Source organism: Notamacropus eugenii, chromosome 2 (genome assembly GCF_028372415.1).
Source record: "Notamacropus eugenii isolate mMacEug1 chromosome 2, mMacEug1.pri_v2, whole genome shotgun sequence".
NCBI lineage: Eukaryota > Metazoa > Chordata > Mammalia > Diprotodontia > Macropodidae > Notamacropus > Notamacropus eugenii.
Genome location: NC_092873.1, coordinates 223,373,780 through 223,517,958, shown reverse-complemented (window position 1 = coordinate 223,517,958; position 144,179 = coordinate 223,373,780). Strand labels below are relative to the sequence as shown.

The 144,179-nt window shown below is 37.8% G+C and overlaps 1 protein-coding gene and 1 pseudogene across 1 annotated transcript; one reads left to right on the top strand and one right to left on the bottom strand.

Moving 5' to 3' along the window:
• Positions 1-42,978: 42,978 nt before the first annotated feature.
• Positions 42,979-112,014, top strand: IL20RA (interleukin 20 receptor subunit alpha). Its single transcript, XM_072643423.1, has 7 exons — positions 42,979-43,518; positions 88,583-88,718; positions 98,501-98,679; positions 101,971-102,146; positions 103,683-103,827; positions 108,724-108,863; positions 109,727-112,014. The coding sequence occupies exons 1-7, from the start codon at positions 43,416-43,418 to the stop codon at positions 110,531-110,533; spliced, it is 1,686 nt and encodes a 561-aa protein (XP_072499524.1). The 5' UTR covers positions 42,979-43,415; the 3' UTR covers positions 110,534-112,014.
• Positions 112,015-127,115: 15,101 nt separating this feature from the next.
• Positions 127,116-127,216, bottom strand: LOC140530576 (U6 spliceosomal RNA; annotated as a pseudogene).
• Positions 127,217-144,179: the final 16,963 nt, after the last annotated feature.

Sequence of the window (144,179 nt, the reverse complement as noted above, 5' to 3'; positions counted from 1 at the left end):
CTCTCATTAAGAGATTCATCCATCCTAATTTAATGAGGAAAAAATGTCTATCTAATGGACACATTTTACATATGTTCATAAGCATAAAATCTAAATCAGTTGACATTTATTTATATTCATTTTCTTGTGTTCCATTAAAATATCACCTAAGCAACAAAGCACTTATTAAGGGCCTACTAGGTCTTTATAGGCACTGTGTGCAGCAATGAAAATACAAAGACAAGAATGAAACTGTCCTAGCCCTCAAGGAAGATATATTCTGCTGGGGAAGACAGCAGGTACATATGTAACGTTTTGGCTACCTCTCCAACTTGACATTGACGGGTTTGTAGACTGCATCCTGGGACTGAGGGAGTTGAATAACTGCCACTTCAAAGTTCTAAGGCACTCTACAAGTGGTTACTCCTAAAACTATAATTCATGAGCCCCCATCAGTGTGCCTGTCATTAGTAATCAATAGAAATAATTAGCTCACACCAAAAATATTTATTAAGATAACAGAGTAAGAACAGTAGCTATAAAATATTCTGCCTCCCTACCCTCCAAGCTTAGGGCACACTTGGCTACAGATACACACATCTGTGAGAAAAGTAGACACACATTAGGATGACAATGGTAACAAGGCATGGAGAATACAGGTGGCCAAGGCAATTCATGCCTCTAATAGTACAGGGTTGTGCTGTCCTTTTTCTTCTCATGCATTGCTCATAATACTACCTTCTGGTGCTGCATCTCTGCTAAGTGGATGAACTCCCTAGGTCTATTCCTCTCCTCAGTCAGTTTTCCATCCATGACTGACTCTCTTATCTATCAGGGGGGGCTTGCTCCTTGAAATTGTTTATTCCTGAAGTCACTGCTTCTCTGGGTCCATGTCTGACTGGAGAGTGTGTGCCTTCGTTCCCCCAACTTTTTCTTTCCTTCTTTTTCATTACTTGTTTTCTAGTTTTCAACATTCACTTCCATAATATTCTGAATTCTAAACTTTTTCCCCCTCCATCCCTTCCCCCACCCCAAGATGAAGTGCAATCTGATATAGGCTCTATATATACATTCATAGTAAACATTTTCACATTAGTCATATTGTAAAGAAGAATTAGAACCAACATCCCCCAACTTTTTCAAACTGATATATGCTCAAACTGCTGGACAGTGTCCTCCACTGGATGTTAGTTAGTTAGTTCTGATGTTAGATGCCATGTCTGATAGAGGTGTGGAAGAGGAAAGAGAAATCCCCTCCCCTCCTTTCCCCTTGCTGACCTTCCACTATCAGTGCCAGGGTACCATTCCACCAAACTGCTCCTGGCCTGGACTCATAAGAACTATCTCACTCTTTAAACTACTTACTGGATTGTGTTTGAAAGGCCACCCAAGGGCCCTTTAGGAAGGAATGTGATATGTGCAGAAAATATGAAGAAGAGTTTGAACTTTTGTATACCAGGGCTTGTCATCACAAATTCTAAAATATTGATATCACTGTATAAAAAGGCACTGCAACTGCCCAAACAATCTTATCAGTCAGCTACTCAATAGCTAATATTTATATAGTGCCTCCTAGAAGCCTGGCTCTGTGCTAAACACTTTAAAAATATTATCTTACTTGACCTTCACAACAACCCTAGTGATAGGTGCTATTATTATCTTCATTTTACAGAAGAGGAAACTGAGGCAAACAGAGGTTAAGTGACTTGCCCAAGGTCATACAACTTTAAAGAGTCTGAGGCTAGATTTGAACTCAAGTCATCCTGACTCCAGGACTGGCACTCTAGGCACTGTGCAAAGGGAGAGTTGCCTCAAGCTTGTCTTAGTCCTCTGTTCCGTCTCTCTGACCATAGGAATGACATCTGCTAGATACCATTCCTCCCTCACATTCACTTATATTGCCTCCAGGAACTTACTGACAGTTATCCTCTTTCTCACACACATTCCCATATTTTTTCTCTCTCACTCAATTATTACTCTACACTCTCCTTCACAAACACCTAGGGTCTAGTACCCTACAAGTGGTCAAGAAGAGGTCATGATGTGTTTGGTTTTTTTTTTAATAGTCTAGGAGTAATGAGTGATTTTAGACAGTTATGGGAAATACTGTCTTTCCTCAGATGGTGATCTGTCTTCTCTTGTGGTTCTTAAATCTAGAATTCAGTCAGCTTCATCCACGATGCTAGCCCTCTAACGAGGGCTTTCTATATGCTTTACTAGTAAAAATCTACTTTACATTCTGAATCCCAAGATGGCCTATTTCCCAACAAGGACCTCTGTCTCCTACTTTCTGGCCTGATACCATGTCAGTAATGCATGCCTGATGACGACTGTCTCCATTATTTGAGTTCTACCAGTAATCATGAACCAGACTAGCCTTCACCTGATAACACTATTACCTACATCCTACTATTCCCCTTCCCCACCTCAGCGCTTCATGACAAACATGACTGACTACTCTAATTCTAGTGGCAGATACAGCATGTTCATTCACCCATCCTACACACCCTTAACAGATTGAGCCATCTAATTGAAAGCTATGATAATAATAAGACCTTGAGCAGCTCTCTTTCCCAGCCTCAGTTTTCATGTCTGTACAATGAGGTAGTTGATTCAATGACACCAAAGCTAACCTTTATATAGTGTCTTACATATGTCATTCCATGTTCCGCCCAAGGTCAGGCTGACATGTGCTAGTAATTAAGTATAATATTTGGGTTGGAGGGCAACCTCCACCTGGGGCCAAGAAGGCAGGATCTTAAGGGAAAGGAGAGCAAGCTTAAGGGGAAAGGGCAGGTTTATACTAGGACGTGGTTGAATAGCATAGTTGCCAGACAATTTCAGAGGGGGGAGACTCTATTCAAGATTAGGAAATGCAAGGAGTGCCAGGGAATTGATCATTTTTCTGACTCAGCCTAATTCTCCAAAGCATTTTGTCTTATTATTTCAACCACATGAGTTCCTGGAACCTTTGTGGGAAATCTGGGGAGGTAATCCCACAAAGCCCTTTTGAATTATTTAAAGAAGAATGAAGGCATACTAATATAAGAATCTATTTATGTAAACATTTAGTCTATCTTATAATAAGGATATACTCACTGCCTTTTGGTAAAATGTACATAAGAGAGAAAGGAAAAAAAGTAGGCAAATATTTACTGAAAATTTTAGCTTACTGATTTTTTTTTATATATACCGGAGTCAAAAATATGTCATCTGAACTTGGTTTCCAACGAACAGTTTAGACCCCATTTAATATGATTTCCTCTAATGAAACCTTCTTGTGAGACTCTATGACAGGTTCATTTAAAGTTTGGGAACCAGTGATTCACCCCATTTTGACAGCTTGAGAGGAAGGGGGAGTTTCCCTTTTTTTTTCTCATTTCAGCAGAATGTCAAGTCCCAGTTTGTCTCATGAATTTCAAAACAGCATTGCTGGGAGATGACTTGTAATAACAAAGGTACGTCTGAACCAGTTTCCTTTCAGAGTGGTGCAGTAGGAGGCACATTAGATAAAATGAACCTTCTATTTCAGGTGTGCCACATTCTTTATGTGGCTGAGCACTTCCCTGGGCATCAGATTTTTCATCTGTAAAATGAAAGGGTTGGATAAATCAACTCTAAGGTTCCTTCCAGCTATAAGATTCTCTAAGTCCTACATTAAGTCTCCAATTTAATCAATAAGGCAACATTTACTACTGGACAGAAGAGCAATTGCCATGGTTTTCAACCACGAAAGAATGCCCTGTGTTTCTAGTTATTGACCATATTGATCACCAGGCAGTCAACAAATTAGCCTGGGGATAATAGTGCGATGGAAAGCATGCTGATTTGGAGTCCAGATCTGGATTCAAATCTAATATTTGTCAAGACATTTTTTTGAGTGGGTGTTGAATTTGTCAACTATAAAATGAGGGGGTTCGAGTAGGTGACTTTGAAGGTCGATTCCATGCTCTGGATTTACTATATAACTAGAAGAGGAGGTAAGTTGTTCATGTAGTGAGAGCCAGGGATAATAGATGTATGTCTATTTGCGGGACATTGTTTTAAGGATGAAAAAAGGCAAAAACACAGTCCTTACCCTCAAAGAGTCATTCTAATGGGGGAGAAAACATACAAACAACTATGTAGATACTCTGAGTTTCACTTCCTTTCTTTCCCAATCAGCTTTCTCAATCAGCTTTTACCAGTAGAGTGAGATGACTAGAAACGTCCAAGTAATCTAAAACCTATATGCATATTTCACTATTTTAATGATCCTGTAACCTTACCGGGGTGTTCTTGTTGTTCAATCATTTTAGTCATCTGATTCTACATGACTCCATTTAGAGTTTTCTTGGCAAAGATACTGGAGGGATTTGCTATTTCCTTCTCCAACTCATTTTACAAATCAGGAAACTGATTTGCATGTTATTTTATTATTATTATTATAAATAAGACTATATTATTATGTTATTCACTAGATTTGGTGTAATTAATAATGTCTTGGGAAGGAGGTCAAAATGCTATTGGCTAAAGTGGGATCAATTGTGCATAGTAATTAGGCTATCACTTGTTTCTTACCTGGAAAACCAGAGGACTGAGTATACTATGATCTTTTTCTACATGTACAGTTTCCACCTTAAAAAAACAAACAAACAAACAAACAATTGGATTCTGATGTTTCTAGACTGAAATTCACCAAAAGTTAGGATCATAGGATCAAAGAGACCGTGTAGTCCAACTTCCTCCAGGGAAGATTCAGAATGAAACTTAGAGAGATGAAGCAATTTGCCCAAGGTCAGTAATAGGTATTAAACATGAGAAGTATTGGAACCTAGGTCTTCTTCCTCCAAATCCAGGATTCTTTCCATTGCACCATGTTGGTCAAAAGTACACTTACCATGGATGACAAGTAGTATCAGAGAGACCTTATGCACAAATAAAAACACATATCTTTTATAAGTTATAATAAATGATGTATTATTTCATGTTTTTTCTATTATTACATAATGAGTCAATGAAGTTTTTTTTTCTACTGATGCATGGCACCTCTACATTCCTTAACACAAAATGAAATCCCTCCAAACCACATCTTGTTTTCCTCCATGTTTTTCCATAGATCTTCCAAATCTACCTAATAGGATGAAGTTCTTCTTATTCTTTAGGTGTCTTGGGAATACCACTGTGCCTTCCATCTTCTATTTCTCACTCTCTCTATGTGATAGGCCTACTGCTTTTTCTCATCATACATTGCCTGAAATACATCTTGCAAGCATTTTTTTTTTTTGCACCTAAGTAGTCTTTGGTAGCATTTTACAAATTACACTCATCTTGCTTATCTATTATCCCTTCAGTTATTTATGTTTTAAATGAGATCATAGCACTCATTGATTCACAGTCTCATAGGATCCCTGGAAGAATGTTGGTATTAAAGAGAGGGATTATTAAAATGGCAAATACTATGAAATTATTTAAAGCACTGTGGAATTTCTCAAGTGTTATCTAGTCTGATATCTGCCTCCTTATCACTGTCTCCTATGTTTCTTCGTGCCATTTATTTCTTTATCATGATCTGGCTCTGTGATTTTATTGATTAAGGGAATACCTGGTTTGGAAATGCATCTGCAACTTAAAAGTCCTAGAGATATTAAGGCATTAAGAGATTAAGTAATTTGTCTATGGCCTTATAACTAGTACATGTCAGAGGCAGGGCTTGACCTCAGGTCTTCCTGACTCCATAGGTAACCTTCTATCTACTATGCATGCTGCTTCTTGCCTACGTATGGCCCAGGTATCATTCTGGGACCCATGAAGTATTACCGTAAAAGAACAAGACGAAGGCCTTTGATCAATCAAAAAGCTCTCTTTAAGTACTTGCTATTTGTTGGACATTGTTATAAAGATGATCATTCTTAATTAATTATTGCACATCAAAAGTCAATGAAGCTATTTTTGTCATTGGTGCATGGGGTCTATGGTCATGCTGTCACTGCTTTCTTGGTGAAGGAAGGGTACTGAACCTGTGATTTTATTGGTCTAGACAGTTCCCAGGAGGAAGTTCCTCTCCTGATGCAAGATCGGCATCATCTCTGCAAATTATAGCGTTAGAAAGTAGTCTAGGATACAGGGGGGTCCAGTGACTTGCCCAGGGTAAGACAGCCAGTATGTGTCATAGATAGGATTTGAATCCACTTTTTCCTGGATTCCAGATGGAATTTCTGTTCTCTACATAATAGCTATACTGCCTCTCCACTGCACCCTTACCTTATCATATACTCAATCTTGTCATTCATTTGAAAATGTAAGAATAATTTAGCAGCCAGGTATAGACCCAATCTTGCAGTCCTTACACATAATTTATGCCCTTTCATTTATGTGTGTTAAACTGTGCCCCAGCTAGCAGCCAACGAAGGATCAGAACAAATATGAAAAAGGAATAGATCTTTCTTAAAAGGGCTTGCTGTCATATTATTAGGACAGGTAATTAAGGTTCATGAACTTTTGACTTTAATTATTAAAATTAAAAAGGACTTTCCAAGCAAAGAAATTAAGTGTCCTTAAAAATCCATATATTATTACATAATTTAATATTATCCATAAAAGTTTATTAAATACCTTTTTATATAGCACATGTAAATGAGATCTGTACTGATTAAACTACAAAGATGCTGCATGTGTTTATAACCCCAAACCCATGAACGTGGATGAACATGTGGAGGGCAAACAGATAATTGGAAATTAACCTATGAATACTGTACAACTAAAAAAAGAAATAAGTTTAAATATTTACATCAAATATGTCCAGCCTAACAATCCACCCAAGAAAAGCCCAACAGATAAAGGTCTATCATGCAGTTGGATTGTATAGCTACATGAACAGCCCGCTGAACAAGTCCATCTCTACATTTGTCTTAAACGAGCATTTCAGCTGCATAATAAACTAGACTTAGATATGAATGGGAAGAGAAAAGAGGGCTGGACTACATTGAAAACAGTAATAGTAATACTAATCAGCTAACATTTACATAGTGTTTGCTACGTGCCAGGTACTGTGCTGGGCACTTTTATAATGATTATCTCACTTGATCTTGACAACAACCCTGGGACGTAGATGTTATTATTATCCCCATTTTACAAATGAGGAAACTGAGGCAAACCACAGTTAAGTGACTTGCCCAGGGTCACACAGCTAGTAAATGTCTAAGGACAAATTTTAAAACTCAGGTCTTCCTGAATCTCAGTCTAATACTCTGTGCACTATGGTGTCCCTTGGCTGTCCCTTTCAATCACCGCAAGCTTCTTCTTTAAGCAGAAATCAATATTCTTCCTATGATAACTAGAAATCACAGCATGTCAGAATCTCCAAAGAATCAAAATTTGGGACTCCCCAAAGGGCAATGGAATGCAGCATAATAAGTATAAGAAGGTTCAATGTGTAACCAGCAAAGGTGTACATGCATCACCTCCATTTCTTTTAACTTCCACCTCCTTTCATGGCTCTGCTCAAGTATCACCTTTTACAAGAGGACTTTCCCAATTCCCTCAGCTGTTATTAATGCTCTCAGCTCCCCCGGTTACTTTCTACTTTGTACATATTTTGTCTGTACTCATCAACGTATATGTTATTTCCTCCATGTAGAATGCAAGGTCTTGGAGGACAGAGAGTCTGTATCCTTAGTGCCTAGCATACAGTAGGGGTTTAATAAATACTTATTGAACTGAATTGAATAAAAGATATTATAAAAGAGATAAGTGACTAGAAAAGAAGGAAGTTTAGTCAGATAGTGGGAGCAAAGCATGCTAGATAGACTATGTGCTTCCTTGGGTCTCACATAATGTTAACAACTAGAAGAATGCCCCCAGCACATTGGGTAGATTCTGTCTGGATAATATAAGAGTCAACATGGGTAAAAGTTGCACAGGATGAGAAGGCATGTGATACAATGCATAGAGTGCTGAGCTCGAGTCAGAAAGATCTGAGTTCAAATCAAGTCGCAAACAACTACTTGCTAGGTGACCTTGGGCAAATCACTTAAACCTCTGTTTGCTTTAGTTTCCTCAACTGTAAAATGGGGATAATAATAGCGCCTCTCTCCCAGGTTGTTGTGAGGATAAAATGAGATAATATTTCTACAGTACTTTGCAAAACTTAAAAATACTATGTAAATGCTACTTACTATAGAGTACTCCCATTGAAAAATTCACAGACCCTTTGAAATTTTGAAAGTGAAAAAAAATGGATAATTTCATTATGGAATAAAAATAAATAAACTCTTTAATATGATCCTATTTATATTTGTACTGCAAAAATTACATGTTTATTTAAATTCAATCATTCAAAAAAGAATTAGGTACTTACAGTGCTTTCTTTTCCTGATCTATAAAATCAATAAACAATAAAACCAATAATATCTACAATCTAAAAGCATTGATTTGAGGATTAAATGTTATGTGTTTACAAATGTATATAAATGTACGTATATATAAGATATATATAAACAATATGTAAGAAATGTTTGATAAATCTTGAAGTGTTATATAAATGTCAGCTATTATTATTGTTAGAGTGTTCTACTGTGGACCCAAACTCTACTCTGAGTCCTGGATTTGAAGTCATTCACCTTGAATCTTTCCTCAGAAACTTACTAGCTGTGTGACCTTAGACAAGCCACATAATCTCTGAGTCTCCTTTTCCTCATTTGTGAAATAGGAGTGTCTATAGTACCTATTTCACATGGTTTGAATTAGATAATTAATATGAAACACTTTGTAAATCTTAATGTACCATAGAAATACCAGCTATAAATGTTAGATGAAAAATCTCTGATATGAATTTAAGTTCTGAATTCTAAGTATAATTTTGAAAAGAAAACTACTTCCTCACACTCTTAGATAATGGCTTAATCTTTCATCCTAGGAGATCCTTCATTTCGTGAACTTTAAAACCCACAAATTTCAGTGCTGTGTCTTTCTGTAATAAGACATTGCCCAGATTAAGCTTATTTTTAAAAAATCAAATTAAGCAAAACGAGACAAAATTGTCTATAGATTATAAAAGATTTATGCAGTTTTTTTATGGTGGGGGACAACCTGAGGATAGGCGCTAGCAGCAAGTACTTACCAGGTAAAAAAAGGTAACTCATGATGAATTTTAAAATGTGTGGGTGGGAAATATTTAGGGAATCAAACAGAATAAGACCAAAAATGTATTAGACATTTAAGTCACGTCTGCACTTCTGCAAAAAGAAAGAACAAGATGACATAGACTACTCCAAGTGAAAAAATATCATGGAGAAAATGTTTTTGTAAGCTTGTTAACACTTATTTTCAAAGTACACAATATGATAATAAGCACTTCTTTTCTGACTGAATTATCCATAGGTGTAACATGATACATCTTGCATTCAATTACAAAGGCTCTATTCCTGCTGGTACCTGTTTGTGTATAGATTTCATTGGAACAGACCTGCCCATTCCCAGAAGCCGATGGCTCTGCCCTTCCCCTCTTTTTGAAAATATGAATGAAACATCCCTTGGAATAATTTAAATAACATGGCCTACCTGCCACAGAAGGAACTGAGAGAACAGAAAGACAAAAATGGAGATGGTAAGGGTCCCTCCAAACCACAAGACTCAAGAGGAGGAGCTGATGTTGGTAGGAAACGTCCTACCCCAGGGAAATGGGAGACAGATGTAGGAAAAATGACTGACTCCCCCTCTGCTAGATAGGAATAAAGACAGAACTAATTTAAGGGGAGGAAGGGGAACATTTCCACAGCATCTTGAAACTCCTTTGGAATGGGAAAATTGGGTTTATAGGATCCAGGTATATTTAAAAAAAGGGTTTCAAAAGAATGAAAGCACTCAAGTTCAAGGATGTGTTTTTGGGCCATAACACATTTGAGCATTACATCAGAACAGTCCAGGCCAAGCTAGTTCCTTACTAAAAATACTAAACATTTAAAGCCCTACACAACCTGACCCCAACCCACCTTTCCAGTTTCACTGGACATTACTTCCCCTCTGGAACCCTGTAAATTTGACCAGACTGTCCTCTCTGTTCCTCACACATGGCACGCCATCTCTTCGTGACTCTTGCACTGGCTTCTCTCATGTCTGAAATACACCCCTTCCTTACCTCCACTCATTAGAGTTGTCTTCCTTTAAGAAGCAGCTCAAACACTATCTTCTGCATGAAGCCTTTCCTGATAGCGTGCCTCAAGTCCCACCTCTCCTAAACTACCTTGATTTCCCTACTCTGTATATATTTGTATTCTTTAACTTTTATATTTATGGTATATGTAGTTTTATATATACTTTTCTATCTTCTCTATTAGAATGTAAATTCTTTGTGATTAGGAATTGCCACATATTTTGTGCTCGTATCCCCATTACCTAGCATAGTGCCTGTAACATGCTAAGTATTTAATAAGTATTGGTTGATTTATTACTACATAGTGCAGCATCTATAATTAGAATTCAATCTCCTTTCAAATAGACAATTTATCATTCATAGTATTTTTATTTCCAGAGCCTAGTAGACTACTTAGCACATAGTAGGCATTTAATAAATAACTGTTGATTGATTGGAGAGTGTCATGACTAAGGATGCTAACAAAAAACTGAACTACAGAAGATGGAATTGTAACAACGGTGGAAACTGAGCCAATGAGAGACAGCAACTCTGGTAACCTGTGCTGTAAGAGAAAGAGCCATATATAGGTCATATTAAAAATTAGAGAAGAGAAGGACATATTTTTCACATCTATACATAGGGGGGACATTCATATCTAAACAAGGGAAAGAGGTGTTCCTAAAAGATAAAGTAGACAATTTGTTGACATAAAGTTGAAAAACTTCAGCACAAACAAAATAAAAATTTAATTAGAAGGGAAACAGTTAACTGGGGAATTTCATGGCAAATTTCTCTGATGAAGCAGGCAATACTGGATGGGAGAAATTTCCCTCTGTTTGAAATTGTGCAGTCTAGTCCTACTCCTGATCCTTATCGTAACTGTTTTCTTCTCTTTTTTTATTATTTTGTTTGTTTTCAGTGTTCTACAATCACTTCCACATAACTTAGATTTTTCCCCTCCCTCCCCCTCCTTCTCCTCTCTCTCCCCACCATAACTGTTTTCTTCTTAACACTGTCATTCATCTCTGTTGCTGTCTCCTGACCCCCAAACATCATTCTGGATGCCAGATTACCCCTGGGAATTCACATATTCCTTCTTCTGGGGTGGGATGCTAGCCTTTGAGATACAACATTCTCAGAGATGGTGTCCTCCCAAGCATGCCTTCACTATTAGTTCATATATTTGGTAAAGGTGAGAGCTTTCCCTGTTCTGTCCCTATTTATGTAACCTTCCTCAAAATACATTTACTTCAACTATAGGAAGTCAGGGAGTTTTAAAGTCTTTGGTGCTACATTTCAATTTTTCCACCTTCACTTCTCATTATTCATTAAGTTTCACTTAAATCTTTTTCCTCTTTTATTCTTTATCATCCCTTGATGCTCCCCACTCTGTTGCCACAAAGGCCAATTTTTCTCTTTTAAAAATAAATCTCTAGACATAAAATAATTGTTTTATTTTTTCCTTGTCAGTTTATTTTTTTATATATTTCTGTTGTTTGAAGTATTTGTAATTTGAAAGTTTTGCTCAGATATGGACTGCTGTTGTTTCAGGAATGTCACAACTTATTCATTTTTATTAAATATCCCTTTTTTGGTCATTGATGACTAGACTTAGGTTTGCAAGATAGGTCACTTTAGGTTGCAGCTTTTTGATATATATTATTCAATTCCTTTTTGAAATTTCTTGTGCCTACTGAATGCTCATGGATTGTTAACATTTTCCCTCCTGCATTTTTAAAGATGTTTTTCCTGGATACATGAAAAATTTGTCACTGAAATTGTTCCATTGAAATACTTTTGGACTTGGAGTTTGAAGCATTGCCTTCCTTCCCTGCCCCAACTCTTGGCAACAATCTATGGATTTATTTGATCAGTACTTTGTTGTCTGTATTCAGACATATTAACCTGTTTTCTTATCTTTCTTACATGACAATGTTGAAAGCTTTTTGGTTTATGATGCTTTTCTAGGAAACCTATGACCTTTAAGTTATCTTGTTACATCCTCTTTTCAAGGTCAGTCACTTTGCCGTGAATACAATTCATATATTCTTTGAACATGGTTGCCTTTTGGTACTCTTCAGACAAATTTTCTTTCATTTCAGTATTTTGTGTTCCAATCATGTTAATCCTTCATTTCTTTTTCTCAATTATGAATTCAATTTTTCCTAATTCGCTAATTTTTTAAAATGTATGTGTATGTATGTATGTATATACACATATAGGTCAGAAATTAGAGCTTTCAATGCAAAATTACATATATATTTATTTCTAATTTCTTCCTTTATGGTTTTTATCTTTTGAACCCTTTGGGAGTTTCCATGATGCCAAGGGGATCCACAGGAGTTTGTCTTCCTTCAGGAACAATCAATTCACTTTTCTTCAGAGTATAATATTTATTAAGAAAGATTTGTGTTCTCTTTGATGTTTTTCTCACTCTTCCTTCTGTTTTAGGATCTTCTACATTGCTTTATCTGACTGTATGCTGGGCTTTGTCACTGACTTTCTGGCCCCTTCTCTTTACTGATAAGCAAACTCCTAAGCCTGGACTACAAGGCTACCTCAGACTCCTGATATACATAGCACATTAACTGGTCTAAATCTGTCCTGAGTAACTTCTGGGCAGGATGAGCTTTTTTCAAGCTGAGCTTCAGTCCTCTTTCTTCCAGGTCTGATTCAGCCATCCACATGGATATCTTATCTCATTTCTCCCTTTGCTCTCCTCATTCTTTTCATATGTTTGGGCAAAATCAGCACTTGCTGCTTGGGGCTGGTATAGAGACAGTCATTAAAGCCACAGGGGATGCCCACCTCTGTCTGGGTGCACATAAGGTTATAAGTTTGCTTGTGCTCCTGTCCAGAACACAGGGAGTCTGGAGGGGAAGGGGTATTAGTTTGTAATAGATTTTTGTCTAGCCAAAGATTCTGCCTTCCTCTGTGAATATTACTGAATATTATCCTACATCTGGTGCACAATTCATTTTAGGGAATGAGGATAGAGAGCTGAGGAAGTATGGAGAAAATGACAAATCCACCATTTTGTTGGTCACATCAGACCTGAAGAACCTTTTAATTAGATCTATAATAACCCAAAAGAGTTCAGTTAACTATGAACACAGGAAAAAACCAAGTGAACAGAGCATACCAAAGTATGAACAAAGCTGCTAGCAGTGGTTCTCTTATGGAGAATTTATTGAGGGACATAGATCAGAGTTACAGACTATGAGAAGGTATGGGTTGCAGTCTGTATTGTTCAAGGGTATGTTCACTCCATAGATCCCATCTAGTATTTAAGTATTAAGGGTATGGGGCCGGAATACACTGAACTAGGTATTTAGAAATGAAGGTTCTGGCCCTGGCTCAGCTATTAACTAGAGGTGTGGCCCTCACTTCTGTGAAGTGGAAATCTGGAAAATGAAGTATTTGATCAAGGTAGACTCTACAATCCCTACCTTCCAGTTCCAACATCCCATGAATCTATGAATTATACAAATTGAAAGAGAATTGGTAAAGAATATGAGTAGCAACCCAAAAATGGAATGGGTCACTTCAAGAGGTTTGCCTTACTAGAAGGTTTCAGGGCAAAGGCTGAATGATCACTTCTCATATATGTGACAGAGGAGGTTCATATTCAGGTTGGGTTACATGCCAAAGAAGTTCCTTCCAACACTGAGATTCTATAATTTTATGCTTCCTCTCTCCCTCCTCCTGCCCTTTTGTTCCCAAAGAATAAAACACAGAGGTTTCATAGGGTCATTCTAATTTATGTTTCAGCTAAATCTGCATCCTGAATTGAGTTGAAACCATTACAAAATGTAAGAAAACATTTAAATGAATTTAACAATATAGAGTATACTAAAACAGAAAGAAGAATATGAAAAACAACAAGGAGAACACAAATTTTTCTTAAAAAATATTATACTCTAAAGAAAAGTGAATTAATTGTGCCTGAAGGAAGACATAGTCCTGTGGATCCCCCAGGCATCATGGAATAGCAACAAGAAACTCCAAGGTGGTTCAAAAGAGAAATCAAATCCATAAAAGAAAAAATTAGGAATGAGTAATACACACACACATACAGATAAGATGACATGAGATGAGAAAACCTATGACTATAAGATATTAATTATTATGCCTATGCCAGGGAAATATCAAAAATAGCATTAAGAAAGTGAGAAAGAACTTGGGAATTCTCATATTTCTTTATCTGACTCTAGATTTTAGTTGTATCATTCAATAGAATTATAAATCCTGCAGGTAGGCAGATGGTAAAGCAGCACACCAAGAATCCTAATAATCAGGGTGGCATTTTATGAAGACATGAGTTAATGCTTTTAAACTCATTAAGTCTAGGATTTTATGGAGATGAGCCACATTACTGATCTCCACTGCAAGCAAGTGCTCATCAAAATTACAACAGCTCAGTTAAGAGCTCTACCAGTTTACAACTCTTGGCCTTCTGGAACTGACCCTGTACATCTAGTTTCCCATTGAAAAGACTGACCATTGATTAGATCTAGTAAAAACTTTTGAAAAAATTCAGGTGTGAATTAATTTAAAATAAATTTTTTAGCTTTTTCTGTGTTCTAAGGAGTATGATAAACAATAAAGATATAAATTAAAAAGTAAGGCAATCATGACTTCAAATCGCTTACTCTCTAATGTAGGGAAACACATATATAGGAATAGCAACAAAGGAAGGATGTTTTGATATGGAAGATCATAGGGATGAGAAGTGAACCAATAGATCAGTTTTTTGTAAGCTTTTTTCCAGAAGCAATGGTGGTGTTGATTTGATTATAACTAAAAAACCCAACACACCACAACCACCACAACAAACAATCAAAAACACAAATGTGAAGATCATTAGAAGGAAGCCAAACTAAACAACTGGGAAAAAATGTCACAGAATTTTGAGAATTGGAAAGAATCTTAGTTACCACCTAGTCCAACTCATATGTAAAAAGAATCCCCAATATAACAGATCCCCAAAGTGGTTGCCTAGCCTCCTACCACACTCCGCTAGCTCTCAACACATCCCATCCCACTTCTAGATATTTCTAATTGTTACAAGTTTGCTTCCCCCAGCCCCAACATTGAGTCTAAATTTTCCTCTTTGCACCCCCACTCATTGCTCTTTCTGCCCATTTGCCTTCTTTAGTCAAGACAAGTATTACCCTTAAATACTTGAAGACAACTATCTTCCACAGTAGTGGTCTAATCATGTCACTCTGCTATTCAATAAAAGTAAGTGGTTCCCTGTTACCTCCAGAATAAAATATAAACTTCTTTGCTCTTCATAACCTGACCGTTTCCTATCTTTCTGTTTCTAGTATTCTCACACTTGACTTTCCTCCTTTGGCTGCCCAGAGAAGTTCATCAGTACTGTACATCAATTTCATGATGGCATGTTTGTCCTGGTTCTGGAGAGTAGACAAAGCTCTCGTGCCTTCCAAGTCACCAATGGAGTGAAACAGGGCTGTGTGCTTGCTCCCATGCTTTTTAGCATGATGTTTTCAGCCATGTTGTCCAATGCTTTCACTGAGGATGAACACAGCATCAAGGTCAACTACCATATTGATGGTAAGTTCTTCAATTTGAAAAGGTTACAAGCCAAGACCAAAGTGGACGGAGTGTTGGTGCATGATTTTCTGTTTGCTGATGACTGTGAACTCAATGAAGACTCTGAAGCTGAGATGCAACAAAGTATGGATCAATTCTCTGCTGCCTGTGCTAATTTTGGCCTAATAATTAACACCAAGAAAACACAGCTGGTCCATCAGCCACCACCACACCATCCATACATGGAATCATTGGTTACAACAAATGGAGAAGTTTTAAATGGTGTAGATAAGTTCATTTACCTTGGTAGTGTACTTTCCAGGGATGTACACATTGACAACGAAGTTGATGCACACATTGCCAGAGCTAGCTCAGTGTTTGGGAGACTCCAAAGAAAAGTTTGGGAGAGAAGAGGTATTAGACTGACTACCAAACTGAAGGTCTACAGAGCTGTTGTGCTGACCTCATTGTTGTATGCCTGTGAAACATGGACAGTCTACCAGTGCCATGCCAGGAAACTGAATCGCTTCCATTTGAACTGTTTTAGGAAGATTCTGAGGATCACTTGGCAGGATAAGGTACCAGATGCTAAAGTCCTTGCTCAAGCTGAACTGCCAAGCATTCAAACTATGCTTCAGAGAGCACAACTCCAGTGGGCTGGCCACGTTGTTTGAATGTAAAATGTATGCTTGCCAAAAAAAAACTATTTTATGGAGAACTCACATGGGGCAGGCAATCACATGGTGGTCAGAGGAAGCAATACAAGGACACTCTCAAGGTCTCTCTCAAGAACTTTGGATTTGATTGTGTGACATGAGAGACACTGGCACAGGATCACTCAGCATGGTGTGCCCACATCAGAAAGGGTGCTGTGCTCTATGAGCAAAGCAGAATTGAGACAGCACAAAGTAAATGCAGGATGCGCAGATTTGGAGTATCCACCCCAAATATTCACATGGACTATCTATGCCCAGACTGTGGTAGAGCATTCTGAGCTTGTATTGGTCTGATCAGCCACAGTCGGGCACACTGAAACTTCATTTTATCATGGTGATGTCATTTTGGTCCTCTTCAAGAATGAAGGACAACAACAAACCAAGCAGTTCTAGCAATCCGCATCTACTTGCAGTTCCTTGAACACATTATTCCATTTCCCATCTCCATGCCTTTGTATTGACTGGTTGTCTGCCATACCTGGAATGCTCTATTCCTTTACCACTGCTTCTTGGTTTCCCCAGCTTCCTTTAAAACTCAAATGAAACCCCACATATTTCAAGAGGCTTTTCCCAGTCTGCCTAGTTACTAATGACTTCCTTTCTCAGATTACCTTTCCTGAACTTTGTTTCTATCTTGTATGTACTTAGTTATCAATATGTCTTCCCCATTAGAAGGTGGGGCAGGTACGTGGCACAGTGGACAGAGTGCTTAGCTCAGAATCTGGAAGACTCCTCTTCATTATTTCAAATCCAGCCTCAGAAACTTACTCAGACCCTGGATAAATCACTTAACCCTGTTTGCCTCAGTTCCTCATTTGCATAATGAGGGAGAAAAAGACATTAACTACAAAGGACATATGAAGGAAAAAGCTATCTGCATCCAGAGAACTGAGAAATAAAAGTAAACATAGAATGCTTTTATATATATACATTATACATACACACATATGTTTGTGTCTAATGGTAGCCATCTCTAGGGTAGGGACAGGGAAGAAAAAAGGGGAAAATAGGGGAAATTTTACATTATAACTTTAAAAGGAATAACAATTTGTACATAATGGACTTACAGTTTCATGTACAATCATTTCTATTATTATATTATGTTATGTTATGGAAATTGCTATTTATTCAATAAATTAAACATAAAATAAATTAAAAAATTTAAAAAGAAGGTAATTGCAAACCACTGCAGTTATCTTAGGCAAGAAAATTCCAGAATAGGGTCATGAAGTCTGACTCAACTAAAACAACTCAACAATAAAAAATAAAAGGTAAGTTCCTTAAGGGCAGGAACTATGTGTGGGTCTTTGGTTTGGCTTTTTGTTTTGTTTCGTTTTTTGCTTTTTTTCCCCCTCTACCCCTCCCCCAAGCTTACTGCAATGCCTGTCACATACAAAGTGCTTAATAAATACTGTGGAATTGACTTCACTCAGATGATTTTTATATGCCATAAATTTAAGGTACTTCATCATCGTGGGAGCTCTCCTTTGTATATTCAGTATTTTAAACATGGGCACATTTTAAAATTTAAAATATTTTTAAATTGTGAGTCTTAGAATGGAACACAGTGTTCTAGATGAGGTCATATGAGGTCACAGTATATTAGGACTCTCACATCCCTATTCCTGGAGGCTATACCTCTCTTAATACATTTCAAGACTGCAATAGGGTTTTTTTTTGGCTTTGCACCACACTGTGGATTCATTTCTATTGAGATAAAAAGTCCCAAGAGCTTCTTCAGAACAACTGTCTATCCATAATCCCACCCTACCCCTCCACACACCCCCATCTTGCACTTGTGAGGTTAATTTTTGTACCCAAGGATAAGACTTTATATTTTTCTCTATTAAATTTCATCTTATTATATTCAGCCCAATGCTTTGGCCTCCCAAGATATTTTTGTATCCTTACTCTGACACACAATGTGTCAGTTCTGCCTTTCATCCTTATGCCATCAGCAAATTTGTTGAGCATGATTTCAATACCTTCGTCTAAGTGTTTGATAAGAGGTAGCATATGCAATGTAGATCAAACCACTGTCACCACCTCCAAATCACCACCTCCCCTTGGTCCCCTTGGACCATGGTGGAGATGGTTCAGAAATCAGAAGATAAGAGCTCTGAAAACTGCAGTGTTTCCAGGCCAGCCCCTGTAGTCATCATCAAATGGAAGAAACCTTGTGGAGAAGGGATCTACAATTCCATTCACCACCAACATCAATCAACCACTTAACCAACTTCCACCAATAGGCAGGTAAGGCCAAGAGCTTCTAGAATAGCAGTGCCATCCAGACCACCAACACTCTGCTATCAGCCTGAACCCTTTTGCTACCCTAAAGAGAAATGACCCTTGTTGAAATGTGACTTGTTGGCTGCCTCTGCAGGGATAAAACCACCATATCCTTGGCTGTTTCTGAAGTTTCTGAAGACATAGAAAAGCAATTCTTGACACCAAAGTCCTTGACCCTGTCAAGTGATTCTACATCAAAAATAGATGAAGTTTTATCAATGAAAATAACATCTTAAGCGGTGTATTATCATCTACTTTGCATGGAACACTGGGGACCCCTAAGTTTTTTCCTTCTGACTTAAGTTAAAATGTCCTCTAGAAGCTGTCTCTCCCATTAGAACATGGGCTCCTTGAAAGGAGGACCTGTCTTGCCTTTCTGTTTTCATCTCCAGCACTTAGCACAATGTCCTGCACATTATAATTGCTTAATAAATGCTTTTTCATTGATTAATCCATTGACAAATATGTTGAACAGCTTAAGGTAAAGCACAGTTGCATGGGAGACTCCATTGGAGACCTCTTTTTATCTCACCTTGGATACTTTAATAAAATGACTCTGAATTCATCCATCCAACTAGCTCTGAATTCCTTTAATCTGAATTTAATTTAATCTGAATTCCTTTATCTATAATTTATACCTCTACATCTTCTTCACTAGAATAGTTTAAAATAATTTATCAAAAGCTTTGCTAAAAATATAGGTAAACTGCTAGGTCTGTATCCCAAAGAGATTTTTTAAAAGGAGGGGGAAAGACCTATTTATATAAAAATACTTATAGCATCTCTTTTTGTGGTAGCTAAGAATTGGAAATTAAGGGGATGCCCATAAATTAGGGAATGTCTGAACAAGTTGTGGTAATAGAACATTATTGTGCTATAAGAAATGACAGCCAGGATGATTTTAGAAAAATCTGAACAAATACACATGAACCGATATAGTGAAGCGAGCAGAACCATTGTACATAGTAACATTGTACATAGTAACGTTGTACATAGTAACAGCAATATTATATGATGAAGAACTGTGAATCAGCTGACTATTCTCAGCAATACAAGACAATCCCAAAGGACTCATGATGAAAAGTGCTATCCATCTCCAGAGAAGGAACTGATGGTGACTGACTACAGACTGAAGCATATTATATTTCTCTTCCTTCCTTTTCTTCTTCATTCCTTTCTTCCTCACTTTCTTCCTTCCCTCCCTCCTTCTTTCCTTCATTCTTTCCTTCCTTCCTCCCTCCCTCCCTTCTTTTCTTTCTTTCTTTCTTTTTCCGAGTTTTCTTGCACAAGATGATTAATATGGAAATGTTTTATAAGATTGCACATGCATAACCTGTATCAGATTGCTTACTATATCAGGGAGGGGAGAGGGAAATGAGGGATAGAATTTTGAAATCAAAACTTTTTCAAATGAATGCTAAAAATTGTTTCTACATGCAATGAGGGGGAATAAAATATGATTTTTAAAAAATAAGTAAAAATATAGGTAAATTATTTCCATAGTATTTCCCTCACCATTCTGAGCCATCTTCACCACGGCCCAAAGGGAAATAGTGACTTAGGCAGTAGTGGAGTTAGATCTACATGGCATATACTGCCTCTTGTCAAACACAATTCAGCAATTCTGTCAAAAAAAAAAGGAAATGAGGTTAGTCTGGCCTGATCTGTTCTTGCTGGAGTCATGCTGGTTCTTTGCAATTACCACTTCTCCTTCTAGATTTCACTAAGCATCTATTTAATGATTCATTCTAGAAATTTACCAAAAAGTAAAAACAAACTACTGCCCCATAGTTTACAGACTCTTGTAATTGTTCTATTTATTTTTTTTAAAAAAATCAGGACATTTACCATCCTCCAATCATGTGGTACTTCTCCCATTTTCCATGATATTTCAAATATCAATGGCATTATCTCATCAATCACGTTGCCCTTTCTTTCAGGACCTCAAGATATAGTTAATCTGGGTCAGTTGACCTGAATTTTTCAAGGGCAACTGGGTACCCTCTTGCTATCCTCTTACATAGAAAATCCCTGTTCTGTTGTTTTCAATGCGAAGGTCATTTGTCTTTGGCAAAGAAAACAGAAGCAAAATTAGAATTGAGAGCTCTGCCTTCTCGTTGTGGTCTGTTATATCATCATCTCCTCAACCCTAAATAATAATTCTAACCTTTCCCTGAATCTCCCTTTTTCTCACAATACATTCAAACAAATAAACAAACAAAATACAGCTTTTTAAAATAATACTGGGCAAGTCACTTAATCTCTCTCAGCTTCAGCTTCCACTGTGATGCAGTGGATATGGCACTGGGGCTTGGAGTTAGGAAGACCTGAGTTCCAAGCAAGCCTCAGACACTTACTAGCTGTGTGACCCTGGGCAAGTCACTTAATCCTGTTTGTCTCAGTTTCTTTATTTATAAAATAAGCTGGAAAAGGAAATGGCAAATCTTTGCCAAGAAAACCCCAAATGGGGTCATGAAGAGTCAAACATGACTGAAAAATAACTGGAAAAAAATAAAGATAAAACATCACAGGGTTGTTGTGAATATCAAATTAATTGGGCTTGTCCAAACATGCCAGATTCTCCTATATGGAGGTATCTTGAAGGGCATTTGGATCATTTACATATTACCTAATATGGAGGCCTCTGTATCCCCTACCCATAGTTGGGTGTGGCCTTCTTTTATTAATTACTTATATCATTAAAACTGGTGAGAGTGACACAGTCTCTTTCTGGCACCTGCTCATCCATAACACAGGCACAAGTAATTGAACTATTGGTGAGGCGAAGGACTTCCTTCTACTGTACTCCCTCTTTCATATTAGCCCCAAGAAAGAGACCTGGGGTCTGCGGTCAGTGTTGTTTCTTTCTCAGTTCTAGGTGCAGACTGGTGACTGTCACTGGAATTGAGTTTGAGTCATGATGACCCTTGGAGCCAGAACTGCAGGTGGAATGCAGCCAAAGAGCCAGATAAGAAAGTCCAGAGAAGTCAGAGTACCTGAGTGTCACCATTCCCTCATCAGTCATAACTCATTCTGAGATTTAATATACGTTTAACAAAATTATTTTTATAGTATCATCTTATGTTATCTACTTTAATCTTCTATTGTTTGAACTCAGTTTCCTCTTCTCAACTTGTCTTTTTAAAGTCTAAATTAGCTGGTGAGCTCCCTGTGTATCTACCCTCTTCAGACAAACACTCCTTGCTTTCCTTCAGATAAATTGTCCTTCAGACAAATACTCTTTATTTTTTCCTCATTTAAATGATTTCATTTTGTGTTTTCAGAACTTAATTTTCTAAATCTCTCCAAAGTCTGAGCTGACTCCCCCTGAAGCACTTTATTCCATGGTATCTTACCTATATTTCTTCTGAACTCTTTGAACTCTGTTTTCCCTAAATCTATGACACGTTAGACTATGCCCAGATTTCTTATCCATCTCTATCACAAAGTGTAGGAAAGAGTGGGCATTTCCTTCCAGAGTTCCCATCATTTCCAACTCAGATACCAATTCTTCCCTGTTTATGGGAATCAGATTCAGAACAGAATTTACCCTTTTGACCCCTTTGCCTTTTGAAGGATAAAATGAGCAAATTAAGAAGTTATCAAATCCTTAATTTTGAACTAAAATGAAGCTCCTGCCAAAATGAAGATAATAGCACAAACCTCACAAGACTAGTGGGAGGATAAAATGATACAACAGATACAAAGTGTTCTGCAAACCTCACCATGCTATATAAAACGGAGGTAATTAAAAAGAGTGATAGATTTGGAGTCAGAGCATCTAACTTGAAAGCCTGGCTTGACTACTTACTCTATCCCTAGGGACAAATCATTTAATTTCTCTGGGTTTCATTTCCCTCATCTGTATATAGCCCAGATAAACTCTGGGGACCCTTCTTCCAACTCCCATTCTTATTGATCAATTGGGTCTCTGAGCTAGACTGTATCACCCCCTCACTGACCTAGACATATTTGTAAAGAACTAAGGGGGGAGTGGTGGTTCTTCTCTAATGCTATTGGCTTAAGTCACCATCCTATATTGTGTTACCTCCAATGTTAATGCATGATTGGTGCCCCAGTATCATTTCACCAATTATCAACTCACCTTTACAAAAGAATATTTACTGAGAGGACAAAGCAACAATAGAAATTGCACGTTTTCCTCTCTCTTCTATACCACCTCAGTGTCTGGGGAAAGGAGACTCAAACTTAAGGTAGTTTCTACAAAGTATTTGTTCCATAAAGTAAAGTTAATGGTATTGCTGATTCATAAGTCCCTTCCTCTTGTAGGATTCAGCATCTTGGCTACAAGGTAAATTCCTTGCTGGTTTGGGTCACAATCACTACTCAGGGCTGTGCTAGTGAACTATACACTGTGACATTGGACTCTCACTATCCTGACCTTTCAAAGATCACAGGGTTGTAAATCCTCCTTCACCTAAGAACAGGAAAGAATAGACGTTAAGATAAGCAAAAGCAACGACACAGCCATGTTCTTGCAGAACACATGGTGGTGACCCAGGTAGAGAAATAAAGACCCAAGACTTCTTACCCTATCAGGAGGCTTACAACACCCTTCCTTGCTCAAAGTCAGTCAAGTAGAAAAGAGGCACTAATTTTCTGCATTTTCATTTCTGATACAGTAGCCAATTGAAAGCTCATCTCCTTCATATGGTAAGCAAACCAGAAACAATATGTGAACATTCTCTGAAGTTTACATGGGTATTGCATCAGCAGGCACGCTGTGCATGCTCATAAGGACTGGGTTCATTGATCAGTACTCCTGTTGCATGTAAAATGAAGACATTGAACCAGATGATCTCTTAAGGTCTCTTGCACCACTAAAGATATATTATCTATACAATGATTCAGCAAAGAATTGTGAAAGAGAGGGTAGAGATGGTGCACTGAACACAAGAGAAATATGGACATTTGTTGTCCATTCACTGGAGGGTAGTCACAGTTAGATGCCTTGAAAGGCTAATGATAGTATTCAACAGGGACTACATGCTGAGACTAGGCCTAATATAAATGGTAAAGAAGTCAAATTTAATCAATAAGTTAAAAGACCTTCAAGATAGGGTAGGGTTGAGGTAGCTGTCATTGATCAGTGGCTACATGGTTAATACTTTAGGAATAGAAAAGATTGTCCTGGAAACTCATTGTGTGCTTTTGTAATTTTTTTTTCATGAAGTTCCTTTTGGAAAGGATCTGGGATTTAGAAAACCCCAACCTTCTTCCTGGGCAAATAGAAGAAGGAATTTATCCATACATAGTAGAGATAAAGAAATAAAAATACTCCCTGGAAACTGAATAGTGGTGACTATGCTTGTGGTACCACAGATCCAGACTAGATGTGAGGTCCTAGGGCTATTCAATTAAGGAAAACTAAAACTAAAACAGGGGGATAAGTCCTAGAGCTGTGAAAATTGCTGCTCTCTCTTGCCTAGGCATTTCCTTATGCTCCTTTAAGTCTGACATCCTAAATATATACGTTGCAAATTCATGAGTAGGTCACAGAAGATCACTTCATCATAAGACAAATTTCATAGGGTTACACTGACATCCAGTGGCTAGCTGGATATGTACAATGCACATAGATGTACTAGAAGACAATATTTAATTATTTTTCTCCATGTAGTAACTTCTGCTTTTATCCTTCCTAACCATGGATGGATAAACCAGTAGGAATTGCAAGCATTTGTTCAATTTGTAGGGGACCCCAATCAATGAGCAATAATCTTTCATGATATTTAAACTTGCTACCACTTTGTTAGTCAAGGAAATTTTGGTTTTAAATTTTTTCCACCTACTTCCGCCAATAGCCTCTTTCTCTCTTTGTGACAGTTTTAAGTAGAGCTTCAATTGTGTTCTCTCAATAACTTTTTCTACAATGCTTTAAGTATTCATTATAGAAATTATAAGTCTACATGATTGACATTTTTAGATTTCTAAAAATTTCCTTTTAAAATGTTTTATGTTATTCAATTCAACTGGATTAAACAAACATTCATTCAACATATACTACCATTATGCCAGCAATGAGCATATCCTAAATCAAATTAACCTTTTCATCTTTAAGGATTGATGTCAAAAATTACACCTGGCAAGCCATTGTCATTTTAGTCATTCAAGCAGGAAAAGCAACGTGTATGGAAACTCATGTTTGTTCTTCTCTAACAAAGGAGCGGTACGAATTTGATATTTGTAAATATTTTTGATATTCGCTAACAGTAGAAGGGAGTAAAAAGTAATAAAATTCAGTCTTTGAATTTTGAAGTCAATATACAGTAAAAATGAACATTACAAAAACAGAAAGGATTGCTAATTATAACTATCCAGTAATTAAATAAGAAGGCAGCGAAATGGCTTCAACACTAGGTTCTCAAAATGTTATTGACATAAGACAGTACTGATAAATGCCAGCTTTGCTCAGCCCTCCCCTACCTTCATCCATCTGCACCACAATGAAAGCTGATGGCATCACGGCAGTTGTGAAAAAAAAAAATGGAAAATATTTATACACAATATATTATTTGGCCATAGTTGTTGCTAGAAAATAGAGGGGGGGAAACAATCCAGAATACAAAGATATTTTTATAATAAAGTTAAAATATAGGAGCCTGTCTCTTGATGAAAGGGACTGTCTTTCGCCTCTTTTTGTATCCCCACACTTACAGTGCAAGGCACATAAGTAGGAGCTTAGTAAATGTTGACTGATTGAAAGATGGTGGCCAAGGGTCAAAATCAAGCAGACTTTAAGTTAGCCAGCAGAGGGAACTGTAGTTTATTAAAAGGGTAGCCAGACTCCCTGTGGATTAAGGCAAAAATCCATTATTATTGTTTTTTTCTGTTTTTCACAGTCCCTTTTCACAGGCTTCTGCTAATCACCTTGTCTGTCTGGCTAGCTACTTACTGCAGACCCCACCAAAGCTGCCAGTTGAATTACTATCCTCTCAGTTGTTACACTCACAATTTCCTGGGTGGTCTTGAATGCCAAGGTCATTCAACATTTGCAAGGCTCTGTTTTTAAAGTTACAGCTAACAGAAAAAAAAGTAGGCAAATCCTTTGGGTCTGTTTAAGACCTTTGCTGACCTAGTTTGTGTGTGCATGTATGTGTGTGTGTGTGTGTGTGTGTGTGTGTGTGTGTGTGTAATTTTAGCGACTAGATCAATTTTCCATTGTACTACTCAACTCAACTAGAGATAATCAAATACTGAAAATCTCCCTTCCCCCACAACACACAAACATATTCACAACCCAAATGAGAACCAAAAGCCAAACCCTTTCCTTATGAATATTAATAGAAATGAAGTAGAATTAAAAAAAATTGGAACATAGCTGTGGTTTAATCTGTATGTGGAACTCCCCATGAGGAAACCCCCTTTATCAAAGCAGAAGAGGACCTCCTTTACATTGTAGATGCTTAGTATTTCTTGGAGACGCTAAGGGCTAAGCAGCTTGACCATGCAGCTAAGGTGGACAGTGTATGATATCAGATCTTCTCTCTACAAGCCCAGTTCTCCATCCATTATGCAAAGGCTTCCTCTCAGAGTAAAATTTATGAAGGGAAATTCTTCAAATCTTCTTTGACCCTCCCCCCGCAAAAAGGTCTCAAGTACCAAAAGTAAACTATTGCATCTGAAGCCTACATATTATCTTCCTCATACGAAATGTAAATTTGAGGCACATTTGAAGAAAAATATATCAAAGAATGTTTAAATGTCACAGTAACTCATGTTTTAAAAGAAATTCCTGTTAATTACTCATTTCCCTAACTTCATAACTTAGTTCTGATTTTTTTTATCTCTATGCTGATTTTGGGGGGGGAAAGGAAAAGAGAAAGAACCTGGGCCTTTTAGAAATGTTAAGATTCTTCAACATGTTCATCACCTCAAGTGTATTTGGCAACCCTCCTTTTATCTTATTCACTTTGCTTTCCTAAGCAATCTGAAGCTAACTCTACTATTTTCACTTACTAATGTAAGTAAAGAGTCAGCAAAACCTCCAAGTTTGTTTTAAAATAATGCTTTTTCAATGGCCACATCTGTTCTTTCACTTAGAAACCAAAATCAAGCAAGCAAACATTTTTTAAGCACCTCTTATGTCTGAGACACTGCGGTAAGCATAGGGGATATGAAGTCTGAAGTGAAACAGCCCCAGGCCTCAAGAATCTTACATTCTATCAAGGGAAACAACAGTCACATAAATAGGTTTAACAGAATCTGAGAGTTAGGGGTGTTTGGCTAAAAAGGAGAACTAGCTACTTCCTCTAGTTGGTGCCCACAACTACCCTTTCCCAGGTTCTTCCTTCAGGTATGACTTTTTCTCTAGTTACTTCCCTCAGAAGTGTGGATAGTAGGGGAGTCCCAGATAGGGCTTTCTTAGAAAAGCCTGGAAAAGAGTTGCCTGAGTTCACTGCCTCAGGGGAGAGGGAGCTTTGGGAGAAAGTTTCTCCCAAAGTTTTATCTCTCAGTTACAAGCAATTTGACATAGAGTTAAAGATCAAAATAACTCTAGGCTGTGTATGTAGTTTCAGAACCCCTGCCATAACTCTGGAGTCTACCAGGGGACCATGACCTACAGCTGGAGAACCATTATTTTAGTCAACTATGGTGCAGAGGAAAGGGGATGAAGCTGAGCTCAAGTCCCAGATTCAAATCCCAGTTCTATTACTTTCACCTTGAGAAAATCACAGTCTTTCTCAGCTTTAGTTTTCTCAATTGTAAAATAAGGCAATTGGACTAAATGGTCTCTAAGGTCTCTTCCATCTCTAGTTTATGATCCTAAGTGACTTGTCCAAGGTTCCAGAGGTATTAAAATAATTGTCAGAGCTGGGTTTTGAACTAAGACTTTTTATTCCAAACCTCTTTCCAGCACACTTTGCTGCTACTACATTCTGTTCTATACTCTTTCTTTATAAATCAAACCTTCCTATGTTCATTGTGTTTCAGCTGGGAGGAAGGAAATAGGGAAGGCTGGGAATAATTGTGGATATTTGAGGTAGGGTATCCTATGGTGGCAGCAAAGACAAAGGAATGTAGAAGGTATGAGAGACTGTAAGATAAACCAGGAGAGGAAAATAACAAGGAGACTGAGCTCAAGCTGCAAGGGAATCCTATTATCTATTAGTCTCTGAATCACCATGGTAAAAAGCAGTGTAAGAATTTGCTGTCATGGTGTCTCTAGTTTTCTTCTGAAATACTTTATTGATTCACATATGTGTATATACATATGTATATATATGCATGTATGTATATAAAATACATTTAAATATAATATAAGGAATATATAAATTACATATAAATTGTGTATAGGTATGTGTAAATATATATAGATGTGGGTGTATACATACATACACACATATATAAATATTCCATATGAAACTGTCACTTCCCAATGACTCCCCTCACTAATAAAACCTTCCCTTGTCAAGTCAAGTACAATAAGTCAACACATTGTCCTTCTCTGAAAATGTATGCCTTACTCCTTACTCTTAGTCTACTATCTCTCTACCAAGATAAGTGAGGCAGGTTTCACCATCAATTCTCTGAATTGAGCAAAATTTTGGAGTTTTGTCTAGGGAGACCATGGGAAGAGTACTAGATCAGGATCCTGGCTCCAGAATGTACAACCTGTGTAACTGGGCAAGGTCCTTAACTTCTCAATTTCCCTACATACAAATAAGGGGCTTGGGCTAGATGACTTTTAAGATACATAAGTAAAGTACTTTGCAAATCTTAAAGTGTTATATAAATGCTAATTATCGCTGCTATTATGTTCCTAAGTTTTTAAGAGTAGTTTTCCTTTACATTATTGTGTTCATCCTGTAAAGTGATTAATCATATCTTTCATTATCTCCTACTTGCTAGTGTTTCAAAGGAATGTATTCCCTAACCCATAAAACCCAACCAATCCAGAATAGTCTACAATAATTCTAACACTGACATATTTAAGATGTTATGAAAAACAGGATCTGTTATGACTAAGGCATCTCAGTGCCACAGGACAAAAGCTCAGTGCCACAGGAAGCAAAAAAGATCTTTGTGGTTTCATGTCCACAGAAGTTCTAAACTTTCTGAGATTTTCACCATATTTGCCATATGTGAACACAATTTCACTCCAATTTCCTTTATTGTCATTCTCTTCTCCATTCAGAAATGTCACCAGGTCTTTTGTCAAGGTTCTGTCTGCACCAGGAAAGCTACAGAGAAGAATAAATGTCCATTCCTAGGACAATGTGAAAGTGAGGACCAAAAAAAAAAAAAAAAGTAGTTAAATCCAGTTTTTTATAGGTTCTTGGGATGAGGAGAGATTCAGGGAGTATTCACAGAAAAGAAAAGAAAGCGAAAGGTGAGAGGGAGGAGGAGGAGGATGAAAAAAGGCAGGACATACCTGAGAACAGACTTGTCTCCATGTTTCCTAATCTTAACTAGATGTCCTGTGTAGAATCTTTTTTTTAAAATTAATTTATTTAAACTTAAATACACAATAAGGAAAGAAAAGGAAGTGTAAACTTAAATATTAGAACTTAAATACAAAATAAGAAAAGAAGAAAAATCATTGCCATGTGGACAGCAGAACTTGAGAGGACTCAAAATAGACAGCAATAAATTTTCATTTCAAGAAAGTCTATATAACAAATACTACTCATGTTCAGAGTTGTCCACCTTTTCTTTGCTTCCGTGTAAATTTTCTTTTGTTCTCTGCTGTATACTTTTTACTTTGTTTTTTGCCCTCTTCCTCCTCTCCTCCCCCAAAGAAGGTACAATTAAGCACGGATATAGATGTTATATATGTGTGTGTGTTTATACACACATACATAAACACATAAATATATCTATATATGCATATGTACATTTGTTTACCTATACATACTCATACTTATTTATCTATAATCATACTCATATGTAGACATATACATTCATATGCATCTATACTAAACATAATTGTCTTCTGTTTCTCTCAGAGTGAATTAACTTCTTCTTTCATAAGTCTGAGTCTTTCCATATTTTTCTAAGTCCACCAACTTGTCATTTCCTATACCACAGCAATATTCCATCCTTATACTGTCTAGTTATTTTAAATAGTCTAAAACAATATTAATATGCTGAAATATAGTGTAGTTTCTCTATTTTTCTCTTATGATTAAATCTATTTTAGCTTTAACTTTGTCTAAGATCAAGATTATTATCCCTGCTTTTTTTTCCTAATAAATTCTATTCCTAGTCTTTATTTTATGTTTGTGTGTATCTGTTATTTCCTATCCCTCCTGACACCTCTACTATACTTCTACCCAGTACCTTGCCTTTCTATTATTAATCTACCCCCCCAAGGATTCCCCTCTTGTACTCCCATTCTTGTTAATCCAAACACCTTTCTATTTCCCCCTCCTAAACCTAATCACTCATTCTACCCTCTAGAAATCCCTCCCTTATCCTCTTCCCTTTCCCTATCCCCTTATACTTTCATTTCTTTCTGAATTTAGAAGACTTTCATACTCTGCTATCCTTTTAAACCCACTCCAGATGAAAGTAGGGTTCCAGAACTATCAGTCCTCTTCCCTCATCTAATTATTCTGTGTCAGTTCTGTCAGTTCTCTCAGACCTCATTTGTATAAAATAATTACTCTTTTTACCTGTTCCTAAACAGTTTTTTAAAATTATATCACACTCAGGTCTACACTAATCTATCAGATGAACTACCCAATTACTAATAAGAATCTTAGACATATATTTTACATTTCTTCATTTAAAAGGTAAGCAGTCCCTGTAATTAGTCTTTAATATGTACCTTATATTTCTCTTGGATCTTATATGTCAAATCTTCTATTAAGTTCAGATTTTTTATTTTTTGAACAAAATCCTGAAAGTCTGACAATTCATTAAATATCCATTTTTTTCATTCAGGATTATGCTTAACTTTGCTGGGCATGACATTTTCAGCCAGAAGCCCAGTTCTTTTGCTCTTCAATATATATATTATTCCAAGATCTGCAGTCTTTTAGTATAGCTACTGCTAGATCATATGTGATTCTAATCGTGGGACCACCATATTTAAATTTTTTTTCTTGTTGCCTGTGCTATTTTATGCTTGAGCTGGGAGTTTTGAAATTTGACTATTATGTTCTTGTAGGTTTTCTTCATAGAATCTTTTTCAGGTGGTGATTGGTGGATTTTTTTCTATTTCTACTTTCCTGTTTTGTTCCAATATTTCAGGACAATTTTCTTTAATTATTCATTGTATTATTGTATCAAAATTATTATTTTTTTATTGTAGCTTTCAGGTAGTCTGATTATTCTTATGTTTTCTCTTCTTGAGCTGTTCTTGATCTATTAAGATGTTTCACATTCTCTTTTAGTTTTTCATTCTTTATATTTTGTTTTATTATTTCATGATCTCATAACTTTGCTGGCTTCCCCTTCCCCAATTCTAAATTTCAAGGAATCATTTTCTTTCTTAGGGTTCTGGGACTCCTTTTCTAATTCATTGACTTTCTTTTTATAATCTTATTTTTCTTGGTTTGTTCTTTTTTTAAAGCTTTTCCTCAAGCTCTCTTATTTGACTTTTAAAGTCTTTTTAAAGTTCTTTTCTGAATTCTTTTTGGGCAGGTGACTATTTGAAGTTACTCTTCGGGATAGGAGAGACTTTTTTATCATCAGTATCCTTTGAAGACAAACCTCAGTTTTCTCTATTCACATGGTAACTTTCTAAGGTTGAATTTTTTTTCCTTTGCCTGATCATTTAAAAAAAAATTGTAGCAGCTTATTTTTTTATAATCAACTCTAGTCCTGGGGTAAGGGGGATAGTGTCTCTTGCCGTAGATCCTCCTTCAGTTCTCCCCTCTAGCTTGGAACTGAAACCAAGAATTCTACCTTCCTGTAAGTGCCCACAGCCAGTGGTGCCAGCGGTATCTCCACCCTATTACTTTTACTCTTACCAGGCCTGTGCTGGTTTCTTTTTGCCCAAGGCTGCACCTCAGCAGCACAGCTGGGGCTGGCATTCTTTATCAGCAGAGGTTCCAACAATCTTCCCTTGCTCAGATGCCAGGCTCCCCACACTGTCTGGGAAGTGAAAGTTCCTGTGACTGTGGCTGAGGCAGCTTCCAACCTCGCTAGCCCCAGGGCTTGCCCAACTATTTAAGTAGACCTAGTCTGGAATTATTTACTCTTCTTGGTCCTGGGATTTTTCTTCAGATCTATGATTATCCCAGGAGGACCCCTGTTCAGCCCCAACTCTTGTCTATTTATAGCAATCTATCTTCACCCTGAAGTACTATTTCATATTGTTTGTGGGGGAAATCTGGGGAGCCTGGAATTTTCTGACCTATTCTGCTATCTTCCCAGAATTATTTCTCCTGTATAGAATCTGAAGACCTTGAGTGAGACCTATGGTCCTGTGAAATAAGAATCCCACTGAGCTTTGTGGTAAATGTATATAGTCTTTCTAAAATCAATCCAAGTAGGACTTTCTCTCAGGAAACTGAGGATTCTTCTGAAGGTTGGCCAAATGGAAAAGTAAAATAAATATGTATAAAAGGACATAGGCAGTGTGGTTCAGAGAGTGTCAGTGAACCGAGGAGAGATGGATCCAAGTCCTTCCTTTGGTATATGCTACAATAGAGGAAAGTCACTTAGCTTTCCAGGGCTCCAGGCAACTCTCAGAGTCCATAAGTCGCAGAGAAGATGCCAACTTACATTAGTAAAGGGAAATTTTCTCACCAAGGGAGTTCTCAATACCAGTGAAATCATAGGTCCTGTCCCTATCTGTAGGAGGGACTTTTATACAGCAGCTATGAGTAAATAGTGGGATAATTTAGTTTTTTTTTAAATTCTGAATTTAATGAAAACAAGCATAGAAAAAAAGATGGTTCTACACGAAACTGCAGGTCTATTATGTATAACTTGCTATTTCTTTTAAAAATAAAGTTAGCATGTAACTTTTTTCCCTCCTCCTACCCTAGAAATGGATACCATTAGATACAAATATGTGTATACATATGTATGTATGCAAATATATATATATACATATATAAAACATTTTATACCTACTTCTATTTGTCATTTCTTTCTCTAAATGCAAGTAGTGTCTTCCTTCACGTGGCCTTTGTAGTTAATTTTGGTAAAATTCTTCTATTTGGTTTAAATATATTTTTCAAAATTTTTTGTTACATTCGAGTTCTAAGCTGCTTACCTCTTTTTAAAAATGTCAACAGAGGAAAAGAATCTGCCCCTTTTACGGATTAAAAGAAGTTTCAAGTATAAACCAAGTTATAAAGAGAAACAGAGATATTGCATGGCTTGATGGGATCAGGGTGGAGGGGAGACAGAATTCAATGTAAAGTATTGGGGGGAAAAATCAAAGGACCAAGTAACAGGCAGGGATGCCAAAAGTAATTCTTTTCTGATGTACCAGCTCCAGGGAAGGTAGAGGTACTACATGAATTCGGATATTCGCTGGTGCTTTAGTCATGAGAAGAGAGAACAGGGTGAGGATTTTGAGAGTTAACCAAGAAAGGAAGCAAACAGAGAACCACTGTTGTGCCCCAGAGCTAATTAGCAGAGCCAAGAAGGCAGAATGATGCCATCCCTCTGATAAAAGCAAGGAGACAGTTCAAAGCTCCCTGGCTGCAGGCTTTTTAACACAGGCTTCTGGGAAAAGTCCAGAAGCACTACCAGAGTAAATAAGCCTGGAAGGATTCTAAATAAGGAAAGATACAGGGTGAGTTTGTAACTCAAGCCCAGGTTATCATCATTCACTCTTGTCCAATTCTTTGTGATCCCATTTGGGGTCATAAACACTTTAGATTAACTAAGAAATAGCCTTAGATGAGGGTCGTCTAAGTGGTACAGTGGACAGAAAACTGGGCCCGAAGTCCAAAAGATTCATCTTCCTGAGTTCAAATGTGGTCTCAGTTGCTTACTAGCTGTGTGACCCTGGGCAAGTCACTTTACCCTGTTTGCATCAGTTGCTCATCTGTGAAATGGGCTAGAAAAGAAAAGGGCAGACCACTCTAGTATTTTTGCCAAGACAACTCCAAATGGGGTCACGACTGAACAAGTTCTTAAATGAACTAGGGTGTCATTGACGGGAAGAGTGTTCATATTGGTTGAGGAAATTTCCTTATGATCTGTGGTTCGTCTATAAAATAGAAGACTCACTCCAATTCAGAATCCTAGTTCTTTGAGCATTGAGCAGAGATTCAGATCTGAGCAAGTGGCAAACCTCTGAGAAGAAGGCACTTGTCAGGAAGGAGAATACTTTGGATTCAGTCTTGCCCTCCTCTTATCCTCCACCCTAACCCAACAGCTAGAGGAGTTTCTAAGAGTCCAGAGGATTTTGGACTTCCCGCATTTCCACCAGCATCCTAACATCATCTTCAGGGACAGCAGCGGCTGGTGGCAATGTAGGAAACTCCTGGAGTAGCCTCAAAAGGGGAGAAAAAGACTTTTGGCATTCCAGAGCTGACCTACCTCCTTTTCATATTTGCCCTGAAAGCATAAGCCTGTTTTCCCCTGGACTAGGGGAAACTGTGTTACAGACTTTAGGGAGGGAATGTTTTAAACCAACTTTTCTTACTATACGCTTAGTAAATGATGTTTCTAAGATCTGAGACTGGCTAACTAAATGATTCTCCTTCTCAATTGACAATTGTTGGGAAGAAACATATTGCTGAGACCTTATGACCTATGGTAATAGAAAGATGACTGTCTGACACGTCATGGGGGATGCTAACTCTGAGGGGACATAAACAGCTGAGATTTGGGGAGCTGCACTTGAGTGTTAAGGTTAAATGACTCAAAGTTTGTGAAAGACAAAATGAAACATCCCTTACCCTCGAGAATGTTAGATTCTACAGGAACATAAGACCAGTATAGACAAAGTAATTTCAAGAGGGAAAGAACGCTAATAATTGATCAGGAAAGGTTTCATGTGGAAAATAAAAGCTGATTTGAAGGAAGCCAAAGAGGTGTCAGTGAGGAAGAAAGAGGGTAGGGGATAGTGAGTGCTTTCTGAATGTGGCAGACAACTCTGGCCAAGCAGGAGATATAATTTTGTGTACAGGGAATAGTAGATTAATTTGACTAGAATGGAGAATGCATGGAGGGGATTAATTTAAAAAAAAAAAAAAGACTGCAAAGGAAGGTGAAAATTAGGCTGTAGAGGGCTTTAAATTCCAAGGCTCATGGATTTTGTATTTTATCTTGGAGCAGGGTAGGGAACCTGTAGCCCCAAGGATACATGTGACCTTTTAGGTTCTCAAATGCAGCCCTTTGACTGAATCCAAACTTCACAGAACAAATTCCCTAATAAAAGAATTTCTTCTGTAAAACTTGGACTCAGTCAAAAGGTTGCACCTGAGGACCTAGAAGGCCACATGTTCCCCACCCCTGGCCTAGAGGCAATAAAGGGTCATTAGAGATTTTTGAGGAGGAAGAGAGGTTGCCATGAGCAAATCTCTAAACTAGAAATCACTATTTATCAGCTCTTAAGGAAGTTGGCTTGGAGAGGAGAGAAGCAAAAGCCAGGAGATCAATTAAGTGGTGATTGCAATGGTCTAGGACAGCAGTTTCTAAACTTTTTTTTGTGATATTTCTGTATCAATAAAAAAAAAGTTCTAAGCATTGGCTCCCCCAATATATTTATGCTTATTTATAAATTACATACATATGTCACTGTACTAATATATACATTATAAAACATACACAAATAGAAATAAAAGGATAAGATCAAAATAATTTAAGTCAATTTTATTTTATTTATTAATGATACAAATGCCCTTTTGCTCTGACTAAAATATTAAATAGTAATGTGGTTGAAAATACTTCATTATTCTTTTTTTAATTAAATTATTTTGTTTCCAGTGTACAACAATCACTTCCATATATCTTAGATTTTTTTCCCTCCCTGCCCTTTATTTCCCCCTCCCTCACCCCTCCCTCCCTGAGATGATGTATAATCTTATATAGGTTCTACATGTACCTTCCTAATAAATACATGTTGCATAGAAGAATTAAAATGAATGGGAGAAACCATAAAACAAAACAAAACATAATACAAAAGAATATGGTCTGTTTCTATCTGCAATCCAATTCCATAGTTCTTTCTCTGGATGTGGAAGTTTTTGGAAATTTTTTAAGTCCATATGTTGCAATGAAGTTCTAAGTCTACCAGAAAAATGCCTCACACTCTGAGGTTGTTACTGTGTACAAAGTTCTCCTGGTTCTGCTCCTTTCACTCAGCATCAGTTCATGTAAGTCTTCCCAGGCCTCTCTGAAGTCTTCCTGTTCATCATTTCTCATAGCACAATAGTTTTCCATTACATTCATATACCACAACTTGTTCAGCCATTCCCCAATTGATGGGCATCCCCTTGATTTCCAGTTTTGGGTCACCACAAAGAGAGCTGCTATAAATATTTTTGTACATATGGGACCCTTTCCCATTTCTATGATCTGGGATAGAGTCCCAGAATGCTTCATTATTCTTTAAAATCTTGGTTGCATGAGGCTGCCACTGCCTTGTTGGACTTCTAAAGTGTTAATCCACATATTAAATATTAGCAAAGCTTAATTTCTTCCCAATTTTAAATGAACATTTATAATTTATTTTCCCCAAATGCATACAGGTCTCAACCATATCTTTATCTTGTCATATCCTGTTAATCAGAAGCACTTGATTTGTTGCAAACAAACTTCAGGGGCTGGGTGGAACCTGGATTTTATTATTGGCAAGTGGGGAACACAGGGTGTGGGAAACAGAATTCCACTTGCTTAGAATTCTAGGCCAAAAAGAATGATTGATTAGTACGAGCCTCTTAAATTTACCATGTCAACTACCATCATAAACATAAAAGTGGGCACACTGCAGTAACCATGCCAGGACGTTGATTTGGGTTGTTTGTGGGGGGTGCTTATAACTCTTCTTGAACTTCTGCCTTGTTCTGCATCTCTCCTTTTCATAGCCATAATTCTTCAGGTATTTTTCCCTTAGGACATTATTACACTGTTCAGTCTTACACTGTATAACATCAAGTTCTGAAGGAACATTTCCTCTCAGGCTGCCTCTCTGTCTTTCTTAGATTTTAGGGTCTGAGTAAGACGAGTGGTGTTTTCTTCCTATTTCAAAGTAGATGGTCTTATTTTTCATTCAAATGGTGCACAGCTGGGTGCAGATTTTCCCCCAAATCTCCAAAGAATGTAGCCTGAGTCTGTAGTTATCTTTGGAAACTGGACTGCTGGCAGCATCAGAAATCATACCAGAGATTTGGTCTGGTATGGGTCATCTCATCTATATACCCATTCCCTTGGTATCTTGCTACATGTAGTCCCTCACCACCCATGGAGGGCTCATTTCATGTATATAATCATATATGTAATCATATATCACATATATAATATAACCATATATCATATAAATACACGATAAATACGATGCAGTCAGGGATGTTTTAAAACACAGAGTCTTGGTTCCAAGTCACTACCTACATCTCCACAGTCTCAGAATGATAGCCTCCAGGTTATTATTCCTCCCTACTACTTACCAATATCTAATTTTATATCCTATCTATTCTCACAACTTATATTGTTACTGTTCTATATTCAGGTCCTTATCACCTTTTACCTGGAATATCATAAAAATAATCTTTGGAGAAACAGATAATTCAGGGGGAAAAAATCTTTGCATCATTTTTATCACAAGATATATAAATAACTGATTTAAATTTATAAGGATCGAACTATTACTCGATGATAACTGGTCAAAGGATATGAACAGGCAGTGCTCAAGGAAAGAAACCAAAGCTAGCTCTAGAGAGAAGAAAAAAATTCTCCAAATCACTTATAACGAGAGAAAGACAAATTAAAATAACTGAGGTTTCATCTCACACTTATCAGATTGTCAAATTTGGTTAGAAAAAGGAAAATGACCAATTTTGAGGAGGAGAGAACAGCCATAATGATAGACTGTTGGTGGAGTTATAAATTAGTCCAACCATACTAGAAAGCAATTTGGAATTATGTTCCCTCAAATTTCTAAAACTGTGCATATCTTTTAACAAAGCAATACTGCTACAAGGTTTATACCCCAAAGAGATGTTATATACTAGGTATATACATGTTCTACATACAAATATTTATAATTAACTCTTTTGTGGAGGCAAAAAAACTGGAAACTAAGAAAATGTGCATCAGTTGGGGAATGGCTAACAAAATATGGCACATGAATGTAATGAAATACTATTGTGCTATAAAAAATGACAGAAGAAACAATTTCAGAGAATCCTAGAAAGGTTTGTATAAAATGATGCAAAGAAAATGAGAACATAGAAAACAATTTATATAATAATAACACTATAAAGACAAGCAACTTTGAAATGTTTTAGCTTTCTGATCAACCCAGTGATCCACCACAGTTCCAAAGGATGAAGCATTCTACCTACCACCTAGCAGAAAGGTGATGAACTCATCAGATTGAGACATATTCTCTGGTTATGGTCAATGCTGGAATTTCTTTTGCTTGACTAGAAAGTCATTCAAAAAGCAGTTGTTAAGCACCTGCTATATACCTGGTACTTTGCTAAGCACTGGGGATAAAAAATCAAAGGCAAAAGACAGTCCATGCTCTCAAGGACCTAACAGTCAAATGGGGAAGACAACATGAAAACAACTGTGTACAAACAAGGTATATAAAGAATAAATTGGAGATGATCAACAACGGGAAGGCACTAGCATTAAGGGAGACCAGGAAAGGGGTCTTGGAGAAGGTAGAATTTTAGTTGGGTCTTGAAGGAGGTCAGGACAGCCATGAGACAGAGTTGAAGAGAGAGAGAATTCTGATCATGGGAGACATCCAGTGAAAATATCAAAGTCAAGAGATACAATACCTTGTGCAAAGATTGACGAGGCCAGGATCACTGGATCACAGAGTGTGTGTAGGAGAACAGTGTGTCAGGGAGTAAGGTGTAAAAAGAATGTAAAGGTGGGAGGGAGTCTGATTGTAAGGGGTTTTGAAAGCTAAACAGAAGATTTTATTTTTTATCCTGGAGGTGGAAAGAGCCACTATATGAAGATGATTAATTTGAAAGCTGAGTGAAGGATGAATTGGGATGGGAAAAGACTTGAGGCAGGAAGACCAACTAAAAAACTCTTATAAAAATAGTCCAGATGATGAGAGATTACATCAAGGTGGTGCCAATGTTGGTGGAAGAAGGAGGCATACCTATAAGTTGTTATAGAGGTGAAGTAAACAGATTTGGGCAACATTGAATATGAGATGATGAGAGTAAGGAGCCAAGGATGCTATCTAGGTTTCAAGCCTGGGTAACTGAGAGGATGGTGGTGTCCTCAACAATAACAGAGAAGTTCAGAAGGAGACTTTGGGTGGAAACAATGTTGAGTTTAAGAAATCCATGGGATATTTAGTTAGAGATGTCTAATAGGCATTTGGAAATGGAAATCTAGAGGTAAAGGTAGATGTTAGGGCAGCATAGAGATGCTCATTGAATTTATGAGTTCTGATGAAATCACTGTATGAAAAAGCATAGATGGAGAACAGAAGGGAATGCAGTATCTTGTAGTATACTCACTTGTTAGCAGACATGTCATGGATGAAGATCCAGCAAAGGAGTTTTAGAAAAAGTAGTCAGAGAGGTAGGAGAAGAACCAGGATGGAGTCATGGGAACAAGGGAGAAGAGGGAGTTCTGTGTGGTCTCAGTTTTTTTAATGACCAATTGACCAATGAGACAAGATTCTCAGCTGAGAGAATAGGTTAGGAGGAACCATAGAAGGTTTGGAGAGGGGGAAAGGTTTGGAATAGCCGCTTTGGTGAGAAGAATAGTGAGTTAATCAGAGAGGTATAAAAGATTGCCTGGCCACAGTGAAGACAACTTTGTAACAAATATCAGTGGAGGACCCCAATCATCCTGGTGACTTTCTCCATCTTCTTTCGGCAGCACAGAAGGAAGTGGACAATGGGAGGAATTGCAGACTGAGGCTTGGCATATTTATTACAATGGGTTTCTTTCTTTCTTTTGTTTTCCCCAGTGGGCCAGAAAGGACAGAAGAGAAAATAGATTTCTAATTGAAAAAATTTTTAAAGAAAAATAAATTACTGTTATCTATTTTTTTAACATCATTTTTATTACTGAACATATCCCTTCCTCATCCTCCATCCAGAGTCATCCCTTGTACAGTGAATACAAAAGGGAGAGGGGGGGGGAAAAGTCGCTATTTACATAACATGACAGTATATGCAATATTCTACCCCTGTAACTGCATCCTGCCCCATGCCTGCAAATAAGAAAGTTTCATTTTCCCAACTCTTTTTCAGGGACTAGGCTTGGTTATGACAGCCTTCTAATTGGTCTTTCTGCTTCCAGGCTCCACCTTCTCTAAGCCATCCTCAAAAGAAATAACAAAATAACTGACTCATAGTACAAGGCTGACTGTGCTATCCAGTCCTGCACAAAAATCTTCACTGGTTTCCCACTGTCTTTATAATAAAATCCAGAATTAGATTACCTTTCCTGGGCCTAAATGGGCCTACCTTGACACAAGGCCACTTAGACTTCCCAAATCCTAGTTGAAAACCAAACAGAGATAGTGACAGGTGCTGCTATTCATTCATCTTTCTAGTTGGGAGGGTCCAAAGGGGAAATGAAGGGTAGCTCCTGGGAGAACCAGCTCAAAGAGCAGAGTCCTCAAAAGACTATATTTAATCTCCAGCATAAGACAAGGTAGCCTAAAGAAGAGAAGATTTACATAAATTATTAGTAAATGCTTTGCAAACCTTAAAGCATTAGCTATTATTATTGACCATCATCAAATATTTTATTTTTTGTCACCTAAAAGAGGAATTAAATTTATTCTATGTAGTTCTAGTGGCCAGAATTGAGTGCAATGAGTAAACATTACAGGATGGGATATTTCAGCTCAATATGAGGAATATTTTCCTAAAAACTTTGTGAGGCAGCAAACTCCCCATGTGTTGGACCAGATGAGAAGGCATGGATGGATTACAATCTATACTCACATCTGTGATCACAGATCTATCCAAGTATTCAAAATAACTTTATTTTTAGGTTATTGTGTAGCAGTTACCCCAATTCTACATTTCTGAAAGCCGCCATATAGAAATATACATATACTCATTATCTAATCGAGTAAGAATATTGGAAAGGGGGTTATAAAGCTCTTTTTCAGCTAAATCTTGGTACCTGCACTAATCTATTAAACAAAAATCAAGTACTTTCAGTTTCATTTGTTATTTTTGCCAGCTAACCCACACATCTTCATAGCGGGAGTCACAGTAACTAAAGTGCTAAATTGTGGGGAGGAGGGTAAGAGTTTTCACTGAGAAGAAGCAAAATATCAATTTGGAAGGGGATGAGTCATTTTGAAAAATCTCTTTGAGGAAGAGAATTTAAGGTTTAAATTACTGGGGATTATTAGAACTGGGGAGGGAAGATAAGGAAGTGTCCTTTACCTAGATGGGGTGGGGAACAAGCTGGAGAGGAGAGACATTCAAAGAGACTCCTTAAGGCGGGTCTGGGGCACTGGTAAAAAACAAAGAAAACTTGTCAGGAAGTTCTTTATGGTAATTGAACATGTGTTAAGCACAGATCATATGCCAGGATTAGTTCATAGAACACATTTATTCAATACACATTTGTAATCATTCTACTTATATAAATCATGTCAGTGCTATCTCCCCACAAACTTTATCTTGTACTCGAGTTAAAAGAGGAAGCTGAGAAATAAAAAGGAACCAGGGGAAAAGGAATATATAATAGACTGAAAAATGATACTGTGCATCAATCAAAGCTTATCTGTCCCATGCAAGGCTTTCTTCCTTCTTTCAGGGGGAAAGACATTCTGGATTCTAGCAGCACAGTGGGAAGGTTACTGGACTTGGAATCAAGAGATGTGAGGTCCAGCACCAGCTCCGACACTTATTAACACTAGGTGGTTACACGTGAAACTCTCAGAGTTTTTGTTTCCTCATTTGCAAAATTTAGGATAATATCTGTATGATCTACCAGATCAGGCAGCTGTAAGGAAAACAAACTGAATTGTAAAGTGATGTGTAAATCATTTTATTATTATTAATGTTATGGAATGGCTATCCTAATGGCCCCTCTGTTTCTCAGCTTGTCTAAAAATGGAGTCTATAGGGACATAGTCACAAAATCATAAAATTTCAGAGCTGAAAAGAAATCAGAAGCCATCTAACACAACCTGTACCTGACAATCTGATCTATAAGTTTCCCCCAAAGTGGTCACCGAGCCTTTCTTGGAAGAGGCAGCTGTTTCAAAGACTAGGAAAATCTTGTCATAATGTGCATATTCCTCAATGGAAATCCAAGGATTTTAGTCCAAACAATGAGCTAGCAGATAATACTTGAGCTGTAGGTATTTTAATCAGAAAATACTACTCAGGAATGTTATGAGGATTATGTCCTTTCTTCCATGGGTCTGTGTGCTAAATACTGAAAATGCAGTTTTATAGTCAGCTTTGTGATACCTGATTAGGGGCCATGCAGCATCTAAGACACCCAATCTGCCTCATGTACTTAACCTGGCAAGTGTAACCCTGGGCAAATGCTCTAATCTCTGTAGGCCTCAGTTTCTCCATTCATAACATTAGAAGTGTGGACTTGATGACCTCTAAGGTCCTTTCCAGCTTTAAATCTACGACCCTATGATCTATGAGGCAGCTAGGAAGACAGCAAGATGGGTTAGTGGTTAGAGTGCTGAGCCTAGAGTCAGGAAGACCTGAGCTCAAATTTTACTTTAGAAGTTCACGAGCTGTGTGATCCTGGGCAAGTCATTTAACCTGTCTTTGCCTTATTCCACTGGAGAAGGAAATGGCAAAACACTCCAGTATCTTTGCCAAGAAAACGCCATGGATAGTGTTGGAGTGTGTCCATGGGGTCACCACCAGTTGAACACACATGAACAAAATGATTCCTCATCCATTCTCCATACCTACCAACAGGATTTAAATAAAAGATGTAGGAAAAACTCAAGTTGTCACCTATGAAATATTTGGTAGTGAAAGGGAAAAAAATCTATGAAACTCAGTCTGAGACTTTACTTTTCTCTTATCCTGGTAATATGTCGAAGTTCAACGAAATTTATTGAGTCTATTTAAAAAGATCCAAGTTCCACGAGATTTATTTAGTGCCTACCTTGTGCAAGGCACTGTGATAGACGATTTAAAGGCCACAAAATAACCACCAAAAATAAACAAACAAATAAGTGGAACCAGTTCTCAAGGCGTTCCCACCAGAAAGGTGTTTGATGGGTGGTGTTAAGTTGTTGGCCCAGGGTTTTCTGAGGTTGGGGCTGCGGTCTTCCTCCCCGCTCCCTCCCGTCCTGCAGAGATGCCTCCCTCCTGGGTTCCTCGGCGTTTAACTTCCCTCTCTTTCCTCCCCCAGCGTGCTGGGCCTGGGCTCTGGAGTGGGTGGGGCCAGCAAACACCTCCTCCCCTCCCCACCTTATCCTACTCCTGGGCTTAGCCCCTTCTCTCTCCCGCCCCAACCGAGTCCAGCAGCTTGAGGGAAAGGTCCCCCTCCCCCTCCCGAGTCCAAGCTCGGCGGGGCCGGGGAGGTGGGACAGCTCCGCCGAGCCGAGCCGAACGCCGGGAGTGCAGCTGAGCGCACCACCGTGGCGTGGCGGCCGCCTGGAGACCTGTCACCTAGCCAGTCTGGGATGGGACCTGGCTATCCGGAGATGTGACCTCCGGCCCTGCCTCATGCGGCCCCGCAGGAGGGCAGCAGCGAGAGGGCTGTGGGAGCCCTGGTACCTGCCTCTGGTGGCCCGGCTCCTGCTTCACGTCCTGCAGCCGGTGTTCTCAGGTAAGAATGTGTGCGTGTGTGTGCCCGTCTGTCTGAGCGTGTCCGCGGCGCAGCTTTGGCACGCGTCCCCTCCCCAGCCCCCTTGCGCCTTCCTCTATTTTGGCGAGGTTGAAGCTGGCGTTCAATCCCCGGACTGCCAGGAGGGCACTTCAGTTGCTCCAGGCTCGTAGCTCCATGTGTCGGATTCGCCGCCGCCGCCGCCTTCGTTCTCTTCGTTCGGTGTTTCGCTTTCAGCCTGGGACACTGGCCCTGGCCCAGAAGTGGGCATGCAGGGGTGCGGAGCTCCCACTCCTGAGTCTTCGGGGGATGCTACCTGCTTCCTCCCTTCTTACCTTCCTACAGATCGGCGCAAGGACAGGTGGCAACCCCAACCCTTAGGACGTCGGGAAAGAAACTTCTGCTTACCTTTCCTCTCACCCGAGTTGCCGAGACAGCCTAGCTAAGTTTGTTCATATTCACTTGTTTTTTCACCACAGGAATTGGATAATCTGATTGTAGGATAAAAGGATAGAAAGCTAGAAAATCGGTCTTAGGGTGAAATTAGCTAGCTAGCCCCCAAACAATTTATAGATGTTGGGAGAAGGGAAATCAGTTTCATAACGTCACACTCTGTGGCACAGCCAGAATTTCAACCCAGGTCTTCCAGCCTCATATTTTTAAAAAGCTGATTTTTTATATAGCAGGTTGGAAAACTTTTTTTTTTTAACAGACTTTATCCTAATTTGATCCTTCCTCACAAGGATTATCATCACCCCCATTTTTACAGATGAGGAAAGGGAGACATGAAAGGTTAATGGATTTGCTCAGGGTGGTGGTAGATGAGGTAGGCAGGTTTCCAACCCAGTTGATCCTGAATTCAGGTGGAGAGAGCTTAATCCACAGCCGATTGTTTCTAGTATAATTTCCACTTCAGTTCTTTGTAGTCATAATATGGATTGTGACCTCTTTTGAAGTACTGCCAACTAGTTGAAATTTTTACATAGGTTAAGTTACAATTAGAATAATTAGTATGTCATTGTTAAATATTGACATATTGACTGTCTCTCTTTTTTTAATTAGTAAAGGTGTCTACAAAGAAGAACACAAAGAAATATCTAAAATAAGATTGTTCTTTCATGGGTGCATCATTTTTTCCTTTGTAGTCACTTTCAAGAAGATTATTTTCAGATGGGTTTAAGAAGTAAAACTTTCAAATTATTCGAAGCGTTAGCTGAGTGACAGTAAATTATGACTCAATCAAAAACATCAATTTCCAGGCAGAGCAAATACACACCAGATTATGTTTCCTAAAAGTATGAATGATTTTTAAAAAGTTATTGTAATAACAGGTAAATCTAAAAATATAGTAAAGTTTCCATTAACTGGAATCAAATTAACCAACACCTAAAAAATTACTTTTTTTTTTGTTTTTCACTCTAGTTTTAGGAGAGTCAACTGACCAGAAAACCAATTGATTAATGCCTTACTTACATTTGTATTATACCTCACAGCTTCCAAAGTACACACATTTTCTGATTGGATATCCACAATACTCCTAAGAAGTAAACAGTGAAGGTATTACTTCCTTTTTGCAAATTATTAACTAGAGACTCAGACATTAAGCAGCTTGCTGAGGGCAAGACTGCTAGCTGGGGGCACTGTAGGGACTAAAACACATGTTGCTTGATTCAGTTCAGTTAGAAATTTATTAAGCATCTACGATATGCTAGACACTGGTTATGGAAAGGCAGAAGTGGTTACTGATTTTTAGGCATTTTTATTCAACAGGGGAAAAAACATGTACAGACATCATCATATGGTTGCTGTTTTCAACTTGGCAGACTCTTCATGATCCCATTTGGAATTTTCTTGGCAAAAATGCTGGAGTGGTTTTGGCATTTCCTTTTCCAGCTCATTTTTACAGATGATGAAATTGAGGCAAGCAAGGTTAGGTGACTTGCCCAAGGTCACACAGCTAATAAATGTTTGAGGCTGGACTTGAACTCATGAAGATGAGTGGTTCTGATTCCAATACTTTATCCATATCCTAGCTGTCCTCAGTGGTATAGTAGCCCTGGTTATTAGTGACTTGGACTCAGGAAGAGCTGTATTTAAATTCTCCCTCAATCATGTACTAGCTGTGTGACCCTAGGCAAATCATTTAATTTCTCTTGTCCTCAGTTCCTCCTTTGCAAAGTGAAGGGGTTACGTTAGATGACCTCAAAGGTTCCTTAGTTCAAAATTAGTGATCTTTTGATCTTAAGTAAATATAAAATAGATACCAAGTAATCAAGGGAGGGAGGCATACAAATTGGAGTGGTCAGGACAAACATTATAGAGGAGATTATGTTTGAACTGAGCCTTGGAGGAAGTCAGGGATGGGGAGGCACCATGGAACAGTGGAAATAGCATTAGTCCTTTAGAGAAAGGACCTAAATTCAGATTCTGCCACGGACAATTATGACCTATGTGACTTTGGGTAAGTCACTTCACCTTTTCTCAGTTTCCCCATCTGTAAAAAAGAGGGATTTGCGTTAGCATCTAAGGTCTATTCTATTGTTAGTTTTGTGATTCTCCTATTCCAAGAGTTGAAAGTAAGAAGGGTTCAGCTTATACAAAAACATGGTTATAGGAGATGGTATTGAGTACAATTTGTACATTGTGATTAGAACATAAGAGTGCATGAAATAGATTAATATGAAAACGGTATAGAAATATAGGTTGGAAAGTGATTGTGAAGGACCTAAAAGAGGCATCTAGGTGGCACAGTGGATAGAGAACTCAGCCTGGACTTTGGAAGACGAGTTCAAATCTGGCTCCAGACACTTACTAGTTATGTGACCCTGGGCAACACACTTAACTCCTCTCTGCCTCTGTTTCCTCAACTATGATATGAAAATATCAATGATGTCTACCTCCCAGGGTTGTTTTGAAACAATACTGTTTGTTTTTGTTTTGCAAATGAGATAATATTTGTAAAGCACTTTTAACACCATGAGAGATACATACTAGGTGCTTAATAAATGTTTATTTGCTTCCTTTCTTTAAATGGCAAACATTTTATGTTTTAACTTTGATGTAACAGAAAACCACTGAAAATTCTTGTTCAGGAAAGTGGCATGATCAGACTTGTGCATTAAGAATATAAATGGAGTCAGAGACAAGATTGGAGGATGCTCCAATAATCTAAGTGATGAGAGTCTGGAGAGTCTGAATTAGTATGGTGAGCATGTAAAGACAAGAGAAGGGACAAAAGAGATGTTGTGGAGGTAGAATCAGCAAGACCTGGCACCTGATTGGATTCAGTACAGATGGAAGGTGAGGGAGAGTTAAGAGTTAGAGATGATTCCAAGGTTGAGAAACTGGCTGAATGGAAGCATAATGGTACCTTCAAGAGAAATAACAAAGTTTGGGAAATGGATAAATTTAAGAGAAAAGACAGTCCAGTTCTGTTTTGGACATATTGAGTTTGAGATGCCTATGGTCATTCAAGTGGAGATGTCCAGCGGGCAGTTGGCATGTAAGATTGGAGATGAGGACAGATGGGATGATAGGTATATTTGACAATCATCCGCTTAGAAATGATCATTGAATCTTGAGAAATTGAACCACATACAGCAAGAGACAAGGACGCAGGACAGATTCTTGAAGTACACCCACAAAAGGAGTAGATGGTAGATTATGAACCAACAAAAGATACTTGGTAGGAATGGTCAGACAAGCAGGAGAAAAGCCTGGAAAGAGCAGTGTCAGGAGAACCCAGCGAAAGGAGTGAACAGTGGCAAATACTACAGAAAGGAAAAAAAGAATGAAGCCCAAGAAAAAACCATTTCCTGGCCTCTCTCGTCTTGTCCCCCACTAGTGCCTTTTCTCTGAGATTACCTTCCACCTGCTCTTACATGTGGATAGTTATTTGCATGTTGAATTCCCCATTAGCATGTGAGGTTTGTGAGGCAGGGACAATTTTTGCTTCTCTTTGTGTGCTCAGCACTTAGTAGAGTGACAGGCACATAGTAAGCACTTAAGAATGTTTATTGACTTAAAGAGATTTTTGGTAACTTTGGAAAGAGCTGTTTCAGTGGAATAGTGTGACTCAGAACCAGAATATAAAGTGTTAAGTAACTGCAATGTGGTGAAATGAAGTCAACCAAGGTTAGGCAGCTTTTTCTAGAAGTTTGGTTGTAAAGGGAAGGAGCTAGAAAAAAATTGACTTGAGAGTATAGCAGAGCCAACGGAAAATGCTTTAAGGTTGGAGGAGATATGGTAAATTTAGATATTTTGTGGATCACAAGAAAGAAGCTTGGGAGAGGCAGAAAATTAGAGAAGGAAAGTTCTGGGAGCACTGAGTGTTGTGTTAATCCAGGACCTTAGAGACATCTGAAGCTGGAGACCCACAAGCTTTTCATGTTCTCAAAGAAGACTGATCTGATCCAGGGCAAAGTCTGATTGCTGCCCTGGTCTGAGCTGTGCAAGTTCCTGACTTGTGTTTGGGTCTGAGTAATACGTGTATGGGCTTGTTCCAGTTGGAGTTCCAGTAAACTGATGCTGGACTCAGCCACCATCAGTCAGCTGGAAAGCCCTGTTGGTTCAGGGTACCAGAACTGCAGGCTTTGTTTTGGTCTGTGATGACTTCTTTGGTTATTTCCCCGAAGGCTTCCGACTAGACTAGAACTGAGACGCTACTTCTCTCCTGGGATCAGGGCCATGCAGAAGTCTTCCTTCTGAACTTACTCCTCTCTAGGTACACTATCCAGGGTCTATACTGGCCCTCCTCACCCTGGACCACCACCCCAAGGCTCAGATTCCCTCTTTAGATAGCCCTGGATCTATGACCCAGAACTGAATAGTGAGCAACAGTTGGCAGTTGGTATCTATTCCAGCAGTCTGCACAGAGTCAGGCCCCTCTTTGCTGGATCTGAGACCTTTTCTTGCCCTGCTATGGAGCTTATTCCAGGGCCAGAATGCTGCATGGTACCATTTCTCTATTTGCATAAACCTTGCTTTCGGTCTCATTTTGCTGACTTGTGCTGGAAAAATGATTAAGGGTTTGCAGGGGGGCAGGGGGGGAGATTCCCCCTTGGATTTCCCAGATCAGAGCTCAGTTGGGTACATTTTAAAAATTTGTGTGGAGGGATTGTGGGGTTGAGCCTGTATATTCCTGCTTCTCTGCTACTTCTTCAGCACTCACCTCCCCCTGCCCCACCCCTACACCTGACTCTATTGATTTATTTTGTCCGACTGTAAACATCTTTTGCAAAGGAGGGCATCTACAATAGGATAGTGAGTAATGATAGATATGCCTCCAAAAAGCATAAATAAAGGGTTCTCCTGCGTGCACAGAAGAAAAAATTTAAAGTATAGGTGATACAAATAAAGCAGTTTTGTTACTACCTCGATAAATCATATATATATATATACATATATATATATACAGTAAATCCCCCACATATATGTGTATATTTATATGTATATACTATGGTTCATATGTATAAAATATTTCTACTAGATGCCAAGCATTATGCTAAGTGTTTCACAAATATTAATTAATCTGATCCTCACAACAACCATGAGAGGTAGGTGTTATTATTATATCAATTTTATAGATGAGGAAACCAGTTGGTACTGGTACTGGTAACTAAGTGACTTGCCCAGAGTCACAATGCTAGTATCTGAGACTGGAATACACACACACACACACACACACACACACACACATACACACACACATATTCCTTAAAAGATAGACTATAAAATATAAATTCAGTTTCTTATACAACTCCTTTTCTTATTCTTGGAATAGAGAAATATTGATGTCTGTTGATGATTACACTCACAATGAAAAAGAAAAATATTTCAAATAGAATAAGTTTAGGAGGAGAAAACCAGAGGGAGAAATGGATGGGTATGAGACTATGGTTTAAGATTAGAATTTCAGAATTTTAGAAGTCAAACTTTTCTGCCTGATGATTAAATAAAGGATATGACTCCCTGTCTGTGGCTAAAATGAAGTAAAGGTGTGTATATGGGAATTGAAGAAATTGAGGAATTAGAAGGCTCCAGTGTTTGAGAGGGAATCAGAGCCAAAAATTGACATTCCCAAATATGAGGGCAGTTCAGAGTAGAGTAGAAAGCTGTGAACCAGGTACAGAACTTAAGGGAGAGAGAACATGATGGTTGGCAGCAACCAGGATCTAAATGAATGAACCTCAAAGAGGATCCAAAGGTTGCAAAGTGATAGTGACTGAGGTCAAGTCTAGTAGTGACAGTGAGGGACCAGGAGCTTGCCTGCCTCCTGGCCCAAGTGCTTGGTTGGGCTGGCAGTTGGGGTAGGATTGGAAAGATGAATAAAGATGCATCCAGTATTGGAGAGGATACTCAGGGATGCAGTCTTCCTGGTGTAAGGGTAGAGTCAGGTTCTGCACATATGGGTCTATATGGCTCTGTATATATGGGTACAAAGCTATCTTTTCATCTGAAATACTTTTTTAAAAAAGACACACACACACACACACACACACACACACACACACGCAAGACCTGACTCTCTACCCTTACACCAGGAAGACATTGTATCCCTGAGCATTCTCTCCAATGCTCAATGTATCTTTTTCATTTTTTTTTTTGTTCACACACACATGGGCAGGAGTTTCCAAAGTTCATATCGTCAAAAGGACCTGAGTTCAAATGTGGACTCAGACTTGTCCTAGCTGTGTAACCCTGGGCAAGTCATTTAACTCACTTTCCCTTGGTTTTCTCATTTACAAAATGAGCTGCAGAGGAAAATGGCAAACCACTTCAGTGTCTTTGCCAAGAAAATCCCAGAGGTGGACACAACTGAAATGACTCCACAAGAACAAATGAGTGATCCAGTGATCCATGTGATCCAGTTCGCAAACCATTTAAAGACACTTCTTTATTTTTAAAGAACCCCACAAACATGAATACTCTCCAGTCATATTTAGCTGCCAGTTCTATACAGCCAAAATGCTTATCTTGAAGACTAATATAACTCTCTCTTTTATACGTTTGTGGCTCATTTCCTCTCGTTTGGTATTCACAAAGTAATAACAACTAACACATAAAGTTTACAAAGTGTTTTCTTCCCAACAACTCTATGAGGCAGACAGAAGTACCATTTTATAGCTTAAGAAATGGAGAGTTTAAGTGATTTACCCATAGTCATAAAGACAGAGTGGAAAAAGGATAGAGAACCAGCCGGGGAATTAGGAAGAAATAGCTATATGCTTTTTTATGCAGCCTTTTTTCATATCCTTTTGTTTGTTTGTTTATTTTTAAAGGGAACGAAGGTTAAATGACTTGCCCAGGAAGGTACACTTCGATGGTCAAAGGCTGCCTTTTTTCCTTTAGGCTTACTGGCTAGATTTCTTTCTCATAGACTAAGCCTGAAGCCCAGTTCACTCTGGAGCCAATAGATTAGACAATAGATCCTTCCCCTTCTAGCACAGAGTGAACATAAATACTAAATAGTACCTGTTTCTCTCTTAGTCAGGAACCCTGAGGCTCTTCTCCTCCCAGTTTGATTTTTTTTTTCATTAAAGGGGCCATCCCTTGAGTAACTACTTAAAGAGGTCTATTCACTGAATGGGTGTTATTTCACTCAAAGTGAGAAACTGAAAAGACCTTAGCCTAAAAGGGCCAGGGTCTCCCTTGGCATGCTGGGCCATCTCCAGTCATCCTGATGAATATCTTGCCTCTGGACCCAGATGGTGCTGGAGAAGAAAGTGAGGCTGGTGACCTTGCACAGCCCTCCCTCAGTTAAATCAAAATCAACTGCAAGTCATGTCATCACTCCCTGATGTCATGGTCCTATTTGAGAATAAAGGACAAACACAACAACACAGCTAGTAAGTGTCTGAGTCTAAATTTGAACTCAGGTCCTCCTGACTGACAGTGTTTTATCCTCTTGGCCACCTAGTTGCCCCCTTATCCTTTTCAAGACCCATCTCTGACCAACATACTGGCTGACTCTGGGCAAAGCCACTTCGTCAGTGCCCCAGGTAACTCTCCAAGACTAAGCTTAGGAAGTTTTCTTAGTGAGAATTCTCTACAACTATGAAATCACAGGTTGCAACCAAATAGCTGGTAAATGCCAGAGTCCAGATTTGAACTCCCTTACTTCAGAGACTTCCTTTTTTACTACAGGTCCAACATTTGTTCTCTGTACCAGACAGCTTTGGGGAAAGTCAAAAACAAAACCAAACAAAAGCGAGAACTGCTCTTCATTATTCTTCTCATAATAATTCTGCATTTTTGGAATGAACCAGAAGGTCCCAGATAACTATGGTGAAGATGTCTTAGAGACCTTTGACTCACCTGACATCTGAACGTAGATATATGTTCATTCTTATGATGCCCTTTGAGTAGGACAGTGGGAGCCATTCTCAAATATTCCATTTTCTAAATAATCTAAGCTTCTTTAGGACATATTTGTTATCTTCTTAACATATTTTATAATTCTCTGAATCCTTTCCAAGTCTCCACATCTTTTTGGCTTACAGAGTCTGAAATTAGATCTCTGATTACTACTGAGTGATTTATTGCTGGGTTGTTATTGACTCCTGTTGGGACTACTGTTGCCTTCCCTTTGGCTAAAGTTGACTGAATAGTTGTTAGGATTTTTTTTGTCTTGAGCTCCCATGAGGTAAACTTGTCACTTAATAGTATTTATTTGGTAGTTTCATGTTGGGGTTGTAGTATAAAAGCCAATCTAAAAATGTAATGGCAATTAAGAGTTTAAAACAGACATCCACATTTAGGAGAAAATAAATATAAAGGTAGGTGTTTTGATCCAGATTTAGGAGGGAGAAAAATCCACAGGGTTAACACCCACAGTGTTAAGCCCTCTATGATTCTCCAGATCTGCATTCCCAGACCCATCTCTGAGACTTTCCACCTATAGGGCTTTGGGCAAATGACCTAACCTATTTGGACCTCAGTTTCTTTACCTGTAAAATAAGAGTATTGGACTAGGTGGCTTCTGAGGTCTCTTCTAGCTCTAAATCTGTGATTCAGTGATTCTTTGAGCTATAAAATAAAGTCAGCAAAATCTAGATTTTGCAATAACAGAACTATGACGTTGAACTTTCTCGAGTTTGTATGGCATGTAGAGCCCCATACTGAGTTCAAGACAAGTGACCCAACTAAATCACAGCCTAGAGAACAACAAGGACTGCTAGATGTGATTGCTGAGCCACTCTCTTAATTTGGAAAGATACTGAAGAATGGAGGGGGTACCACAGAATTAGAGGAGAGCAAATCTCTTGATGAGAGAAAGAGGAAGGGAGAAAGAAAAGAAAAAAAGAAGGAAGGAAGGAGGGAGGGAAGGAAATAGTTTGGCTATAATTCCTGACAGAATTCCAAAATGCATTATTAAAGGGATAATTAGTGAATATCTAATAAAGGATACAGTGATCACATAGAGCCAAAATGGCTTCTCAAGAATAAATTATGCCAGAATAGACTAATCCACCCCACCCCCACTTTTGTTTTGGTCATGATTTTTTTGATCATGATGGTAGATCAGGGGAGTGCTACAGACAGAGTTTACCAACTGTTTTCTAAAATCTAGGTTAAATGTCTCCTCCTATCATTTTGGAAAAGATGGAGACACACTGGCTAGACATCATTACATTACATGGATGCAGAGTGGAGTGGACTCATTGAATATCCAGACTTGAAGATTAGTCATTAGTTGTACATTCTCAGCTTGGAATGAGGTGTCTAGTGCCCCAGGGTTCTGCACTTGGCCTTGTGTTACTCAACATTTTTATTGTCGACTTCTATAAAGGCAGAGATGATCTACTTATCAAATTTACAGACGACACAAAATTAGGAGGGATAGTCAACACATTGGATGACAAGCAGGATTCCAAAAGATTTTGACAAGTTAGAATATTGAGTTAAACTGGATAGTATGAAATTCAGTAGGAATAGATGTAAAATATTTCATGTGGGTTAAAAAATTCACAAATAAAAGATAAGAGAAAACATGGCTAGACTTTAGTGTGCCTAAAAAATCCAAGGCTTTTGGTATAATGCAAGATCAATATGTTAACAATGTGGCCTAGCAACCTAAAAAGCTAAAGTGACCTAAGATTGCATTAAACCAAGAATGACTTCCAAGAATGAGGTGATAGTCTCATTGTATTCTACCCTAGTCAAGCCAGGTGTGAATATTGTGATGAGTGTCATATTGTGCTAGGTGCCATATGTTAGGAAGACACTGATAAAATAGACAGCATTCAGAAAAAGGTAATCAGAACTGCTCAGAGCAAGAAGTCTTAAATTAGGGTGTGAGAACTTTAAAAATATATATATTTTGATAACTATGTTTCAATATACTTGGTTTCTTTTGTAACTCTTTACATTTTATTTTATGCATTTAAAAACAGTATTCTAAGAAGAAGCTCATAGGTTTCACCAGGTTACCAAAGGAATCTATGAAACAAAATGAGATAAAGGAACTCTGGCATAAAGGAACTGGAGATATTGGTAGGGGAGAGGGAAGTCTTAAGGAGACTATGATGGCTGCCTTCAGGTATTTGGGGAGGCAGGTTATACTTGTTCTCTTTGGTCCCAGAGGACAGAATTAGGAGCAATGGGTGGAAACTGCAATGAGGCAAATTGAGGCTTAATATAAGAAAAAAAAACTTAAGAAATGAGAGCAATCCAATGTGGAATGGGTTGTGTTATGCTTCCTCAGCACTGGAGGTCTTCAAACAAAGACCAGATGACTGCTTATCAGGTATGTTGGAGAGATTCTTGTTTAAGTATGGGCTGGATAAGATGCCCACTAACAACTCTTTCAACTCTGAAATTCTATGACGTTTTTACTACGAAAATGCATAAAAGCAAAGTGTTAAAAATATGATTCATTGATAAATTCTATTTAACGAGAATGGTATTGGAGCGCCATGCTGGTTTTTCAGTGAGTGTCCTTGTGGTCTCTTCATGTCATTTTTGCTAGATGAATGTATTTTAGAATGTGTCAGATTTAGATCATAGAGCATCATGAGATGGATGCTATTTAATCGATTCCTATCCACAAAGAAATTTCCTTATTCTAGGTTTCCTCAGTGGTAAAATGAGAGGGTTGGAACTAGCTTAAATCTATGACTGAATTAGAACCCTTTCTTTATATATGATCTATTCAGTAAATAATAATAACAACTCAAAGTTGTCTAGTGTCTAGATAAACTCTCTGATTTGTTCCTCAGAACATTCTTATAAGGTAGAGTGCAAGTACTTTAGTCCCGTTTTGGGCTCAGAAAATTTGTTTATTAAGTTACATAGCTATTGAATTTGTCTTGAAATTGAACCAAAACCCAGTTCAAGTCCATTGCTATTTCCACTATACCATACTATTTTTACATGTCTGGATGAGACATATCTGGGTTGTTGGGGGTTTTGTTGTTGTTGTTCAATAGATAAAACTCAAACATGCAGCGGAAAGTGAGAAAAGAGGCTCAAATAAAAGAGATAGTGGATAAAATGCCATAATCCATTCACTCTCCACCTTTCCTTATGTTTCCTGTGATAAACAAGGAAAGACTACCCAGAAAGTGTAAGTGTTCAGATAGAATTTTCAAGAGATGAAAAGAGAGGGCTTGTCTTAGGTTTAAGACTGCTTATCCCGCTAATGTTAAAAAATATATGAATGGGACGAGGACAAGGAGGAGTAATTAGAGATGAATAAGAGATGTATGTGTTTTTATTGAACAGAGAAAGTGTATAGAAAGAAATAACAGACAACTAAAGTAGGAAATGTAATATACACAGAGTAAAACGTTAGATGATGGAAATTATTGAGAACTAGTTGTAAGATGGTCATGTTTATTAATTTGGAAAGGCATTTAAACATAATAGATGGTCAAAAGAAGAAAAAGGTGTTTCAGGGAGGAGGCAGTGGGATCTATTGGAAACTGCCCTGAACTAGAATTGGAGGCCTGGGTTTTTATCGTAGTTCTCTCACTAACTCATTGTATAACTTTAAGCAATAATAATGATGGTAGCCAGTCTACAGTATGTATTTTAGGGCTTTAAGATCAGAATACAGTATTTCTTTGTTTTATCCTCATAACAACTCTGGGAAGTAGGCGCTATTATTATCTCCATTTTTCAGTTGAGGAAACTGAAGGGACAGAAGTTAAGTGACTTGCCTAGGGTCATACAGCTAGTAAGAGTCTAAGGAAGGATTTGAATTCAGGTCTTCCTGACTCCAGGTCCTGCTCTCTACTGCCCCACCTAGCTGATCAGTCATTTTATCTCTCTGAGCTTCAGTTTTCTAATCTATAAAATTAGGAGACTGGACTAGATGATCCTCAAAATTCTTGCCAGTTCTGTTTCTTATTAAAATTCAAGAATGTTGTTCTAATACAGATTGAAGACAACATAGTTAACAAATTAAGGAACAGGTTAACTATTAACATTTCAGATAAACTATTAAGTATATGCAAATAGGCTATGCCTTGATAGTAGGTATTAGTGATAATTTATTGATAAAATTATACTTGCATTTCAAAAGTATATTTACATTCTGTAAATCTTTCACTTTCAGGAAATCACGCACAACTATTGTTTTCCAATAGAAATACACTTCTTAACAAGGCATAAAGCTGGATTTAAATTAACATTTTGTCTTTGGAATGCAAGTATAAGTATGAAAGTGTCTCTGTAACTGATCTGAAATAGATGCTGTAGACCTGAAAACTTGATTAAAGAAAAGGCAACAGGCTAAACGCATACATTTTATGATTTAATTCATTATTCAATTCCCCATAAAGCTAACAGTTACATAGCGCTATGGAGCCAGGATCAGAACTGGCTGACTTAGTACAGAAATTGACTGTCTTAAGTACATGTTGCCATGAGAAAGGAATTCTCTTAGATAAACACATTGTAAACAAAGTAGCCTCAGTTGGGTTTTATGATCCCAAGCTATGGGCATCTTCTTTCTGTAGCATATCTCTGTGATTTAAGATAAGGAAAAGGTCCCATTACCCAGATAACGGACATCCTGTCCTAAACAGGCCTTTGAAGTTGTTATCTTAACAGAGTTTGACAAAAGCTGAAGTCATGCCCCAAGGTATTTGTGTTTTTCTCTTAACCCTAGGATGCTAGAAGAAGGGTCTGATAAGGAAGTCCCATTTGCCCACCAAAAGGCATCCTCTAAACAAAGGAGACTATTAGGTCCAGGCTCTTAATTCAAACCTTGGCCCTTATTAAAGTCTAAAATTTATATTAAATATTATCATTCCCTCCTTTTGGTCAAAGGCAAGCCGAAGGCTTCGCCTGTAGACCAACAAAGATATGAAAAACTAAATCTTCATGTAGGTCTTAGGAAGCTGTCTCTGTGTGATGTCATCTTCTTCAGGCCCTTTCAAATTTGGAGGGCATGGTGTACTCAGGAGCAGGGGCAATGGAGGTGACAGATGGATCCAAGAGTCTATACAGAAAACCTGACAGGGTCTTCCAGAAAACATATGATTTGATAGTTGAGATGAAACAATACAACATAGTTAACATGGCTGAAAGCACTTAGCAATAGTTCAGTTTTCCAACCACACAGGGCTAGGTTCAAACAACGCAATGAAGTTTTTTTTTTCAGTTCACAAAATTGCATTTTTACATTGTCAGGTACATATGGCTCACAATAGACAAGTTCTGAAAAAGGGAGATTCACATGTCACCAATATAAAACAAGAAAACAAACATGAACCATACAAATAAACGCAATCATTAATTAACATTAAGTTCCTGATATCTCAGTAAGCCATGCTTGATTTTCATTCAAACATCACTTTTTGAATCCCAAATTTCTCATGTAGTCATCTGATACCTAGATATCTTTTCTTTAACAACAGGTTTTGTTCTTGGGATAGTTCAAAAAGAAAATTCTGCCTTTCTAGTTCAAATCTGGAAGTTCCCAGATACTTCTGACAGTATAAATTAGTACAATTACTTAAAATTTGTTCTTCATTTTTGAAATTTCAGAAAATTTCAGTTTATCTTATTTGCTGTTTCTGTTTTTACCTAAATCTTCTACCTGGAATAAGAATCTTTTAAAATGTGAGAGTTCAACCATAAAATGAACTCATCTGCCCTTTAAATTATTGGACAGGTACTTTAACAGACAAAAAATAATTTACCACTATCTTATACAATCTTGTGCAAAAATCCAGATTTGAGATCTTATTATCAAAAGCATGATAAATTTTAGAAGCCAATCATATACTCCTGTATATAATTCTTAGAGGAATCAGTCTGATCCTGTTACTTTTCCTCAAAATTTGCTCTTATTACTTGGTCTAATCATTTTCTCGATATTATCTCTATATTATATTTATTTTTATTTGGCCAGGAATGTAGGTTAAAATTGTAAGCTATTCATTCCTGCATCCCACTTTAGTAACTCAGAGATGCTCCAATTTCCATTTATTATTTGAGAGACTTAATTGTACTTACAGAACTTCTTAATTACAAAGATTTGCTATAAAAGAAAAAGAGAGGGACAATGTTAACAGAAGGAAAGGATTTCCTTAGTTCTGGTTGATGCCAGGAATAAGCTGTTATCTGACGTGTGAGGTCACCAGGTGCTGAAAGCAGGGCTTCGAAGTAATCAGGTGGGGAATCTCCTTTTTCAGAAAGGAAGTAGCACATTTGGGAAATAGAGTTAGGAAGATCCTACCTAGGCCATGTCCAAGGTCATCTTCAAAACCTTTCCAAGCATCCACCATTAGCCTGCAGCACATGTCAATTGGCTTTATGATTACTTAGACAAGTATTCCTGTAATCAGAACTTCAAACAATAGTAAATTGCAGTCCCAGTCTTATATAGCAAATCAATATTGGCTGGTATCCCTCAGATAAAATACTTCCTCACACTTTAAACCGTCTGAAACTGACACAAAAGTGTCCAGAACAACTATCTAGGAGCAACAGGGGTTTAGATAACCCATATTTATTCCCAAATCTTATCTACCTTTCAAGTTTCAATCAGAACTTAATTTATCTTTCCAAATCTCTCAACCCTATTACCCAGATTATTCCATTTGCCTTTGCATTTTAACCATAAGACAAGATAGCTCCTAAATTATTACTTTTTTACTAGCATAACTGTACTGGAATCCTATTCCAGCTTAAACAAAGCAAAGAGGTTAATGACTAAACTTATAATTTGATGGAATTATGTCTTTGTTTCACAAGCTGTTATTCTTCCCTAATTATACTCACTCTGGAAGAATGAGATACTTCAGGAATTAAATCTTTTACATATAATAAATTCACACGCAAATTTTAACTCTGACTTGGACCGTAGAATGACTACAAATTCAGATCAAAACAGTTTAACAGTATATTATTTTTGAAATTTTAGTAGGCCTTCAAAGAATCACACATGATTTTTCAAAACATTTTTTTTCTAAAAGTATTTCCCTTTCTTAAAAACAGTTGAAACTTTATTTTGATGTTCACTAAACATTTATGAAGGAAACTAGTTGGAAACTTTTAAAATGCTTGATATCTCTTTTTTTTTTTAAGCAAAAATAAATCTTTAAAACTGGAATTCATTAAAGGTGAGTTGTTACAAAAATGTTCTTAAGTTATATGAATTTCCAAAGTATTACAACAAACTGAATTCTTAATTATTGCAGTATTCCTAGATGTAAGAGACTGACTCACAGAAAAACTCTGTTGCTTTTTAAATCCTTTTTTTAAACAATGGGAACATCTTAAGGTGAGTCTTAAGTAGTTTACAAAAATTTCTGCACATGTTCTAATTTCAGATAAAAATAATGTTAGCTTTCCCAGTACAATTACACAAAAGGCTCACATGTTTTGCTGGTCACTTGTTACTGACCACAGAAATTTGCTATAGAAGGAAAAAGCAGCGACATGTGACATACCAAATGTGACAGGATAAAACATCCTTTACTGTGTTTGAATACAGATGGGAATGAAATTCTCCAATGATGCAGTATCTATTTCATAGCCAGACTCAGGAATAGACAGGTGAGAAACATTCCTTTTTAAAGGAACACAACAGGGAAACTGAGCCAGGGGGATCCCATCCTACATTGAGTCTAGAACTGTCCCCTCGGTGTTTCCTTTCCAGATACAAACTTCACCTGTTAACAGTACAGGATCACATTCCCTCTGAGTAGCTTGTGGCATTTGTCTCAGACACTGATTTAATGCAGACAACTACACCCAAATTCAAACTCAAAACCAAAAATAGTTATGGTCCCAAATGCCTTTTACCTTAAACAGCAAGTCTCACTAATCACAACTTACAGTCAGATAACAGTTATTTCCACTCTCTTGGAGTTACAATAAACAATAAAGATTTACCAGGACACACACACATAAGGGATTCCATTTAACATCTTTCCTTCTCAAATTTAAAACTTTACTGATGCAAAAGCCAATTATTATTACAACTTCTGTGCAGGTAATATTCATTGTTTAGAATTTGCATTAACCAACCAAATTCCTTTACTAGGACTGATGATCTTACCCACAGGAATGGGAGGACTGTTCTGAATGAACAGAAGGAATTTAAATAAAGTTTTCACTCCATTGTGGGACTGTTCTGAATGGGCAGAGGGGGTCTAAATAAAGTTTTCACTCCATTCCCTCCTTTCCATACACAGGAATCACTTAACAATTTTAGGTTTCAGCATTAAAACAGTAATCCCAAATAACTTAGTTACAATCCTACAACTTCATAGAAGATAGCCAAATTGTTAAGCTTTAACTTTTTTAACAGACAGAAGGTGAAAATACCTTGTTTTCTAAATGACAATTACAAAACATTATAAGACAAAGTTAGCAGGAGTGGTAAAGTAACATAACTGGTGTTACACAATTTTCCCAACATCTTTTAATTTCAACAAAATTCAAATTAAAAATTGCTCCAACGCTATTTCTAGATTACAGTGGTCACTCAATTTTCACAATCTAAGAGAAATTCAGAAACACAATCCTGGAAATACAGTTTTAATACAACAATAACTGCAGATGGTATAATCTGCATTTCCAGAAATTATTGATCTTATTACTTTTAGCAATTAAAACCACTTCAAAGGTAACAATTACATTAGAGAGATAATAATGTTGTATGTAACATATACCAGTCATTAGATTAAGCATTTTACAACCATTTTATCATTTTGATCCCATAACAACAAGCACTATTATTTTTACAAATCAGAAAATGGGTGAAACAGAGATAAAATACTTTTTTGCAACTGGAACACAGAAGTGAAGCTTACCAAGAGCAGAGAAACCGATGTCCCAGTGGTGGTGATTTTTGTAGGCAGAGTTTAAACAATGCTCGCTACAGGCCTGATTCTTCCACGTTTACCAATCCCACCCCCGACAGCAGCAGAATTTACTGAGCCCAAGGCGGTATGCAGCTGCTGGGACAGGGTGGGTGGAATGTCTAGGACCTAGGTGGCATTTCCAAGCTTTACCTAGAAAGGTGGGCTACTCACAATCTTAGGAGTAATTTCAAATGATCAGTTCCCGAAATATTTCTGATTAATTTCACAGCATACAAATCTGCTAAAATGATTTTACCTAAGATGATCTAACTTTTCATTGTAATTCCAGGTTGGCCAGACCAGAACAACAAAGAAAGATGTTAAAATTTTGTCTATTTCCCTAGCTGCAGCCCCTAAAGTCTGGCTGCTTGCATTTAATATCTTACAAGATAATAGACATGCAAAGCACACACGATACAGACAGGGACATATACTGACAGACAAACTGACAACAGGATGGATACAAACGTAGCTCGCAAAAAAAAACAACGCAGAGAGAGAAGACAATTAGAATCTTGTTAGAAATCCCCACCATGAATTGGCTATTGTTATTCTGAGAAAAGGGGGTTGCAAGAATTCAAGGCCTGATAATAAAAGGGAATCCTGCAGCCTTTGCTCAGAGCACCCCTGCAGTCGTCGGAGGGGTGGGAAGCCTTGGTGCCCCAAAGTTTCTGAGTATCTTAAAGAAACAGGCCCTATGGGAATAAGTTCAGTCCTCTAGTTCTTAGATGGATTATAATTGTCCTCTTCAAGATCAGAGTCCTTAAGGGGAAGTGGGGAGGAGGAATAGGGAGGAGGGAGGCAACGGAGGCTTGAACAGAGGCTGCCTTCCTCAGGGCTAAGGTAGGTAAGGGGAAGGTGAGGGGGAAAGATTGCATCTAGGTGCCGTCAGTTTCCCAAGATCAGAGGCCTTCAAGGGGAAGGGGAGGGAAGAAAAGGGTGAGAAATAGGACGGAGGGAGTGAAGAGAAAGACAGACTGGAGCCCTTGAAGAAGAAAGGATTTTTGCCAGGACAAGGCTAGGTGCTGAAGTAGCTCCCAGCCCTACAGGGAAGAGGCTACCTGTCTTTTGTTCTCATTCAGCCAAGTCAGCAAGCCCAAGATGAAACACTCTCGCTGCTGGCTAGTTGTTTTGTTGGCCTTTCTTAATTTGGTTGTAAGATAAAGTAACTTTGACCAGTCCAAAAGAGCCCTGTGGTGGCCAACATAATTTAGGCCTGTCTTTAATTGATTGAAACTAGTGCTAGCAATACCTGTACTAAGTTTCCTGAGATTGATTGCCAGAGGAGACCTAAGTAATACAGAGCGATTTAACGCGACTTGGTCTCCAGTCCCCAGAGTTTCCTTTAAAGGGAATTTAAAGTGAGAGTTCTTTGGAAGCTGGGAATGGAAGGACTTACCCTGACCCCATCAAGGCCCAGGACTCTAGGAAAAATAGTTCCTACTGGCGCCGGAGTCCTGGCATTGGCGAGATGAGGAAATGTCCGTCCTGTTCCTCAGTTCCAATCCACGTTTGGGTGCCATAACTGTTGACCTGAAAACTTGGTTAAAGAAAAGGCAACAGGCTAAATGCATACATTTTATGATTTAATTAATTAATCAATTCCCCATAAAGCTAACAGTTACATAGAGCTATGGAGCCAGGATCAGAACTGGCTGACTTAGTACAGAAATTGACTGTCTTAAGTACATTTTGCCATGAGGAAGGAGTTCTCTTAGATAAACACATTGTAAACAAAGTGGCCTCAGTTGGGTTTTATGATCCCAAGCTATGGGCATCTTCTTTCCATAGCATGTCTCTGTGATTTAAGATAAGGAAAAAGTCCCATCACCCAGATGACAGACATCCCGTCCTAAACAGGCCTTTGAAGTTGTTATCTTAACAGAGTTTGACAAAAGCTGAAGTCATACCCCAAGGTATTTGTGCTTTTCTCTTAACACTAGGATGCTAGAAGAAGGGTCTGATAAGGAAGTCCCATTTGCCCACCAAAAGGCATCCTCTAAACAAAGGAGACTATTAGGTCCAGGCTCTTAATTCAAACCTTGGCCCTTATTAAAGTCTAAAATTTATATTAAATATTATCAATGCATAAAGAAAAGGATAGTGTCACAGATAATAGAAGCAGCAAGAAGACTGTTCAGCTGTGCCTTTTAATACCAAAGGTGATCACAAAAAGCCAAAACCAATTAACATGGTTGAGATAGGAGGGAGAGGGAGGAATGTTACAATCAGGTCTTTTTGGTTTTTACAACTAGCTTGTTATTTTTATTCATAAATGAAATACATTTGTTTTCATCTTAGAATTAAACTGACACGAATATTCAATATGCAGTTGAATAGAGGAAAATACATTTAATAAAAATAACGCTCAGTGTGAGCTGCTGTCATATTTCAACGGGAAGTTTTGTCGGTGCTTACTTACTCCTTTGTTAACAAAATGATATAGTGCAAAAGGCCCTGGTATAGGAGTCATGGGTTCCAGTCCTAAAACAGCCACTAACTCGGTGTGTGTAAGGACACTTCCCCTGTCTTTCCCTCGGTTTCCTCATTTACAAAATGAGGAAGGTTGGACTAGTTAATCTCCAAAGTCCCTTCCAAATACTAAAGTCTAAAGCTTTTTTAGCATGCTACATTAGCCTATTAAGAATTTATCCATTTAATAAATAGTTAGGTGCCAAAAAAGCAGTATTCCCTCAATGGAACAAAACCTACACGCCCAGTTAGTGACTCAGAAGCAAAGCTATCAAGCCAAACATCATAAAAAAGCACTTTGTTGTAAACTTTTATGGACACAAGAGACAGAAAAGCATCTAAATCTTTGCTTCTATAATACATTTGATACTAATGTGCGATTTTCAGTAAATGAACCTCATTTCTCTCTCTCTCTCCCTTTGTCTGTCTTTCTGTCTCTCTCTGTCTCTCTCTCTTTCTGTTATCTTTGTCTTTCTGTCTCCATCCCTGTCTGTCTTTCTCTATCTTTCTCTCCCCATCTCTTTGTTTGTCTGTCTTTCTCTCCAGAAACAGAAGTTTATGAAAATGTGTACTTGTATTATTCACACAAATGTATATATATTAGGGAGGAAAAAATAGCAGCAATCCCTTGCTGGGCAGCTTTTATTCTCACCCCCAAAGGGGAATAAGGGAAATGAGAGTGAAGATCATCTGAAACACACCATTCTCGAGGTTGTGCCTCTTGCTGCCAGTGCCTGTTCGTAGGGCTACCTGTAGCACATGTGAAGGGGAAAATCCTACTTACTACTTCTTGCCCAAAGTGTGGTTTTGGGGTGATAAGCCACTTCTTCCCCTTAGGGGTAAACCTTGGGTAGTAGAAGGAAAGGCTTTGTCTGTCTGTCCTTTGAATTGGTGTGTGCGTGCATGAATAGAGCCATCCTTGGAGTCAAGTTGAGCTGAATTCAATTTCTGAAACTAACACCTATGAACTGTGTGACAATCACTGAGACCAGGGGTGTCAGAGCCAAACAGAAATGTCAGTCACCAAACTGTTCATAAGAACTCCTGCATATTGTTATTGTCCAGTCTCTTTCAGTCATGTCTGACTCTTCATGACCCCATTTGGGGTTTTTTTGGCAAAAGATACTGGAGTAGTTTGCCATTTCCTTCTCCAGCTCATTCTACAGATGAGGAAACTGAGGCAAGCAGAGTTAAGTGACTTGCCCAGGGTCACACAGCTAGTTGTATCTGACATAGTGTTATCTATGTTTTAATTGTATTTTTATTGGTTTTGTTAAATATTTCACAATGACATTTTAATCTGATTTAGTCTGCAACTGGGAGTATCTTGCATTCTACAGGCTACTTGTTTGACACCTCTGCTCTAGGCAACTCAAGACTGTGTCAGAAAAGGGACCAACCTACATTTGTAAGAGGGAGTTTTCTTACCAGTAAGTAAATTTCAAGTCTAAACTCCATGTCCATGAGGCAATTAAATCTAAAATAAGAATCAATTTCTACATGCCTGTTTTCCTTAAAAGCAGTCATTTTCCCCAGATAGTCCTAAAAAGATTATTTTTGATGCGATAGTAAGCTTATACATTACTATTTAATCTATGGCTTACATGAAGTTATGTTTAGTAACATGTATTTCTTGATGTGAAATAGCTTGAGCAATCTTAATGTAGTGTTGTGCATATACAGCTAGTCTAACTATTTTTCAAGCTTGATTACTTTTTTCAGATCCAAATATACACACGTTAAACTGATGCAAAAAAAGGAACTGAATGAAAAACATAGTCAGAGCTAAAGCATGGCAATTCTGTCTGGGCAGAACATCAGACTGTTAGAAAAAAGAACAGTGGAATATTTGACAAGTGAAATTGAAAATTTCCCTTGTGTTTTCCAGGAGGACCATTTCCTTGTGGCCCATTGGTTATCTTTGACTTTTCATTGGTTACCTTTAACTTTTGTGTGTTTTATTCTGTTACACACTTACTCCATAGAGTTAAGAATAAATATGTAGATGGTTATCCTTTTTCTAAAATTTACTTGTGGTTTTTTGTGACATGTTTTTATGCAAATCACTACAATTTTCTGTAGTTCCAGTTTTAGAACTTGTCTGCATATGCCATTCATGAATCCTAGATCTTTTGTTTCTGGAGAAATGATGTGATCTCACAATCCTGTGGGCAACAAAATCAAACAGTAGCACAGACAGTCCAATCACTTCCACCATATTCCTAATCATTTTCATCAAGTGGTCATATACTCTCGCGTGCTGACCCTTCTAATCAATTCTCCACCAAACCAATTATTGTCTTAAACCACTAGAAGAGAGCCATGGCATGAATAATCCCAGCCACTCTGAAAAGCAACTGCCTTTGTGTTTGGTTTGGTAATGCATTCATTTGAAGACATTTTCGCAAAATTTTCTTCCTGGTTATTGTTTGACACATCATTTTCTGTTTATGCACTTTCCTCCTCTCCCAGTTTTCAGGAATATACAGTGTAAATCAGCACACATGTAAATATGTTGTTGAAAGGAAATCAGCCTCAGCTCCATCCAGAAGCATCACTCTTAATCTATCAGTGAATAAATATTTAAGTGCCTACTATGTATCAAGCTCAGTGCTAAGAACTAGGGATACAAAAAGAGGCAAAAAATAGTCCCTGCCTTCAGGAAGCTCACAACCTAATGAAGAAATATCACCAGCTCCTGCATCAACTGCCCCATATTTAATTGAATGAGACTTTTCTGGAACAGGAAAGAGAGTTAGTTTTACATTTACTGTAGCTCTCCTGTCTTCTTCCTCTTAAACATATCCTCTGCCTTGTAGACTTTCTCCTTCTTCAAAATGCTAAGTAGTTTCAAGTGTTATTAGAGAGTTTTTGTGGAATCAGAAAAATAAATGTGTGTGGAAATCACAGACTTAGTGGCTATAATATACTCTAGCCTCAAGGATAATGGTGGACCCAAGAAGTTACTTTTTCATTCTGTTTTAGCTGTTCTAATCCTTTGTGTTTTATTTTTAAAATTAATTAATTTATTTTTAGTTTACAAGATTCAGTTCCATAAGCTTTTGAGTTCCAAATTTTCTCCCCCTCCCTTCCTACTCCCCTTCCCAAGGCATGCAATCAGATATGGGCTCTACATATACTTTCACATTAAACATATCTTCACATTAGTCATATTGCAAAGAAGAATTATAGCGAATGTCTTTCCCATTCTTCTTTAATAAAATCAGCATGAATAGTAAACTCTGGCTTTCCTCTATACAGTTATTACTTTGGGTGATATTTTTACCACTTTTCGGACATTCGATTTCATGGCTTTATTAGATTTCATGTACTCAACAAGATACTTCAAACCAAATCTATTTTATCTATAGCATTAGAGAAGGGAATGACTTTTTTTCTCTAAAGATATTTTTACAGTACCCTTCTAAGGTTTTACTTTTATTCAAGGTCTTGGTATTTTCAAGGCCAGATTTTTCTAAGTTTACCACCTGAAAAAATGTTTTTTAAATTTTTGTTCTCCTTATAATTATATTCTTCTTGGAGAGGCATCAAGGCAAAGTGGACAGATGTCCAGATTGGAAATAAGGAGAATTGGACTCTACTGCCAGCTCTACCATTAGCTAACTATAAATTAACAGATTACTTAATCTGTTTCCTCATCTGTAAAATGAGTAACTAGCTGATCTCTAGGGTTCCTTTCAACTAGGGTCTCATGATAATAATTCTCCATTCTGTGTTGATCTACAAGGACATAGTGACCTTTTTTTTCAATGCAAATGAAGTAATGATTGCTAATAATAGCTAATGTTTTTATGGAACTTACTATGTGGCATACATTCTGCTAAGCACTTTACAGTTATTATCTCATTTGATCCTCACAACAAAGCTGAGGGGTGGGTGCTATTATTATCCCCATTTTGCAAATTGGGGGGAGGGTAAAGTGACTTGCCCAGGGTCACACAGCTACTAAGTGTCTGAGGCCAAATTTGAACTCAGTCCCGTTTTCTTGATTCTGTGCGCAGTGCTCTACCCACTGTACTATCTGGTGGTTTTCCCTTTTCTTCAGTACTGCTAGTGTTTGTACTGATAAGCACATAGGAAATCACTACAGTATGATTAAAAAACACTTTTCATATGTGTCACCTCTGCCTTTAGAATGTGAGCTGTTTGAAAGCAGGAAATGTCTTACTTTTCTATTTATGTTCCCAGCACAATGCTTTGCACATTAAGCGTTTAATAAATGCTTTATTCATTCAGTTAATCAGAAGCATTATTAAGCATTCACTAAGTGGTAGTCCCTGAGCATAACAAAGACAAAAAAGAAACAATCCCAGCCCTAAAGCAGTTTATATCTGTGTGAAAGAAAAACAGTATGTACGCATATCAGTACATAAACAGAAAGTAAATCTAAGGAAATTTCTGAGGGCGACAGGAAAGGCCTCTTGTAGAAGGTGATTGTTGAGCTAAGCTCTGAAGGAAGCTGGCTTCTAAGAGGTGAGGAAAAGAAATTCATTCCAGGCATAGGCAAAGGCACAGAATGGAAGATGGAAAATAGACAGCAACTAGGGCGATGGGACTGAACCATAGAGTACATATGAGGGAAAGCATTCTATAATAAGTCTCTACCTTGACACTTGGTAACTGTATTGGAAAGAAGAGAACAGGGCAAAGTATTGAAAGATATGTTGGTCTGGAATCCTCTGGGATGTAGAGTTTCTTTCAGCCCAGAATCAATCCTTTTCTGTAATTTCTTGAGAAACTTGTAATTTTGTCTTTTTCAGCGATGACAATAACTATTGACTGAGGATCACTAATGACCCTTATCGCTGCCTTTCTTTTTCTGACATTTTATGTGCCTAAAAGAGAGATCACTAGAGGAATTCTCCAAGGTTTGTGTAACGCCTGTAATCTCTATTAATTTTATTGAATTTTAGTTGTCCCTAACAACCAACAGGAATTCAGCCCTGTATAGACATGATCCTAGAACCATGTCTCTTCCAACTTTCAAAGCTTTACAAATATTCTAGGATCAAATGTATTACTATATAATGAATATGTTGTGGCCTCACTCTCCCAGACTGAAGTTGGGTAGTAATGACTGCTTCCCAGTCTGGTAGATTTGTGGTTATTTTGAGAGATTAGCAGTATTTCTTCTTTAATACCATCAACTAAAGCCCCCATTAGTAGTGTTCCTCCCACTGATAGTTGAAGGTAATAGACCAGCTCCCCGGTTCTGTTTTTTCCACTTAACATCAATTAACTTTTAAAAGAGATATTTATTTGAAAGTATAGCATTATAAAAGTTCAAATACTTCCCCCGGTACCCTGAGAGCATACTGTCCCCTATCCCACTTTGGTTGAGGAGAATGCTTCAGCACAGTTTTTACTTAACATTCATTTGGACAAGTTCATGGCCAAATACATCACTGTTAGAGCTCTGGTCTCTGGTCCTATAGGGCTGGATCCCCAAAGTCTCTCCTTATTTCTCAGGGCATAAATACGAGGCTGGGCAGCTAGAGTGCACAATGGATATAGTACCAAGCCTGGAGTCAGTAAGACTCACCTTTATAAGTTCAAATCTGACCTCAGACATTTACTAGCTGTGTGACCCTGCACAAGTCACTGAAACCCAGTTACTTCAGTTTCCTCACCTGTAATGTCAGCTGGAGAAAGAAATGGCAAACCACTCCATTATCTCTGCCAGGAAAACCCCAAATGGGATCACAAAGAGTTGGACAGGACTGAAATGACAAACAACAACAAATACTAGATTGGTTGTAAAACTCAGACTCTGGAATACCAAGATACTCAAACCTCAGGAGGCTCATTCTTCTCACCTTTTAGATTCACAAGATTATGATCTCTAATCCCTATACCAAAAATAGAAAAGACCAAATACAGAAGGTAAGACCAATTTCTTTTTCCGAGGGGAACAAGTCAGCCCCTATGGGGAAGGTCCAAGACCTCTCTTTTTACAGCATTCTCTCTCAATGATTTCATGTTACCTCAAACATTATCATAATTCCACTATTGATGATATTCAAATATCCCTCCATCATCATCATCATCATGATTGATTTGCTCTTTTCCCATTTATATGACACTATAAAATGTTAGAGAGTTACAAAGTGGAGAAATTGTTTATTCTTTTCCCTAATTAGCACATACAAGTAACTGTGGGCCAATAAAAAAAGAGTATGGTTTATATCCCATTAAAATAATTTCCTACTTGTATGATTTTTTTAGACAAATCTTTTTATGTCCTTAGCCTCAGTTTCCTCATTTGTTAAAAAAGGGTTGAACTACATGGCCTCTAAGACTGCTTATAGCTCTTACATGTATGATCGTAGAGGCAATTAGGAGGTACAGTGGATAGTGTGCTGGAAGTGGAGTCAAAAAGACCTCAGTGCAAATATGACCTCAGACACTTATTAGTTTTGTGATTCTGGACAAGTCTCAACTCCAGTCTGTCTCAGTTTCTTCATCTATAAAATAGGGATAATAACAGCATTTACCTCCCATGTTTGTTGTGAGGATCAAATGAGACGATATTTGTAAAGCTCTTAGTATAGTGCCTGGTATATAATAAACTTTGCCAGCTTCAAAGCACTAGGTATTATTGTCTTACAATCTTATGAATTTACAACTATATCATGCTATAAAATTTACAAAGGGATTTGTACACGTTATTTCATTTAATTTTTCACAACAACTTTGTATGGTAGGTACCATGGATATTGTTATTCCTTTGTATCAATAAGAAAACTGAGACTCAGTGGAGTTAAATGGAAATACAATACATGGTCACACAGCTAATAAGTGTCAGAGGTGGGAATTTAATTCAGGTGTTCCTGACTTCAAGTCTAGCATTCTATCCACTATGTCACATTGCTCCTGAGATACTGATAGAGTCTGGACTATTGAAAAAATTTGGGGGGCTGAGCCAAGATGGTGGAGTAGAAGGACCGACCTGTAGAAGCTCTCCCCCCATAGCCCATAATATACCTGTAAAAATGACTCTAAACAAATTCTAGAGCAGCAGAAGCCACAAAATGAAGGAGTGAAACAGATTTCTAGCCCAAGACAACCTGGAAGGCCAAAAGGAAAGGTCTATTGCAATGGGCTTGGAGTGGAGCAGCCCAGAATAGGCTGTGAGGCACAGACAGGACTGGAGCAGGCTTCAAGGCATGGAATCACAGGTAGCTGCTGTGGTTCCCTGATTTCTCAACCCACAAACACCAAAGATAGCTTCAGAGGTCAGTAAGAAAGTTCTTTCACCAGGGTGAGAGGCGGCCGTGGTCTGGCCCCACCCCCAACTCCAGAGTGGTGGTAGCCACTGTCACAGCAGCTCCACTTTTGGAGCCCTTGACCTAAAGACCCTGGGGAAATCAAGTAGCTGATCTGGATCTCAGTTCTGAGTGGCAGTCCTGGGGTGAGGAGGAGCACTGGTGCTAGCATGGTGAAGCTGGTGGTAGCAGTGGAGAGGGAATCCTACTCACAGTTCCAGGGCAGAAAAGGGTGCTTGTGGTTGCTCACAGACCAGAGTGCAAGCCAGGAGAGGAGTAAACTCCTCTGCCTTGATTGTGCCACCTTGGAGGAACTGAGAACTTACAGATCCCTAGAGATATTTCAGAGAACAACTGCACAGAACCTCTGAAGCCTAGGATAGTATGCCCTCCACTTTTTGACAAAAGACTGAAAAGTCAAGTAACTGGCAGGGAAAATACTCAAAAAAGGGAAAAAATAAGACTATAGAAGGTTACTTTCTTGGTGAAAAGATATTTCCTTCCATCCTTTCGGATGAGAAAGAGAAAAGCGTACCATCAGAGGAAGACATCAAAGTCAAGACTTCTACATCCAAAACCTCCAAAAAAATGCAATGATCTCAGGCCATGGAAGAGCTCAAAAAGGATTTTGAAAATTGAGTAAGAGGTGGAGGAAAAATTGGGAAGAGAAATGAGAGCAATGCAAGAAAATCATGAAAAGCAAGTCAGCAGCTTGCTAAGGGAGACCCAAAGAAATGCTAAAGAAAATAACACCTTTAGAAACACACCAACTCAAATGATAAAAGAGGTCCAAAAAGCCAGTGAGGAGAAGAATTCTTTAAAAAGCAGAATTGGCCAAATGGAAAAAGAGGTTCAAAAGATCACTGAAGAAAATAGTTCTTTCAAAATTAGAATGGAGCAGATAGAAGTTAATGACTTTATGAGAAACCAAGAAATTATAAAACAAAACCAAAAGAATGAAAAAATAGAAGACAATGTAAAATATCTCATTGGAAAAACAACTGACCTGGAAAATAGATCCAGGAGAGATAATTTAAAAATTATGGGACTACCTGAAAGCCATGATTAAAAAAAGAACCTAGATATCATCTTCCAAGAAATTATCAAGGAAAATTGCCCTGATATTCTAGAACCAGAGGGTAAAATAGAAATGGAAAGAATTCACCGATCACCTCCTGAAAGAGATCCCAAAAGGAAAACTCCTAGGAATATTGTAACCAAATTCCACAGTTCCCAGGTCAAGGAGAAAATATTTCAAGCAACCAGAAAGAAGCAATTTGAGCATTGTGGAAATACAATCAGAATATCACAAGATTTAGCAGCTTCTACACTAAGTGATCAAAGGACTTGGAATACGATATTCCAGAAGTCAAAAGAGGTAGGATTAAAACCAAGAATCACCTGCCCAGCAAAACTGAGTATAATACTTCTAGGGGGAAAATGGAATTGCAATGAGATAAAGGACTTCCAAGCATTCTCATTGAAAAGATCAGAGCTGAATAGAAAATTTGACTTTCAAATACAAGAATCAAGAAAACATGAAAAGGTAAACAGGAAAGAGAAGCCCTAAGGAACTCATTAAAGTTGAAATGTTTACATTCCTATGTGGAAAAATGTTATTTTTAACTCATGAGACCTTTTTCAGTTTTAGGGTCATTAGAAGGAATACATGTGGATATATGTGTGTGTATGTATGTACATATATCTGTATATATACATATATGTGTATATGGATATGTATGTATACATTATTTATGTGTAGGTATGTATATGTACATGGGTATACATGTGTATATATCTATATATGTATACATAGACAGAGGGCACATGGTGAGGTGAATATGAAGAGAGAATACCTAAAAAAATAAAATTAACTCTTGAGTGGAATGTACTAGGAGTAAGAGAAAGGGAGAGGTAGAATATAGCAAATCATTTCACATAAAAGAAGGAAGAAAGAGCTTTTACAATGAAGGGGAAGAAGGGGGAGATGAAAGGAAATAAGTGAGCCTTATTCTCATGGGATTTGGTTTAAGGAGGGAATAACACACACTCAATTGGATATGGAAATCTTTTTTACTCTGCAAGAAGGCAAGGGGAAAGGAGATAGGAGAGGGAAGATAATAGAAGGGAAAGCAAATTGGGGAAAGGGATAATCAGAAGGAAATACTATTGTAGGAGGACAGGTCAAGGGAGAGAATGGAAATAAGTGGAGGGTAGGATAGGATAGAGGGAAATGTGATTAGTCTTTTACAACATAACTATTATGGAAGTGCTTTGCATTGTTACACATGTATGACCTATATTGAATTGCTTCTTTTCTCAATGAGGGTGGGTGGGGAGGGAGGGAGAGAATATGGAACTCAAAGCTTTAATAATGAATGTTAAAAATTGTTTTTACATGCAACTGCAAATTAAGATATACAGGCAATGGAGTATAAAAATCTATTTTGCTCTACAGGAAAATAGAGAGGAAGGGGGATAGAAGAAGGGTGGATAATAGAAGGAAGGACAGACTGGAGGAAGGGGTGCATGAGGTGCACACTGTCTTGGGGTGAGGGGTGGGGAGAGATGGGGAGAAAATTTAGAATTCATATTCTTTTGAAAGTGAATGTTGAGAACTGAAAATAAATACATTTTATAAAATTAAAATGAAATAAAATAAAATTTTTAGCACATAATAGAACTTTTACTTCTAGCAGGTTACGCTGGAACCAGCTGAAACCAGTTGCCGATTGTTAAATTTTTAATTTGAGTATTTACACCTCAGAAATCCATACAAACAGGGCTTGATTCATTGTTTTGCTGATTGTTTAGATTTAAGAAAGTAATTAGACAAAATGTTAACAAGGCAGATTAAACTTGAATTATATGGTCATACTTTTTTAATATCACTTGTTAAACATTTACTAGCACATACCCCTGCCTCCAAGTGAATATTTTCCTCTGCAAAGAAATCTTGGGAGCCCATATACTTATTTTAGTGGTCCTACAATTTTTCAAAGGATTTCTGTAACTGTTCTTTTGGACTTGCCCTCATAGCCCCACAGTACATTCTTAGGAGGATGTTAATGCTGCAAATTTTCACTCTTTGAAAGTGAATTTGATTTTCAGACAGAACCAAGAATCATTTCAGAATCAAACCTGGTGAATAGTGTAGGTGATCAAGCTGAGTAGTAACACACAGGGTATTTTTTGTTGTTGTTTTATTTTGTTTAAAACAGAGTCAATAAGGGAATGAAACTGATATAGAAAAGCAGCAAAGTACTAGACTTGGAGTCACCAGTTTTATGTTACAATCTCAGTTCTGTCACTACTTGTGTCTTACCTTCTCTGGGCCCCAGTTCTTTCATCTGTAAAATTGTCAAGGATTTAGCATAGTGTCTGCCACATAGTAAATGCTATGTAAATGTTAGTGGTGATGATGATGATGATAGTGATGTGAAGAATGATGGACTTGCAGCTCCAAATCTGTGATATTTGTGGGTATTGTAAATAGATCTTGAATGTCATACAAAAGAGGAACTTCAAAAATACCTAGAATAACCACAGCATTATTGGAATAAACCTGTCGTCTTCCAGTTCAATCTGGCAAATATTTTTAAGACATTCTGCTACATTATGAGGGTACAAGACAAGAAAGGATCCATCTAAAACTCTGTTATTTTTCCCTTTTTCTGATCTCATGGCATTTTATTATCTGCTTTTGCATTTATTGCATTCTAATTTGCATTATGTTTCTCTTGATACATCTTGTCCCTCTTCATAGATTATTATCTTCTTGAGGAAAGGTATTTTCAGGTCTTTTTTCTTATCTCTCTCAGAATCTAGCATATCATATACAGTAGATACCTAATGTAACATCCCCTGTAGAGCCACTCCTCCAGTTACTCATATAAGCTGCTTCTTTCTAATTCTAAGGGTGATCTTTCCATTAACAATTAGCCAGTAGATTCAAATATTATTCATCATGGCAAAGCAAGAAGTTAGTATAAAACATTCTCCAAAAATGTTTTGGGTTATACTCTTCTACAAGTACAGAGTTGGGGGGTAGGAGAAGATCTGACACAAACCTAAAGTATGATGACAGTGAGGACCCAATGTGGGGACCTGATGATCCATGGAGTCAAAACCAAATAGAATTGTTGATGGAGATTGGATAGTTGCCATTAAGAGATATGTACAAATGATTAGCAGAGCCAAGGGGGAGAAAAGAGGATTTTTCTTACCAACACTCAATCATGCAACCAGGTTAATAAAGAATCTTATATCTTTTCCATGAGACAAAATTCCAGACCTGACTGTTGTCATAATTTAACTTACTTGCAGCTAAGAAGACCAGAATTTCAAAGCTGAAGGACACCTATCAGCTGATTGAAGGACCGGTTTTTCAAGACAAAATTAGAAGTCTTCAAACAGAGATAGATGGCCATTTGTCAGGAAAGTTGTAGAAAATTATTGCATCAGTTGGGACTAGCTAGCCTCTGAGACTTCCTGATTCAGATTCTGTGAGATGTACATGTTATGTTCTCAGTGACAAGAAGTTTTACAGTATTTTTAAAGATTAGACATATTAAATTAACTATCTTCTTTCTCTTTTCTTTCTACAAAATATTTACTGTGTTAATTTTTAAGATGAAGGTTTATGAATTTGTTTGCAGAGATTGTTTTATCAACCGTAAATGCTTGCATCTCAATCCATGCTAACCTCATTCACCACAATAGAAACCACACTGGGGGAGTGGAAAGTTGTATTTTTTTAAACACTCTAAGGTACTTTCCTATTTCAAAATACATAGATGACATACAGTAAATGCTTATTGCCTGCTATTTTTACTTTACCTATCTCCATTCATTCTGTGACATATGAAAAGTGTAAGAGGCATAGTTTCTAGATAATTAATAATTTTATTAATTATGACTAGCAGATAATTAATAAAATTATCATTGGCTTTCTTTCATAAAGCAAAGATTCTTCCTAGAGAATAATGAATGTTTAGAAAGCCTTTGGAAAAAGGCATGTGTCTGAGGACGAAAATCAACTCTGATTCCTTAACAATTAATGAGGGCTTGGACATATTAATAAGGTAATCCTCAAAAAGTCTTCAGCTCCCGGTACAAAGAGAGTGACCTAATTGTGAGACTCAGCTGTCTCCAGCAAACTGGACAAAAGAATCCATCTCTATCCAGACCTCACTTTGTGGTTTTCCCCTTCATAAGCTGGGTCACCCTAAATTCTAATGGAAGATTCTGAGGATAAACGGGTTTATTTCCTAAGGGCAAGATTTTGTTTAGACTGGATTCTGTTTGTAAGGTCTCCTAGTTGGGTGGAGTCCCACCCAAGATCCAGAAACATGTACCCCAAGGATTTGGGTAATTTAATCTATCAACCATGTCCTTCAGAGACTGGCTGAATAATCTACAGTGGTTTATTTCTGAATGATGAAATAGGAAAAACCTTAATCTCAATAATTGGCTATTAATATACAAAAGAAACAATAATTTCAATTGTTTCATCAATAAATGTTAATCAACCAATTCATGCAAAACTCTGTGTAAAAAAGTGATACCCAAATAGATAAGTAAAACCTATTCTATACTCCAAGTATCTTTTAAAGGTTATTAAGTATGTTCACAGGTAAATAGAACAAGAATTAGAATATGATAAGTACATAGAAAGAGCATAATACACTAAAAAAAAAAGAGAGAGAGATCAGAGAGGTCACTTACATTTGGAGGGCTCAGGGAAGGAATCACAGGGAAAATTTGATCTGGGCCTTGAATTCTAAAAACATGTCGATGAGTAATGAGTCACATGACTAACTTCTACTTCTTAGAATCCCTTTTTCCTCTCAAAGCCCAGCTTAAGTACCACTTTCTGCATGAAGCCTTTCTGGAATCAATTCCCTACTAACTGTTTATGACTTCCCCTACCAAACAACCTTGTAAAATATGTGTGTATATCCACATATATATGTGGGTATGTGCACATCCATAATATGTATACACATACAGTCTACACATATACCTATGTGTTCATATGTGTCTGTATATGCTTATATGTGTACAACATGTCTTCCCCAATAGAATTTAAGCTGCTTGATGACAGACTAATTTTTTTTGTCTTTGTACCCCCTCTCCCAGCAAGTAGCATAGACTTGGGGAATACCTCCCTGGCATGGAGGTAATCAATAAATGTTGGTGGATAGATTTACCTCAGAAGATTTGAAAGTTCACACAATCCCATCATAATTCAAATGAAAAAAAATCCCCTATGGATAGGCTCTGCTGCCTTTCCCTGAGCCCCCTGTGATTTTGGTTATTCACATGATTCTACATGCAGATCCAACTTTAGAAAACCAAAATAGACCGAAAGGTCTGGTGGTAGTCTCTTCCCACAACTTCCCTAGCTAATCAAAACCATGAGAACTTCATTGTCCCTAAAGGGAAAGTCCCCAGAACAGGCAACTTTTGACTGTTAACTCTTGCACAGCCAGGTTCTTTCCCTTTTTTATTATTGATATTGATGATGTGAATTGGAAAGTCTGAGTTCAGTGGTCAAAATGAGGGTTTGGGAGTAATCACAATCTGAAGATCTCGGTCAAGTTTCTTATAAGCAGCTCACCACTCCTTACTGAAGATAATTAGGGACTAATTTATATTTAGGATATTCTTTCTATATTATAGTTAAGTACAAGTACTATTTTTCTGCTAGATGGACAGCTAAAGGTGGGAGTATGAAGAGTGATATTCCATATGAGCTGCGAAGCAATCATTCCTTATTATATCCAGTGCACTGTGACAGTTAGCAATAGTGTAACTGTATTTTATATAATTCAGGTATAAAAGTATAATTATGAAGTTCTAATAGGTTTTCATAGTTAATAATAGCTTGCATTTATACATAATAATAATAGCTTATGTTACATAGTTAATAGGTTGTATTATTTAAAGCTTTATACTTTCCAATTTACAAAGCATTTTCCTCCAAATAGGTGGTTCGGTATCATTATCATGGCTTTGCTGCTCAACAGGGTCATTCATTTACTTCTTATGCAAGCTGTGATTAAGGATGGGAAAATTTTGTTTCTTTAAAATCACATTTTATTCATATTAAATTCAAAACTCTTCCCCTTTCCTGCATTAGCAATGTCCTTCTGCTTTGTCACTGTGGAAGCAAGACAATTCAGCGTTGGCTACATCTCAAGTCTCTCCTTGGATGATTGTAACTGATCCCTTCACAAACGGGGCATCAAAGTCAAAACTTCACAAAACATGTTCTCAGTGGCACATTGTAGCAAGGACATTGACAAGTCTGGCCCCTCTGCCATGTAAGCTCCTTGAGAGTAGGGTCTGTTTTGATTTTATTCTTTATGTCCCAAAGACTAGCAGAGTTGTAGGCATATAATAGGCATGTAAATGTGTGTTGAATTGAATTATTGAATTGAAAGTTGAGAGCATTCAAAAGCGAGTGACCAGAATAGTAAAGGTCTTCAAGCTCATTTCAAATGAAAAAATACTTGAAGAAACTGGAGGTGTTTAATCCAGAGAAGACTTAGGGGAAATAATTATAACTGCCTCTAAATATTTAAAAGATTGTCATAGGGAAAAGGGATTAGATTTTACCTGCTTATGCCCTAAGGGCAGAAGTTAGAATAGTGAGTAGAAATTGCAAAAAGGGAAATTTTAAGGAAAGAAATGTAAAGAAAAGCTCTTTTCTCTTTCTGAGTCTCGTTATAGAACCTCACAGATTACAAATCTCTGGTCTCTGGTCACACTGGGAAGCTGCCTAATTGTTTGCCTAAGCAAGTAGTAATTTTACTGATAGCTTCCTTTCCTATTTTCAGAATACTTCCACTTAACTTTTTGTACTGTTTCTGGGTGGGAGAAATTACTAAGTAAAGTTTCTCATTAAAATTTTTGATTGGGTGATACCATAAGCAAATTAAGGGAGCATGGAAAAATTTACCTGTCAGATCTATGTATAAGAGAAAAATTTATGACCAAACAAGATAGAAAGCATTACAGGATATAAAATGGATAATTTTGATCACATTAAATTAAACAACAAATTTAAAAGGTTTCGCACAAACTAAACCAATGCAGCCAAGATTGGAAGGAAAACAGAAAACTGGGGGAAAATTTTTATAGCAAGTTTCTTTGATAAGTTCCTTATTTCTCAAATACATGGAGAACTGAGTCAAATTTATAAGAAAACAAGGCATTCCCTAATTGATAAATGGAAAAAAGATATGAACAAGAAGTTTTCAGATAAAGAAAACAAAGCTATAATAAAGGTCCTCAAGCTCATTTCAAATGAAAATATAATTGAAGAAACTGGAGGTGTTTAATCCAGAGAAGACTTAGGGGAAAAAATAGAGATACTTAGTGGTACAAAAAAATGCTTTAAATCATTATTGATTAAATTAAAACCTTGAGGTTTTAAGAAGTTTGGGGTTTTTTTTTACTATACTCAAACTACCATATCTTCTCTGCTTCCTTCCACAACTCTCCACCTCTTACCCCTGAAAAAATACAGTAGAACTAGTATTGGAGGTTTTTAAGGTACTGTTTATACTGATTGTCTTTTGCCTTTCTGAAACCAAGGTAGGACACTTGCAAACTTAGCTTTTAAAATCTCTTCCCTCTTCCCTAAAAAAGCTCCTGCCTCTTCTATATTTAAATGATTATTCAATTTTAAATGTTTCTTTTTGAGTTTTTAGTTTTCTAATTTGACATAAAATAAAAATATTAAAAAGATAGTTAAGTTGTTTTTCAGTCATGTCTGACTCTTTGTGATCCCATTTGTGGCTTTGTTGGCAGAGGTACTGGAGTGGTTTGCCATTTCCTTCTCCAACTCATTTTACAGATGAGGAAACTGAGGCAGGCTGGATTAAGTGACTTGCCCAGGGTCACATATCTGCCAAGTATTTGAGGACAGATTTAAACTCAGGTAATTGAGTCTTCCTGGTTTCAGGCCCAGTACTCTATCCACTGAGCCACCTACCTGCCTGAAAAGATGGTTATTTAAGGTTAATAAGTAAGTAAGTAAGAACTATAAATTTTTTTAGATAACTGAGAAGATAGATTGTTTTCTTTCTGTTTAATTGTTGGGGAGGAAAAGGGCATGGGGTACAGGGATTACCGTATTTCTCTTATTTCAGGTTTCCTGTCATAAAGTATGTGATTTTTAGTCTTTTTGAGGATCATGATATACATTAAGATCCTATTTAAAATGGAAGGCATCCCAAAAAAAAGAAATAACATGAAAATTACAGTTTTTACTTTTTCTAGCTGCTAATGAATATTCTTGACTGATCAAGAAGCACTAAAGCTTAGTAGAAATCAACTGCTATGCATTTGGGTTACCTTTGCTGGAAGGCCTTTAAGGAAATACAAAGCAAGGCCAAATTAAAGTACAGACTTTGTTGATGCTCCAGAATAACATCAACCAATTTGGTTTCCTCATTGTCTTCCTTTTGGGCAGAGAAAATTACACTGCTATGTCTCCGCTGTTGGAAAGGTTTCTTTAACAGTTCAGAAACGCAAGCTTTGTTAACTACAAATTTTTCACATTCCTAAAATACAGTTATTCTTAAGTACGGCACTCTTCCACTTCCACCTTAAAACATCTTTTGTTTGTTTGTTTGTTTGTTTTTAAAACTGTCTAAATGCAATCTAACAAGCCCTGGGGATAAAAAGGTAAAAATTTAACAGTTTCTGCCCTCAAGAAGCTTACTTTCTGCTATCTAAATAGGATAAGTTTCAGATGCCTGGACATTTCAATTCAGCATTTACCCAGATCAGAGGTGAAGATGTATTTCACATTATGTATACAGAAATGTGAATAAATTAAACAATTGCACAATCATGCCTGGAGCGAATATATTTAAATAATTTCCAAATTCATTTGTTGTTGTTCAGCTGTTTCAGTCATGGCGTCTAACTCTTCATGATCCCCGCTGAGATTTTCTTAGCAAAGATACTGGAGTAGTTTACCATTTCCATCTCCAGCTCATTTTACAGATGAGAAAACTGAGGAAAACAGGGCTAAGTGACTTGCCTAAGGTCACATAGCTAGTAAGCATTTTTGAACTCAGGTCTCCCTGACTCCAGGTCAGAGGCTCTATCCAGTGCCACCTAGCTGCTTAATAATGAAAGTACTATTAGGGAACAAGAAGGCTCTTCAAGTGACATTCAACAGTGGACCACATTTTTGCTATTTTACAACTGATTAAAAATATAGAGAACATAAGAACCTGCTGTGCTTATTGTTGTTGGTGGATTATAAAAAACATTCAATGTGGAGGAGCAAAATGCCATTATATAGCCTCTTTTTCAACAGTGTCCTCCAACTATACAGGAAAACAATTTCAGTTTCTTGAAAGTTATGACAACAGAAATAACCCTGTTCAATAAGTCTCTAAACATAAACATCAGGTGAAGCATGAAAGGAAGAGAGATATGATTTCCAAAGTGATTTTGCCACTGTGATGGAGATGAACCGGGTACAAATCAAAGTTGAAGAGGGATTCCCTATGGAAAATGAGCTCCTCCAATGATTTCTGTTTGCAGATGATATTTTCCTGGTGGCACTGAGCCCCAAAACACTACAAAACCTCCTGGAAGTAATTCATAATCATTCAATTGAGTTTGATCTGATCTACACAGAAAACATCAAGGGGACAAAGAATGTCTGTTGCCCAGATTATGATATACAATTGAGTAGATAAACTCTGGGGTAGCTGGGTGGCACAGTGGGTAGAGTGCCAGACGTGGAGTCAGGAAGATGAATCTTCCTGAGTTCAATCTGGCCTCAGACACTTACTAGCTGTGTGACCCAGGGCAAGTCATTTAACCCTGTTGGACTCAGTTCCTCATCTATAAAATGAGCTGGAGAAGGACATGGCAAACCACTTCAGTATTTTTGCCGAAAAAGCCCCAAATGGAGTCACAAAGAGTCTGAAATGACTGAACAACAACGACAGACAAACTCTTCTGGAACAGATAATGCAAATGGACAAGATGTGTCTAGAGTTGAGCTAGAGGAAGAGGGCTGGAGTGCCTTTGGGAAACTGATAAACATCTTTATGCTTCCGATGAAAATAAATGTTCGTCTTCTTTATATTAACATTCTACTGGTAGTGCTATGTAGCAGTAATACGCTCCAAAAGATCTGAATAAATATTACAAAGAGGGCAATACAAAGGCATATGGTGGGTGTGAACAGGCTGAAACATACAGTCATTGAAGAACTTTAAAGAAGATTGACAGTAAAAGATGTCATAAAGGAAATGTATGATAGGAAGAAAAGATAGGTTGGTCATGTGGTGAAGATAATTGATGACACAGGGACATTCATTTCCTCTCAATATCAGAGCACAGCACATTGGGTGAATTTCCTCTGGTGAACTTAAGGAACAACATAGATGAAAGCTTAATAGGATAGGCAGGCATGGATGAAATGGGTCTGTGTCTTTGGAGAAAATAGCCAAATTAAGATCATAGAACCAGTTGAATATCTGAGTATAGTATTTATGGTAAAGTGCAAAAGGCAGGATGTGAATTGAATTCTTCCCCACAGTGAGTCCAGCACTCAATCTAGTATGGCTTTCAGTTACGTAGAGTATATAGGAGGGGGAGAGAAGGAAATGGCAAGCCATTCCAGTATCTTTGCCAAGAAAACCCCAAGGAGGTCACAAAGAGTTGGACACGACTGAACAATAGCAAAAGGAGTGGGAATTGATCTCAGTCCTAAAGATCTGGCCCAGATACAGATGATTTCTATTCCTAAATTCAGGGATCTTCTGGGAAGTGCTACTCTGAGGGGATTAGAACAGCAAGTGGTTAATTGTGGAATTGAGTGAACCACACTGACTCCATCTTGTGATTCAGTTCCAGAGCTAGTTCAGTTCTCTTTCCATTCAATTATGAGCCTAGTCCAATTTTTGTCTTGTCTTGTGAAAAAACTTTAATTGTGTCAATCACGAGAGGACTTTGTTGCATTGCTTGAACCTAGCCCTGCATGATTGGAAGTTAGACCAGCTCTACTTGCTGCTTAGAGATTCTTAACTAGGGACCTAGGTTATGCTGACCAGATCTGAAGATGGATGCTAGGAATTTTCTCATAATTATATATCTCAAACAACCTATGTCTTATCTGAAAACTAGCTCTGTACTTGATCAGTCAGTTACTATTTCCATATTCCCTTGATTAAAAACACACTTGAGGGGAGTGACACCTCTTTTTCTGATTTCAGGGAATTGCACCTATTCATTCTCCCCCTAAGCTGAGGAGATCTGATGCTGATTTGTTATGCGATTGATATGCATTGCCTAATAAATATATATGCACAGAAACTTGAACCTTTGTTTCCTTAGCCATTACACCTTTTACATGCCACAGTTATAAAATGATGAGCCCAAATCACACACTAGCTTATTGTCCTTCATCAAACTCCAATTCTCCTCTACCTCTTAGAATCCCTAGATTCCTTCAAGACCCAGTTCAAGCATCACTTTCTTCTTGAAGTTCAATTTTTTTATCTGCTGAAACTACCAGTGCCTCCCCACCCCAATCATTTTGTGTTTATTTTAAATATATTTTAAATTAGTTTTATACCTACATGTTGTTTCATGGAGGTGTAGGTACATGGTATAGGTACATATACATAGGTATAGGTAGGTACATATAGAATGTAAACTTCTTGAGGACAAGGATTATTTCACTTCCCACAATTAACCACTTGGAGGGAGGAAGAAAGGGAAGAAGGAAGGAAAGGAAGAAGGAAAGAAGGAAGGAAAGGAGGAAGGAGAAATGAAGAAAGGAAAAAAAATGATGGCAAAAACATTGATTAAAATGGATTTATTATATACAAAGTATTGAGCTAAGTACTGGGATTACAAAGAGTAAAAAAAGACAGTCCCTGCTGTCAAGGAGATCACTTCTATTAAGGGGAGAAAACATCTAGGAGGTTTCAACTGCAAGTTAGTTGGAAGGGCCCATGGTCCTTAGAATATAGTGGTAAAGCAGATGATAATACATCTTCTTTAATATTTTTTTCCATTGATAAAAAACCATATCCATTTCTGATGCTGAACTGTTTGACAGTGCTAAGGATGTCACTGGTGAGAATTTTCTTTTCTCTTGTTTTCTTTCTTTTAGTCTTTCCTCTTTTCAGGAGCAGAGTATAAAAAGGAGGCAAAAGTTATATAGCTCCTACAGAGCCAATGACCAGTTCATGTCTCCATAAGAGATGATTCCCTGGATAGCTTCAGGAACTTGGACTGGAAGCAGGGCTAGTGAGTTTGGGAGATACCACTATTCCCAGGGCTCTTCTGTTCAGAATTCTGAGCTGTCTCCATTGGGTTCTGAGTGAAGGTGGTGGTCAAAACATTGGAGGTGATTTTATTAATTCAGCACATACCACCACCTCCTGTCTCCCCCTCTGGACGTCATGATGCTTCATTTTATATTGATTTTGCTTGGAGGATCTTATCAAGTTCTTCAGATAACTAATATTGATGTATAAACTACAATTATTCTTGTGGTGGTTGTTTTGCAAACGCTTATCATGGAGAATACAAATAAACCCTGAAATCATATATCTGTTGCCATTAGGCATGCAATAACAGTTCCACCAATTCCATCTTTGTCTCTCTAAGGATGTGAGTCATCCTTCCCTTTAGTTGCAATTTTCTTCCTTCTGAGGGTGTGGAGCCAAGATGGCAGAGAAGAAGGATGAACCTGCTGTAGCTCTCCCCACCATAGCCCATAAAATACCTGTAAAAATGACTCTGAACAAATTCCAGAGCAGCGGAAGCCACAAAACAACAGAGTGAAAGAGATTTCTAGCCCAAGACAGCCTGGAAGACTGATAGGAAAGGTCCATTGCACCAGGTTCAGAGTGGAGTGCAGCCCAGCCTTGGCTGCGCAACTTGGCTCTGACAGAACTGGAGCAGGCTTCAGGGCATGGAATTATAGGCAGCAGCTGTGGTTCCCAGATTTCTCAACCCCAAAATGCCAAAGACAGCTTCAAAGGTCAGTGAGAAAGCTCTTTCACCTGGGTGAGAAGGGAATGTGGTCTGACCCTGACCCCAGGGTGGTGGTTGTTGCTGTGGGGCATCTGTTTAGGAGCCCTTGGCCTAAAGACCCTGGGAGAATCAAGCGGCTCATCAGGGTCTCAGCCCTGAGTGGTAGTCCTGGGGTAAAGAGGCACTCTGGCCTGGTGGAGCTGGTGGAGGCTCTGGAGAAGGAATTCTACTCACAGATCCTGGGCAGAAAAGCTTTTGGGTGCTTGCAGACCAGAGTGCAGGCCAGGGGAGAAGTTTACTCCTCTCTTTGTGCCACCTTGGAAGAACTGATAACTTTCAGGTCCCTAGAGTATACCCTCCACATGACAAAGGACTCAAAAGTCAAGTAACTGGCTGGGAAAATGCTCAAAAAAGGGAAAAAGAATAAAACAATAGAAGATTACTTTCTTGGTGAGCAGGTATTTTCTTCCATCCTTTCAGATGAGGAAGAACAAAGCATACTATCAGAAGAAGACATAAAAAAATCAAGGTTTCTGCATCCAAAACTTCTAAAACAATATGCAATGGTCTCAGGCCATGGAAGACCTCAAAAAAGATTTTGAAAATCAAGTAAGAGAGGTGGAGGAAAAATTGGGAAAAGAAATGAGAGCAATACAAGAAAATCATGAAAAGCAAGTCAACAGTTTGCTAAAAGAGACCCCAAAAAATGCTAAAGAAAATAACACCTTTAAAAATAGACCAACTCAAATGACAAAAGAGGTCCAAAAAGCCAATGAGCAGAAAAGTTCTTTAAAAAGCAGAATTAGTCAAATGGAAAAGGAGGTTCAAAAGATCACTGAAGAAAATACTTCTTTAAAAATTAGAATGGAGCAGATAGAAGTTAATGACTTTATGAGAAACCAAGAAATTACAAAACAAAACCAAAAGAATGAAAAAATAGAAGACAATGTGAAATATCTCATTGGAAAAACAACTGACCTGGAAAATAGATGCAGGAGAGACAATTTAAAAATTATGGGACTGCTTGAAAGCCATGATCATAAAAAGAGCCTAGACATCATCTTTCATGAAATTATCAAGGAAAACTGCCTTGATATTCTAGAACCAGAGGGTAAAGTAAATATGGAAAGAATCCACAGATTACCTCCCAAAAGAGATCTGAAAAGAGAAACTCCTAGGAATATTGTAGCCAAATTCCAAAGTTCCCAGGTTAGGGCGAAAATATTTCAAGTAGCCAGAAAGAAACAATTCAAGTATTGTGGAAATACAATCAAGACAACTCAGGACTTAGCAGCTTCTACACTAAGGGACTGAAGGGCTTGGCATATGATATTCCACAGGTCAAAGGAGATAGGATTAAAACCAAGAATCACCTACCCAGCAAAACTGAGCATAATACTTAAGGGGAAAAAGTGATCTTTCAATGAAATAGAGGAGTTTCAAGCATTCTTGATGAAAAGACCAGAGCTGAATAGAAAATTTGACTTTCAAACACAGGAATCAAGAGAAACTTAAAAAGGTAAACAGGAAAGAGAAATCATAAGGGCCTTAATAAAGTTGAACTGTTTACATTCTTACATAGAAAGATAATATTTGTAACTCTTGAGACTTTTCTTAGTATTTGGGTAGTTGGAGGGATTATATACATATAGAAAGAGGACACGGGGTGAGTGGAATAGGAAGGGATGATATCTAAAAAATAAAGGGGTAAGAGAGGAATATATTGGGAGGAGAAAGGAAAAAATGGAATGGGGCAAATTATCTCTCATAAAAAAGCAAGAAAAAACTTTTTTCAATAGAGGGGAAAAGGGGGAAGGTGAGAGGGAAAAAGTAAAGCTTACTCTCATCACATTTAGCTTAAGGAGGGAATAACATGCAGGCTCAATTTGGTATGAAAATCTATCTTACACTAAAGGAAAGTAGAAGAGAAGGGGATAAGTGGGGTGGGGGGATGATGGAAGGGAGGGCAAATGGGAGGAGAAAATAATTAAAAGTAAACACTTTTGGGGAGAGACAAGGTTAAAAGAGAGAATAGAATAAATGGGGGGCAGGATAGGATAGAAGGAAATATAGTTAGTCTTTCACAACATGTCTATTATGGAAGTCTTTTGCATAACTACACATGTATAGCCTATATATTGAATTGCTTATCTTCTCAGTGAGGATGGGTGAGGAGGAGGAAGGGAGAGAAGTTGGAAGTCAAAGTTTTAGGAACAAATGTTGAGAATTGTTTTTGCATGCAAGTGGGAAATAATAAATACAGGTTATGGGGTATAGAAATCTATCTTGCCCTACAAGAAAAGAGAGAAGATGGGGATAAGGGAAGGGAGGAGTGTGATAGAAGGGAAGGCAGATTGGGGGAAAGGGTAATCAGAATGCATGGTATCTTGGGTGGGGGAGGGGAGAGATGGGGAGAAAATTTGGAACTCAAAGTCTTGTGAAAATGAATGTTGAAAACTAAAATAAATAAATACATTTTAAAAAAATTTAAAAAACTTCTTACTTCTGTGGTTTTATTTATAGTTGAGAATGTCAGGATTGCTATGACTGCTCCTCATGTACTCACTGATTATTGGCAAAGGATTACATGTTTATAGGACCAACAACCAATCTAAAGTTTGTAGATCATCTAAACATTGTGATTATTAATATTCTTTGCCACCTTTTCTGCCACTCTTCCACCATCACTGTAGAACTGGAAAAAGGTCCCACAGGAATGGGGACCATTTTGTATTTTTGTTTATGGATTGCTGTGACCAAAGAAATACCCAAATGGCCAGTCTACTGGTGTCACTATATTCAGAGGTGATAAGGCTCTCTGCTCTCAGCTAGGATTAGCCAGGAAAACAGTCACATTCTGTTTCTGGGGGCCATGCTAGAGATTTTTCTAGCATGATAGAACCTGTCAGAGCTTACTAACTACCTCACAGAGGTGTAGTGAGTATCATATGTAATAGTGCTTTCCAAATCTGTAAGCACTACTTAAATGCTAGATGTTGCTAACTTCTCTGAGCCTTAGTTTCTTCATCTGTAAAATGAGAGAGTTGGACTATACGACCTTTAGGCTATCTTCTAGCTATAATTCTATGATCTTTATGATCCTCTGGAGTCACCTTCAAGAGCCCAGAGCATTTCCATACCAAATGAGGCATGAAAGCCAAACCCTTATGGAGAAGTCACAAAAATACTCCGTGTCCGTTTCTTCATCTATAAAAAAAAGAATGATAATACCTACGATGTCTACCTCAAAGGGTATAGCCTAGCTATACTTAGATAACATATGTAAAGGGTTTTCAAACTTAAAAGTGCTATGTAAATTTCAGTTACTATTACTGCTTTTTTTAGCATACATGAACCAAATGGGTTTATCTAGCTCTAGACAACCCCCTCAGTGACTGCACTGAAGGCTTTTTGACTCCCTGCTCTGTGATATTCCCAAGCCTCTTATCAAGAAGGATATATGGGCAGTCATGACAGGGCATGTTCTTCCCACCATAATGTTGTTACTCAGTGCTTTGATCACAAATTAAATTCTTCCTTTCATTGGATTCTATCACACTGGATGTGGAATTAAAGCTTGTGTTTTTCTTTCCAAAATGGTCCTTCTTCCTCTTTTATAATCTAGGTATGTGGTATTTAAACACTTCCCCAACTCTCCATTATTATACTAAAATAGTAGCTAATTACTCTGAAGTGAATGCCATTGATTCATTAAATCCTCTAGTATGATTTTGGCCAGACCAAACTGTTTGAACAAATCTGCTTATTTTACAGTGATTGTCTATTTTGTAATATCCATCATCATACCATTTCAGTAAAAACAAAGTAGTTGGGTTTTTTTAAGTTGTTATAGAACTTTGTCATTTTGTATTTTAAGCACACACTCTCCAGTCTAATAAGTGACAGATGTTTTTCTTTCTCTGTATGAATGCTTCCTTTTTATTACTTTTTCAGCACCTTGTATCGGTAATGGTTTACCTAAACCAACAAATGTCACTTTCTCATCTGTAAACATGAAGAATGTTCTACAGTGGAATTTACCAGAGGGTCTAAGAGGAGCCAAAGTTGTTTATACTGTGCAGTATTTAATGTAAGTTTTCTGTTTGTTTGATTTTTCCTTTTTACCATCTTTGACCAAGGATTCTTATGATATGAATGAAGAGAAACCTCTCGTAGCATCAAATAATTAACTCTTAAGCTGAGTAAAGTTAAATGGTTCTTTAAATTCTGTTATATTTTTATGTTGGGACAGCTAGGTGGCACAGTGGATAGAGAGCAGGGCCTGAATTCAGAAATCTCCCCAAGTACACATCTAGTCTCAGACACTTACTATCTGTATGACTCTTGACAAATCACTTGATTCTATTTGCTTATCTGTAAAATCAGCTGAAGAAGAAAATGATAAACCAGTACAGTATCTTTGCAAGAAAACTCCAAATGGGGTCACTAACAGTCAGAAATGACTAAACAATAACAAAATATTTTTAAGTTAAAGTAGCAAAATGTTTTGTTTGTTTTCATTGAAGCAGCAGCATTAGTCCTGGTCAAGGGACAAATATTTAAGTGGAAAAAGATGAACAAAATTTCTATCCTTCACAAATAAACAGGACAATTCACCCATTATGAAACTTATTCATGTGCAGAAGTAGCTTAATAAAATTCCAAAGTTCTTATGCCAACCTAAATTTGGTGCAGATTCCTGAGCAGAAAAATCAGCCCTTCCTAATTTGCTGAATAATGATATTGATCAACCTTGGCCCCAGTGAAGTTATGAAGAAATTCTCTTGTAGATAGTACTACTACCTTCTCCTGTAGGTAGTAGAGGTGAGGGAATACAGGTACAAAATGTTATACATACTGTCGGACAAGATCACTGGGTTGGCAGTTTTACTTAATGCTTTTCTTTGTTATCAAGGAGGGCTTTGGAGGTTAGGGGATATCCAAAAATGACTGTGATATACAAACCAAAACCTCATTTTTTAATGAGCACATTAAAGAGAAATACAGGCTTATAGTACTCCTATGATTAAACTGTAATCTCTTCCCAATTAATTTTTTCCTATTGATTTAGGAATTTTTAAATTGGTGATTTAAACATTTAAAATGAGTTCTTGTATTCATATTTGAATTTGTTCCTCAGTATCTATTCTCTTCAAAATTCTCCTTTAGGTAGAGGTACAGGGTTTATTCTGATCCTTAGATGCTAAAGTGATTAGAGAATTGGGAATGAGGAGAAGATAACCACACATGATTTATGTGAGCAAATATAGTTTTGATTGCACAACTAAAAAAAAAACTTGCAGATTCATCTACTATAAAGGAATACTTCTGTGTCCGTGCATGTTGCAAATCCACGTGAAAACATTTTAAGGCAAGCAACAATAGAGTTGGGCAAAAAGGCATCCCAAAATCACCAGACTCCTGGCAAGCAGTAAGGCTACATTCCCATTCAAATCAATTGAACCACCATTTGTTAATCATAAGTCATTAGAGGAGACTGTGTGGTTAAGTTTAACTAAGACATGACTCCTGACCTAATGGAGCTGCTACCCTATTGGGGGACATGGCATATACCTGATGAACTACGTACAAAGGAATAGTTCTTAAGTGCCTATGATGGGTGTCTAGAACTCTACCCTGAGTAGGTAGGGGAGGAGTGGTCATTACTTAACTGGGGGAATTATTACATAAAACATAAAGCCATTTCACAAGAATATGGTGGCAGGGCGGGGGAGGGAGGAGAGAAACTACATTATCTGAATTATAAGATTTTCTGTTTCTCATTCAGTTAGCTAAGTTGCTAGCTTGCTAGTTGCATTTTAAATTAATTACTGCTAATGCAGTGATTAGAAATGAGATTAAATTTAACCTATTGCCTATAGGTACCTTCATAAGTTCACATAAGCAAAGATGAAATTAAATTGGGTTAGAAGGTAATTAACTTTTTACCATTTAAGAAATACCCTTCCCAATAGTACGACTGGAAAACCTTAGTATTGTATATACTATACTGCATTGTATTTGCAGTCATAGCTTGAAATTTCTCCTTTGATCTACTATTAGTACCATTTGGACTTCACATAACAAATCATAGGATCACAGGATTTGGAGCTGGAAGGTCCTTCAAAGATCTTTTATACAAGGAATTCTTACTCTTCATTATGACATGAACCCTGTTGACAGTCAGGAGAAGTCTATGGATCCAGAATAATGTTTTTAAGTGCATAAAATAAAATAAATAAGATTACAAAGTAAGCCAATTATGCTGAAAAAGCTATCAAAATTTTTTAAATTATTCATTTGTTTATTTTTAGTTTTCACCATTCATTTCCACAAGATTTTGAGTTCCAAATCTTCTCCCCATCTCTCCCCTCCCCCACCCAAGATACCATGCATTCTGATTACCCTTTCCCCCAATCTGCCTTCCCTTCTATCACACCCCTCCCTTCCCTTATCCCCATCTTCTCTCTTTTCTTGTAAGGCAAAATAGGTTTCTATACCCCATAACCTGTATTTATTATTTCCCACTTACATGCAAAAACAATTCTCAACATTTGTTCCTAAAACTTTGACTTCCAATTTCTCTCCCTTCCTCCCTCCTCACCCATCCTCACTGAGAAGATAAGCAATTCAATATAGGCTATACATGTGTAGTTATGCAAAAGACTTCCATAATAGACATGTTGTGAAAGACTAACTATATTTCCCTCTATCCTGTCTTGCCCCCCATTTATTCTATTCTCTCTTTTAACCTTGTCCCTCCCCAAAAGTGTTCTTCTAATTACTCCCTTCTCCCATTTATCCTCCCTTCTATCATCCCCCAAAAACCCCACTTATCCCCTTCTCCCCTACTTTCCTGCTGTTGTTGAAAAGCTATCAAAATTTTTAAAGTTTCAGATTCATAGATGCCCAGAAATCTATCTGTGGACCCCAGATAAGCACCCTTGATCTAGTGCAAGGCCCTCATTTTACAAATGAGGATGTTGAGGTTCCAGGAGATAAAGTGATTTGCTTATGGTCATCCAGTTAGCAGCGATAGGATTCCAAGTCTGGCTTCAAATCCTGTGCTCTTTCCACTACTCTAGGTTCCCTCCCCATCAGAATCTTCTTCTCTTCTCTCCCTGTTCTCACCCCACTCCTACCCCAGGCTCAGATAGTCTAATAATTTTTGTCCACATGTAGATTATTGACATGTTAGCTGAAATATTGCATAACTATCACTTTTTCAGTTGTGTGGTTGTCCTGATCCCTGTAGAAATATTTTCTCACCATTAGGATTCATGCAGTGATGATAGAGATATGTCATTTTGATTAGAGCAGAGGTCATTTACCTGGGATCTATTAACTTGTAAAAAATATTTTGATAATTGTATTTCAAAGTCATTGGTCTGCTTTGTAATCCTTATTTTATGCATTTAAAAGCATTATTTTGAGAAGAGGTTCACTGGCTTCACTAGACTTCCAAAAGATTTCATTGCCAAAAGGTTAAGAATCCCTATTGGGGGGGAGGGGAGGGAGCCAAGATGGCAGAGTAACAGCACATACTCTCTAGAGTGCTGCCCTCAAGCCCAGGCAAATACCTGTAAAAAATGACTCTAAACAAACTCTGGAGCTACAGAACCCACACAATGATGGAGTAAAGCAAATCTCTAACCCAAGACAGCCTGAAAGGTTGCTGGGAAGTATCTATCACACCACACTGGGAGCAGAGCACAGTCTGGTGTGGGCCACACCAGGAAAGACAGGACCTGAGCAGGCCTTGGGGAGACTGAATCTCTCACACCTGTGGCAGTTTTCAGATTTCAGGACCAATTGGAAGGTCAGTGGAAGAAGCCTGTGAGACCAGTGTGAGTGGCCCAGCCCTAACCCAGGGTATCAGAAGGTGGAAGGGGACAGAGGAACCCACAGCCGCACCAGGGGAAGAGACAGTGACTACTTCTGAAGCTCTAGGCCCGCAGATTGTGGGGGAATTGAGTGGCTGACAATACACCACACACCCCCACTGGAAGCAGAGATCTACCTTGACAAAGAGCTCAAAAATCAAGTAAATGGCTGGGGAAGTGAGCAAAAACCGAAAAAAAGAATCAGACTATAGAATCTTACTTTGGTGACAAGGAAGACCAAAACATGCGAACAGAAGACAATAAAGTCAAAGCTCCTCCATCCAAAGCTTCCAAGAAAAATATAAATTGGTCTCAGGTCATGGAAGAACTCAAAAGGGATTTTAAAAATCAAGTAAGAAGTAGGGCAAAAATTGGGAAGAGAAATGAGAGTGGTGCAAGAAAATTATGAAAAACAAGTCAACTGCTTGCTAAAGGAGACCCAAAAAAATACTGAAGAAAATAACACTGTAAAAAATAGACTAACCCAAGTGACAAAAGAGATCCAAAAAGCCAATGAAGAGAAGAATGCCCTAAAAAGCAGAATTGGTCAGATGGAAAAGGAGGTCCAAAAGCTCACTGAAGAAAATAATTCCTTAAAGATTAGAATGGAGCAGATGGAAGCTAATGACTTTGTGAAAAATCAGAAACTTGTAAAACAAAACCAAAGGAATGAAAAAATAGCAGACAATGTGAAATACCTCTTTGGAAAAACAACTGACCTGGAAAATATGTCCAGGAGAGACAATTCAAAAATTATGGGACTACCTGAAAGCCATGATCAAAAAAGGAGCCTAGATATCATCTTTCAGGAAGTTATCAAGGAAAATTGCCCTGATATTCTAGAACCAGAGGGTAAAATAAATACTGTAAGAATATTGAGGTGATTGCCTCCTGAAAAAGATTCCAAAAGGAAAACTCTTAGGAATATTGTAGACAAATTCCAGAGCTCTCAGATCAAGGAGAAAATATTTCAAGCAGCCAGAAAGAAACAACTTGAGTACTGTGGAAATACAATCAGGATAACATGAGATCTAGCAGCTTCTACATTAAGGGATTGCAGAGCTTGGAATATCATATTCCAGAAGTCAAAGGAACTAGGATTAAAACCAAAAATCACCTACCCAGCAAAACTGAGTATAATACTTCAGAAGAAAACATGGTCATTTGATGAAATAGAGGACTTTCAAGCATTCTGGTCTAAAAAGACCAGAGCTGAATAGAAAATTTGATTTTCAAACACAAGAATCAAGAGAAGCTTGAAAAGGTAAACAGGAAAGAGAAATCATAAGGGCCTTAATAAAGTTGAGCTGTTTACATTCCTACATGGAAAGATAATATTTATAACTTTTGAGACTTTTCTCAGTACTAGGGTAGTTGAAGGGATTATATACATATAGATAGAGGGCACAGGGTGAGTTGAATAGGAAGGTATCTAAAATAGGAATATCCTAAAAAAGGATATCTAAAAAAATACAATTAAGGAAGGAAAGAGAAATATATTAGGAGGAGAAAGTGAAAAATAGAATGGGGCAATTTATCTCTCACATAAAAGAGGCAAGAAAAAGCTTTTTCAATGGAAAGGAAGAGAGATGAGGTAAGAGGGAAAACGTGAATCTTATTCTCATCACATTTGGCTTAAGGAGGGAAAAACATGCACATTCAATTGGTATGAAAATCTATCTTACACTACAGGAAAACAGGGGAGAATGGGGATAAAAGGGGATGATAGGGAAGGCTAATGGAAGGAGGGTATAATTAGAAGTAAATACTTTTGATGAGGGATAGGGTCAAAAAAGAAAATAGAATAAATGGGGGGCAGGATGGAATGGAGGAAAATATAGTTAGTCTTCCACAACATGACTTTTATGGAAGAATTTTGCATAACTACACGTCTATAACATATGTCAAATTGCTTGCCTTCTCAGTGGGGATGGTTGGGGAGGGAGGAAGGTAGAAAAGTTAGAACTCAAAGTTTTAAAAACAAACATTAAAAATTGTTTTTACGTGCAACTGAGAAATAAGATATACAGGCAATGGAGTATAGAAATCTATCTTGTCCTCCAAGAAAACAGAGGAAATGGGATTAAGAGAAGGGAGGGGTGTAATAGAAGGGAGGGTAGATTGGAGGAAGGGGTAATCAGAATGCACGCTGCCTTGGGTTGGGTGGAAGGGAGAGATGAGGAGATAATCTGGAACTCAAAATCTTGTGGAAATGAATGTTGAAAACTATAAATAAATTAGAATTTAATAAATAAATGAACAAATAAACAAATAAATTAATAAATGAGTGAATAAATAAATAAAAATGCTACTGACATGAGACCTTTAAAAAAAAGAATCCATGTTGGTTACTAATGTAAAGTCAGTTCACAAGAATGGGGGATAAAAAAAAAACTGCATTTGCTAGGTTGCTGTTATGTCTTGGATGGCTTGGTAACTTTAGTACAAGTGACTGTATACTTTTGCAGAATTCTAACTTGAAATCTTTTGCTACCAAAAGTATATATCTATTTACCAAAAAGTCTAGCTTCCCTCAGCAGTGGTGCCAGCTCTATCCTCAAGTCTTAACTCCATGTTTTCTTTGTAATTGTGCTTGTCTTGCAGTGTTTTTGTGTAATTACTATTTCCTTTATAATTTTTTTTTGTTTGGTCATGTCCAACTCTTCATGACTCCATTTGGGGTTTTCTTGCCAGACATACTAGAGTGGTTTGCCATTTCCTTCTCCAGCTCATTTTACAGATGAGAAAACTGAGGCAAACAGGGTTAAGTGATTTGAGCAGGGTCAAACAGCTACTAAGTCCAGATTTGAACTCAGGAAGATAAATTTTCCTGACTCCAGGTCTAGTGCTTTATCCACTGTGTCACACAAGTTTCCCTTTATAATTACTATATTATAAAATTCAAATCTCAATTGTAGAAATTCCATTACCTGTACTTTTAGAATGGACAAAATGACAAAGAAAATCCTCCTTCTGTTTAGTGTGAGGCATTTGACAGAAGAGATTTGTGGAATGATTTGTCTAGCTTAATATAGATAGGAGCTATATATTATGTCAAGTATCTATAGTTCTTCTGTCTACCTTAAGGTGGCTATTTGAATTTCATAGAATTTTATATTAAGAACTAGAAAGAGAATTCAGAGACCATGTAGGGCAATCACTTTATTTTTTGTTTGAGGAAACTGAGGCCTGGTCCCCTGACTCCAGACCCAGGGCACTTTCCACTGTGCCACAATTTCCTATGTACTTGTACTCATTTGTGGATTGTTAAATATAAGTGGATCAACTATGACAGGCAAGAGAAACCTCTCTCAATATAATGCACTCATTATAACTTTGTTATACTTACCTATACTCTTGTTTTCCTACCCCTACTCTTACCACTAGTTTACAAACTTCTTCAATCAACCAATCCATCAACAAGTATTTGCTAAATGTTTGCTATGTACCAGGCCCTGTGGAGGGCACAGGGACAAAGATGAAATAGTTCTTGCCCATAAGGATTTACATTGAGAGGGGAGAGAGACAAAATGTACATATATAAGTATATACAGATATGCAGAATGAATACATGGTAATTTTGGGAGAGAACTTGCCTAGAAAGTGGTACTTGAGCTGAACCTTGAAGGGAATTAGAGAGTCTAAGAGGCAGAGATGGAAAGAAAGTGTACTGTCTGCATGAGAAATAGCTCTTGCAAAGACCCTGTTCCATGAGAACGGAAACTATCTAGCTTCATTTTTGTATCGCTAGCACATAGCCTTAGACAAAGCAGGTGTTTCTAGGCATTAGGGCACATCCCTATAAGTCCAGCTATCAAGATGGCTGAAGCTCATGGGTCTTGAGCTTGGGAATTCTGAGGTGCATTGGATTCTTCAGCTAAGGTGTCTAAACTAAATCCAGAATCAATATGGCAAGCCCCCAGGAGCAAGGGTCCACAGAGTTGCCTAAGAAGGAAAGAACCAGTCCACTTTAGAAAAAAAGCTGATCAAAGATCCACTGTTAATCAAAATAAAAACAGATCTGTGAGTAGTACCTGCACATCCAACTTGGGGGAAATAAGAAGATCCAATCTTAAAAACAATCTATCAATAAACATTTGAGTGTCTATTCTGTCAGACACTGTGCTAAAAACTGAAGGTAAAAGACAGTCCCCACCCTTAAGGAGCTTACAGTTTGGAAAACATACTAGTTATTTCATGAACACTAATTGAATTTAATTGAGCTGCCTGTTGTGACAGCACAATATAATGAATGGAAAAAATGAGGACTCCATTATTAAACAAAATTTCTGTAGCTAAGTGAAATTCTAATTTCACAGTTCTTACTCTCTCATTAATGATTTGGTTTATTGGATAGTATATTGTACCAGGTGTGAAGAAACCTCAAAGTTAGTCTTATTGCCACCTCTGCCTCCCCTTAAACAGCTTTTGGTTTCTCAGTCTATTAAATGGAAGTAATAGTCCCTATCCACCCTACCTCACACAGCATAATTAGGAAGATAATAGGTATAAAAACTTTATTAGTAGTAGTTTCAAAATAATTTTAGTGTACTCTGGCAATGAATTTCTATTGAATTTTTTTGATGTCAAGCAGGCTTAAATATTATACAAAATGTTCAAGATATAGAATCATTAAGCCAGTAACAATAATTGTTTAGGAGGAGGCTGAAACCACCTCTTCTTCTACCATCCAAGTGTCTGTAGTATACACATTGGCATATGGCATTCTCCTTAATTAGATCACACAATACATAAGGCTCATATTGGAGTCCAAAAACACTAAGAAATTTGTACCATCCAAATGATAATTCCCAGAAGAGAAAAAGAATGACAAAAACACTGACTCATTCACCTGACAGCAAGTGAAGCAAATGCTGGCAGGAAAAGTGGATTCTTCTTTGTCTCCATGGCAGATACCTTTGAGTTTTTGTTTTGTTTTTGTAAATAGTATTTTACTTTTTCCAATTACATGTAAAGATAGTTTTCAACATTCATTTTATAAGATTTTGAGTTCCAAATTTTTCTCCCTCCCTTCCTTCCTTCCCTCCTCCCCCCCTCCCCCCACAAGACGGCAAGCAATCTGGTGTAGATTTTACATGAAAATCATGAAAACGCATTTCCACATTGGTAATGTTGTAGAAGAAGAAACAGAACAAAAGGGGAAAGCCACACAAAAAAACCAAAAACAAGTGAAAATAATACACTTCAATCTGCATTCAGACTTCATTCTCTGGAGGTGGATAGCATTTTCTGTCATGAGTCTTTTGAAATTATCTTAGATCACTGAATTACTAAGAAGAGCTAAGTCAATCATAATTGATCATTTCACAGTGTTACTGTGTACAGTGTTCTTCTGGTTCTGTTCCCTTAACTCAGCATCAATTCATGTAAGTGATTTCAGGTTTTTTTGAAATCTACCTCCTCATCATTTCTTAGAGCGCAATAGTATTATTCCATTACATTCATATACCACAACCTATTCAGCCATTCCCAATTGATAGGCATTCTGTCAATTTCCAATTCTTTGCCACCACAAAAAGAGCTGCCATAAATATTTTTATACATGTAGCTTTCTTCCCCCTTTGGAATCTCTTTGGGTTATAGACCTAGTAGTGTTATTGCTAGATCAAAGGGAATATACAGTTTTAATGCCCTTTGGGCGTAGTTCCAAATTGCTCTCCAGAATGGTTGGATCAGTTCCACCTGCAGTGCATTAGTGTCTCAATTTTCCCACATATTCTCCAAAATTTATCGTTTTTCTTTTCTGTCATATTAGCCAATCTGATAAATGTGAAATGGTACCTCAGAGTTGTTTTCATTTGCATTTCTCTAATCAGTAGTGATTTAGAGCACTTTTTCATATGATACCTTTGTTTTTTTACTGGAGAGAATGTCCTAATCTTCCACTCAGTTTAAGGTTATGACTGTTTTGATTGGAATGAACAATGGGCATTCCGAGATCATCATGCACCACTTTCTCCTTATGCAGATATGGCCAAAAGAGATGGCTGAATAAATCAGAATGCAGAAATATCAACAGGACCTCCTGCGATCTCTCCTATGAGACTTATGACCATGAAGAGCAATACTATGGGAGAGTTAAGGCCATCTGGGGAAAGCATTGTTCCAAATGGGCAGAGACAGAGCGATTTAATCCTTGGTTAGAAAGTAAGTAACATAGATAACCAATCAAAGGTTAGAAACAGAATGGGGAAGTGATTATTCTCACGGCACCCACCTTTTTAATTTCTCCACTTTGACCTATTGGTACCTAAAAAAAGAAAAATCAACCTTATGGAAAAATGAGGTCATTGAATGCTAGGTGTCAGGAAATCTGGGCTCTGGTTCTGTCCCACCCACAAACTTGTTGTGTGACCTTACACGGGAACCTGCAGCTTTGAGGCCATGTGTTTTCCTGTAGGTCCTCAAGTACAACTCTTTGACTGAATGGATTTGTTCTGTAAAACTTGGACTCAGTCAAAAGGCTGCACCCAAGGACCTAGAAGGCCACATGATTCCCCACCCCTACCTTGGATAAATCACTTTTTAACATTTTTAGACTTCAGATTCTCATTTGTAAGGTAAAGGGATTGGATTTGACATTTTTTAAGGCCCTACTATTCCTAAAATTCTAAACTTGGATACTTTGATGAATCTATGATATTATCAGTATGGATACTCCCTTCAGCAATGCAGATCACAACTCATCTAGGCTTTCTGATTCTTTATGACTCTTGTCCATATCTGCTCATAAACACTTCACAGGGAGAATGGCCCAATATCATAGGATCATAGAATGAGAGGGGGAAGGGACCTTCAGCTCAACCCTTGTTCAGTCATGTCCAACTCTTTGTGACCTCATTTGGGGTTTTCTTGGCAAAGGTACTGGAGTAGCTTGCCATTTCCTTCTCCAACTTATTTTACAGATGAGGAAACTGAGGAAAGCAGGGTGAAGTGACTTGCCCAAGGTCAGACAGCTTGTAAGTGTCTGAGACCAGATCTGAACTTTTGAAGATGAGTCTCCCTGATTCCAAGCCTAAGGCTCTATCCATTGTGCCATCTAGGTGCCCTGGAAAGGAACTTAAAATCTAACAAATCCAATCCTTCTATTTTATGAGTAAGGAAATCAGTAAGATTAGAGAGGTTAAATGTCTGATATCACACAGGGAGTGACAGATTTTGAACCCAGGTCCTTTGACTCTAAATCTGTCACTGTACCACCCTTAGGCCATCTCTAAATCTCCTGACATTGCATAAATTCCAGTAGAGCATGCAAACATTAATCAGTTATCTCTTACACTTCATACGTGACTAGTCCACTCTTCTTCAAGTCAAACATACCTCTCTCTGATAACATCCTTTATGAGAGAGGTGTCAAACTTTGCCCTCTGCAGGCTGCCATACTCTGAATGTGACCCAAACCAGATTGAAATGAAATTGGGAATTGTTTAAGAAAATAAATAAAAATGCAATAAAACATAGATAATATCACTGTGGTTTTTCTAAGTCAGTAGGCAGCCTTCAAGGATCCACTTTCTATTTGAGTTTAAAACCATTGCTTTTGGCTACTTCTTTTATGCAATTCCTTGTTGATCCCATGTTGCAGACTGTGCCCATCACACATCTCTCCATGTCCCTTTACATGATCCTTAGGAAAACTTCCAAACTGAAGAGAGATTGCTGATAAAAGTTGTGGTCCTTGACATATTTCTTCCTGTTTGGAAGAGACATTGTGCTGGAATATTGCAAAGTTTCTTAAATGAGATTTAAAATCATCCTCCCAAATTTCAATCTAGCTGCCCACATGAGAAAAACCAAGTGGATGAAGAATACTTTTTGTTCAGGCTTTGCTATACATATAAACAATCCATGTAAATGGTTCATTAGTGCCCACAACTTGAATGAACACTGGTGTGTGTGTTCATCCTTCATTGCCAAAGAAGACCATGCCATCAGAGAAATAATGACATGACTGACTTTGTTTTGAGTGAGGGAGGACTGTGCAGGTCACCAGCCTCACTTCTCCTCCAGAGTCATCTGAATCCAGTGACCAGATATTCATCAGGATGACTGGAGATGACCCAGAAGGAGGCAATTGGGGTCAAATGACTTGCCCAAGGACACACAGCTAGTGAGTGTCAAGTGTCTGAAGTGAGGTTTGAACTCAGGTCCTCCTGACTTCTGCACTGGTGCTCTATCCACTGCACCACCTAGCTGCCCCTGAATGAACACTAAAGATAGACAAGAAGAGGGGCCAGAATTAAACAGGAAATGAAGACAGACCTAATTGCTCTTGGGAAATTACACAGAGTTTTTAGTGACTCAAGGCTTCTCTGTGAAACAAAGGGCCAACACTCTTCCAGTGATGCTGTTTGGCTACACATTGTGGAAAACTAGTCTTCAAAGAATTAAAATTTAAAATACCTTATGAACTAATCAAAATGTTGATTTTACCTTTATTTCTCCTTTCTGTTTAGCACAGGTGTTGTGACTTTTGACTTGAAAACAAAAAAATTAAAATAAAAGGCTTATAAAATCTCCATATTTATTTTCAAATCTGGACCAAAGTATCATAATCATCAAACCTGATGAGCCTTCCCATAAGCAGTGTAGATATCACCCTGTCTCCCATTTTTCCCTCTTTACTGTAAAGTAAAAATTGTTCTCCTTCCAGGCCAAATTCAAAATCTGAAGCAGAATCTGCTTTAAAAAATAATAATAGTTAACAATTGTATAGTACTTACTATGTGTCAGACACTGTGCTAAGAGCTTTGTGGTTATTATTTTATTTGATCCTCACAATCCTAGAAGGTAGGTGCTTAGTGTTTGGTATTTGGATTCTTCCTACCCTAAACTTCCTATCTCTTACTTCTAGAGATATAAGATTCTCCACTCCAGGGACCCTGAGGAAACTCCCAATTACCCTTCAACCCACCCACTTTTCTCTTTGATACCCCAAAACCTTGTCCTAATTCCTTCACTCATATCCCAAGAGGTCTTCAGTAAACTTCTCTACTTCTCTATGTCTCAGCTTCTTCCCCTGTAAAATCAGGCTCCTTTAACTGGTTTTCTACCCTTTTGACCACAAGAATATTGCAAAACTTAATTAACTAGTGTTCCATAAAGAGTTTGTTTACTGAGGTTTCTAAAGTCACTTTAGAAAAGTGTTATCTAAATACGAAACACAGAGACTTATTCTTTTACCAGTCTGAAGTTCAGGGTTTATGAAGTAGTGACTTTTTTCCCTTCCAATACTACAGCTTTGTGAGACACAGCAAGTGAAATAGTGTGGGTTCACTTCATATCCTGTATATGACAGGTTATTTAACAAAATGGCAGAAAGGGTCTTGTGATTACCTCTGTGATTCTATGATATGATTGTGTACTATGTAGTTTTTTTTCAAGCTTTCAGCTTTTCACCTTTAGCAATTAGATTAACTTATCTTTCTGTCCATCTAGCACAAATCGGCCCCCCAGTGGTTGCTTTGACTGCTGGTGAGAAATCAATTACAGTTGTTCTGACAGCCCCTGAGAAATGGAAGAGAAATGCCAAAGACACTTCTGTATTCATGCACCAAATCTATACCACTCTGAAATATAATGTGACGATCTACAATACCAAAGCAAACAAAAAGGTAAATTCAGAGTGAGGATGAAGCAATGCAGATGATGTCTGCATTCCACATAACTCAATTCTTGTAGGTAACTTTGTCACTTGTGTGTGTGTGTGTGTGTGTGTGTGTGTGTGTGTATGTGTTTAGATAGGTACTTTGCATTTCCAAATGTATTTTTAAAAATTTTATGTGTTGTTTCTTTCTTTTAAAAAATTTTATTCTTCAGTATGTAGCATTTATTTTATAGAAAAAAAGGCATTTAAAGGATGGGTGAAAGTGATTCCAGAGTTGGCTTACAAGATGACTCCTGATTTTCTTCTCTAGAGAAACTCCCCATTAACATGGCAAGACCTTGTTAATGGAGTCACATGTAGCAATCATAGCTATGAAGGATATAGAACTATCTTCTTTGGGTAATGCCCATTGGTTCATCACATTGAAGGCTAAAAATTGTTGACAAGAATCAACAAAGGAGATTTTGATAAGAATTACCCAGTGCATTATCATTTGTAGCTATATCTACCTAGTTCCTGTCCATGATACATGGAAACTATATTTAAAGGAAAATGATGGTAGGAAGGCAGTATAATCTTTTTTCTTTCCTTAAGAGCTCGTGGTGATGAGGAATTTTATTATTTCTTATTCTTTTATTGTTTTTCTTCTCTGGAGTCATATTTGCCTATGAATCATCATCATTATCCCTTATTCAATTACAGAAAGTCATTGTTTTATCCACCAGCATAATAGTCCTCTAAACATTCAACACAAAAGAACAATGATAAGATAGTGACCTGTCCCTGGACCATTTCTATTTTATCTCAATCAAATATAAGATGGAAAAAATAAGAGTAATTTTTAAAAATTGTAGTAGCTGACATTTATATAATGTTTTAAAGCTCACAAACCATCTTATGTATATTATGTCATTTGGTAATAATGGCTAACATTTATATAGTGCTTACTAGAGGACTGGATCTGGAACTGGGAACACTCACTTTCCTGAATTCAAATCTGGCCTCAGGCACTTACCAGCTGTGTGACTCTGGACAAGTCACTTAACCCTATTAACCTTACTTTCCTAATCTTTAAAATGAGCTGGAGAAGAAAATGGCAAACCATTCTAGTATCTTTGCCAAGAAAACTCCAACAGGGGTCACAGAGAATTGGACACAGTTGAAAAACCACTGAATAACAAATGTTCCAGGCACTGTGTTAAGTGTTTTACAATTATTATCTTATTTAATCCCCATGACAACCCCATGAGGCAATTATGACAGGAATTATTCCGATTTTACAAATGACAAAACTGAGACCTGTGCATGGTCACATAGCTGTGAAGTTCATACTGTAGGTTTTATTATCCCCATTTTACTAATGAGGAAAATTGAGATTCAGGGAAGTTATGTGACTTACCTGTAGTCACAGAGCTAGTAAATAAGTGTTTGAGGAGTGATTTGAACTCAGGTCTTTCTAAATCCAAGTCCAGCTTTCTAGCTACTACAGCTTACTCCCTGTGATGTTGGCCTCTAAAAATCACATTTGTAATTCCTTTTCTAGTGGTACAAATTTGTAACAAACAATACCTTGGAGTTTCCCCAGCTGGAATCAGATACTCTCTATTGTGTCAGCGTGCAAGCCTGTGTTCCAGGACCATTGCTAAAGGCTAAGCCTTCAGAAAACCAATGCATCACTACCTTGAAAGGTATGTAAAAAAAAACTCTTGGCGTGTGAAGGAGGAAACCTGATAAAATCAAAAGGAAGTGGAATTTTGTGGCTGCCTTATCTAAGCAAAAGCAAGGTTCAGCAGGGTATACTGGGAAGAACACAGGCTTTGGAGTCAGGATACATGACATCAAATCCACCTCTGACACTGAGTCCTGCATCTTTCACCTTTTAGCTTTGGGATTTTAGGCAAATCACTCCATCTGCCTATACCTCAGTTTCCTCATCTGCAAAATGAAGAGGTTGGACTATATGACTTCTGAGATTCCTTCCCGTTCAGTAGCTATGATCATATGATCCTCTGAGAGGCAAAAGTGGTAATTTACCTGGAACATTATATTTTGCTCCAGTTATTGTCTAATCTAAAAGTGTGCTTTCAAGCAGAAAACAGATAGTGATAGGAAACAGGTCTCTGATTTCACTAATATAGGGAACCTCCTGGTGAAGAAACACCCCCTACCAATTCAGGTCATCAGTACCTTCTCTACAACTTAAGAATCTTAGTGAATTGCCTAGAACAACCATAACATCGTGTGGATCCGTTTCCCACATTGCCCAAGAATCTTTGCACTTATTCCCTGAATCTCTCATTGACAAACCACTGTCCTGACCTGTTCCTTGAAGCCAAAGGAAGAGTCATGATATATTTTATTTGGACTTTTTTCTAAATGACTCTCTTAAGCAGTATCTCTTAGGCAGTGTAATATCCTCCTTGTCATCTCAAAGGTCTGTCTCTGTTTCTTTCCCTAAAGCTTCATACTCTTGATCACATTTTCAGGTTTCTCTCTAAAAGACATACCACTAGTTTTAAAGTATTTGGTAACTTACCTCTAGCATGCCCCTATTCTTTTTCTCTCTTCACCCTCCTTATTCTCATTGTCCCTTCTTTGTTCTAAAGTTCACAGTGTTAGAAATAAGAGCTGAACTGACCCTTTGAGGCGAGATAGTCCAATACTTTCATTTTTTAAATGAGGAAATTGAGGCAGAAAGCAATTAAATGACTTGTTCAAAGACACACAGTAAGCAAATGGCAGGATTTTAACTCAGGTCATAGAATTATAGGATCCTAGATTTAAAGCTGGAAGAGAGCACAGAAACCAGTTAGTCCAACCCTTTCATTTCACAGATGAGGATCCTGAGGCATTGAAAGATTCAATAACTTTTCCAGGGTCACAGAGGTAGAAGCAGCAGAGCCAAGCTTTGAACTCATGTCCTCTGGTTCTAAATCGAGCATTGTACCACATTATCTCTCTATGGATTGAGGCAAATGTTTTTTAAAAATATGCACCATATTTCCCTATTTTCCCACTTTCTATATTCTGCCCTACCTCCTATTTTGAGAAGAAAATAAAAGCATTCATTATACATATGTTCTTTCTCCTCCCCACCCCCTACTTTTAAGCTATAAGTACTACTGCCCTAAGTAATTTCTTGGAATTTAACAATACATGAGATGCTATGGAAAAGACATATTAAGTACTTATTGTGTTCAGAACTTTCTACTAGCAACTGAGAGACATACAAAATTTAGATCTGACTTGGTTCCTGCCCTCAAGGAGCTTGTTCTTCAATCAGGGGATAGACCATAACACAAATTACTCAATGCATAACATTATATGGTGATTGAACCAAAAATTACAAAACAAAGGGATCAAAAAGGGCTTTTTGGATGAAGCAGCATTGGATATCAATCAGTGTCAAATCAGTAAGTAGAATAAGTACTAGGGAACACTTTTCACATAAAGCAAAATGTTTTTGGGTTTTACCAGGAAGATAAAAGGTTAACTTAAAAGCTTCTCTCTTTTTTCCTTTCCTTCTTGCCTTTCCCTGGAAAGTTGACTTTAAATTGTAATTACCAGGTTGTACAAAACCTTAAATTCATCTACAAGAGAAACTGGAACAATAGATATTACAAGTAGTGCAGCATACGCCTTTTCCTTAATCTGAGGGTTATTAAGTCCCCAAATAGAAACTTGAAAGGAAAGGGAAAACTGCTGTGATCACATTAAAATTCATCCCACCACGTCTCTAATCTCTCTCAAATGCACTGATTTAGGAAAGTGCTTAAATTTTTACTATTTTCCCAGGGTTATAGAACCCATATGTGAACATAAATTCCCCATCCCATCCTAATTTCAAAGTAAAATGTATTACAGGGAAAAAGGAAGAAACATATGCTAAAGGATATTCTGTTCCAGAACCTTCATGGCATCGTTCTGTAAAGTTAAGGATGATATAATTATCTGTCAGATTGCTGTTGTCATTGTTGTTCAGTCATTTCAGTTATGTTCAACTTTTCATAACCCCATTTGGAGTTTTCTTGGCAAAGATACTGGAATGGTTTGCCATTTCCATTTCCAACTCATTTGACAGATATGGAAACTGAGGCAAACAGGCCCAGAGTCATACAGCTAGTATGTGTCTGAGGCCAGATTTGATCTATCCATTATGCCACCTGGCTCTCCCCTCTATCAGATTAACCAAAGTGCCAATCAAGCTGCCCCCCCCCCCCAAAAAATGAACCAGATTGAAACAATTGTCTTATTTAATGAGATAATTACCATTGGAAATCACTTAAGCAAATGACAGAAATAGAGATCAGATTCCATTAAATGTGTCTTAAGCGTTCACATGGACCAGAAATCTTCATAGAATCACAGAATTTTAGATTTGGAAGGGATCTTGGTGGACATCTAGTCCAATACAAAAGGAATCTCTGTTATCACATACCAGACAAATGATCATCTAGTTTCTGCTTGAAGACTTCTAAGAAAGGGGAAGCCCATTGTGTCCCAAGGCCACTCAATCCACCTTGATTCAGTCCTAGATGTAAGCAAGTTTTTTCCTGACATTAAGCCTAGATTTTCCTCTTTGCAACTTAACCTCTTCTTTCCTGGTTCTGCCATCTGGGACCAGAGAGAGCAGGTCTAATCCCTCCCTCCAGTCTTTCGAACACTGTTGGAAGTGTCATATTCACATGAATCTTCTTTTTTCCCAGGGTTTGTTTAGTTTGGCTGTTTCAGTCATGTCTGACTCTTCGTGATACCATTTGGGTTCTTCTTGGCACAGACACTGGAGTGATTTGACATTTCCTTCTCCAGCTCATTTGATAAATTAGGAAACTGAGGCAAACAGGTCTAAGTGATTTGCCTAGGGTCACACTAGTAAGTGTCTGAGGCTAGATTTCAACTCAGGTTCTCCTGACTCCAGACCTGACACTCTGTTCACTGCATAAAAATGCCTAATTCTTTTAATCAATCCTCATATGACATCAAGGCTACCTAATATATTCCTGAGTAGTATAAGAAGGGCAGTTATGTAACTTTAGATATTACTTATAGCTCTACCTTTTGTCCATTATATTGGGGATGGCAATATGTCTCTTTTATGTCTCTCAGAAGGCTTTGATTTGAGCCCTTGAATATTTGTAACCCTCTCCTGTGTTACTTTTTTGAACATAGTAGTAACCTCCATGGGCCTTGAATCCTTCATGATTAAGTATGACTAGATTAGATGATCTCCTACCACCTGTCTAGTTCTAAAATTTCTAGGCAGACAAACAGATAGATAGATAAGCGTTGATGAAGTGCTTTCTATATTCTAGGTTCTATGCTAAGTGCTAGGGATATAAATAATAAGCAAGCAAGACAGTTCCTGCCTTCAAGGAGCTTATAATATAATGAGAAAAAACAAGACTTAAAGGGGACCTCAACAGGGGTAGGGACAGTAGAACGGATGAGTTGGCATGGCATGGAAAAGTCCATGAAATGGCATGGAGTTGCACCACACACACACACACACACACACAAAAGGCAAAAGCTTACCTATTAGAGCAGAAAAACCTAAAGGAGAAATCAAGATTACTAGTTAAGGGGAAGGGAGGTGGAGGTGATGATCTGAGTAGGCATGCTATCATTCTCCTAACTTAAAGGCATGTAGTAGTGTCTTATAGTTTAAAAAAATGTTTTTACATACATTTTGTCACTTAAGCCTCCGTAATGTTAATGGGATATAAGATCTTTCCCACCCATGAACAGTCTTCACATGGAGCCCATTAAGGGAAGCTTGCTTATAGGAAGGCTTTCACAACTTTTGCTAATTTCTATTCAGGCACTATATATTTGTATATATACATACTTTTTTTTCTGAAACTCATTTAGTTCCTTTATTGGTGAAATACCCCCACAAAATGAACGTGGGGAATTATTTTTTGTTACTTTGACTAGTTCTTCACAAGAAGGTGAATACATACACACATATGCATATATATGTGCATAAAGACATATATCTTTATAAAGAAATGTTTTGTGTATGTATTACATATAGTCTGAGTTGGTATTTTGCTTTGAGGTTTGCTCATGAGAAGGACCTGGTGATTCCCTGGTGGAGACTCTGAGTAGCCACATGTTCAGACCCCCTGGCTGCTCAGATATAAAAGCTCTCTTGATCCAGGGATGTATGTAAAGTGTATAGCAGTATTGCTTTGATTCAGTAGAAAGATCTGTCTGTTGGGCTTTATTTTTCTGCTGATATTTTCTCTGCATTTTATCTTTGGTTCAGGGTGCTGACTTTTCACCTGAACTAGTGAATATAATTTAAAAAGATTGTTGACCCCTTAAACAGCTATCTTTCCTAGTGAGGCAGATCTAAGAATTTGTGCTAGCAGCCATCCTGGCTGTGCCAGGGTGCTTGCTGTTACACCCTCACAAAGTGAAGAGACTCAGGTCAAAGTGAAAAGACTCAGGTCCATCCGTTCCTCCATCTCCAAATCTAGTGCTTTCTTCTACAGATCAGGGCTAGAACCCAGGTATCCAGATTCCCAATTTAGTTTTCTTTCTACTCTATACTCACTCATTTTTTTTCTTTTTCTTGACAGATCAAACTTCAGAGTTGAAAGTAAAAATCATCCTTTGTTATATTTTGCCCATTTCTGTTACAGCCTTTATTTTTTCAGTAATAGGCTGCTCCATGTACAGATATATACATATTGGCAAGGAGAAACAACCAACCAACTTGGTAAGTTCCTATCATCCAATGACACCAAATATAACAGCTATCTCTTTGTCAAGAGGCAGCTTGGCATAGTGGACAGAGAGCTTACCTTGAAGCCAGGAAGACCTAGATTTGGGTTCCACCCTTGACACAGGGATAATGAGAATTACAGATTGGCCCCTAATTAGTAGGCTTCCTTTATAAGTAACCCACAAAGACACTGACATAGATAATTTAAGGTTGACTAAAATTTATATTTTTTGGTTTTATTTACATTGTCATTATGAAATAAGGGAAGAATGATAATTATTTAGTTTAAAATGATCATGAGACCACACTGGCTAACTGATGAAAGAGTACTGTTTTTTGTGTGTCAGATTCCTCCTCTTTAAAAAAACTGCACCCCTTCTTGGAATCTTGAGAAAGATTAGTGGGTTAATATTAGCAAAAATCTCCAAGGGCCTCTGGCCATGGTTTTGAATGAATAGAGAGCAATACTGTTCTTCCACTGTTAAATCTTGTTTGCGTGTTCATCCACATAAATATGTCATGGTAATTGTTGTTCAGAGGTGAGATTGGGGGTCCAGATGTGAGGAATCAGCTGGGGTAAACATTCCAACTGATGAGATTTTCCCCTGGTTTTGTCACATTCAGTGACCACCTTATTTATGCCATTTCTAAGAAAGCCTGGGATTTTGATCTAAAAGGCAGAGGAACTTTGAGGTAACATTTGTTCAGGTCATAATTGTCACTGCCAGAATTGAGTAAGAGTTGATCTTTTAAAAAAGGGACCTGATAAAATCAAGGTTTCTTTTAAATAAATGTCCATTTTAAATTTTTAAAAAAGGTTTTTGTTGTTTTTTTAAAAACTCTGTTCCCCTTTTCAGGTACTGATTTATGGAACTGGATATGACCAAAGACTTTTTGCACCTGCTGAAAAAGTAGTAGTTAACATTATTACCTTCAGTATTATAGAAGATGCGAAAACTTCCTCAAAAGATCTGAGTTTAATGGGAAAAGCCAGTGACATTTCTGACCTCAGCACTGCTGAGAATATGGAGAGCAAGGGCCAACAGGAGGAACCAGAAGTGAAGCACTTGGGTTATGCTTCCAAGGCAATGGGCATTTTTGGTGACAATGAGGAAACTTTACACTGCCTTTCTCCAGTTCAACAAGGATTACTTTGTAGTTCAAGAACAAAGAATGAACCAGTTGTAGAATATGAGTTTGATGTGAGACCTAGTGACACTGGTACAGATTATCCAGATCAGGAGATTAACTTGCAAGAAGGAACATCCTTTCAGGGCAAACTAATGCTTGAGTCAGAGACTGCTTTAGCAAATTTTGACCAAGAAGCATTACTCTGTTCATACAATCCACAGCTAAGAAGTCTCCAACAGGAAACACAGGAAGACACAGAGACAAAAAAGAAACAAGAGGAAGAGGAGGAGTCAAGGACACTAGTAGACTGGGATCCCCAGACAGGAAGACTATGTATACCATCTTTATCTGATTGTGAACATGTGGTAGATGAGAAAGGAGGCAGGCACTCTGAATATGATGGGTGTCCAAATGAGGGACTTTTGTCAAAACTTTATGATGCACAATTGCCCAACAAATCACCCCCAGGAAATGAAACCTATCTAGTGCAATTCATGGAGGAATGGGGACTACACATCCAAATGGAAGATTAGCTCTAGAATCTTAGTTTATTTGTTACATCAATATTGTTTCAAGGCATGATATGACATACAGGCCGATGAGTCTAACTACACTAAAATAAATCACTCAAGAAAAAGATTAGTTTTTATAAACAGATTTTCCTCTATGAGTCCAAAATATTTTTTAATTTTAATATTTTATTTTTCCCCAATTACATGTAAAAACAATTTTTAATCTTTTTTTTAAAATTTTGAGTTCCAAATCCCCCTCCCAACCTCCCTCATTGAGAAGGCAAGCAATTAGATAAAGGTTATATATGTGCAGTCTTGCAAATAATTCAAAATATATTTAATTCAGCTGGTATTAGGTAATGTTTTCTAATATGCCCATTGAGACCAGCTCTTTGAGTACCTATTAGATGCATGGGGCTATATGTGTTTCATAAGGGTCATCCTAAAATTCTTTGTATCATTAATGAAGTTATTTAATAATAACATCAGTAATAATTCATGTCTCCATCTCATTGAAAGGGCTCCTTTTTTTCAGGAGCTCTTGCTCTGAGGTAGTTATTGTACAAGTATTATTGTCCTCAATTTCAAATTGGATTAAAGAACCCTAGGAAATGCTTCTAAATGAAACCCACCAATCAATCAGTGACAAATGAATTGTAGGAAGACTTCTCATTTCACTGCTCTGTCATTAATGACCCAGTTTTCCTCCTGGCCAAGTAAATAGGTCACCTCCATTCAACATTTGTAATTAGGACCACAAAATTTTCATTAACAGTCTAACACTGACTTTTAAATCTTTCAAATGTCACACCAAATTGGGCATTTACTAATAAGAATCCAGGGCTGGGGAATCTGTAGCCTCCAGGCCACGTGTGGCCCTCTGGGTCCTCAAATGTGGCCCTTTGACTGAATCCAAACTTCGCAGAAAAACTGTTTGAATTTGGATTTGTTTGAATTGAGTCAAAGGGGACCATATGTGACCTCAAAGCCACAGGTTCCCTGCCTCTGGATAATCCCTAATACTTGGATAGCCCCTCACAGTTTATAAAAATACTTCACATGCCCCATCTCATTTGATTTTTAATGAGTTCATTCCTAGGGTACATAGAAGTCCATAAAATTTTATTATTACTCCTTTCCAATTCAGAATCCTTTTTAGATAATTAATAAATGCTATACTTTTGCTGCTGTTCATCAGCTCCATTGTGCAAAATAAGGCCAAATCCTACACTAAAATATTATATTTATTTCTGAAGTTGCATTTAGGAGAAATATTTGCTGCTAAACTGCTCTGGGAGTTGAGCTATAATGTTACAGTTATAATAGCAATTGCTTGATTTATGCTGGGATCACTCCAGGAGAATGGCAGCTCCTTGAAGGGGAAGAGAGAGTCTATCTTGGTTTTTATTTTGGTATTCTCAGCACCTAGAACAATGTCTTGCACATGTTTGTTGAAATGAAGTATACATTGCTTTTTGCAAATAAATCACATATCAAGCAAAGCTAACATAATAGTGATTTTTTTCGGCTTTATAATTGTATCCCCTGTGCCATAAAACAATAACTTTTGAATATCAGGAGACTTCCAACAAATGGCAAACTCTCTGTGGTCTCTAGAAATGGAGAGGCTGAAGGCAGCTCATCGGCAGATGAATGTAGATGAGGGATCAAATTTAATCTCAAATGACATGTTGATGCTGATAAAGTCTTTCTCATCAAGCCCACAGCAGGGCATTTGGAAGCTCCGTTGATACCAGGTCTCCTCACCACTTGGTTACTCTCTACTTAAAAGATAAGGAGGACAACTCTGCGGTAATTTGAAAGTCCTGTAATGTTACTGTAGCATTTCCTTTTTTTTATAGTTTTCATTCATTTTTATTTTTCATTTTCAACATTATCTTCCATAAGTTTTAAATTTCTCATTTTCATTTTATTTATTTTTCATTTTCAACATTTATTTTTATTTGTTTTTAATTTTTTAAATTTTATTTATTTTTTTATTTATTTTTATTAATTTATTTATTTTTCATTTTCAGCATTCCCTTCCATAAGTTTTAAATTTCTCCCCTTCTCCCCCCCTCCCCAAAATGTTGTGCAATCTGATCTAGATTCTACACGTACATCCTTATTAAACACATTTGTACATTAGTCACGTTGCATAAAAGAATTATAATGAATGGGAGAAACCATGAGAAAAAAAATTAAACAGAAAAGAAAACAGTCTGCTTCCCTGTGCATTCTGACTACATAGTTCTTTCTCTGGATATGGATGGCATTGAGTCCTTTGGAATTATTTTAGGTCCTTTTGTTGCTGAGAAGTCAAAATCAGTCATTGAACAATGTTCTCCTGGTTCTGCTCACTTCACTCAGCATCAGCTCACATAAGTCTTTCCAGGATTTTCTGAAGTCCACTTGTTCATCATTTCTTATAGCACAATACTGTTCCATTACATTCATATGCCACAACTTATTCAGCCATTCCCCTATTAATGGACATCCCCTCAATTTCCATTTCTTGAGACCACAAAAAGAGCTTCTTTAAATATTTATGTACATGTGGGTCCATACCCTAGCATTTTTGGAATAGAGGCATTCACTTTTTTTCCTTAGACGCTGCCTCAGAATTCTCAAGCTGAATCAATGGAGGAGGGATGGATGGAGGAAGGGATACCTACTGTCCTCCAGCTGGAATAAGAATCATTTGGAACCACTGATGGCTGGCTTGATGTTTGACTGACAGCTCAGACGGGTGGTGACAGCCCTGCATTGAGTTATTTAGGGTGTTCCACCACCTCATTTGGTCTTAAAACACTAGGTCACAACAATGAAGCAGGAAAAAGATTGCCACCAATTTCTTTCCTCTGTGACAGTTTCCTCCTTAGGTCTTTGTATAAGAAAGAAGGATGTTTTAAAAAAGATATATTGGACTAGTATAGTATGTCAAGGATGGTGCCTTAGGGAAGGAATATAGGACAAAGATTCTCAGCTGTGTCCTGCCTGGTGTAGGGCTGTTGAGTATATAGCCCTTGCACTGTGCCCCAGCACTTAGCATAGTGCCTGACACATAGAAGGCACTTAATAAAATCTAGATGATTAAATACCCTCTTGAGGATTATGGACCTTTAAGGTGTTTTGCATGGCTCTGTCACTAGTTGCTAGGGACATGGTAGGAGTTGAAAGGAATTCATTCTCCTAATCCAACCTAACCATTAGGGGACTTAGTAGAATTGTTGACCTTTTTTTTTGCTCTGCACTATTGCTGTTTTAACAAAAGTTCCCATCACCCTTTAAAAGTGGGTAGATTTCACCCTCAGTTCCTTTCACTAGAGCAAAGGTCCCCATCTTGGCTCTATTTTGTCCCGTATCCATGAGTTTTTCCTTCTATTACTTCACAATCACTCATATCAAACCAGTGGTTCTCCAGGAAAGTGTGGTCTAGGAAGCACTGATACCCAGTGACCTTCCAGTGTCTCATGAACTAGCCCCTTTAAAATATTACACATTCGTTTCTAGTATTTATTTTTGTTGTTGTTTAGTCATTTCAGTTGTGTCTAACTCTTCATGGCACCATCTTGGAATTTTCGTGACAAAGATACTGGAGTGGTTTGCCATTTTCTTCTCTGGCTCATTTGATGGACAAGGAAACTGAGGCAAACAGGGTTAAATGACTTGCCCAGGGTAACACAACTAGTAGGTGTCTGAGGTCAGATTTGAACTCAGGAACATGAGGTACTTTATTGACTGTGGTACCTAGACAATTTTTTAAAAATCTACCACTTAATTTGATTTTCATTCTAAGTAGTCTCATATAAAATCTACTCCAGAGACTCCTATGATCTTTGGATATGGACCACAGACCAAGATAGTTCCAAGAAACATTGTTTTAGACAATTTCATCAAGCAGAAAACATACCCCCTTTCAAACATTTTGTATCATAACCTATGAGAATTCAATATACAATAAGTATCTAATGTTTAACAGCCAAAAGTAATTTATAGGAAGAGGTGGGAGGAAGGGTAAGAGATTGTAGCCTATTCACAGAAGGAGAAGCCATGTAGACAAATATAGTAGGATTAGAAAAAAAATCTAGTGCCTAATTGAGGCTATTTCCCCTTAAACTCCAATAAAATTTATGTTTCTATGGCTCTTTCTCCATAACAGTCCTGTGAGTAGGTGGAACAAGTATGATTATCCCCATTTTACAGATGAAGAAATTGAAGTTCAGAGAATTTAATTGACTTGCCTAGGTTGACCCAGCTAGTAAGTACATACACAAAGCCAGAATCCTAATCCCAGGTCCAATAATTCCAACCAGGCACCTTTTCCACTATAATTCTTTGTTTTCCCTTTTATCCATACTTTAGAGTCTCAAGCCAATCTCATTTGGTGGTATGGCAGATTTAGTGACTTTCTAACGTCACTGAAACAGAATGTTTCATTGTATTTCTTTCTCAACATTCTGAGCATATTAATAATAATAAAAAAGTGAAAATACCATGGATGCCAATTTTATAGGCACATAATTTCTCACAAAAAATATATGTACCATTCACTGGTGGGCACTCAGGTTATCAACGTAGCACAGGGAGACACCTATCAATTATATACTTCTTCTTCTGTAACCTATCTTAGAAGCCCCATCCACTCTGTTCTCACAGTATAGGGATTCCAGAAACAATCTCTATCTAGGCCTTTGACTCAAACGGAAACTGAAAGAATGAAAAAGGAATAGTATCTTTGGAAAGTATTATTCACCCATCCACCAACTGGCCTTCAATGATAGGTTTTTCTAAATCTCCTTTCCTGATAGATAACTTTTTTTCCAATTCAAAATCCCTAAATAGCTATATATTCAGTTGCAGGATAGAAGAACAAACCAGAGCATATTAACATGATTTTATTGGTGTGGGGAGCTTCTAGTGTGAAATTTTCTTCCATTGATACAAATAACACTAAAAGGTTAAGTGATTTGTCCAGGGTCAGAGCCATCATTAGCAGGACTTTGAATTCAGGTCTTTCTGACTTAATGAGTGGTCGTCTAGTCACTGTGCCAAACTGCTTTTTAATGAAACATTATGATGCTATAAAAATAATAATAAATGTGAAGCTGTCAAAGAAATATTAATATGCTTATGTAAGGTAATGCAAAGGCAAGTCAAGAAAATTAGAACTAAATACACATTCACATATATGTGCATGAATTGTGTATGTGTGTGTATGTATATGTTGGAATATGTGAATAAATGGGAAGAAAGAGGGAAGGAAAACACAGCCAAAGGTAGTAGAACTTCAGGCAGGCTTGGAAGGGGGCAAAGAATGACATCTTTAGTTCCTCCTTGTGCTTTGCTAATTCATTTGCTTCTGCTCTTTTAAAGGTCGAGGATTTTGTGTGTTTGAACCTTGTTTTAGACCTGGAATTGATCGCTATTGTTGACAGTGAGTAAATTTGCAAATTTTGGAAAGTAAATCTCTTAATGACTTCCATGTCTCATAAATCTCTCAGAGGTAAACTAGCACTACTCTATTAGCTATTGGTTGGCAGTGACATGACCTTTTTCATTAGTGCTTTTGATGCCTGAAAATGGCCATCAAACTCATAATTATTTTTTTAAGTGACAACAAAGAAGGGAACCATTAGAAGGCAATGGTATAGGCAAAAGGTTATTGTCAACATAGCCCAGCATCACAAGCCAAGTAAATGTGTGACTGTGTAAAGAGGAAATGTGTAGCTTCAGCCTGGTACAGTGCACAGGATGTAGAGACCTGCAGAGTCATATAGGATTAAAATAAATGCAGAAAGAAAATGTGTTTGCACAGCCCACAGTCAGTGGCAGCCAGGCCCACATGTTTAACTCTGATGAGAGCATTAAATAGAAGGCTTGATTGCTGTGATTGGGCACGCCTGTGTCATAAATCAAACTTACCCTTTCCACCCACAGTATCACTTGAGATGCAGATACTTTTTGCACAATGCTTTTGGAAGAGCTGGGTTTCACCATTTCATTTAGGGATTCTGTCCCAAAATCTTTTCTCTCCAGTAGCTTCTTAAAAGCCATGGGTAATGTAGAACTTGTGCCTAAAGGCACCGTAAATCTTCCTGTGCTATTTGCTCCAATTCTACTTAGATTAATTTGATGATGCAGGATTCCAGATCCATCTTGAACATGAAAAATTTTTTTATAGGTCAAGTTTTTTTTTCCAATTACAACGTGAATCGGCAACATATTGAAAGTGATACTTAAACCTCTTTGCTACAGCATGAAGGTTTTTGAAAAGATACATATATGCATATATGAAACTGTCTCAAATCTTGAAGTCAGTATTGGATAACAGTTTTTCTAAGAAATATGCAAGATCTTTCTTGCCTTTCCAGGTAGGGCCTTGCCATGTCTCTCCCTATTACTGAAATAGCCCCAATCTAACATTATAAAATGCTTCCACAAAAACAGGATGTTTATTTTAAAAAAGTGTCACATGCCATCTCAGGGAGGGGAAGAAAATTTAAAACTTATTTAAGTGATTGTTGAAAACTAAAAACAAATTAGTAATGAAAAAGGAAGATTTTTAAAAGTGTGTTATGGGAGACAGTTTCACAAAAGAAATAAGTATACTACAGACCATGAGCAGACCTGCTCAGAGGGTCAATTCAACTAGGGTTCCCTATAGAGCCAGCTTGGATCAGGAGTTGATTTGATTTGCCTCAGCAGAATTTTGTGATATTAGGGAGTGGTTCAGTCATAATGAGGTCTTGCAGGGTATGCCTCTATATTAGTTTAAGCCTTCAGAACCATCCTCCAAAAGACCCTTGTTTTTCCTCCCACTGAAGGCTAGCATGTTTCCACTCTTCTTTTATAGTTTTATATTCTAGTGGTTGAATTTTATACATGGCATTCCACTGAAGATGAGCTTTTAATGGCATTAACTTTCTACCAAGCCACTATCTCTCTGCTGTATTCAAGGCTTTTTCATTCCTTTCCTTCCCCAGATTAGGCAGTCAGCGGATATGTTGCCCCTGAAGCTGGATCCCTCTGTAATGCTGGCCAGCCTAGATTGCCTATCCCTCCCTTGCAGATTTATTTTTATTTTTCAATCTGTCATTTTCTGGAATAGAGACTACTTGGAGCTCATGCTTGGGCACAGAAGATAGGCATATGGTTCATGGTTTTGTTGTTGTTTTTGTTTTTATTGCATGTGCTGCTTAAGAGGATAGCTGAACATTGGTTGAGATAAATACAACCTACCCCTTTGCCCAAATGAGTGGGTGATAATTCCTTTTGAAGGTTTGAATATGCAAGTGTCTGACACATATCCTTCTTTCATCTCTTATACATCTTCTCTACATGAGTCTCCCCAAGAGCCCAGAAATGATGACATGAGAATCATTCTTAGGATATTTTTAGATGAGCTAGCAAGAGCTTATTGAGTAGTTCTCAGAATTACTGTATTTCTTCTGTTTTTAATAAGAACCTGGCAGCATTTACTTACAGAAAATGTATTGAACCTAGCAATAACTTCAAACAGATATCAGAAGTGACATCTAATATAATGTTTATAAAATAAAGATGTTTGTCTATTAAAATTGAATTAGGCTAATTTCTACTAATTTCAGATCATCAATAAATAATCTTGTCACCCAAAAGGCAAAATTGTCTCAAACTGAGGTGACTTTTTAGTATTTTCCCCTTGATAAATTAGGGCTAATTTACAATTCAGTTCAACAAACATTTATTGTCTGCTACATGCCAGACATTATGATGGATCCTAGAGATAAAATACCAACCAAACAAAAAGGAAGCAGTTCCTGACCCTTAAAGAGCTTATTTTCTATTGGTAGAAAACAAGGTGAATCCAGATGGCCAAATACAAAGTAATTTCAGGGATGGAAGGGTACTAATAACTGGAGGAATCAAGAAGGGCCTCGTGGAGGAAACATTTGAGCTGATCTTTAAAGGGAGCCAAGATTCCTCTAAGCTATATCTTTGTGCATCTGAGTTAAGACAAGATGTTTGAGTTGCCCGTAAACAGGAAATAGCTATTAGGAGATTATTTAATGAGGGCCTTATTATGAAGGCAAGTAACTTGTTAAATTAAGGTCTCATGCTTTAATGAGAGATGAGGTTGTGTTAAAATACTAAGAGGTGAAATTCTTTCCAAGATATGGGAGGTTGCCACATACTGATGAAGGTCAAGCCCCCTTTTTGTTTATGTCTGAAAATGTATGCTTCATTCTGTAGCTACAATCCATTGCTTCTCTGTCAAAAGGTGGGATGTGAATGTCACCATAACTCTTCTGGAATCACAATTGCACATTGCAATGACCTCACAGTTGTTTTCCTTTTCATTATGGTAGTCACCTAATAAATTTGTTCTCCTAGGTGGCACAGTGGATAGAGCAGTGAAATTGGAATCAGGAAGACTCATCTTCCTGAGTTCAAATCTGGCCTCAGATGCTTAATAGCTGTGTGACCCTGGGCAAGTCACTAACCCTGTTTACCTCAGTTCCCCATTTATAAAATGAGATGGAGAAGGAAATGACAAACCACTCCAATATCTTTGCCAAGAAAACCCCAAATGGGCCCATGAAGAATCAGATATGACTGAACAATAACAAAATTTCTCTTTACTTTACTCTGCATCCATTCATATAAGTTTTCCCAAGTTTCTCTGAATCAGTGCCTTTCATCATTTCTTACAGTGCAAAATGTATGTTTACGTTCTTAAACTATAACTTGTTCAACCGTTCCCCAATTGATGGATACCCAACTTTGCCTCTAGTACTTATCTCTTACTGATAGGCAGTAAGGAATCAGCTAAAGAAGTCTAAAATATCTTAGTGAAAGACAAGAATCCAATATAAATCAAATTCCAATGAAAAACAACAAGTATTTTGTTATTTCTTTAACCTCTTTATTGATTACCTGGGTACAGTCCAAAAGGAGATGGATTAAAATCCCAGTTCTGACCCTTCTCACCTAAAAAACTAAACTGTTCTGAGCCTCATCTATAAAATGAGGGGTTTGGATTAGGTGACCTCTAACATCCCTTCCAGCTCTAAATCTATGGTCCTATAACCTGTACTGAAAAAGGAAACTAAGATTTATCTTAGAGTTTATCCTACAAATGAATCAATTGTCTGTTTTTCCTATTAAGTTGGCACCTTTATTACAAACTACTGGTCATCATTAATAAATAAAATTATGTTTAGGTTTCACAAATCTTGTATTTCATACCAAAGACTTGTGAAATTCAGTACTCTGTGAACATTTTCAGACTAAAAACATCTCTCTGATCAAGATATGAAGCAGAATTTAAAGTAACATCCAACATTCAAAATTGAAATATGAGGAGAAAAAAACCATTTGTTAATCATTCCTCCATATCAGAGCCATAAGGTTAGTTGAACCTGATGATATCCAGAATATTGTTTTTGATTCAGAGTTCTACACTGTAAGGATATTGATAAACTGGAGTACATACATGGGATGATGAATAGAATGAGAAGGGATCTAGAAACCATGTCATTTGAGGCATGGTTGAAGGAAGTAGAAATGTTAGCCAGGAGAAAAGATTATATGAGTGTTACATTAATATTTAAAGGGAAATCATATGGATGAGGGAATGGATATGGATGATGGAGTGTTGCTCTTGAAGACAGGATCATTATGTTCATAAACTATAATTTTTTTTCCAAAGTAGTTTTTATTTTCAGGATTCTGGGCTCCATCCTTTTCCTGTATATAGTCTTGGTACCCCAGAGCTGACAAGAGTGCTGGCATCAATTAGGAAATCTTGTGTCCATCAGGCAATAAACACTTATTTATTAAGCAGATAGGGAAAGTAGTGTAAAGGCCAAGGATCCAGAAAAGAGATAATGTTTTGGCAATCCAATGGGCCAAGTTTGAGGACTGTGGAATGCCCCTCAGGATGTCACTGTCTAAGGGAAAGTCCTGGGTTCTCCATGCTAGTTCCAGCTCTGTTCATTCTTGACTGGAAAAAATTCATCATCTTGTAGTCAACCTGGTAGTAAGCTTTTCTGAATTTAAGTTAACATAGTCCATTCACTAGAGCTGGACATGATTCCATCAATCAATAAACATTTATTAGGTACCTACGATGTACAGTTAGGGGGAATACAAAGGCAAAAGTTGAGAAGACATCCCGTGCCCTCAAGGAGTCCCATCATGAGAGATGTACACAAATAAGCAAATATAAAACATATACAAGGAAGTAGAAGGTAGTGGCTAGGGTCATTGGAAAGGCTTCCTGAAGAAGGCAGTGTTTGAGCTAAGCATCGAAGGAAACTAGGGATTCTAAGAGTCAGAGATGAGGAGAGAGAGCATTTCAGACATCAGCAACAACCTGAATGAAGGGACAAAGAGAGGAGACAATGTCATCATATGAGGAACAGGAAGTAAGTCAACCTGTCTGAACCATAGAACAAAGCAGATTAAATGATGTCAAATAAGTTTGGAAAGGAAGGTTGAAGCCAAACTGTGAAGGGCATTACATGCTAAACAGAAGAAACTGTCCAGGGGACAGTCGTTGGAATGTTTTTGAGTAGAGAATAGGAATGTGATGTTAGCAGCTGTGTGGAGAATGAATTGAAGAGAGAGGTGAGGGTGTTGGGGTGGGGGTGGGAGGAAGGGCAGGGAAGCCAATTTGGATCTTATTGCAATAGTCTAGACTAGACATGATGAAGGCTTGAAGTAGGATGGTGCTCATTTGAGTTGAGAAGAGACTGACGTGAGATGTTAAAGTGGTAGAAATGATAAGATTCAGTCTTTGCTTGTTATGTGGGATGATGAAAATGAAGAGTTAAGAATGACTCAGTTTGCAAAGCTGGGTAACCTGATGGATAGTTAGTGGTACAGCCTTTCCAATTCTATAGGCCTCATTGAAGCTTGTACTCCATTTTTATAATGCATTTTATATCATCTTTACATTGTGCATGTATTACTTATCCTCATTTAGTTTATCATAAATTGAGGGCAGCCAGGTGGCACAGTGGATAGAGTGCCAGATTTGAAGTCAGGAAGACCTGAGTTCAAATGTGGCTTCAGACACTTACTAATTAAGAGATCCTAGACAGTAACCGCTATCTGCTTCAATTTCCTCATCTATGAAATAAGTTGAAGAAGGAAATGGCAAACCACTCTAGTATCTTTGCCAAAAAAACCCCAAATAGAGTCATGAAGAGTCAGATGCAACTGAAATGACCAAGCAAACAAACAAAAAACAAAGGTAAGTTTTAAAATTTTGTTTTGGTCTTTTTTGATCAAGACCTATGATTTCAGGGGTTTAGGGTGTTCCCAATGAGGAAAATGCCAGTGTAGAACGGCCCTTCTTTCGTAATTTAGAGTCTTAGAAACGCCTGAAAAGTCAAGTGACTTGTTTAGGATTACACAGCCAGTATGGGTCAGAGGCAGCATTTGAATCCAAGTTTTTCTCACCCCAGAGTATTTCACACTATCTCTGGAGTAACAGAAGAATGGAAAATAAGGTTGTAGTTTGGTGACAAAGAGTTTTTGATGATAAGCTAAGAAACTTGGACTTATTTCATAGACAATGGAGAGTCACTGAAGATTTTTAAGCCTGAAATGTCATGATTAGAGCTGCTTCTTAGGAAGATAAATCTGAAAGAGGTTTTAAAAGAGGTGAACTGGAGGAGAGAGATGATTAGAGACCAGTTTGGAATCTAGTGCAATAGTCTAGGGGAGAAGTTATAAAAATCTGAACTAGTGTGGTGACAGTGGAAATGATAAGGAAAAAAGTATCCAAGAAACGTTATGGGAATGTAATCACTTCACAGCATTTAGTCTAGAATGGGCAAAAAGAGAACGGTCAAAGACGGTGCTAAGATTTCAAGCCTGAGTGACTGGGAGGATGGTAGTGCCAAGGTAAGCTTGAGTTTTAGTCAGACGGATCTTGAGTACTGGTGGTACAGCCAGATAGAGATATGGAGTAGGAATTAAAAAAGAGAATCCAGAGCTCAATAGAGAAGTCAAAACTGGTATATGAATTGTCATGTTCTTTTTTATTTAAATATATATAGATCCTCAATCCAAGACAACATGTTATTAGTCAGTGAAAAACAGAATTGCTACAGCAGCATATCAAAGAATATATGACATTCTGGAAGGCTTGCTTATCTCACCCTTGAACCCACTGATTACCCATAATTCTCATCAAAAGGATCCAAGCAACCCCAATGTCAGTTAAATTAGGTTGCATGCGTCTTTCCCTTAAAGTATTTTGTTAAACACAGTTGAGTCAACAACACCTGATGATTCATCTGAACTCAAGGACATGCTTGCTTGAACCTGAAAATCCCATTTTAGTGTTTTCATTGCATAATTATCACTTAGGGGTTGACTGCCATTCATAATAGTCTTTTACAGTGTGTTCAGTAAGCTTCATTAGGGTGCATGAATTTGCTTGTGTTTGCATATGATTGCCAAATTCTTTGTATAGTCTTTTCTCAGATAAATTTCAAGTTCAAAGTGCATTACTGTTATTCTCAATGTGGTAGTCTTGATTGTTTACCGTATCTCTTCTCTCTCACCTGGATCCCAGATATAGAGAGCAATGGGAAAGGTGAAAGGGAAATAAAAGGGCCACTAGAAACCCTGGCAAGATTTCAAAAGAGCAGTGCAACAAGGGGCTAAGATAAATGAGTGAGAAATATCAGAAACAATCGCCACCATAATTATTCTAGAATATGTGGAAACATTGCCTCATTGGACAATGCCTGGGACCCAGCTGGAGGTCCTCCCAGTTGTCAGTTACGAGGCAACAAGCATTTATTAAGCACTAACTACATATCAGGCACTGTGTGAAGCACTGGGGATATTATAAGAAAGGCAAAAAACAGCATCCCTGCCTTTAAGGAACTATATTTTAATGAGGGAGACAATATATAAATAACTAAGTACATACAACATAGAGATAGAGTAGATGGAAGGTAATTTTAGAAAGCTATTAGCTGTTATTACCAAATAGATACAGGGTGGTTGGCAGGTAGGGCAGCTAAGTGATACAATGGATAGAATGCCACCCCTGCAGTCAGGAGGACCTGAGTTCAAATCCAGTCTCAGAGTCTTACCAGTGCAAACTGGGCAAATCGCTTAATCCTCTTTGCCTCAGTTTTCTCATCTGTGAAATGAACTGGAGAAGGAAAGTAACAAAACTACTCCAGTGTCTTTGTCAAGAAAGTCCCAAATGGGGTTATAAAGAGTAGGAAACAACTGAACAACAAAAAGATGACTTATACCACCTACCTCCTGTTGTAGAGGTGATGAACTAAAAATGCAGAATGAGACATATGCTTTTAGACATGGTCAACGAGAGAATCTGCTTCATTTAATTACACATTTGTCATGTGAGTTTTCTCTTTATTTTTTCTTTCCCTCTTTCTTGTTCTATTGGGGGGGGGAGTAGTAAAGGATAGAGGACATAAGTGCAGTTTAATGGAAAAAATAATAAAATTAAATTTCAAATAAAAGTTGATGACGCTTCAGTGGAGTTAGAAAAGAAGTGTGTGACATGAAAAACTTGAACAGCAACTGCATAATATTTCTCAATTCTAATTATTGAAAATAGGTTTAAGGAAAGAAAATAAGAAGGCTTTTGTGTTAACCTGGAGTCATGCTAAATGTTCCAGGCACATGGTTCAGTGCTGAGGGGCTAATCTAGTTGAAATTAGGTAGTGAATTTATCAGAGAAATAGTATCTCTGCTTCTAGTCTGGTGGAAGAAATTATCTTATTAGTGCAGGGTAGTCACAGAGTCCTTGTAAAGTTTCTGACTTGAAAATTTTCAGCACCTTAAACTGAAGCAATAAAAACTAGTTACAATTCTCCTAATAAGGAACAGCAAATTATTTTATAAATCCTGATTTACTTTTTGAAACTATGCTCCAATCAATATTTATATTATATAAATACCAATTCAATTATGCAGAGATCAATAACAGTAATACTTGCATACAGCTATTGTCCTGAATATTAATATATTTAATTTCTTAAATTTGATTTTCTTGTTTTCAAGCAGCAAAAATCCACCTCCCCAAGTTGCTTCCACTTCTCCAACAATTGAGTACCAAAGAAAAACAAAAACAGTTACAAAAATATATAGTCCATCCCCAAAAAAATTCCATATTGGCTATGTCCAAAAAATATTTGTCTCATTCTGCACCCTGAGTCCTTCACCTTTCTATCAAGAGGTAGATAACATGTCTTATTACTAGTTCTCTGGAATCCTGGTTGGTCATGATGCTGACCAGGGTTCCTAATTCTTTTAAAGTTGTTTGTCTTTACCATATTGTGGTAATTTATTAATTGTCATGATTTTGTTCACTTCAGGGGTAGTGAAGTGGCACAGCAGATAGAGCTTTGGACCTGGAGTCAGGAAGACTCATCTTCTTGAGTTCAAATCCCACTTCAGATATTAAGTGTCACTAGCCGTTATAGCCTAATTTATCAAAGGTGAAGGCAGCCAGGTGGCACAGTAGATAGAGGGCCAGGTTTGGACTCAGGAAGTCCTAGGTTCAAATTTGGCCTCAGACACCTACTAGCTGTGTGACCCTGAACAAGTCACTTAACCCTGTTTGTCTCCATTACCTCATCTGTAAAATGAGCTAGAAAAGGAAACAGCAAACTACCTCAGTATCCTTGCTAAGAAAATCACAACTGGGGTCATGAAGAGTCAGACAAGACTGAAAAATGATTGAATAATGAAAAAAAAAATCTATTTACTTAACTCAGCATCAGTTCATACAAGTCTTTCCAGGTTTCCCTGAAAACCATATCCTTTACTATTTCTTATGGTATAATAGTATCTTTTACATTTATATGCCGTAACTTGTTTATCCGTTCCCTAATTTATGAGGATATTTTAGGATATCCCCTAAGATTCCCATTCTTAGGGAATCTCAAAAATATTTTGGGTGTTCTATACACAGCATGCTCCTATCCCAATGCTGTGCCCAGTGTCTGCAGACCTCTATGGCTATCTTCCTATGGTGACCTGGGCTAGATAAATGACTCACTGTGACTTTTCTGGATTTACCCATCAGGCTTTAGTCTAATATGTTTTCTAGGTCTGTTTAGAGAAGCTTTGTAGAGAGCTGTACTGCTTTCTCCTACTCTAGCATCTTGGCGCTGTTTGTATTTAGTTTTAAGTGTTCTTTTTCATCAGTGGTATAGATAAGTATTTTTGTACCTATAAGTTACTTTTCATAAAGTTTAAAGGACACCCCAAGTCACTGAAATTTTAAATCTTACTCCAATGCCTCCTTAATGGGGCACCAGTGGATCACAAGTTTTGGCAAATACAACCAAGCTGAAAAATCTTCAAGCTAGGCCAAGGATAGATTAAATTAGTTGTATGTATACCAGCCTATCTATGTGTGAAGAAGCTCATTATCACCAGATTATGGTTGGTCACCAAGCAATAACGTGGTATTTTGACAGCCCCTGCTGCCAAATTTCAATAACCATCTAAGAAGGAGAGGGAAATAAAAGAGGTGGCTATTCAGTGTGTAACCAGAGGGCTTTGGTTTGAATACTGGCTCTTCCTTTCACTACCTGTATAACCTTGGGTGGAGGTGTTCAGGGAGGACTAGCACCTCTGGTGTGAAGGTTTGCCAAGCCTTTTCAGGGCAGCACATCAACCTTTGGTGTTCACCTGCCACTCAACTCTTACCTGTGTCTCCAAGAAGTTATAGCATGCACAGTGACCAAACCATAGTGAAACTGTCTCAGTAGATGTACTAAACCTGGTTAAGCATAATTAACAGACTTCAAGCCTGTTAGGGTAGTATCTGCCCTAACCATATGAAGACTTCCCCATGTGAACAGACAAATAAGAACAATTTATTCCAGCAGCCACGAAATCAGAGTGCTTAAAGCTTGATGGGATATTGAAGATGCCAAGGTTATCTACTGCATCCCAGGCCATTGCCAGGCATCCTGACTTTTGTCCTGCCGCTAGGCTTCAATGACTCTGTAAGAGAGAGTAAGGCTGAGGATTTTGTGCATCTCTGCCTCACTTAAATCCAATTCATCCTCAAGTCAAGGCATTACCAATGATATCATCGGTCCTCTTCACAAACAAGGAAAATAACAATGACCTTGCGTGGTAGTAGTACTAGTAGTAGCAATACCAGTAGTAGTAGCAATAGTGATGATGATCGTAATGATGGTGGTGATGGTGATAATGATAGGTTACAATTAAGATTTGCAAAATTCTTTACATATGTTATCTCATTTTATCTTCATAACAATCCTGTGTGATAGGTACTATTATTGGCTCCATTTTACAGATAAGGAAATTGAGGCAGAGAAAGGTTAAGTGACTTGCCCATAGACATATAGCTAGTAAGTGTCTGAAGCAGGATTTGATCTCAGGCCTATCTTGACTGGGATTTCAGTGCTCTGTGCAGTATGTACAACATCAGTTCCTCTCTCTGAGATTCAATCGCCTCCTTCATAAAACAAGGGAGCTGGGCTAGGGGATTTCTAACATCTTTCACCTCTAAGTCTGCAGTTCTATAACTTTATAAGGATTCTACACTGTCTGGCTGCCTGAGGGCTGTCACATCAATGCAGGTCTTTGTATCTTCTCTGTATGCTGGGTCATCCTGGTACAGGGCCATGCTAATCTCTGTGTCGTTCGAATTTAAGTGCATGCTTTGTCAAAGCAAACACTAGTTCCTCTGTATTTCCTATAGGAGTGGAGATGACTGTGTTTGATGGTAGTTAGGTAACATTCTGTGTTCCCACAGATTCTTTTTTAATTCTAGAATGTATTTCTTTTAACTCACAAACTAAAACCCTCTGCACCAAATAAGACTAACCTATCCTTTTTCCTGTCATGTTCTCAACCTGCTTTCCCTGCTTCCTACCTTAGCTAACCTCTTCCTTACCAGGAACTTCTTCCCTATCCTAGGCCTATGTGCTGGAGCTGATGGGGTTTTATATGTGTATATGTATATATGTATGTATGTATATATATATAGGAGCAGCTAGATGATACAGTATATAGAGTGTCAGGCCTGGTGTCAGGAAGACTCATCCTGTGTTCAAATCTGGCCTCAGACACTTACAAGCTGTGTAGTCACACATTGGAGAAGTCATTTAACCCTGTCTACCTCAGTTCCTTCATCTGTCAAAGGAGCTGAAGAAGGAAATGGCAAATCATTCCCATATCTTTGTCAAGAAAACCCCAAACTGGGTCCCAAAAAGTTGGACATGACTGAAAACAACTGAACAATAATACATATAATAAAGAATTCCTTCCCCTTGTCTGGGTGTTCTATCCTAACAAATAGCAGTTTTTGGATTCTACCTTGTCTGAGGCTGCACTTGATTTCATTGGATAGGAAAAGTTAGAGACATCTTCGAGAAGGGTAGGAAGGAAAACTTTTGTGCTTTGTGAAGTCTTTCATCTTTTTGATGTGTATAGATCTGCTTCAAAGGAGGTGGGTGGCTAAGCACTGAGAAAGGAAAAGAGGCAGCAGACAGCAATTAATTCTTACCTTGAACTGTGGCACTCAAAACCAAAGACATTTATTCCCCCAAATTATTCTTCCTAACCTATAACCTTCCTATAGTCAGAGAAAAAGTTTGACTGTTATTTCTGTATTCTCTCTTTCCAGAGGGCCTTCATCAATTGTTTTCTTTTAAAAGAAGCCTTAAATGACTGGTGTCCCCTAAACTCAGAAATAGAATCAGACTATTCATTCATCCTTGATTCCAGCCCCGTCTCCATGTCCCCAGCCCTTGCGAGCTTCCCCTGTAAACTGACTGTAAAAAAAAAAAAAAAGTGGGGGAGATAATGACCACGATGACTCACGGTTTTACACTCACCAACCATGTTGGATGAGTACTGCCATACTTGCTAATCGTTGATTAAAACCTAACCTAAATTTGGGGTAACTAAATGATACAGTAGATAGAGCCCTACCCCTGGAGGCAGGAGGACCTGAGTTCAAATCCCACCTCAGACATTGACTAGCTGTGTGACCCTGAGCAAGTCACAACCTGATTGCCTCCCCCCACACCAAAAAAAACAAAAAAAACAAAAAACAAAAACCAACCTTTCCCAAATTAGCCTGAGGACTGAGTATCATAGTTCATAAATCTAGAAACAGAACCCCATAGTCTACGTTGTCCTCAACTGAGGTCTAGAAAGAAAAAATGATTTCTTCAAAGTCACATAGATAATATATTGCCGAGGTAGGGTTTGAACCCAGATTCTCTGGAAGTGATATACAAAACACAAGAGATTATGGTTCTGCTCACCTGTGCCCTCATTCCAAGTGCCCTAGCAAAGAATTCAAAACTGCCATCCCTGTACTCAACCTAGCCCAGTTATATTCTAAGTGAAAAACCCCAATTTCGGAAGCTCCGGGTTTGCCCTAACCCTACCCAGACACAGAGATGCACTGGAGCCAGCTTGTGAGAGCCAATTGCTAAATTTTCAATATGACTGTTTACACCTCAGAAACCAGCAGTGATTACAAATCAAAGTTTCATTTGTTGTTTTGTGGATTGTCTAGACTTAAGATAACATTAATAATGCATGTTGGACTTAAAAGTGTGCATGTATACATTTTGGGGAGAGCAGAGCGCAATAGTGAAATTTACCAACACCCCACTCTATTGCTCTGTTAGCAGTACTTGAGCTCAACAGGAGTGTGCAGTAGAAGGTTCAGGAAATGATCATCACCATCCTGGCAGCCTAGTGCCTGGAGGATAATAGCAATTATAACAATAAAATAGCTGGAATTGATAATACCACTTCAAGGTTTGCAAAGTGTTTTACGATCGTCCTCTCATTTGAGCCTCACAACACCCCTACTCAAATTCTGAACAGTTTTGATGTTTAAAAACAAAGTATACTCATCAATTAAACCTATTTAAAATCTTTTTTAAAATATTTAAGGATAAACACAAAGATATGGAAATAGTTCAGGGCTTTTGGTGAAGTGAGATAGGTTAGGGAGGATTCTAACCAGCCCACATCCCTTGTTCAGAGCAGCCTGGGGCTTTGCAATTCAGTTTTTGCAGAAAACATCTATTAACTTCCACTTTTTTCATAATAGATCAAACGTTCTGTTTTTGAGTCTTCCTTTTTAAAAAATTAAACATTCAGATGAAAAAGCTCACAGGAGTCAAGTAACTGTCAGAGAGTGCCACGTGGAGATAATTAGCAGGTGATTGAAAGTAATTCAGGGCTCCGTTTCCAGTGTGGTTTGACAATGTGAGGAGATCATTACTCCTTTCCCTCACTGCTGACAGAGAAGTTGAGCTCCTTTCTTTAGCACATCTTTTATTACCTTTAATTTAGATATCAGCTTTTATATGAAGGCTTATCACCAGGAGGAAGTGAGCTTTGGTTCTCAAAGGTTCTCTGGCCAGCAGAGTCAGGCTGTGGTAGGTTGTAGCAAAATAGAAACGCTTTGAGGAAAGTCCAGTTGAAGAGCTACTTCCTCTGTAAAGTCTATTAAGATCTACACTCTTTTTTTAAATTATTTTTCCCCAATTACACGTAAAAACAATTTTTTAATATTGGTTGTTTTTATTTTTAAGTTCCCAATTCCATCCTTCTCTCCCTTCCTTCCCTCCTCCCTGAGAGGGTAAGCAATCTAATCGACTATAACTCTTAAATCAACAATCACTGAAGTACCTACTTATGTGCCAGGCATTACACTAGGCTCTGAGGATATGAAGATAAAAGTGAATCAGACCCTGCCTTCAAGAAGCTTACATCTAAGTTTCTATTTACAACCCATCTACCTCACAGATACTTTTATGAAAAACACATTATAAACATTATAATACTAAAGTAATGAGTTTGTTGCTTTTTTTTGTTATGATTATTATCCACTCTCTCGCCTCAAATCTCTCTGGCCACTTTCAAAAGCACTTACCCTAGCATAGCCATATTTATATGCCCTGTCTTGTACAGCTAGGCGCATACACCTAAAGAGTGGACAATATCAATTGTTTCACCTTTCTTCCATCTTGGAGTTTTTGCACCAGCTGTTCCCCATTCCTGGAATTTTCTGCCTCCTCACATCTGCCTTTTGGTCTCCTGGCTTCCTTCAAGACTCAGATCAAGTCTTACCTTCCACTGGAGGCCTTTCCTGGTACCCCCAGAAGCATGTCCTTTCCCTCTTTCAGACTCTGTATTTATCTGATACATGCCTAGTGTTTATATATTTTCTCCCCCATTAGAATGGATGCTTCTTGAGGGTAAGGTCTGTTGTTTTCTTTCTTTGTACCTGTACCTGGAACAGACTAAGGGCTTTTTGATTGACTGACTTTGTACACAGCAGATGTTTACTTAATAAAAGTTTCTTACACTGACCATGAGAATGAAACATGCTGTGGGTTAGTTGGGATGGCTCTGTCCTTGGTAAATGGAGTGGGAAATACCAATGCCTCAAAATGAATGTAGAAGGAATTGGGTAGCGGGTGGGGGCAGAGGAGAAGGCACAGTATGATGGAGGGTGAGGATTAGTGTATCATTTTTCCGTTTCGAGTTGTTTGAATGTAGCAGTTACAGAAAGTATCATCTTTCCCTCTTAAATATTAATAATGAATAAATAACATTTGGCCTTAGCCACCAATGTTTGCTCCAGAGCTTATATGTTCAAGTAGGAGTGTGTATATAAGAACATAGCACTCTAAATCTCTTCCTTGAGATTTTCATAAAATGTACGGAAATTTCTACATGGAAAGGACCACAGAAAAATAGATTGTCAGATTTAAAAGGGATCTTAGAACACAGACTTTTAGATCTGGGGCATAGAACATAGACTATCTAAGCAACATGGTATGATGGAAAGAATACTGGATTCTGAGTAAAAAGACATGTTTATCTCACCTCTGTTACTTATTACCTGTGGACTTTCAGAAGTCAGCCTCTCTCCACCTAAGTTTCCTCATCTGCAAAGTGAGGAGGTTAGATTAGATTGGTCTTATTAGTTTGTTGTTTAGTCATTTTTCAGTCCTGTACAACTCTTCATGATCCCTCTTTTGGGTTCTCTTGGCAAAGATACTGGAGTGGTTCACCATGTCCTTCTCCAAGATGGGCTCTAAGGTCCCTTCTAACTCTAACTCTATGATCCTACAGACCTGGAAAGAGACTGTGTATTTACTTATTATCTGAGGATCCAAACGAGTGTGGAGTGTGGAGACATCCATCAGAAAATTAATCAACAGGTGATGGATCTTCTTGGGGCCCCAGCAACTCTGAGGACCAACTATGGAGATGTCAAGAGGTTGTGATGTGAAGGCAGAAACTGTGCCCATACAAGTGAAATTGCAGGTCTCTCAAATCTATTTGGTATGTTATGAGATTTCTACTACTTTCACCGAAACATGTTCCTTTTTAAAGTGAGAACCCCCACGGTCTTCTCTTAGGAAGATTTACATATGACATTTTGCTTTCCTGGGTGCCAGGCTCCCTAAGGACAGTTTTGGGAAGGACAGCCAAAAAGGCTGAGGACAGAGCAAGCTGCAGGCCAAATAAAGGGCTATTTTGTCCTCTGGAGTAGTCAAGCTCTGCCTTTCTCTTATCTTCCATCCCTGAGGAAGCTGATTTGTATCTGATGACTACAGAAACAGCTAGCAGCCTTGTGCTGGAGCTCTGGTCTGAGCTGCTTGCCAGGGACACAACACAGTAAGGGAACATTTCTCTACCAGTTCCTATAAGAAAAGGCAATGCCTTTAATTAACATAGATCTTAAGATATAGGATCTATGTGAATTCCCTAGATCCTACATGTGTCAACCAAATAAAATAGGCCAAGATAGTTTCTGTGAACCAAATAAAAGTAGATACTACTCCATAGGAGGCAACAGGGATACAAGAGTACAGTACACATTAAGAGCTTAGGACCACATTTCTAGAAAGGACCTCTCCACTTCAATTTCCTCACTTTACTACCAAGAAAGATTAAAGGACTTACCCAGGGTCATGCAGTTGGTATCAGTGGTGAATATCTGATTCTCTTTCCACTGTACCACACACTGCCTTCTTTACCTGGTATGTCCATGGAATTTACCTAAGCGAACTTTCCAGGTAGCTATAGCTTTCCCCTTGTAACACATTAGGGCACCTAGCTGGCACAGAGGATAGAGTACCAGAACCAGAAGGACCCAAGTTCAAATCTAGTCTCAGACACTTCCTAGCTGTGTGACCCTAGGCAAGTCACTTAACCCTGTTAGCCTCAGTTTCCTCCTCTATAAAATGAACTGAAGAAGGAAATGGCAAACCACTCCAGTATCTCTGTCAAGAAAATCCCCAGAGGGGTCCTTGAAAATCAGACATGACAGAAATGACTCAACTATAACAATTCAGCTCATCTATTTTGTTGTTTATGTGATTGCTGATGTTAATCTTTCCAAAAATGTATCATTAACTTTTCCTGAAGATTCAGAGCTATCATTATGTACAGTTTCTGAACAGTGGTGCCATCAGAGACTTAATGATCCCGTTTTATGGATATTTTTCTTCTGACTCCTACCCATTGTCAGCTGCCACTTCCCTCTGTCTGGTTAAGCACCCCTCCCCTATCCGATTTGTTGCTTCTAATCAGCTGTGGGCTGGAAAACCAGATACCCAAGCCTGTTTGAACTGTATATGAAATAAAATACTAAATTAATGAAATTAGTGTCTTAAGCAAGAGGCTGAGAATTGGTCTAGATCAACTGTCTGGCTCTTTGCAGCTCTCCATCTGTGATTCTGTGATGTCCTGAGGGGTAAAATAGCCATGTTCAGAGATTGCTACTTCAAAAGCTCACAGATGTTTTCCCTAGTTACTTTCCCATTTAGCCCTGTGTTCTAGATGGATCAAATCAATAGAAAATTGATCTCTGGACAAGTGAAGTGTAACCACACTTACTTTTTTTAACAATGGAAGTTGTATTCAAAAAAATACAATTCTGAATTCATGAGAACTAGGTTCTAGTTCAGCTTTGGCACTAACTTGTATAAACTTGGGCAAGATGCCCACTTCTCTAAGACTCATTTTAAAAAAATGAAACTATTATAGAGATGATCATTATTGCCTCAGGAAGATTTTCTACTTTAAAATTTCCTTTTCAGAGAGTCTTTATAAATAGACAATTTACTATTGATAAACTTGAATGTTGATAAAAAAATATATGTTCAAACTCAGTAATATTACAAAAGACTATGAATTTTTGTATTAATTTTGTTTTATATTCTATAATGTGTTTTGTAAAATACTGAGAAAGGAAAAATGTCACAAAAACATGTTTCAATAGATTTGGGGTGATGTCAGCCAAAACTTCTGTGTTATTCTATTTGTCAATATTTCTCCTTGGCTTTCTCCCAGTCCTGTGTCCTACTAAACTTAAAGCAGTGGGATTCTGGAAAAAGCCATGAACTGATAAATTCAAAATAATTGAGCAGACTAAAATCAATGCTTGTAAAATCAAAATTAACTAAAATCAAAATTAACTTTCTAATGGAGACTTAAACATGCACATTAGATATGCAAATGCATACTAATTCATAGGTAAGTAATGAAGTTAAATGATTACTAAAATTTTTTAAAATCTTTTTGCAGTATATTCAATGTATTGAAAACATGATTGTTCTCCTCCCTTTCTGTCACTTTAAAGATGATAGTCATAGCAAACATTTTATATCCTTCTTGATATATATGAAATGCTTTATAGCATTTATAGATCACATGATCTTTATAATACTGTGAAGTCCATACTCTGGGTAATATGATATCCATTCTTCAGCTAAAGAAACTGAGGCTTGGGGGAAATAAAGTTATTTATCTCATCATACAGGGAGGAGAATTGAACCCAAGTCTATTCTACCTGGAAGCCCAGTGCTCTTTCCTCTGTATTATATGTCAAGCCCCTCAGACATATAGAGGACCCTGGAGATCCTCTCTGATATAAACCCTAAGTAGTCTTCTTCTGGGGCAACTAGGTGGCACAGTGGATAGAGCACTGGGCGTGGAATCAGGAAGACTCATCTCTATGAGTTCAAATCCAACCCCAAACATTTACTAGTTGTGTGACCCTGGGCAAGTCACTTAACCTTTGCTTCAGTTTTTCATCTGTAAAATGAGCTGGAGAAAGAAATGAAGAACTATTCCAGTGTCTCTGCCAAGAAAATCCCAAAACTGGGTCACCAAGAGTCTGAAATGACTGAACAACAACAACCTTCTACTCAGACAGAAAGACAATGGACCACAGCCACCATCAGAGAAGAGCTCATTGTAACCAGTCAGACACATTGGTTGGTTTCATTTTATCAGATTTCCTTTGCTAAGACAAAGGTTCACTGAAAAAAGAGGAACTGAATATATCCCCAAATGGTTGGTATTTAAAACAAAAAGTATCAGTAAAACTTCTTTCAAGTTCTATTATCACTAAGTCATGGTGTGGTCCCAAAGAATCACAGGCAAATCAAATGTTTGGGTGGAATAAGACAATCCAAAGGTCCCTTCAAGCCCCAAATTCTTAGAATCCAGATGTTCTGCTATTTTGTGGACAATTTTGGGACTCTCTCTAGAAGTACCTTCTTCACTGGGAGTTCTATCTAATCTGTCTTGTTAGGGACACTTTTAGGCTCTCAAGAAAATCCTGCCAACCAACACACACTTATTAAGCACTTGCTATATGCCAAGCACTGTGTGAAGGTGGCCAAGATAATTGCCATGCCCTAATCTTTTCTTGATTAAAAATAAAAATTTGCATTTCAGGACTGTGCATAGACCTGTTTTTTCATGATGTACTTATCCTCGATCTTGAAGCTGTCTGTCATCACTTTGGTATCAGCATTCCTGGCTTTCTTTTCCAAAGAACCAAGTAAACAATCTCATTGACACCAAATTTGACAAGGTTGACTTGTTACCTAAAGATAAGAAGCCAGAGCTGTCTCCAATATCTGATTTCTGAGAAGGAAGCTAAGTAGGAGGCATATGGCTCAATTCTATTAGCCATGATTTGATTACTTGCCATCTCAGGATACCCTGCCCTGGTGTACATGAAGAAATGTGCAGACAGACAGAAGAGAAAGCTAAGTCTGGTCAACAGAAACACTTCTTAAGATTAAAGGCTTAGAACTGGAAGGAGTCATAAGAAATATCTAACTCCTTCCCCATACTCACTTTACAAGTGAGAAGGCTGAAACCCAGACAAGTTACATCACTTGTTCAAGCTCACACTGCTAGTGTCAGGATTCAAACTGAAGTCCTCTGACTCCTAATCCAGTATTCTTTTCACCTGTTCTCCTTGAGGACAGTTTCTCAAATCAGGGACCATGAAGGTAAAATCTTCCTCAGTATCTAAAAAAATCATTTTTGCTAATGTAGCATTTCTGACAGTCCATAGCTATGTTTGCCAGGATTTGGTTAAGAAATAGCTTCTTCTTGTGATAATTGCCTCTCATGGGAGCCCTTCATAATTCCGGATTCTGACAAGCTGGTCACTAACTCTGGGTCTCAGAGTTGACCCTATGAAAGCTCCATTAATTAAATAGAACCATAAAATTTGAGAATCTGAAATGACCTTATGCAAAAGGGAATAATGATAGAGGACATTTCTGGAACACTTCAGATTTTGTAAAGTCACATTATCTCATGTGACTCAATGAGGAAACTAAGCCCCAGAGAAGTTAAGTGACTCATTAACTTCCTTTTTTTCAACCCATTACCCAATGCAAAGACCTAAAACATTTCCAAAGGACTCTTGATGCAAAATGCCATCCACATCCAGAGAAAGAACTATGGAGTCTGAATGCAGAGTGAAGCAGACTATTTTCTCTTTTGTTGTGTTTTATTTTGTTTTTTTCTCATGGTTCCTCCCATTTGTTTTAATTCTTCTATGCCACATGACTATTATGGAAATGTGTTTTATAAGAATGTATGTGTAGAACCCATATAAGATTACATGCCTTCTCGGGGTGGGAGGGGGAGAAAATTTAAAACTTATGGAAGTGATTGTTGAAAACTGAAAACAAATAAATAAATTATTTTTTAAAATTATCATATAAAATATAAGAAAAGCAACACAATGTAGTAGAAAGAGGAATGCACTGGAAGTCAAAGACCAGGAGTATACACAGAGTCAAAGAATCATAGATTTGGGCTTGGAAGGGATTTAGAAGTCATCAAGTCCAACCCCCTCATTTTGCAGATGGGGAAACTGAGGCACAGAGAGGCCCTGGGTCACACAGCCATTAGGTATCTGAGGCAGGATTTGAACCCAAGCCTTCTGGATGCTGAGCCCAGCATTCTCTCTGTTATTCCATGCCGCCTCACAGAATCATTTTTCTTTGTGCCTTATTTTCCATCTGTCAAAGTGGAGAAAGCAATACCTATCCTACAAAGTTATTATCAAAATTAAACAAAACCAGATATGCGTATGCTTTGAAATGCTAAAGCATTATGTAGATATGAGAATGTGGGTGGATCCTAGAGGGGTTGGGACCCAAATTTAAGGTGATAGCATTAATCATTTATATAGGAATCTTTTCACTTGATTTCTTTTTTAAAAAGGCAACAATTGATCCTCCCTTCTGCCATTCTACCCAAGGACTATTCCTTCAACAGCACAAAAAAGTTGTGCAGGATATGAATCGTCATTATTAATTAATAATGATGATAGCTAGTATTTATGTCGTTTGGGTTTGGGCTTGTCTTTTTTTTTTTTTTTTTTTTACATTTGCCAAGTGCTTTACATATGCTGCTAGGTAGCACAGCGGGTAGAGTGCTGGGCCTGGGGTCAGAAATAACTGAGTTCAGATCCAGCCTCAGACATTTGCTAGCTGGGCAGTTTACTTAACCTTTCTTTGCCTCAGTTTCTTCATCCATAAAATGGGGGGAATAATAGTACCTCCCTCCCATAGTTGTTGTGAGGATCAAGTGAGATAATAACGATAAGGTGCTAAGCACAGTACCTGCTATATATCCCTTCTGCATTGTGGGGGTTAAGGGTACCACGACACCGCCATCTGAAAAATCCCCATAGATTTTTTTGGCTCTCTCTTTGTACCAGAGAAGAAGTCTGAATTTTTTCTTTTTCTTTTATGGGGTGTTTATAGCACTTTATGGTAAAATGTGGGTTGATGTTATACAATACCATGCATATATTTTATGCATCTCTGAGTTTCTAAACTTTTTCTGCTGGCCCTCACATCTTGTCTTTGGCTTCCATAAACTTCCAAAATATTCCCCTTTAATTTCTTATGCCAACCCGTGGCATGGGGAAAGTCACAATGTGGAAGGATAACCATATGTTGCTATTGTTGAGTTGTTTCAGTTATGCCTGACTCTTCCAGACTCCACTTGGGGTTTTCAGGGCAAAGATAATAGAGCAGTTTGCCATTTTCTTCTCCAGTTCATTTTACAGATGAGGAAACTGAGAAAGACAGGATTAAGTGACTTGCTCAGGGTTATACAGCTAGTAATCATCTGAGGAGGGATTTGAACTCAGGGCTTCCTGATGCCAGGCCTGGTATTCTATTCCCTTTGCCATCTAACAGCTCACAAGCGCTATATAAATGCTAGCTATTGTAATAATTACCATTATTTTTACCTAATTTGATCATCATAACAACCTTAGGAGGTAGGTGCTATTATTATCCCCATTTTACAAATGACAAAACTGAGGCTTGGAGAAGTTAAGTGAATTTTTCAAGGTCACACAGCCAGTAAGTGTCTGGGGTTGCATTTGAACTCAGGTCTTCCAAGCAGTCCAGCAGTAGGAACCTATATAGCCATCCACTCATAGTTAACAACTTTAGTTATCTAAATTCATTATTTGTGCATCAGCTTATACTTTTGATTCCAAAGTTAAGTGCAATGTTTTTTTGCTCCCACACCTTTTCTTCAACAGTCATAGCTGCCAGAGTCATGAAGTACTAAGCTATTGATGAAACCTGGCACTACCTAAGTACTTGATTGGCCCTGAAGAATTCCAGTTAAAAGCCACTGGGTTCGCTGCACATGCCCAGTGTGCAGATATCTTGGTTTCAGGTCATTATTTTCAAATTCTACCCTGATGTTTGGAGACATCACTTCTCTCATTCTTCTAAATATCTTTTTCCTCTGTCCATAATTGGGTTCTGGTGGAAATACAATCAGGATAACACAAGATCTAGAAGCTTCTACATTAAGGGATTGCAGGATGTGGAATATGATATTCCAGAAGTCAAAGGAACTAGGACTAAAACCAAGAATCACCTACCCAGCAAAACTGAGTATAATACTTCAGGGGAAAAATTGGTCTTTCAATGAAATAGAGGATTTTCAAGCATTCTTGATGAAAACACCAGAGCTGAAAAGAAAATTTGACTTTCAAACACAAGAATGAAGAGAACCATGAAAAGGTGAACAGCAAAGAGAAGTCATAAGGGACTTACTAAAGTTGAACTGTTTACATTCCTACATGGAAAGACAATATTTGTAACTCTTGAAACTTTTCAGTATCTGGGTACTGGGTGGCATTACACACACACACATACACACGCACATGCACACACACATAGAGACAGAGTGCACAGAGTGAATTGAAGAGGATGGGATCATATCTTAAAAAAATGAAATCAAGCAGTGAGAGAGAAATATATTGGGAGGAGAAAGGGAGAAATGGAATGGGGCAAATTATCTCTCATAAAAGAGGCAAGCAAAAGACTCATTAGTGGAGGGATAAAGAGGGGAGGTGAGAGAAAAACATGAAGTCTACTCTCATCACATTCCACTAAAGGAAAGAATAAAATGCACACTCATTTTGGTAGGAAAACCTATCTCACAATACAGGAAAGTGGGGGATAAGGGGACAAGCAGGGTGGGGGGGATGATAGAAGGGAGGGAAGGGGAGGAGAGTACAATTCGAGGTCGACACTCATGGGGAGGGATAGGATCAAAAGAGAATAGAAGTAATGGGGGACAGGATAGGATGGAGGGAAATATAGTTAGTCCTATACAACACAACTATTATGGAAGTCATTTGCAAAACTACACAGATTTGGCCTATATTGAATTGCTTGCCTTCCAAAGGGAAGGGGTGGAGAGGGAGGGAGGTAAAGAAGTTGGAACTCAAAGTGTTAGGATCAACTGTCGAGTAATGTTCTTGCCACTAGGAAATAAAAAATACAGGTAAAGGGGTATAGAAAGCTATCTGGCCCTACAGGACAAAAGAGAAGATGGAGACAAGGGCAGAGAGGGATGATAGAAGAGAGAGCAGATTGGTCATAGGGGCAATTAGAATGCTTGGTGTTTGGGGGCGAGGGGATAAAAGGGGAGAAAATTTGTAACCCAAAATTTTGTGAAAATGAATGTTAAAAGTTAAATAAATAAATTTAATTAAAAAATTAAAAAATAAAACATAATTGGGTTCTGTTGTGCATTGTTGTGCAGCGGAGTTTCAGTCCCTGTTTGGCTACAACACAGTCATATTAAACTCATATGAAACGTTCCTCAAAGCCTGGTTTGATGTTAACTCTTCCCAACAATCCTTTTTTATTTTTTGGTAACACAAATATAAAAAAGGCTTAACAGATACAACAAATGAGACATACAGTGAGCAGCCCAGGGCCTCTGATGGTTCTTGGTCATTAATTAGATCATGCTAAAATCTCCAGGCATATCGTTTCACCTCTCATCCTTTTCCCCATCACTGATATAAACTTACCCTTCCTAACAACTGGACAAACAGAAATCCAGTGAACATGGTCTCCCAGAATTGGGGTCACAGAGTGACAGAGAGGTCAAGGGTCCATAGGCTCATGAGCAGCCTGTCGCATAACAAAGCTATGGAGAACCTTCTTCTTTTTATTATAGGATGAGGTCCACAGTCTATCATCCTCATACTTGTGTTCTTATAACAACTTTCTTCAAATCCAGATCAGCCCTTGACACACCTGCCCTGGTGGTCTTCTTCGCAAGCTAGCAACAATTCTGCTCAGGATTATGCTAGTTTAACAACTGGATTTTCAAAAAAAAAATTTTTTGTGGGACACATTTTCAACTTTAATCTACATTATTTTTCATCATCACTTTCTTAAGTTTAGACCTGAGGTATCAAATTTGTATCCCTCCTGATTGTTGCCAAAAAACCTGTCAAGAGTTGGGAAATGCTTAGCAAAATGGATAAATATATAATACAACATAGATAATGCTAATTTGTAGTTTTCTAAGTAACTAAGTAAAGAAGCAGCCTAAATAAGCAGCCTGAAATAATCTGTTTAACTACACTGGTAAACAATCAACAAAATAATAAATCTAGCTCTGATTTGTAATATTGCTGATTTCTCAGGCATAAGTATTCACAATGAAAAATTTAACAATTGGCTCCCAAGGCTTTGTTTGAGCTGGCTCTAGGATAGCCTTGTTTCTTCCTCTATAGACTCTTCCTCCAATTTGATAAGTTCCTCCCTGAACCTCCAGAGGAAACATCAATATCATCCATCATGCTCTCTTCAAACTAGGATCAGCTGATGATATCTCAGACTACCTTCTCCCCCTTACCATAGTGGATAACTTTGCTCAGCCCTCCCCCACTTTTCAGTTCCATTTTAAATTTTTTGTTCCTCTACCAGAATGGAAGCTCTTTGAGAGTAGGGACTGTCTTTCTTTTTGCGTGTATTTGCATTCTCCATGTTTATTGTTATTGTTTCCTCTTCATTCTGGCAGAAGACAATGACACCAGGAAGATGACACCATGACTTGCAAGTGAATTGGATTTAAGTGAGGGAGGGCTATGCAAAGTCATCACTTTCTCCTCCAGAGCCATTTGGGTCCAGCGGCCAGATATAGATGGCCCAGGACACAGTGGCCCAGACCTTGGCTTTTTTAAGTTAAGGCCTTTCCCAGGACTCAGTGTGACTGAGGCAATGCTCATTCAGTGATTAAGACTAGGTAAGAAATGAGACTAAAGATAGCCTCTTTTACCTACTCACAGATGAAAAAAAAAGAGGCCCAGTGCCTAGCATACATTAATTACTTAATAAGTGCATTATCTACATATTTGTCTAATTTGACTAAAGTGAATCCCAAGATACAGCCCTCTTTCTCTTGGAAAGTTTTTAAATGGGTGGGCCATACCATGGTCAATATAATAATAAGTAATATTTATATAAAACTTTACATATATTTTACTTGATCATCATAATAATCCTGGGAGATAAAAACTACTATTATCCCCATTTTATAGATAAGGAACCTGTGAATGAAAGAGGTTAAGTGATTTACCCAGGGTCATACAGCTTGTACGTCTCTGAGACAGAATTCAGACTCAAGAATTCCTAATTCCAAGTTCAGCACTATCAAAGAAATCTCCAAATGTATGACTTAGTACCTAAGCTACATAGCAGGCAGGGGAGAAAAAGGTGAATCATCTGGCTTTCCCACAAGGTAGAGGTTCCCTTTTAAATGATGGCACATGTGCAAGCCAAATTCCCCATAAGGCCTTTGTTGACCCCAAAGGCCTGCCCCAGCTGACACATGACCACATAGGGACTCTCTCACTCAGACCTAAGAAAGGAGGTGTACCTGAGCCTATGAAACCTCACCTACTCTCTCTGTAAATGCTTAAGTGGCACATCCAGGAAATGCCAAGTGTGAGCCCAGCCCTGCTAATCAAGAGTAAGCATTCTTTTTTTTTCAAAGAAGCACATTTATCTAAGTCTAGAATAAAATGAAATGAGATATACAATATACAAAAGAGAATTAAATCTGATAATATAGATTGAAGGAGCTCTCTCATTGGGAGTGAGATAAGTCAACTCTACCAAGAGAGTCCCAGATCTCACCCAGGAGAAATTTCTTGAAGTCTCTGGTGTAGCAAGCAATGGATTTGGACATCATGAAGACTTCCAGCTCCTCTCTTGTCAGTTTCTTCCTAGATCTTTTTTCCCCCTTAGTGACCTAAAGAAAGGTTGGCATCCCATATCTCCTCTCTTGTAGCTGGAACCCTGGATCTCTCTTCTCTTGCTCTCATCAACGCCCCTCTGCCCCTTGCTCAGGCAGGAGACATTGATCTCCCCCCAAATTTACTATCCCTACACTGAGCAGATAGGTTACTTAGTGGATAGAATGCTGGGCCTGGAGTTAGGAAGATCTAAATTCAAATTCAGCCTCACACACTCATGAACTGTATGACCCTGAGAAAATCATTTAAGCTCTGTTACTTCAGTTTACCTTAATTCACTGGAGAAGGAAATAGCAAACCACTCCAGTATCTTTGTCAAGAAAACCCCATATAGGGTCTCAAAGAGTCGGACACAACTATACAACTGAACAAAGACACTGAGCAGCAGTTGGTATCCTGGTGTTGTGGACAGAGTTCAAGTCCTGCCTCATTTCCACCACCCCTCATTCTGGCTTGGTGACCCTGGGGAAGTTACTCAACTTCTCTGTGTCCCAGGCAACTTTCTAAGCATATAAGTTGGGGAGCACATACTTGGACTGCCTTAGTTCTTGGAGCATTCTCTCACTGGGAGCTCCCTACACCCATGAAAGTATAGGTCTCAACCAAATGCTGACCAGGTATAAGGAAGTGAATTCAATTCTTTTCCACTCTAGTCCTGCTAGAATTTCCTAAAGTTTTCTGAAAACTTACTTATCTTTGTTGAAACTGTCAGTATTTATTCCCACATACAGAGTTTGAAGCTGCTGTATGAGTTACTAGTTCTTTTGCATTTAGCAATAGCTGGAGGAAGAACCAGCAATTTGCCCAAAGGCAATTAACCTCACACTCCTACTCTTGAAATGTGTGCGTCTTTGGGTAAAGTATTCTGTCTCCAGCAGTTGCTTAGAAAAAAAAAAAAGAAGAAGAAAAGAAATTAAAAAAAAAAAAAAAGAAATAAAAAAGGCCTGAGAGCACATAGCTTTTGAATGAATATGTTGTATTTGTGTGAATGAGACAGACATACAAAGACAGAAACACAGAGAGACAGTGAGATAGGGACAAAGACAGAGAGAGAAAGAAAAGAGAAGGATGAAACAAGCAGGCAGAGAGAAATCACAGAGAGAATAAGCCTAGACCTTCCCCTAGACTCCCTGATCCATGCAATACAGAGATTCCTCAATGAATAGTAAAAGATTTTCAACCTGGTGAGTAAATATAAAACATAAACCAACTTTTCTGAATCTATGTTAATCTCCCTGAGCCTGAAAAATTGAATAAATACATATTTAGAAAGGCCCCTTCCTTTTCAGAGATATATGGGGATCACTCAAAGCTATAATGTACCTTTCATATTTTTTTCCTTCACTCAAAGCAAGATTCTAGTTATTTCTGCTTAAGTACAGACAGCAGGTTTTCAAACCATGAACATAACCCTCCTTCCCCACTCCTACCAGCCACCCATTATCTTCTTATTTTGAGAGGGAGCATTTAGATTTAGGATCACAAATATCCTCTGCCTTCATCTAATCCAGAGAAAGCCCTTTCAACCAGGATCTACAAGAAGGTTCCTTACTGGGCTTACATGAACTGATGCTGAGTGAAAGAAGCAGAACCAGGAGAACTTTGTACACAGGAACAACCACAGTGTGCAAGGAATTTTTCTGGTAGACTTAGTCCTTCACAGCAATGCAAGGACCTAAAAGATTCCCAATGGACCCCTGAAGCAAAACTCCTTCCACATCCAGAGAAAGAACT

Excerpts from the sequence above, each read along its gene's own strand:
- IL20RA (XM_072643423.1), top strand. The coding sequence starts at position 43,416 with ATGCGGCCCCGCAGGAGGGCAGCAGCGAGAGGGCTGTGGGAGCCCTGG. Across the intron at positions 98,680-101,970 it reads ATTTAATCCTTGGTTAGAAA|CACAAATCGGCCCCCCAGTG; the intron begins GTAAGTAACATA and ends CTGTCCATCTAG. Across the intron at positions 108,864-109,726 it reads AGAAACAACCAACCAACTTG|GTACTGATTTATGGAACTGG; the intron begins GTAAGTTCCTAT and ends TCCCCTTTTCAG.